The 112,253-nt window shown below is 39.6% G+C and overlaps 8 protein-coding genes, 2 long non-coding RNA genes and 1 pseudogene across 22 annotated transcripts; 3 read left to right on the top strand and 8 right to left on the bottom strand.

The window, feature by feature from the left end:
• Nucleotides 1-581: 581 nt before the first annotated feature.
• LOC117536672 (elongation factor 1-alpha) lies at nt 582-4,126 on the bottom strand. Its single transcript, XM_034201631.1, has 8 exons — nt 3,978-4,126; nt 3,027-3,181; nt 2,419-2,598; nt 2,039-2,335; nt 1,802-1,952; nt 1,454-1,710; nt 1,133-1,367; nt 582-1,023 (listed from the first exon to the last, which is right to left on the bottom strand). The coding sequence occupies exons 2-8, from the start codon at nt 3,168-3,170 to the stop codon at nt 902-904; spliced, it is 1,386 nt and encodes a 461-aa protein (XP_034057522.1). The 5' UTR covers nt 3,171-3,181; nt 3,978-4,126; the 3' UTR covers nt 582-901.
• Nucleotides 4,127-11,535: 7,409 nt separating this feature from the next.
• On the bottom strand, nt 11,536-35,467 carry si:ch1073-513e17.1 (sialin). 7 transcript variants are annotated; one of them, XM_034201591.1, is made up of 13 exons: nt 35,190-35,426; nt 31,006-31,018; nt 30,225-30,313; nt 29,951-30,041; nt 27,669-27,892; nt 25,702-25,935; nt 24,268-24,442; nt 23,028-23,146; nt 15,788-15,949; nt 14,342-14,474; nt 13,918-14,065; nt 13,429-13,519; nt 11,536-12,740 (listed from the first exon to the last, which is right to left on the bottom strand). In XM_034201591.1, exons 4-13 carry the CDS (start codon nt 30,033-30,035, stop codon nt 12,573-12,575), a joined length of 1,539 nt encoding a protein of 512 aa, XP_034057482.1. In that variant the 5' UTR covers nt 30,036-30,041; nt 30,225-30,313; nt 31,006-31,018; nt 35,190-35,426; the 3' UTR covers nt 11,536-12,572. The 7 variants fall into 7 exon arrangements, with proteins under 7 accessions (XP_034057482.1, XP_034057481.1, XP_034057484.1 ...); XM_034201590.1 differs by lacking the exon at nt 31,006-31,018 and having other exon boundaries at nt 35,190-35,467; XM_034201593.1 differs by lacking the exons at nt 31,006-31,018; nt 35,190-35,426 and adding an exon at nt 33,556-33,596.
• A 9-nt stretch (nt 35,468-35,476) lies between these two features.
• LOC117536651 (c-Myc-binding protein-like) lies at nt 35,477-40,175 on the top strand. The gene is made up of 5 exons (XM_034201595.1): nt 35,477-35,786; nt 36,031-36,103; nt 36,914-36,962; nt 37,890-38,019; nt 39,839-40,175. Exons 1-5 carry the CDS (start codon nt 35,772-35,774, stop codon nt 39,881-39,883), a joined length of 312 nt encoding a protein of 103 aa, XP_034057486.1. The 5' UTR covers nt 35,477-35,771; the 3' UTR covers nt 39,884-40,175.
• A 263-nt stretch (nt 40,176-40,438) lies between these two features.
• On the bottom strand, nt 40,439-45,382 carry LOC117536650 (annotated as a pseudogene).
• Nucleotides 45,383-46,968: 1,586 nt separating this feature from the next.
• LOC117536677 (serine/arginine-rich splicing factor 10-like) lies at nt 46,969-51,747 on the bottom strand. 3 transcript variants are annotated; one of them, XM_034201635.1, is made up of 6 exons: nt 51,573-51,747; nt 50,324-50,428; nt 49,279-49,382; nt 48,514-48,685; nt 48,379-48,432; nt 46,969-47,919 (listed from the first exon to the last, which is right to left on the bottom strand). In XM_034201635.1, exons 1-6 carry the CDS (start codon nt 51,635-51,637, stop codon nt 47,703-47,705), a joined length of 717 nt encoding a protein of 238 aa, XP_034057526.1. In that variant the 5' UTR covers nt 51,638-51,747; the 3' UTR covers nt 46,969-47,702. The 3 variants fall into 3 exon arrangements, with proteins under 3 accessions (XP_034057526.1, XP_034057528.1, XP_034057527.1); XM_034201637.1 differs by lacking the exon at nt 50,324-50,428 and adding an exon at nt 49,864-50,163 and having other exon boundaries at nt 49,279-49,385; nt 51,573-51,726; XM_034201636.1 differs by lacking the exons at nt 50,324-50,428; nt 51,573-51,747 and adding an exon at nt 49,864-50,313 and having other exon boundaries at nt 49,279-49,385.
• A 498-nt stretch (nt 51,748-52,245) lies between these two features.
• LOC117536682 (fatty acid-binding protein, liver-like) lies at nt 52,246-53,780 on the bottom strand. The gene is made up of 4 exons (XM_034201650.1): nt 53,699-53,780; nt 53,452-53,624; nt 52,668-52,757; nt 52,246-52,370 (listed from the first exon to the last, which is right to left on the bottom strand). The coding sequence occupies exons 1-4, from the start codon at nt 53,775-53,777 to the stop codon at nt 52,320-52,322; spliced, it is 393 nt and encodes a 130-aa protein (XP_034057541.1). The 5' UTR covers nt 53,778-53,780; the 3' UTR covers nt 52,246-52,319.
• A 451-nt stretch (nt 53,781-54,231) lies between these two features.
• Nucleotides 54,232-73,093, bottom strand: LOC117536657 (Na(+)/H(+) exchanger beta-like). Of its 3 annotated transcripts, XM_034201608.1 has the most exons (13): nt 72,942-73,078; nt 72,439-72,753; nt 62,970-63,430; nt 61,814-62,064; nt 61,497-61,714; nt 61,188-61,384; nt 60,708-60,797; nt 60,504-60,574; nt 59,151-59,324; nt 58,246-58,360; nt 58,033-58,131; nt 57,415-57,487; nt 54,232-56,813 (listed from the first exon to the last, which is right to left on the bottom strand). In XM_034201608.1, exons 2-13 carry the CDS (start codon nt 72,716-72,718, stop codon nt 56,587-56,589), a joined length of 2,256 nt encoding a protein of 751 aa, XP_034057499.1. In that variant the 5' UTR covers nt 72,719-72,753; nt 72,942-73,078; the 3' UTR covers nt 54,232-56,586. The 3 variants fall into 3 exon arrangements, with proteins under 3 accessions (XP_034057499.1, XP_034057498.1, XP_034057500.1); XM_034201607.1 differs by having other exon boundaries at nt 72,439-73,093; XM_034201609.1 differs by lacking the exons at nt 72,439-72,753; nt 72,942-73,078 and adding an exon at nt 64,030-64,448.
• Nucleotides 73,094-75,781: 2,688 nt separating this feature from the next.
• LOC117536683 lies at nt 75,782-78,105 on the bottom strand. The gene is made up of 3 exons (XR_004567604.1): nt 78,029-78,105; nt 77,653-77,737; nt 75,782-76,025 (listed from the first exon to the last, which is right to left on the bottom strand). It is a non-coding gene; the product is annotated as an uncharacterized LOC117536683 (long non-coding RNA).
• Nucleotides 78,106-80,348: 2,243 nt separating this feature from the next.
• Nucleotides 80,349-92,660, bottom strand: LOC117536669 (cilia- and flagella-associated protein 69-like). 3 transcript variants are annotated; one of them, XM_034201626.1, is made up of 23 exons: nt 92,266-92,660; nt 91,072-91,131; nt 90,928-90,993; nt 90,502-90,611; nt 90,333-90,409; nt 88,873-89,043; nt 88,043-88,195; nt 87,385-87,559; nt 86,919-87,042; nt 86,749-86,797; nt 86,098-86,219; nt 85,784-86,015; nt 85,064-85,228; nt 84,869-84,984; nt 84,180-84,298; nt 83,957-84,038; nt 83,668-83,860; nt 82,851-82,988; nt 82,633-82,709; nt 82,190-82,387; nt 81,833-81,919; nt 81,653-81,736; nt 80,349-80,861 (listed from the first exon to the last, which is right to left on the bottom strand). In XM_034201626.1, the coding sequence occupies exons 1-23, from the start codon at nt 92,353-92,355 to the stop codon at nt 80,703-80,705; spliced, it is 2,847 nt and encodes a 948-aa protein (XP_034057517.1). In that variant the 5' UTR covers nt 92,356-92,660; the 3' UTR covers nt 80,349-80,702. The 3 variants fall into 3 exon arrangements, with proteins under 3 accessions (XP_034057517.1, XP_034057518.1, XP_034057519.1); XM_034201627.1 differs by having other exon boundaries at nt 88,945-89,043; XM_034201628.1 differs by lacking the exons at nt 86,098-86,219; nt 86,749-86,797.
• Nucleotides 92,661-92,731: 71 nt separating this feature from the next.
• Nucleotides 92,732-102,376, top strand: LOC117536629 (lysine-specific histone demethylase 1B). Its single transcript, XM_034201568.1, is given in 22 exon segments — nt 92,732-92,910; nt 93,701-93,843; nt 93,986-94,107; nt 94,231-94,320; nt 94,589-94,700; nt 94,804-94,917; nt 95,002-95,040; nt 95,162-95,354; nt 95,910-96,094; nt 96,219-96,389; nt 96,476-96,550; nt 97,184-97,318; nt 97,466-97,637; nt 98,013-98,140; nt 98,559-98,690; nt 98,816-98,890; nt 99,509-99,625; nt 99,736-99,861; nt 100,186-100,308; nt 100,703-100,786; nt 100,788-100,856; nt 101,329-102,376. Coding segments are annotated over 22 exon segments (2,505 nt in total). The 5' UTR covers nt 92,732-92,894; the 3' UTR covers nt 101,413-102,376.
• A 2,709-nt stretch (nt 102,377-105,085) lies between these two features.
• Nucleotides 105,086-109,730, top strand: LOC117536676. Its single transcript, XR_004567603.1, has 5 exons — nt 105,086-105,142; nt 107,574-107,708; nt 108,556-108,646; nt 108,810-108,872; nt 109,108-109,730. It is a non-coding gene; the product is annotated as an uncharacterized LOC117536676 (long non-coding RNA).
• Nucleotides 109,731-112,253: the final 2,523 nt, after the last annotated feature.

Genomic DNA, 112,253 nt, shown 5'->3' with positions numbered 1-112,253 from the left:
CCTAATGCCTTAAAGCCCCTTTAGACAAAGTCGAACAAATATGTTTAACCATGATATACAAGGTTTGAATAAGATTTACATAGGTGAGTTGGCATGTTAACCCTGTTTGTATGTACCTGGATAACATTTTTATGCAATAGGTTGAGCAAGATTGTAGGAGACCAATTGGCCATAAATCAAGCTTGTATACATGACTCCAAATTCCCTGCTATGTAATAACACTTTTTATTTTTGCAAAGACATGCATACAGTAAAGCTTTTATTAAAAGATGTGTCACCAACCTGTGCCCAGCAAATAAGACGTTCCCTGATATAGTGTAGGGTAGGCAAAAAAGGACTGTATGTGATCCGTCCCGAGTTTTTATATTGAACTAGGGGAGAGGGAGGGCTGTGCATGCTCTTGTTGCTGTCAGACTAAAATAAGGGATGCCATTGGCTGGGGTGGCATAATTCCTACGAGGAGATTGGATAGCAAGTGCATCACTAGACAGATAGCATGGTTAAAAACAGCTGCAACACAGACAGAGGGGCAGCCGAAATCTACAACACCTGCAATAATGTAATAAGGGCAGACAAGCCAATTTCAATTTTTTCAAAGACATTTATTTTTTATTAGTTACCAGCAGCTTTCTTTCCAATTAAATTTGTGGCATTTGAACAACATTTCCAACTTAAACTTAACTGAGAAGAGGCACCGTCATGTGATTCAGGTAAGTGACAATGCCATTTAGTTCTTTTTCCTGCGAAAACTTTTGCGATGGGTTTTAATCAGCATAAGCCAGTCCTTGAGTAACGAGATCTGCCACAGAGAAGATGATATAGGGTGAGGGCATGGCAGGGGGAAAGGAGTGGCCCGCTGCTGCCGGCACACTTCTTGTTGCTGGATGTCCTGCACGACCATTCATTTCTTCTTGATGATCTTCTCTGCAGCCTTGGTTGTCTTTCCGGAAGCATCCTTGGTCACAACAGCCTTGATGACACCGACAGCCACTGTCTGTCTCATGTCACGGACGGCGAAACGACCTGGAATACAGGAGAGTCGACATTAGTAATGCATTGTGCACATAAACAGAATGTAGACTTCCTTTTTTACATTTTTCAGTTTGTATACAACAGGATTCCAAATACATACCGAGGGGAGGGTAGCTGGAGAAGGGCTCCACAACCATGGGCTTCTGTGGGATCATTTTGACAATGGCGGCGTCTCCTGACTTGACAAACTTGGGGCTATCCTCAATCTTCTTGCCAGAACGACGATCAATCTTTTCGATGAGCTCGGTGAACTTGCAGGCAATGTGAGCTGTGTGGCAATCCAGCACTGGTGCGTAACCTGCGTTGATCTGGCCAGGGTGGTTCAGGATGATGACCTGTGGACACATTTTCATTAGAGCTCTACCAAATAGAATATTTGTATCATTATTTGACCATCAAGCCATTGAAGTTAAATGCTAACCTGGGCGTTGAAGTTGTCGGCTCCCTTGGGTGGGTCGTTCTTGCTGTCGCCAGCCACGTATCCACGACGGATTTCCTTGACGGACACGTTCTTGATGTTGAAACCGACATTGTCACCGGGCATAGCCTCAGTCAGAGACTCGTGGTGCATCTCCACAGACTTCACCTCAGTGGTGAGCATAGCAGGTGCAAAGGTTACGACCATGCCGGGCTTCAGGAGACCGGTCTCAACACGACCCACGGGTACTGTTCCAATACCTGAGTAAAATAATTGGGTTAAGTCACCTAGCTTTAAGAGAAGTTATAACTTACAGCACTCCCTTTGCTAATAAAAAAGTTCCACTCATACCGCCGATTTTGTAGACGTCCTGCAGGGGCAGACGGAGGGGCTTGTCGGTGGGGCGGGACGGGGGCAGGATGGCATCGAGAGACTCCAGCAGAGTGACTCCATTGGCATTACCCTCCTTACGCTCAACCTTCCATCCCTTGAACCATGTCATCTGAGGACAGATTCAAAATAAACAATTAGTTCCAAGTCTAATCCACCCTGTACACAAGTCAGGCACCTTAAAGTAACATTTCTCACCTTTTCACTGGCTTCCAGCATGTTGTCTCCGTGCCATCCAGAGATGGGGACAAAGGGCACAGTTAAGGGGTTGTAGCCGATCTTCTTGATGTAAGTGCTCACTTCCTTGGCGATTTCTTCATAACGGGCCTGGCTGTAAGGGGGCTCGGTGGAGTCCATCTTGTTGACTCCTACGATGAGCTGCTTCACACCGAGGGTGAAAGCCAGCAGGGCGTGCTCACGGGTCTGGCCGTTCTTGGAGATACCGGCCTCAAACTCACCAACACCGGCAGCAACGATCAGCACAGCGCAGTCAGCCTAAAAATAAAATGTGATTTTAAGCTTGTATGTCGACAGAAGACGTATGGATCAAAACTAATCATATTAATATGATAACTTACCTGAGAGGTACCAGTGATCATGTTCTTGATGAAATCCCTGTGTCCAGGGGCATCAATGATGGTCACGTAGTACTTGGCAGTCTCAAACTTCCACAGAGCGATGTCGATGGTGATACCACGCTCACGCTCTGCCTTCAGTTTGTCCAACACCCAGGCGTACTTGAAGGAGCCCTTGCCCATCTATTGAAACGGGATTAATTGGCAAATATTAGATAGAATTCTTCAGCTTCTAGAAAACGGTCAATTGAAGAACATTTGCAAAATGTCAAGAATCGATCATCATATATTGTTTACTATAAATTGTTCTGCTACACAATGACATTTTTGAATATAGATACTCTGTTAAAATTAATGCATTTTTGGCAGTAGTGTTTAAGCCCATTATTATTTAAAAACACAAAACATTGTAACTTGTTATAAATGGTGTTCAGCACCAGGCTGTGTAAAATGCACAGTCATAAGCAATGCTACAGTTAAGCCACACCCCGTGCGTGCGCGCTCACGGTTCATTCTCGTGCCGGGAATGAGCGGCTCAGAGTGGGCATGCTGGCGCCGCCATCTTGGCTGTATAACGGTGTAAAAAAAATAGATATAGCCCAATTGCTTACCTCAGCGGCTTCCTTCTCGAACTTCTCGATGGTTCTCTTGTCGATTCCTCCGCATTTGTAGATCAAATGACCGGTGGAAGTGGACTTGCCGGAGTCGACATGGCCAATGACCACGATGTTGATGTGGAACTTTTCCTTTCCCATTGTTGTAGTTTCTGTCAAAAAACAAAATAACCAAGACCGTTAAGAAATGTATCAAGTGGAAGTGCGCCATCATTTATTAGCCTTGTTAATGCCAAATTAAAGGGCGGTAATGCTCCGTTAATGAACCATGATGACCCGGGCCCAGATTAATGTGAACACCCTTCAGGCAGTTTATTCAACTTCTTTTAAAAAGAAAACCCGACACGAACATTCAAATACATCACACATCATTCAAACCACTTAATATGCAATACGTTTATTGTTTTGTGTTAACGTCATTCTGTCCATGGTGTGGGCAGCTAGCAAGGGGCTATTGCTGCTAGGCCTCACTCGGCCACAAGCCCGACAGAGACACGTGTTACACTATGGGCCACGTCGTATTAAGTTACAAAGACTGCCAAATATTTAGAAGCTATTTTGCTAGGCCGCCTGACACTGGATAATAGTGCAGTTGTTAAATGAAGAGGGGGGGAAATAAATGCTATTACAGCATCCCCGGTTCTCCGCTTTCAAGTCCCCTCTTTGTTCCTTCCTCCACACTCGGTACACCCGCATTAACCGCCTTTGTTTCAACTTAATACAGGATCAAACCAAAACACGCTCAAACTAGAATACCCAGTTATAACGATCCTTTACATGTACCGGTAATTTCTTCACACAAAAAGCCACAGGTTTGAGTTAAGTTACATAACCGAAAAGACAACATTTTAAATAAAATAAAAACTCACATTTTCAGAGAGTAAACTCCTAGCTAAATCTAATCCCGCGATAAAACTATTAAAAGGCCTCAGTCAAAGTTGAACTTACCGGTGTTTCTGGGTTTACACGGCCAATGCTGCTGCCCCTCGCCAGGTAACAGAAAGAGAAGGAGAAAGGGTTGGACTCTGGGTTTTATACTGACTGGGAGGCGGCCTGACTTCGCGTCGCCCTCCTCCGCAAATCACACACATTCCTGCAAAAAACGTCAGCACGTCACCGGATGAACCGCATGAAACATGCATGATGACACTGTGCATATTGATGAAACTCACGATAACAGCGATACTCTAACTGTTACAGACATGTTAAATATATCGAAAACGGAGAGTACAATAACACACGTTGTCATGTTTATGGGTTATTTCACCCTCAACTTTTTGAGTTCATCCATCAGCTATTTCACAAGTTGTTTTTTACTTCCTAGTAGGACATTTTTCAACCATTGAGACAATATAAATACATTATTATTTAAAAAAACGGTGTAAATATAACACATAAAACATTTCTCTGCATATTGGGAAGTGATTTTTCATCATTAATATAAACAACAATAGGAACAAATAACAATGTCAGACCATAACAGCACATATTGTCAAGTTGAAGGGTTATTTTACTGGCAACTTGTTGAGTTCATCCATCAACTGTTTCATACGTTTTTATTGACTTCCTTTTATGACATTTTTCCACCATTAACACAATATGAATACATTATATATCATATTCTATTTACGTATATAGACTCCTTGCACTATTTTCTTTTTGTATTTTATCATGTTGCATAGTTGGAGGAGCTTGGGTCATAACATTTTCATTGCCATTTCTACATTGTAGCTTATGTGCATATAACATTAAAACCTTTGAATCTTATGTCATGCAAAAAAGATTATTAAAAAAAGCGGGTTGAAAACAATACCTTTTTCAAAATATAATACGATAACTGATCTTTTTTTAATAAAATATACTCCACGTTAAAAAGACACAAGACATAAAATATGTCTTCATGACATAGCCTTTATAAAGTTCAAGTTTGATTCAGGGATTTATAATTCAATTATTTTATGGTTTGTGTAAATATCATACATAAAACAGATAATTCTTTGAATATGGGGAAGTGATTTTCATAAATTAAAAAAATCAATTTCAGACCATAACACCACAGGGATTTGCCCCTGTCCCACTGTGATACTGGGACCAATCATCAGCCTGAGAGGATAATCTCAATCTGAATGAGATTTACATTCAAACAGAGCGAAGACCCAGAAAAGAGGAACTCATGCTGTTTTCAAGACCCCTTATCTTGCCAGTCATTTACATTAGGGGCCGACGCCTACACAACTGATTGACTTAAACATGTTGTTCGCGGGGTGAAGTGTATGCAGGGTCACCTGATTTACTACTTTACAATCAAAAATGATTGTTTGACATCCTCGATCTTCACCTTTGGTAACTTCACGGTGATTGTTATAAGCATATTGTTTTTTAAAACACTTGCATTTGTATAATGTAGCTAAACTTTTAGGTTAATAAGGAACATTTGATTTATCTTGGGAAAATATACAATCACACCCATATTTTCATCGTAAAGCCATGTTGTCCCTTGGATGCTACTTAAGGGTGAGGGAAGGAGGTCAGATTCTGCCAGCTCTCCCATCACTTGGCATATTTCCCGTATAGAGGCAGCTGACAGACCCTTCAACCACACGCACATTTTTATACTCGCCCGGGCAAACCCTCCAGTTCAGGTAACAGCACTGGACTTGTTTACAGTTTCTAATTTCCTTGATTGTAAATAAATCCCTGGTACATGTCAGATACACACAGTTCTAGCAGGCAACATAAACCAATCCTCCTGTTCTCCTCCTCAAATTCATATTATAAAACCTGTCTTAAAAGGTGAAGAACCACGCTTATAGATCTCATTGTATACAAGAAAAAGCCTAATGCATTTTTGGTACCTTCTGTCTCCACAGTTGGTCACAATGTTAAGCAACCTCCATTCATAAGAGTCTTAAAAATGTGATCAGAGCACTTTTGAATTTGCTAGTGAGCAACACTGATTCTGAAATATAGGTTAATGAGGTGCAATGTCTATATTTTGACTCACATCCGCTTCTTTTCATTAAATCTTGGAAGATAGACAACACACTCATTTTAAAACACAAACACCTATAGTGTAGCTTATATCATTTGAAAACCTCAAGTGTGACTTTCTCTGGCTTCATAGGTGGTGACTGGTTTTGCGTACAGAAAAGTAAACTAGCGTGTTTTACAGTGAAGCTCTCAATGTGGGCTACATATTTCAGACATGAACTACAACAGTGTGTGTGTGTGTGTGTGTGTGTGTGTGTGTGATAGTAAGGTGGAATGTGATTCAACAGCACGTCAGCGATGAGTCATCATTTATAGGTGGTGGTTGCAGCAAAGACAGAAATGAACATTATAAAAAATGCTGTTTATTAGTACAGAAATATTAACACATAACATTTAATGTATTTCAGTACAAGTAATGGTTAGAAACGGTCCTCAAGAATCCCTTGGATTGGAATGATTTACCTTCAAACATGAAATCATTCCTTTTTAAAATTTGAAATCAAGTTCCTCTTGCTGCTCAAGATTATTTAACTATGAATACATATATTTGACTATGAATAAGCCTGTTTCGGCCTTTAGGCCTGAAAACTTAAGCTGTGGCCTGAGGTTCTCAGCTAATGGGCAACTGTAAAACATCCCCACGTTTCTAAACTCCCTGTTTACAGATAAATACTGTCAAACAGCACACATGTAGGGCAGTTAAACTAAATTATGTCTTCTCTAATTTTACAGGGTCAACTAGGTAGAGCAAGAAGAGACAACAGGTAAGTTGTACCGAAGAGATGGCTGGAAGCTATTCCAGCCCCCAAAGGGAGGAGCAAAGAAACTGCACCGAGACAGAGGGGAACTCAGTCCTCTTTTGTCACAGCAGTATTTTTACCAGTCACTATTAAAAATATCTTTAAAAAAGAAAATAAGACATATATTCAGAAGAGTATCTAAAGAATACACACTATACATCTACAGAATAAATTAGAATACTCTCTTATAAACCAATATACTACTGAAACACTTAAACATAGGGTACTTTAATTAAAGTAAAAAAACTATCCAATTCTTCAATACAGGTAATACAGGATACAACTATGAAAAACGCACTCTGGTTAAAGTGGTATAAATATGCCACATGTAACGACAGAAGAATGTTGACTATATTGTTTTTGGGCTCATAAGCCAGATAAAAGGTTTGGGAACCACTGCTACAATGTATATACATAATACTTAATACAATCACAAATACACTCTATCTAATCCATCTATATGGGCGACATAAACACAATACTCTGCATGGCATATTCTATAAATAATAAATGTTATGTGAATCTTGCAAATTCCGTGCACAAGTTAGCCCATTCCTGTACATGACCACTACTTCTTTAAACTGCACAGCTCTTCCATTATTAATTCAGATATGCTGCACATATTTTATTAGAGTAGGCCCCTATTTTATTATTAGCTTCTACTTTATATCATGGTTTATTGTCCTTTCTTTCATTCCACATGTGTTATCTTGAGTGTATTTTATAATATATAATTGTATATGTTATTTTGTATTTATTTTATTTTGTCAATGCTTGCTTTCATCTAATTTGTCTACTACATTGATGATTTTATGCACCAAAATCCCCAAGCGTCTATATGTGAAAATATACTTGGCAATAAACCAGTGGAATTCAGTCTTTAGTGAAAATACTCAGGTGAAAATGTAGACATAGATTTGAAAGATAGACAATGATTAATCTCATGTAGTAAATTAATATGCACGGGAACACTATATGGAATCCAGTATAACACCACAGTTTCTAGTGAGCAGCATTATTAACTGTTTCTTCAGAGTTGTCTTTATCTGCCAGATTTAAGAGTCGTGACTGTGTGGGTTCAGGAAAAGAAGGACTCTGACTGACTGTGATCATTGCCAAGATTGAAAGTCTCCCACAGCCACATGCATAGAATAAGATGAGGATTTAAGGTAACGCAATCTACATACCAATGTCAGCACATAGTATGTAAATACAATCTTAGCAAGGGACAGTTCATGTAAATAAATCCCATTTACAACACATAGCCAGTTTCACATCTCCTGCAGCCTGCTGGCAGACACCCCCCCATGCCCCCCTTTTCCACACTTGCAAACAAAGTGTTCCCTTTTGATTTCCAGGCTACATCTGCATTTGTTTAACACCCAAAGTGTTTAGGAGAAGTGTTTATCTCATGCATATTACAGCCTCCAGGGTGGGTATGATTAAAACGTTTGCTTGAAACTTTAGGGGCTGCAGGATATTTTTCACCCACCTCTGGCTCCCTCTTTGTCTCTCCCTGTTTGAATTGTCAATTTCTAAGTTTTGTCTGTTGGTTTTTACACATATGCTGGTTTTGCATCCATAACATAATTGTTGTTGATGAGTCAACTCTGTTAAAAAAAAGGTTATGGAATTTTGAGATGTAAATACACTTTTTATAATAATCAGGTGTGTTTATTTCTGCTCTGTGCTTGGTAAGTGACATATTGTGTATTTCTCATTAATATTTGAGCTTATTAATGAAAGTACACAAATGTGCACTGCATCCTGCTTCTTACTTAAGTGTTGAGGTTTCTTATACAGAAATGTAGAAACAAATGTCATCATTTTCAAAAGCAAAACCTTTAAAAAGAGCCATTTTGCCCCCTTTGCCACCAAAAAAAAGTATATAAGACACCTTATTCAGTTTTACACATAGTTATACTATATAAACACAACATAGTTAGTTGTTGTTTGTTTTCTAAGGTCGCTGGTCTAAAATGTAGGATGAGCCACCTCCAGGGAAAAGGTGACAGGAAAGAAAGTTGTGACACAACTGTTAGTAATATTATTTTCACATTTTCCTTGAAACTCCAAGATAAAAGGCACTGCTTTCAAACAAATGTCAACTGTTATTTAGTGGCATGTTATATTTTGTCAAAGCTAGGGAGTCACTATAGAGGGGCGCTAGAGCCGCGGGTTGCCTATCCCTGCTCTTTTCAGGTCTTTTTTTGTGGCAAAGCAAAAACACTGGAGAAAATTGTGGGAGTACAAAGTAAAAGAACATTCATGTGAAAACAGAGCTCCCAGGCAAACACTTTTACACGTAGTTTGTTATTTTCTGTACACAGACAATGTTTTGTTGTTCTTGTTGGGTGGATGGGGCCTCTCTGTGGGGCCCCTGGGGATATTCAATTCGCAACAATAATGGAAAGGCTTGTCACTTTGTACTTCGATATTTTTTTGAATCACAGTGAAAATTATGTATGTATATATGTTGTTAATTCAGCCTTTGAGTCACAGTCTTGCATCACACACTCAACTTTTCCAAATGATGGAAGGGAGTGTCCTCTGTCTTGGATAAAAACAAAAAAGAGGAACAAACTGTCCATGTTAAAGTTACCCACTTTTTAAGTATAGATAACATATATTAGGGGTTACATTCATTTTCCATGTGCAGAATAAAGGTTCCACAATTACTATAGATTGAATTCGCATAATGAGGAAAACAGCATTATCACCACATGATAACATGACCTAGCTAACGTTAGCTTACATTAGAAATAATGTTTGAAACGCAAAAACACCAAGGCCACTACGTTGCTACAGTCAGAAAAGGCATATTTAAGGCAAACATTTACATAAGCGTCTACATAAGTGAGACAAGCAACGGCTAATTAAGTTAATAAGCTAACTTTAGCTAGTCGTTGTAAAATCCTTCTGTTGACATGGTTGACACGAATACAACAAAAAAAGAAAAAAGGAATTACGCCGTAAACATTTAAAGTTGTTTCAAATAAGTTAGTTGACCGGGAGAAATTGAAGTTTTAACAGAGTGACAATAATAATGTGGTAGATACATAAATGAAAGCATTTCTTCATTTCATTTATTTACGAAAAAGGATGGGGCGACGATTCCCGTGAAAACACCGGTTTCGTCAGAAGAACATCCGGGTCACTCATCAAAAAATCTGATGCAAGCTTCAACACCACCTTGTAATCATGGGGCTTGTAACAAGAGGAGCTAAACAGCAAACTGACATTTTTTATTTAAGCAGAAGACGTTATATAATTAATTGAATTAAGTACAACTTTTTGTAAAACATTTAAATACTCTTATTTAAGTAAAATACATTAAAGGTCTCACTTAATAACAACAAAGTATGAGCATTAAGTTCCACATTGTGAAAGTAAGAAACGTATTATGCAGACAGCCCATTGCAGAATATATGGGCCACATAATGGCACTTTTTAATAATTATAAGCATTGCTTTAATGTTGCATCTTGAAAAGGTGGGGCTTATTTTTAACTAATTTAAATACAGCCCGGTATTAGTTATAATTTATTGGTTGACTTATATTTAGTCTGAATGATATTAATCTTTAGAGTAACTGAAGTTATCAAATACATGTATTTGATAAAGATATTGGCTCACAAAACTGCAGGGGAATACAATTAAGTACAAGTATGAGTTATTATAAAATGGAAATAGTCAAGTAAAGTACCTCAAAAGTGTACTTTTGTGATAAGTACAGGGTGGTGAAAAAACTTGTACTTGAGTCAATTAACTTTATACAATGTTATACCACACTTTTATAAGTACATGGACTACCTTTTAGAAATAAATGTACTTATAAAATACAATGCATTGTTACAGTAACTTGAACCACACAGCGTCCAAATAAATAAATAAAAAACTTTCCCGAAGCCATTAAAAGGCATCTTAAATATAATATAATAGTATTATATATAATAATTTAACAAGCGCAAAGCATCTATGGCTGTACGGTATGTACCTTTATACTTATAGAGTAATAAACTTACTTGATAAAATGTTTCCTAAAGTATCATTTTGAATGGAGTTTTACTTGTAACAGAGTTATTTTCCAATCATTGTATTGCTACTTTCCCTCTTTATATAACATGCAGGTTTAAAACTGCTTATTTAATTAAAAACTGTTTATTTTACTGTCACAAAGTTTATTTCCATTTTGACTGCTCAAATATCACTTTTGCCATCTAGTGGCTGAAGAGAGGAATTGAAGCCATTCACTGTATGTCCAAAACCCTTGGAAGAAGGTATTCATTGCATATTGTATTAACAATCCAGTACAAAAAGTATGTAAATGTATTAAAAGTCCAAAAGTGGGTCATGAAAACATTCCCACAGCTCAAACACAATATGTGTGATGTACATCCTCTGCAGACAAATAAACTTTGTGACACAAAAACAAAAACCTCCTCGTGTATCCAAAGGCGCTTTCCTTGTTGGGTGGTTTTCATCCTACAATTACATATCAGTTTTATATTGCTGATTCTGGTATTTCTTAGAGGCAATACTCTCTAGATCTAAACAAATAAGTATTATGTGTGTTTGTAATCTTGTTGTGTAATATTATCCTTCATATTTATATGTCTGTTTGATTTAGCTTATTTGTATCTATTCATGTATTATATTTACACAAAATGATAATATATATATATTTTCTAAAAGATAAAAAGACAGACACCTCACTCAGATTTGACAGATTTTAGTTTTGCTCTGTAAACAAACTTGATCATTTACCCAATAAAATATTAAGTAAACATATTTAACATATTTGTACATCTCACACATTTTCAATACAGAGAAGTTAAATACATTATTGCATCTGTTTAAATCATATTTTTACAATCAGAGTGCACTTTTAACAAACGCCACAAGTCAAAGAAAGGCTGACGGATTAAAAACACGTCAAATCCACATATTCTTCTATGAAACATAATTCTATTGGCAAGTCAAAGTTCTTGGCACTTCCTGGAATCTGGATTGGATTATAAAACACCTCTAGAAAGATCATTTACGTCAAGTAAAAGGCTTTTGGTGTATTATTCTGTGTGGAAAGTGATTCTTTTGGTCCGTTTGAAAACAGACACAGCTGTGAACAAAGCAGCTGAAATTACAGGGTTTAAAAGCACTTCATCCTTTTTCGTCATACGTCTGGTTGCTTCATAAAACAAATGGTCCCATTTCATTTATAGCTAAAGAAATCTTATAAAATCCCACAACAAGATCACCCACATTTGTTTTGGTCTCACCTGAGGTGCTGTACAGTTCATGTAATATAAATGCTCATGTGAGTTTTTCCAACAGTATACAGTATAAGTGAACAAGTATCCCTGATTCCTAATGTATTAGTAAAGGCAGTGAATATCCAGCAAATCATACTTAAATGTGCGTAAAGTTAGATGTTGATGTATAAAACTGCTTATAGTCTTTGCTGGGTTTATAGTACAAAAGAGTTCAAATGCTCACCTGAGAATACGTGTTCTAAAATAGTATTGATAAAAGTTCTCCATGAAACTATCCTGGTCAACCATTACATTTCGTCAGTAAACGTTCCATTCTTCATAGTTGTGAAGTGAATATTGCATTCCTATATTTGGTATACATTGAGAGAGTAGAACTCTATGTTTTTCTGGGTTAAAATGTACCCAACAGTCTTTCAAAGCTGTACCGCGTGTGCCCCTTTTGTTTGTGATGTTGTTTGTATTGGTCTGAGTGTTTATGTTTTATGTAGCGATTGACATGCTCCTTTCTTTCTCAATCTCTGCTCTCTCGTCCTCGGTATTGGCCCACGGCTGGATCTCCCCGCTGCCAAATATGGTGTAGACGAGAGCCCCCCCCACGTTGATCCCCGCTGACACCCAGAACACCTTCATCCAGCCCGCCATGGTGTGCTGACAACCACAGAAGAAGAGATGCATCACCAGATGTATTCCAATACCACTACTAATTACCTGTGGTCAGTAACCTATTCCAACTATCACAATAGTACTATAACCTGATTATAACATTGGGATTACCAAAAATAAAAGAAATATAAGAGTAATGTTATTTCACAGAAGAAATCAGAAAAGATGAAAACAGTACAGTGCCTTCTAGTTGCGAAAATGCTGTAATCACATAAGGATTGAAAAAATAAATGTATATATACAAACTATAACGGAAAATAATGAACTTTAATATCTGTATTTTTTTTATTTAGAATTGTGTTAAAAAAATAAATATATATAAAAGTATAATATATTAGTTAAAGGGGGCATTTTCTGCATTGAGTATTTAAACTTTGAATGCCTACATATTTAAAAAACATTTTACTATATATATATATATATATATATATATATATATATATATTTATAATTAGTAAAAGATTTTAACCGGTCAAATATTAGCACAGTTCTAAGTTTATTAGTTTAGGTATAAAAAGCCTATATTGAATATAGCCTTTTTCTTAAAAATACGATTAAATGTGACATTTCTCTTCATGTCTCTCGTTCCCACTCAATATATAAATATATATACATTTACAATATTATATATGGTAACTTAAGTAACTTTATGACTATTTATTTTAAGACTTACACCCTCAGTGAAGTATCCTGTAGCAATCGGGGCCAGGACTCCAGGAATGGTCCCGAAAGTGTTGCTGATTCCCAAAAGGAATCCTGCATATCTGCAAAGACAGTGAAAGAGCAAGACGTTATCAGCCAGAAATGTTATATTTTCCATACGGCCAGATTATATTTATTACATTTAATTTATCACACATACGGTATGTACGTTTATGAGTAAGCTGGAACGAAACAGGAATATTTAACAGAGACTTACTTGGCAACCGTTCTGATAATTCATTCTTCAAGTACAAACCAGTAATATAAAAGATTCCAAATAAACAAAGTCTCTTTAAGTAATGTGTATACAAGGAGGGAACTTGGATTGTAGCCTTTGAAGAAAACCTATATAACACACTGCAGGAAAGGGAAACCCCAAAACGCATATGAGGACCACTTAAAACTGAGGTGTAAATGGCTAAATTAGTGAGAAGTGAAGGTGTAGGGCAGTAACACCCACCGTGGAGCGATGTCTATCTGGTTGATATTGACCCCGGGGGCGGTGAAGCCTCCAAGGGTGGTGGAGAGCGTGAGGAAGGTGACGGTGAGGATATGGTTGCAGCCAGCGAAACTCACAGCCACGAGGAAAGCTGCCGGGAGCATCAGACCTGCACCAGGAGGGAGTCAGGAGAGGAAGGAAACCCAGTACAGGCTCAGAAAACATCACTGGGGTTACTGGTTCTGTCTTTTTAATATTTGGATTTGACCAGAGGTGGAATGGAGATAAAGTCCTCTACTTAATTTAAAGTTTGTAGGTACTTTTATCTAATCAATCTTAAAGCTTTAGTTTCTTAACTAAATAGTTGCAATTAAAAAGAGTGCACAGTGCATACATTCATATGTGAACTACACATGAGCGATCTGAGAGGAAAAGTGTCTTTTACCTAATAGTGTGAAGAGCTTGCGTACGACGGTGATGCTGAACACCTCCCTCTCGATGAGGCTGTCTGCCACCACACCCGACAGCATCGACATCAGCCAGCCCCCGAGGTACGGCAGAGCGGACAGGAAACCATTCTGGAGACAGACAGAGACATTACATGAGTGTTCAGCGGAGGATTTGATAGTAAAGCAAGCATGTTTGTCTTTGTCAAGTATCAAGAGATGTGCATGTAAGTGTTCAGAAACAGAGACAAAAAGGTGAGGACACCTGGGAAATGATTAAAGAAAGAGCTTTAAGAACACAATTATTGTCTTTCTTGCTGAGAGTTTGATAAGATTGACACCACCCTCTCAGCCAGCAGCTTGGTCGCTTAGCTTAGCATTAAGACTGTAAACGGGGGAAAACAGCCAGCACCAGGACGGCGCTGCCATCCATGGAGGACCTCTACACCCAGCGGCTCAGGAAGAAAGATTATCAAAGACCCCCATCACCCCAGCCACAAACTGCTCTGACTGCTGCCGTCTGGCAGGCGGTGCCGCAGCATCAGGACTAAAACCACCAGACTCAGGGACAGTTTCATCCCACAGGCCAGAAGACTATTACACACCTGAACTTGCACTGTTTTTATTTAAATATTTGATTACGTTGCACTATTGAGGAACCTGTGATCTCAGTTCTTCCTACATTACACCGTAGTTGTGTATATGTTATGAAAATAAACCTTTGAATCTTGATCTCTGACTAAGGTATACAAAATCTGCACTTATTTGGAAAAAAGCAAGTTTAAACATGAATAATGATAAATATAAAAAACATGACTTATTTTTAAGATATATAGTATTTCAACCATACATTTCCATCAATATGTAAAAACTGATTTCCATATTTATATCATCATCATATTTAAATTCCTATATAAATCAAATCAAGTTTTATTTATAAACGATTTTTGGTCGAGCCAAAGTGCTGTACATATAATAAAAATAGCCTACAGTAGAGACACTTTACAGCAAACACAATAAGCACAGAGTGTTCAGAATATCAGTATGAGAAAAACGACACCCTCTATCCGTAGACCCTCACATCGTACAAGGAAAAACTTCCAGAGAAAAACCCACCACACACACACACGACTTATCGGGCTATAAGCATTTCTAAAGCCCAATAATTGATATGTTTAAAGTGGAGATTGTAATTACTTTGCTCAAGCTCAGTTATAAACTGGGCTGAGTGCTAGAAAACATCTAGCATTGATTAAAATCCGAAGAGAAGCATAATATTTGTACTTTTGGAAAGGGCAAGCTAGGTTTCATTTTAGTAAAACACACAACATTTTCAGTAAATAAGGGTGAAGTGTCCCTGACACATATGGACAGAAGATTAAAAATGATATTAACGATAAAGCGCTATTTAAAGGAAATGGAAGAACAATTAATAGAAAGCTCACTGATTTGATGTCAAAGTGCATGACGTTGTCCATGTAGGTGGGCAGGGAGGTGAGCAGGGTGTAGTAGGACCAGTTGGAACACATCTGGGTGATGGTGATGGCCCACAGAGGGACCGACATGGACATGGACAGCAGGGGAATGGACCAGCCATGACTTGTACCCTGCACACACATCACACATCCTCAGACAAGCTGCAAGCTTTATTTATATATGTACAAGCTGCAAGCTGACGAAATTGTGCATTTAAGCAACAAAAATGGACTACGTATTTTTCATCTGAACACTAACAGCCTGAGACACAAATTGGCTGAACTGAGGCAGCTATTCATGAACGGTAAGGCAAGCATATTATGCTTTTCTGAGACCAAATTTGACAATTCCATTACAGATTCAGAGATTGAAATTGAAGATTATCTTGTAGTGAGAAGGGACAGGAACGTGAATGGAGGTGGTGTCTGCATGTACATACATAAAGACACCAATTTCAAAAACCGTACTGACCTGCATCATGAAAATATTGAATCTGTGTGGGTTGAAATTCTTTTTGACAATGCTAAATCTGTAATAGTCGGGACAATCTATAGACCACCGGAACAGAGTGACTTTTATGATACATTAGATGGATGTTTGGCTGATGTGGGGGATGTAGAGACAATTATTATTGGAGACTGGAACACGGATATGCAACGTAAAGACACGTCCGTCTTCAAGTCCTTCAGTAGGATTTGTGATCTGCACGGCTTCAGCCAGCTAATCACCCAACCCACCCGGGTATGTGAAACAACACAAACTACCATTGATCTCATTCTGACCTCTGACAAGTCCAGGATCTCCAGTAAAGGGGTTATAGCATGCGGGTTAAGTGATCATTATATGATATTCTGTACCCGCAAAAAGCTAAAACAAAGGGCCGGCTGTCACAAAACAGTCATATCTAGAGACCTCAAAAACTACTCTAGCGAGGCCTTTAACCTAGAACTGGAGAGCCTGGACTGGTCAGATGAGCTCGGTGGTACACAAGTTGAAGAAACATGGCTTGGTTTCAAAAACAAATTCTCTGCAATACTCAATGATTTGGCCCCCCTAAGAACAACCAGGGTAAAAAATCGCGCTGAGCCGTGGATGCACTCCGGCATACTGACCGCCATGAAAACCAGAGACAAAAAATGCTCTGAGTTTCATAAAAGTCAGTCAATGCTTTCCAAAAGCACGAGCAGTGAACTCCAGGCCCACGTGACTGAACTCAAAATTGAAAGAAACAGACTAAGAAATGACGTAAGCTCCATGATCAAAACTGCCAAAAAGAATTTCATCAATGTCAAAACTGAGGAAAACTAAAATAAACCCCGTGAACTTTGGAAATTACTCAATAACCAGCTTGGCTGCAGTAAAAAACTCAAAATGAGATTTTCTAACTTAAACATAAAGACAGATAACAGGCTCATCATAGACAAACTGGATGTGGACAAGTACTTGAACATTTTTTTCACAAACATAGCCACAACTCTTGTAAATAAATTACTCTCCCACTCAGGGCTTTTTGGAGTAGATCACATCATGACCTACTACAAAAACCTAGGGGAACGCAAAGATGATTTCAGTCTAGCAAGGGTAACAACAGCAGAGGTACTCATTAAACTGAGCGCCCTCCAACCTAACAAGGCCACTGGCCACGACAATATCCCCTCCAAATTCCTCAGAGACACAGCAACCGCCATCTCACCAGTCATAGCTCACATAATTAACCTCTCCATAAAACAGGGAAAAGTACCCAAAGACTTCAAAATTGCAAGAGTAACAAAAAGGGCAGCAAATTGGACCCAGGCAACTACCGCCCTGTTTCTATACTTACCTCCATCTCGAAAGTCATGGAAAAAAATAGTATATGAACAGGTTGAAAAGTACCTCGCGGAAAATAAACTAATCTATGAATTTCAATCTGGATTTAGAACATCCCACTCCACTGACACATGCCTTCTTTATTTGAGCGACCACATCAAACAAGAGGTGGACGAGGGAAAATACTGCGGCATGGTGATGCTGGACCTACAAAAGGCTTTCGACACTGTCAATCACCCCATTCTGATTGACAAGCTAAAAGCAATTGGTTTTGATAAACTATCGGTGAGCTGGATGCAATCCTACCTGGAGGGGAGAGAACAGGTGGAGGTAAACGGTACTCTGTCCCCCCCCCCCTCCCAGTGAGCTGTGGTGTTCCACAAGGAAGCATATTAGGTCCGTTACTGTTCCTAATTTATGCAAATGACATGTCATCAGCATGTGACTGCAACTTGTTCCTGTTCGCGGACGACTCAGCCCTGCTGGTCTCTGACAGGAGCAGATTGCAGGTTGAAAAAACCCTCAGCTCCGAGCTCGGCAGAATCTGCACCTGGCTTGCCGATAATAAATTATCATTACACCCGGGTAAAACAGAGTCCATTCTCTTCGGTTCGAAACATAATCTCAGCAAATCCGACGACTTCTCAGTTGCAGTGGGCGACATTATTGTCACAAGTAAGAAGGAAATTACATACCTAGGATCTATTCTTGAGGCAAACCTCTCCTGTGACAAAATGGCATCCAATGTAATAAAAAAAGTCAATCAAAGAACTAGATTCCTATACCGGATCTCCTCTCTGGTAAACAAAAACACCCTGAAAACTCTGGCAGGAGCACTCATTCAAGGGTACTATGACTATGCTTGCACGTCATGGTACCATAGCACCTCCAAGGCGCTAAAAATAAAACTTCAAACATCGCAAAATAAACTGGTCAGACTACTGCTTGACCTTTCATCTAGAACCCACCTCACCTCTGCCCACTTTGACAACCTAGGATGGCTTAGAGTAGACGACAGAGTACAGCTACTTGCAATGGGCCTGGTCTACAAGATCCACTACACCTCTATGGTACCCATGTACATGTCAAAATTCTTCCCAAAGGTCAAGGAATACCATGATCATAACACCAGAGGGAGCTCCACAAATCATGTGAAACCCAGATTTGGCACAAAAAAGGGGGAATACACGTTTCGCAATTATGCCACATCAAGGTGGAACGCTCTTCCCACAACTGTAAAGGAAAGTAAAACTATACTTACCTTCAAAACCTCTCTTAAAGAGCACCTTCGGGGGAGAGCATTGCAAAACTGGCCCCGGTAATGGTACAAATCTCAACCTGTCGTTCAATGGACAGCTTCCCCCCCCCCCCATCTATGTATATACTCGCATTTTAGACTCTGTTACTAACTGTATATCTGTAGACTTGGTATGTCTTAAATGTCCGGTTAGGATGTATTAGAACGAAATCTAAAAGGAAAATTGTAAACAAGCAATCTGTATGTAAAAAACCACCTGTATGTAAATTGTAAATAAGCCATCTGTATGTCAAATATGTCTTATATGTCTTAAATGATGATGAATTGGAAATGGGGGACCCTGATGTAAACAAGACGAAAGTCTTTCTCTGGTCTGCATCCCCTTAACAATTGTATGTTTTGAGCTGTACTGTACTGTACCCAATATACAAGCTGTTAATAAACTTTTCAATCAATCAGACAACACTTCAGACAGTGAATAATGTCCACAACATTGATATCATGATGAGTGGTGGGTAGAGAAAACAAAAAAAACTGTACTCAAGTAAAAGTATTGTTGCTTTATCATTATATTGATCAAGGTAGAAGTCTTATCTCCTGCTGTCGAACAACTGCTGTGGGATCAGCTACATATAAAAGCTGTTTATAGCTATATGTATGAATAAAAGTCTTAGTCTACACACATTTAGAAGGTTAAGGCCAATGTAAAAGAGTAAATGCACATGCTTTTTTATGTTAATGTGATTAGTGTGTGGGTTTTAACTGTGAACAATAAAAACATGAACGAACAGATATAAAGAGAAGGGACATTTACAGGCATATTACATAAATGTGTCGATATGGAAGATTTCATTAAGTAAAAAAAGATAAGAAATATTCTGACACAGAATGACAGCTGAGGGGAGAGGAAGTATGCTTCATAAGGAACCTAACAATATTTCACTGCAAGCTGAACAAGTCTGACAATGGGGTACAAGTGTGTGGGACGAGGTATTGTCATAAATCTAAAGTAAATGAAATTGATATTATTTAAGGAAATCTAAAACGGCTTAAAAACAATGTAACATTTAATAAATACAATTAATTTCATTTGAGTTTTTGGTAACACTTTATTTTGATCGTCCATAGTTAACACTCTACAAGTCATCAGTTGACATTCAACAACACTGTTTCAACAGACAAGTAACATGCATGTAACTACAGTAACTGCCAGTAGAATATAAGGTACATCTCAAGTGTTGATCTATAGATTTTACAAAAAGTGTCTGTTGACTGTCAACATGTTTTTTGCAACAGGTTATTAACCGATATTCAAGCTTACTATCTGTAGATTGTGAGTTCTTGTGAAAAAACTTTTTTTCTCAAGTGAATGCATTAGGCTTCTGTATTTATCTTATATATTAGTCAAATAAAACAGGAACAGGTGTTTCTAACTCAAACATTACATACATAATGAATAAATAAAGTTTGTGATCAGTTGTGCAAAACATTTTGCTTTATTCCCATGTCTGTTGCATATAATTAGTGGATGAATGTATGTGTTCTGTTGATAGGCTATAGACTTTCTACTGTTCTCAACTGTTTTTCACTTTAATTGGATAGTCCTAACACATGCCTACAAACGCTTAGTGGAGAATGCCTACTAAAAGTATACTGATAGTCAACTCTAGTTTAGTTGACGATCAACAGATAGTCAACTAAACTCTAAAGTTGCTTATCTGTTGATCATCAACTAATGCTTAATGTAATCTTTAGTTGACATCTTGACTCTCAACAGATTATCAACAGATAGTCGACATGACCCTGTTCACTTTCAACTGACAGATTGATTTTGAGTAGTTGATTGTCAATTTTGAAGATGTTGACACAATCTACAGATAGTAAGGTTGAATATTGGTTAATACGCTGTTGACATGCTACTAAATGTCAACTGATGACTTATAGAGTGTTAAATATGGACTATCAAAATAAAGTGTTACTGAGTTTTTCTTAAGTTATTTATCAAAAAGTAAAGGTGACAGCTTGGATTTATGTCACCTTTTGTGGCATTTAACCACAGGATTTGGTGATGATGATATGCTGCAAATGCTTCACATGACTAATTCTTATCGTGGATCAAAAGCTTGGGTCTGATGTTAACCAACTTGAGTTGGTTTCTTCTAACTGTGGTAGTTAAAGAGGACCCACATTAATCAATTCATCCAAAACTCCCTTTCAGACAAACAGCTGCACGTCATTTTCTTCTTCCATAGTGGCAATACTGGGACACTACCAGTGGACTCATAGTAATATTTGTTGCATTTAAATCCCCAGAGGAGCTGCCATAAAGCAGAGCACGTCATTGTTCACCATGCGCTCATTTAACAGGGCCAGTACGTCATTACCGTGTACCATAGAGGGAGTATCTGGAGCCGATAACATAGCTGAGTTGTGGAGGCAACATTACTCTAATATACTTAATTGTGTTAAAAGTGACCCCTACAAAGTTGGTAATGTTGTGAAGAGTGACACAGTGGGAATCACAGCTAAAGAGGTTTATCGAGCAATTGCACAGCTAGCTGATAATAAACCTTGCGGCTCTGACCGAATCACTGCAGAGCACCTTAAACAGGCAAGCCCGAAGGTTGCAGTTCTTCTTGCCATTTGTTTTACCGGCCTCATGACTCATGGTATGTTGCCAGACTCCATGTTGACTGTTACTTTGGTGCCTGTCATTAAGGACAAAGCGGGCAAGGTAGGGAGCTTGGATAACTATAGACCAATTGCTCTAGCCAGTGTGTTATCCAAAGTCTTGGAAAGAATTTTGTTAGATAGACTATGTTCCTATTTATGTACCTCAGATAACCAGTTTGGCTTCAAGGCTAAGCATGGTACTGAGCTATGCATCTATGCTTTGAAGGAAATGGTAGAAACATATAGAAGACAGAATTCCACTGTTCTGATTGGTTTCATTGATGCCTCTAAGGCTTTTGACCGAGTTAACCACCATAAACTGTTTTTAAAATTGAGACAAAGGGGTGTGCCTAACAGTATAATTAGGATCCTGGCTTATTGGTATGCCAACCAGAGCATGCGGATCAAATGGGGGAATGCAGTCTCTGCGCCATTTGGTGTTGGTAATGGAGTCCGCCAGGGGGGGCTCCTCTCACCATGCCTTTTTAATATCTATATGAATGATCTATCAGATGATTTAAGTGTCTGTAAAACACGGTGTGTGATTGGTAATGTGATTGTAAACCATCTTATGTATGCCGATGATCTGGCTATTGTTTCTCCTAGCAGTGCTGGTTTTCAACAGTTGCTAAATGTTTGTTCTGATTACGGAGTCAAATTTGACGTTAAATACAATGCTAAGAAGAGCGCTGTAATGATCTGCAGAGCACAAGGGGATAAGAACCTTTGTTTTCCAACATTCTACCTGTCAGGACAGGTGCTGTCTGTTTGCTGTAACACTAAGTATCTGCTGTCTGTTTGCTGTAACACTAAGTATCTGGGACACATCATCACAGATGAAATGGCTGATGATGATGACATGTATAGACAGCGGCGTGTCTTATATATGCAAGCCAACATGTTGGCTAGAAAACTCTCTTGGTGTTCAGATAAGGTTAAGGTGAACCTCTTTAGAGCTTATTGCACTCCTCTCTATACTGCCCCCTTGTGGGTCAAGTATAAGAAGGCAAGCCTCAAGAAGCTCCAGGTTGCATATAATGACTGTTTGCGTATACTGCTTAGAAAACCAAGGTGGTGCAGTGCAAGTGAAATGTTCTGTAACGCACGAGTCAACACGTTCCATGCTCTTTTGAGAAATCGAATGTACAAATTCATCTGTCGATTGAATGTTTCTCATAACTCTGTCATTATGCTGCTTTCAAATCCGTGTTTCAGTGCTGTGCGATACCAGTCACCTCTGTGGAAACATTGGTATAACTGCCTTTTTTAATTTATATTTGAGTGTTGTATGTTTTTTGTAATAATGGACCAAGAGTCTCTTTAAATAAAAGATGATGATGATGATGATTAACATATTATAAACAAATACATATTTTGTCATTTCTAATCTCTACGGCTTTCTTTCTACCAAAATTGTAGGGCAATATTGAGAAAAGTTAGATGTAAATAAAACATTCTTTCACGCGTACCTGAGATCCAATGGATTTTATGATGTAATCTCTCTCCTCCTTGCTGATTCGACGGTCGGTGCGAGGGTCATCAGATACGAAGATAAACCAGACGACTGCCCAGAGGCAACCAGCAACACCTGAGGGAAAGAGAAAGAAGGTTTGATTGGATATAGTAATGAATAAATAAAGCAGGGTTGACAGTGAAGGCCTGATGTCATAACAAAATCAAACGTTGAAGAAGCTGTGAGCAAATAGAGACGAACAACTTCTAAGTTTGACAAAAAAATGTGTACTGGTCATTTTTCAGCTTAAAAAACAAAGGCTTAAATCCCTGTGTCTCTTCCAGAGGGAGTTTTTCTCTCTCCCCCCCCTGCCGGAATTGGACTCCTTTGTTTACTTCCGTAAGATAATTACATCACTGGGTGTTTCTCAATGTCGAGTAAAGCTGCTCCAGAGCCACTATTTCAAGCATACTACGTCATCGAGTGGCGCCGAAGGACTGTTCCAATGTCCAGCATACTTGGAATTCTACCGAGCCCGGCGTACTTCGTAGCGAGAAAATTCAAAGCTGCACATGTGTAGACTCCGGTCTTAAAATCCTTACAATGCTTTGGGCACGGACCAATTTCCCCAAATCCGTGGCGGAAAAAGTAAGACGGGGCCTCTGAAGCACACCTGCACACTTGCTCGCCTGTTCCACTCTTCGTTTTCCGAATGCCAGGAAGTATTCTTGCCTCGCTTCTGAAGCAAGTGACTCGGAAGACATGTGCTACCAAGCAAGCGTGCTCGACATTGAGAAACACCCACTATATGTAACACTCGCGCTTCTATTGGGTAGCGCTCTGACACATTGTACATGACAGGCTAAGGGGCGGGACATCTCTAAGTTGTTGAACAATCCCAACAGAGCTGGACAGCTAACCAATCAGAGCAGACTGGGCTCTGGTTTCAGACAGAGGGTGAAAAGAGGTGCTGCAGCACAGGCAGTATGACAACAATACCTTTTTGAACATTAAAGCATGGAATCATCTTACAGTCCAGCTGTTAACGTGTTTGCATGAAGGTAAAACGTCACTTCTCATCATTTGATTGCTAGTGTTTAACCAGACACACCTTAGCGTTCTAAAAATATGTAACTGATTACAGCGTTTTTGGGTTAACCGTTTTGTTCAGCATCTACCACCATGGCATCTTTCCTGTGAGAGACTAATGTATGTTTTGAGGAAAGTGTGTGATTGTGTTTGGTTCCCGTGCTCACCACAGAGGTAGAAGACAGCCGGCCAGCCTAAGCTTTGGGAGATGAGGCCGGTGAGAGGCAGAACAATGAAGGCCCCAAAGCTTCCCCCAGACGCCGACAGGGTTATCAGGCGAGAGCGCTCCGGAGGGGGAGCCCAGCGAGCCCACATCGACATCATGGCCGGGAACGTCACTCCCTGAGGGGACATGGGGGAGACAGCAGAGAGGGAGAGAGCAGAGAGGGAGACAGCAGAGAGGGAGAGAGCAGAGAGGGAGAGAGCAGAGAGGGAGACAGCAGAGAGGGAGACAGCAGAGAGGGAGAGAGCAGAGAGGGAGACAGCAGAGAGGGAGACAGCAGAGAGGGAGACAGCAGAGAGGGAGACAGCAGAGAGGGAGACAGCAGAGAGGGAGACAGCAGAGAGGGAGAGAGCAGAGAGGGAGACAGCAGAGAGGGAGAGAGCAGAGAGGGAGACAGCAGAGAGAGAGGAGAGACAGAGAGGGGAGAGAGCAGAGAGAGGAGACAGCAGAGAGAGGAGACAGCAGAGAGGGAGACAGCAGAGAGGGAGACAGCAGAGAGGGAGACAGCAGAGAGGGAGAGAGCAGAGAGGGAGAGAGCAGAGAGGGAGACAGCAGAGAGGGAGAGAGCAGAGAGGGAGACAGCAGAGAGGGAGACAGCAGAGAGGGAGAGGGATTAGAACATTTTTTTGTTCATATCAAATGTGGCCGATTAGCAATAAAAGGTTACATATGTCTCCTGCACAAAAATACTTCACTTTGTTTATTTTACCAGCTGATCAGGGTGATTTGAAGCAATGCTAGCTCCGCCCCCTGGATGCTAGGTTTGTTTCATTCCAAATATTAAAAGACTGTTGGTTCACAAGAGTGACTGTGTAAATGAATTCGGGATTATGTTCAAATAACTTGACATAATGGGCAATAAAAGCTATTTTTAAAACCTTCCAGGTTCTTTATTTTTTACAAATTCTGTAATCAAGAAAATAATCAGCAGATGAATCAATAAATAAAATGTGTTAGTTGCAGCTCTGGTGTACAATCAACTTAAACTTAAAAAGGGAAAAAGGCTTTTCTCTCAATCACAAACTGTTCACACAACTATTGAAATAATATGTTGTTTACAAGGATTACAATAAGAAAAGGCTTTTAAAGAATTAGCTTTACTATTAAATTACCTTTTTGTAAAGGTGGTTGAATATACTGTGTGGTTCAACTGGTGTGGTGAAGCCTTAATCATAGACAATTCCTCTAAAAGAAAAGGTTTGCGTGAGAAAAACTACGTGCCTGATTTAAAACATACTTTGAAGAAGGGTGTAGCATGGGCCAAGTAAGAACCCATTACATTTTGGAGAAGACCCTGATTATAAATTCGAAGTACACAGACAGAAACGTTACACACTTCTTATGCTACAGCCTCCTGCGCTCAGCTCATCACTCTCACCTCCGCGATGCCTTCCAGCACTCGTAGTGCAAACAGCCAGTGGGACCCCATCTGAGCAGCCAGAGGGGTGAGCAGCGTGAGGAAGGCAGTGACCAGCACCCCGACACCCAGGAAGATACTCCCCCCATAGTGATCCGACAGGTAGCCCCCCGGGATCTGTGTGCACAGGTATCCGAAGAAGAAGGCCCCCAGCAGCCAGCCCTGAGTCTCCGAGTCCCAGGGGTACTGGGGGATCTGGGAGAGGAGGAAGGGAGGCATTAGACTGTTGACAGGCCACATACTCATTTAATATGATGTTTACCCTCCAGGCAAAGGTGGTCCACTTCCAAGTGTGTGATAGAAGTTGTATACAATATATATTTGTGTTAAATGTGTAAGTTATTGTCTTTTTTACATTTAAAGCTTCCATTGAGGTTTTTTGGATATTTGATGTAGTCATCAGCGGAAAACAAAAAAATAAAAATGTATTAAATAAAAAAGCTTCAGTTTGAATGAAAAGACTAATTGGATGAAATTAGTACTTTTTATTAATTCAACTTTATTAAATTAATCTTTTTAACAGAACAAACACATTTGTTTCGAAGCAAGGTCTTAATATTTGACTAGCGTAAAACATGTTGGGAATTTTGGTAATCATTACATAAAACTTTTTCAAAACAGGTTGACTTTTGGATGTTTTGTATCGTTTTGAGTAAAAAACAGTCCTACAAGCCGCCACCACATAATATTAGCCTGCAACTTTGCAAAATATTGAATTAAACAATGAAAAGGTGTGAAAAAAATGGTAATCTGGAACATTTATATTTAATTCATTTTGAAGTCATTAGCTTCCTCTCTAGTTACTCTTTTTACCGACTGAAAAGTACATTATTCAGTCAGATTTGCAGAGAGGTTATGACTTTCCTTACTTAATTCAAACAAAACATACACTCTGACTAACCAACTGATACCATATAATTTTGTTTACCAATGTTTTGTTCCAGACTACTCACGTGTTGTTATTGTTGGTCACATGATAATGAGTGGAAGGGGAGATGTATTTATATCATGTATATAATGTAGTAAATACACTGCCGTCCAAAAATAAAGTCACCAACTGGATTCAACTAAGCCAATCTATAGGAGCCTTCAATTGGATAATTACTGCAGTGATGAAAATGTTTCAGCCTGCAACAAGTTATTTAACCCCAGCTGTTGCAGTCTCATTTCTTAAACCACAATGTCAGAAGAAGCCATATCCTGTGGTCGTGGAGAGGATGTTAATCAGTTTCAGAAGGGTCAGATTATTGGCCTGCATCAACCAAAGAACACAACTAATATAAGGAGATTGTTGAAACTAATACATCACTAAATCAATGAATCCAGATTTACCCTCTTCCAGAGTGATGGGCGCATCAGGGTAAGAAGAGAGGCGGATGAAGTGATGTACCCATCATGCCTAGGGCCTACCGCACAGGCCTGTTGGGGCAGTGTTAGGATCTTGGGTTGCTGCAGTTGGTCAGGTTCAGCAACGTTATGTTCCCAAAGAATGAGGTCAGCTGATTACCTGAATATATTGAATGACCAGGTCTTTCCATCAATTGAGTTTTTCTTCCCTGATGGCACGGCCATATTCCAAAATGACAATGCCAGGATTCCTTGGGCTCACATTGTGAATGAGTGGTTCAGGGAGCATGAGACATCCTTTACAAATGGATTGGCCCCACAGAGTCCAGACCTCAGCCCCATTGAGAATCTTTGGGATGTGCTGAAGAAGACTGCAGCGGTGCGACTCTCCCATCATCAATACAAGATCTCGGCAGAAAGTTAATGCAACTCTGGACCGAAATACATTTTGTGACATTGCAGCAGCTTGTCGAAATGATACCACGGCGACTGCATCCTGTAATCAAAGCTAAAGGCGACCCAACTAAATATTAGAGTGTGTGACTTTCCTTTTGGACGGGCAGTGTATAATGTGTACTGACTGTTACCCCTGCAGGTTGATGGAAAGAGTTGCTGCTGTTGTCCCCTCCGGGTGGCAGTGGACAGGCAGAGACCACCGAGCTGTTCAGGGCTGGTTTGGGTTCAGTGGTATTCACCATGGCTACCATGGCAACACTGAGGTTGACACGGAGCCCGTAGACCATGGAGAACCCGCAGAACATCAGGAAGGCCAGGTTGAGGCGCGCCGAGCAGCACTGAGGAGGAACTGAGCACACAGAACATACAACACAAAGATTCTTACATGAAGGGAGGACTGTGAGAACAGTCAATGTGAAAACCATTTGAAATGATTCAGATCCATTTTGACTTTCGCTTCTTTTATCTATTGAGAAGGTTATCTTATCTTAAGATCGGAATCTTATAAGAACTATATCTTCTGAAGCTAAAGTATAACAAATCAGAAAACAAGCTCCGGTATTACAAGATGGTATTATGCTGGTTTTTAAGATAATGACACTCACCTATATATAATATTTAAAATAACGAACATTTTAACAGCATTTGATGTTAAATTGATATCTAGTTAATCGTGTATTCAATTCCAATCCAAATATTGGCATTGCATTTGACGTGTGTAGCCAGAGCACACTTACTTTTAGGAAAGACAATCAATGAACAAAAATTAAATTCAATGACAATTTAGGTTAAAAGAAAAACTAAAGCTAAGTAAATAATAATATAATTATACTGTATACATAAAATAAGTAAACAAATGAGTGATATAATGCAAGAAATACAAGTCAATATGCTGGCACATGACTTCTTATGTTTATATGATATTAATTGTTTTTATCTTTATTTGACAGATTACTTAAATATATTATGTTTACATATCTTATTTTCTCCTTTATTCCACATTTTAATTTCTTTATTATACTCGAATGGAACAACTGTCATTAAAACCAGTGTTCCTGATGCTGATGAATCTACTTATGACACAAAACATACAAACATTATACACTTTAAATGCAATGTTTGAACAAAGCAGTAAATGCAGCTTAAGGGCAGACACTCAGCTACCCCAGTTTTCTGCAGCATCATCACTTTTCCTGCAGTCACTTGATGGTCAGCTGCCTCATAAAACCTTACATAAGAAGTGGCAGGGGGGTGCTGATCTACATACGATAGCATAACATAATAAAGTAAATGACATGTTTTTAATATACAGCCAGCATGACTGCCAACTCTCTTTTTTCATGTTGAAAACAGAAACAAAACATAAACTATATTTCATTAAAGCCAAAATAAAATGTTTAATGTCAGGAAGAGTGAATGGCTTTGACAATGAGTTTTGTCTAATTATTTCTTGACATTTATATACACTGTTGTCCATAAAGTTGGAATAATTTTGTTCCCAGACACATTCCTCTTGTTATTCCTATTTACACACACAATCCTCTTAATGAAAAGAGTGTATATACATATTTTCTGATTGGTTAGTTTTTCTGCTCATTTTGTTTGTTTGTTTCTCTATATATATATATATAATATCATTGTAGTCTTAAATATAATTGCCGCAAATGTTCATTTTAATTTGTATCCTATGTCTCTTTTAAACATTTTTAACATTGGATAAATAAAGTATATATCATCTATCTATCTTATTCTTAGTAGCTTCTTGACCTCTCCTGACTCTTTCATAATTTTTTCACTTTCTTAATTTTTTGCAGTCTTATGTGTGTGCAAATAAGAAATAGTGAAAATGTGTCAATTTATCTTAGGTTAAAGGTGGGGTAGGTGATTTTGGAGAAACCAGCTCGAGTGCGCTAGAATTTGAAAATACACAACCGGAAAAAATCTGCCACTTCCTCACAGAGCCCCTCCTCCAACACACACAAACGCGCACATGACCAATGAGGGCACGAGATAAGTTTGTGCACAGATGGAAGGCTGACAGGCAGACAGGCCATCCAGTTATTTTAGCCGGGCCGGCTAAAATGATTGGTCTTGCTTTTTACAGTACTACGGCTTCCACAGATGACATTTATTTATGGATTTGTTGTCAAAGCACTTAAGATATTCATTGCTATCGGGATGTTAAGAGCATTCCATGGAATATAACAAAAAGTGTATCTCGAGCCGGTTTCTCAAATGTACCTACCCCACCTTTAAGATAATAGTAAAATGTAGTTGTTTGCTTGGACAAAATGTACAGAGCAAACGATAAAATACAACGACAGGCAGTTTAATTGATAATGAAGATAATTGCTGGGTGCAGCCGTAATGAATACACATTCTAAAGTGCTGTAAAAGATACACATACTTGGATCATTGTCGATGAGGGGTTCAGTGTCCTCGCCTTTGTCCAAAGGGGCCGTGTTGATGGAGTTGCCATCGGGTAGCGGCATGGCACTCTGGAAATATTAAGTGGGTAAAAGGATGTCTGTGAGCATTGGTGGCCACGCAACCTGCTGAATGGAAGATGTTAGTTGTTTAAAACAACAATGACGCACAACTGGGAAGTGAGAAAAACACATGACTCAGACAAATCAACACAAGAACACAGCACATAAAAGCCTCACCAAACATGATCTTACCAGAGTTACTGATGCTCGGGATGGATTCACTGCAGAGGGAGAGTGATGATGGAGCTCAGCATGAGTTTGTCTCTTTATTAAACTGGAACCTGTGAACAAAAAATAAAAGGTCACATTACAACAGAATACACTTTGGTTCTTCTATCGTCAAAACATCTCATTTTCAATAGAGTTGCAAAGATTATTCGACGTTATGAATCAAACCTATTCATTGCTAAAGTAATGTATTCGCTAAAATTGCGGATAAAACTGTTTTCAACCTCTGCAATATGAAAATGTTCAACCTTTTCTCATTTTAAAGTGGATACCAAGACATCCGAATCAGCCTTTTTCTGTCATTTTATATACAGTACCTATTGATAATCAGTAAATCTAGAAAATAATCACTTTATCGTTTAAATAAATCATTACAATAATATCTACCTGATTTAACTATTGCTTACTGTATATAAACTAATTGTATTCAGTCATTCTTTCATTCATTCTTAAAAATAAATAAAAATGCCAGATCCTACTTCCTAAATGTTTTTGTTATGACCTGGCTTAAAAGGCCACAGCAAAGAGGAGACACCATATCAACGGTTTAACAAAATATGTTTATTAAAGCAAGTAGTTCAAATTAGCCAAACTAATTACGTGCAAAACAAGTAACACATGAGGTGGGGATGTCAGTGGTATCAGCAGTGTAAATGCAGGGTGAGGATTGCATGGACATGTATGAGTGTGAGAGTGTTGAAGTGCACAAAGTGAAGCAACTGAGAAAACTCATAAAATACTCAACCGAAACCAGGTGCCTGTAGGGGAAAGCAGAGAGGGCAGACAGAGAGGAGCAGAGGCGTTAAATAGCTGCAGGGCACCAGACCCAGGTGCCCTGAGTTACTGCAATCAAGGCAATCAAGACAGCACAGACAGCACAGCCACACCCTCTCTAGATGAACCCACAGGGGCATCACATCTGGATTGATGCTTTTTACATTGTTTAAGTATGTTTGAATATATTTGGGTTTGGGGATTGTTGGTTGGATTGAAATTGTAATATTAAGTCACTTTTGCCTTTATAAGTGATTTTCACAGACATGGTGTAGACAAATCTTAAAAATAAATAATAATAATAATAATAATAAATAATCAGCACGTTGATCAAGAATAAGACACATTGCAGGTCTAATAGAGTGAACGTAATTAAAAAAGTAATGAAATAGCTGCTATAAGTGATATGAGGTAGATTTGTCTAATAAGGTAAACGTTTTTTTAGGGCAGAATGTAATCGCTGAGTCGTTATTGTGAGTTTCACTTCCCACTCAAACTTGCTGCTGTCAAGCTTTAAAAGGCAATGAAGTGTTGACTCATGAATTATGCTGTTATTTAGGAACTGATGATGAAAAAATACTACAGAGCTTGTTAATGCATTTTCTGAAAGATAAAAAAAGGTTTTTGGGGCTGGAGCTGAGTTACATAGCACTAAGAGGTGAAGATTTCTCAAGAGAGTGGATAAACAGATATCACACTCAATAACAGGACTGGATCGTCTGAAGCAGCTGATCTGAGGTCATCACAACAATAAACACTGAGATTGATGCTGTATAAACATTATCACTACAGTTTCATCTCATTGAAAACAGAAAACATCTGATCTGAGAGATGTGTCAACTACCTAAAACGGCTAACTGCTTCTGAACACAATGTGTTAGTCAGCAGCACATAGCAGGCAAACACTGGAGACATACACCAAGGCCCTTTCTCATTTCATCAAATCCCCCTCCTCGACTCCTCGGTCCTCCGGTAGTGACCCGGAAATGAATTTCAGCTCGCCATGTTGAAGGACATCTCATTTCTCTAAATGCATTTCGAGGACCGAGGATCGAGCGTCGAGGAGTCTCTCTGGAGGAGCTATAACCGAGGATACACTGATGGGTCCTCCACGGTCCTCCACGGCTCCTTCGTAGATGCATTTCCGGGAACAGAGATGTTTCAAAGAGTCGTGACGCACGGCCGGACTTATCTCAGCCAATGACAGCTCTGCATGCATCCCCTGGATATTATTTTATTAACTGCTTTCATCGCGACGTGATGTTTCCAGAGGGAACAGCTGTGAGGTCCGTGCAGAAAGCAGAGCAGTGTGTATAATATATATCACTCAGTATAACGGGCCTACTCTCTTTATTTGCTTTAGTTTAGTAGATATCTACAAACAAAGAGTCCATATTTTTCTAAAACCATTAGTGCTTCACATAATAAAATACACAACGGCTGTTAGCTGTCGGTGCGTGTGTGTGTGTGTGGTACACTGTGTGCGTAGATGCAGCGGACAGACAGGTCTCAGAGAGGAGGGGGGGATATATCCAGTCTCTGATAGTGTTACGTTATTATGAGTGCTCTGTTTGATTCTGAAATTGTATACATATATATATATGTGTGTGTGTGTCCCCGCATCTGTAGCCTGTTATTGTCTCATTATACCGCACTGTGAATGAATCAAAGTAAATATATAAGTCGTCATGAACACATGTGTCCATCAGACAAGGGCTGCTGTGCCTCCTGTCATCATTAATGGACGTCTCTTTAAAATGACCGCTCAGAGGAGAGGAGTTCTCATTTCTCTAACCGCCTGCTGGGTTGCGTTCCGATAATCCAAAAATCAGCTCCTAAATTCTAACCATATCTCCTATTCCTTGACCTCTGAGTGAAACGTCACGGGGTTAAGGGATAGTGGATAGGAGAATTCAAAAGGATTTAGGAGAAGAGACTGCACTTTCACTATCCGACGTGTTTATGATGCGCCAGCGGACGTCATGAATGTGCGTCTGCTGCTGTGGGGAAACTATGGAAACTACAGTTTTCTATACAGCGGACTACAACATGGATGTATAATAAGAACGAGGGACTACTGTAAACTCATCTAGAGACTCTGCACCGTGCTCTGATGCTGTTGCTTTATGCTTTATGAACGTGGACAACAGAGAAACATATTCTTCATGACCAAAGTTGGAATTGAAATAAAAAAGGAAAGTAAAACTTATGCTCTCACCCTCTCCCTCCGGTCCACATGAATACAAATGATCCCGATACGTATGATTGTATGAACTATGAAAAGATCTTAAAATCAATACAAATGTATTTATTATAAACGTTAGTCCTTAACATCTATCACTGTGTATATCACCATTCAAACATCTTTTAAAAGTTGAACAAACCCCACACAGCTCAGTAAAGACTGTGAGATGTTGACTTTATTTGATCATTTCAGTAAAAACTAACGTTCATATTTCTCTTTTTGATTATAATACTGATGAACGTTCAGAACAAAGCACTTTGGCAACTTACCACATACGTTTTAAAATGCTTAATAAGCCTCGTAACTTTCATGATATCATTTCTCCGTCATAATCGGTTGTTTCCGTGAACGGCCGACTGTTGTGATGGCAAATGCTGCGGCTGCAATGCATTGTGGGGCAGCATTTTCTCCTCTCCTTTTGGTTAGGGAGGTCCAGTGGTTCCTAAGCTAAAGGAGGTTATAAAGGAAGTTTGAAACCTCCTTTCCTTTCATTTGGAGAATTGGAACGGCACTTATCATGGCTGCCAGTGACGTACTTCCGGGTCATTTCACTCCGTTAGGAAGGTTCCTAAGCTAAATGGACTATTGGAATGCAACCCCGCTTCCCCTCCTCTCTCCTCGGCTCCTCGGCTCGCATCTCGAGGATAGGAGTCGAGGAGGGGAGTTAGAGAAATGAGAAAGGGCCCAAGTGTCATCACTCATTTAGCCTCAAACATAGCCTACTAATCACAATTTCTTAAAGACCCAAAGTAATTTCTTCAAAAAGCATGAACAACTCCAACATTTAAATATATCCACTTAAACATCACATATGACTTTAACAATCATTTGATTATGCAGATGATGCAATTTATTTTCTGACTTTCAAAGTTGTTTTTTCATTTGTCTTACTTTTTAAAAAAAACAGTTGGACGCAGTTACAGTAAATGCCAATGTGTGTACAAGAAGAAAGGAGTCCAACTGTAAAAACTGTCTGTGTGGGAAGACAGGTTGCACAACATATATAATGTTCAGGGTTTGCTTTGATCGGGATTCCAAAAACATGTCCCGACTCGATATACTTTGAATTGCTCTCACAATAGTATGCAACTCTGGAGTTTAACTACTGGAAATGTGCTGGAGATGCATATGTCTGTATTAGGATTCGTCCTGATTTATCCCTGAAGAATATACTGTTTATCAGATTTACTGTCATTGATTTGAAGATGTCACTGCTACCCCTTATAAAGCACAGTGGAAACCCTTATATTAACACTGTTATCAATTCTACTTCCAAGACAAACGTTCATAGATTTTTTCTCCCATTTCTTTATTATGTTATCCTTTAATTTCAATGGATGTTTTTGCTGGACTGTTTCATTTTTGTTGTTGTATTTTCTGTATATTTGAGGGCAATTTGTAAAAAAATAATTCAAAATGTTTGATACAAATAAAGTTTATTTGTATTATTAAATGTTAGTATTTACTCTGCCAAAAAATAATTTAAAAATAAAATATATCAGCAACAAGTTGTAGCAATGTTGTATGCATGCCATAGCATATTTGACCATGTAAACAGCCCAACTATCTGAAACAATGATTGTATTATGCAAAATAAACTGTCTTTGTTCTTTTTTGGCATGCTTTTGAGGTTTTTATCTTTGTCTGGACCCCAGGAAGCTGATGCTCTTAGTCAGGTAATGAAAATCAAAAAAATCCTAATGTCTGTTTTGTGCCAAGTATCAGACATACACAGAAACTCATGTTACACAGGTCAGTGAGTATTAACCTTTATATATATATATACAGTCTATGGTATTAACACAAGACCACATCCCTGAACATGCTAGGTAAGTGTTGACTACAGCATAGTTTAGTTACTGATGTTTACTACTTTTATTACAATTACTATTTCGTGAAATACATCTTACCTTGTGAGGGTTTTCAAAGCATTGACAATCGATTAAGGCAGCCTGAACGTTACAGAAAATAAAACATACAATGTATCATGTCCATTTTGCCATAATCTCAGCCGGCGAGAAAACAACTGAACCGTGTTGCTATTTTTCCCCACTGGCAGAGAAAAACAGTCACATGACGAGGCAGCCTAGATCTATAAAACAATGGACTGGCTAGCTACACCTGCGTTATCACTGTTCACAGCAGAGCCCTTATGATCTATAGATCTGTTGTACGGATGTGACGTAGGGCACACGACGAACAGCTTGCACGCCCTCTCTCGAGCTTCCTTAGCTTGTACAATTAATAAAAAACGAAAAACATAAATATTTAAACGTATTTTAACAGGTGGACAGTTTAATTTATTCCAACAAAAAGTGTATCTACAAAACAAGTCAATGAAAAAAGTGTTTTCGGCAGCCGTTTTAATGTGTTGTTATGGCAACGAACCCACCTCCTGTATGTTGTAAACTCACAAACATACAGCAGCTTAGAGTTATACACCTGTCGCCCATTTTTAGACATCTGTAAAATACACAGCTATCCTCGCACCCATGGCCCACTACAGAGTAAGCACCCGGTTTCTTTCTATAGCTGGTATTTGTTTCTGCTCGCTAAATAAATGCTGTAGTTGCTCGTGTGAAGAATGTGCTAACTAGTTAGCATGGTGAAGCAGTTAACTGCCCTCAACCGGAGTCTGGAAGTTATTTATCCACAATTGTTTTCTTAATGGATAAACCAGTCAGACGTGTGCTATTAACCTTCAGTGAGTCAAAGAGTTTGTGATAGTCAAATATGAATCTTGTGTTTCAGGCCCCGGAATCGAAGAGAGAACAGTTTAGAAGATATCTTGAAAAATCCGGTGTCCTTGACAGTATAACAAGCGGTGGGTATAAAAGCTATTCAGATCCAGTATTGTAGCATTTAGGGGACAAAGGGATGGTTATAAAACCTTTGACCAAGAGGGTCCATCCTGCATGGGAAATGTCAAAGCTGTGTGAAAAATTGCGCCTATTTACCACCAAAACACTGCTTTTCAGCTTTGAAAGTGATGTTTAAGACCACATTTATATTTAAACTAAGTGCTGATATAGATGGATTTTAAATTATGTAATTCATATTCGATTAGAATGTATTTTAGGTAAACAGTTAGATTAACATACGCTATGGGGTATATAGACATAAAGTAGGCCTATACTTTATTATTCTAAAGTTTTTTTAAATGTCAGCACCAGGTTTATTTGTTAAGGGCAAATACAAACAGAGCTCTTCGTTTAGGACTAAGTTATACAAAAAAAGTTTCAGAAACAGCTCACTAATGTGGATGTGGATGTCATTCTTAAAGGAAGGCAAACGTGAGGAGTGAATAATTTGTATTCTTGGGGAATTTGTGGTGTTGTCTCATCACTTTTCTTTATTCTTAATCCTTAATTTGAAAGTTTACCCCTGTAATGGGGCGGGTTACAACAATGGCACACTTTAGTCATTATTTGATTGATTTGGTAAGACAGGTAACATTGCTAATTGTAGCTCCCACACAAGGAATCCTGAAGTAAGGCACTGAACCAAGAAGTGTTTACAACCATCCACTGTCTCCTGTACATTTGCAATCAGTGCATGTTGTTGCGCCTATCCATCAAGTGGCATGATATCTCTGTTGTGCTGCTTCATCACTGTTTTGTTTCTCTTTTTGCAGTATTAGTGGCACTTTATGAAGAGGCCGACAAACCTGACAATGCACTGGAGTATCCTTTTCTCATGTGTGCAGCTTTACAGAGCCATTAGGGTTTACAAGCCTAATTTACACTAGCAGCAACCCTCAGTGCACACACCCATTCACACTGTACCTCACAATCACTTGTCCCCCGTGCCAAATTCCAGCCTCCTAGGACGGAAACTGTGGTTCCAAAGGAAGCTGTAAAGCTACTAATCACTATTTAAAAACAAGTGTTGGTGTATCAAAATTGATTACCCTGCCCAACCCCAATACAAAAAGGGATACAGTGTGTTTTTATGAGAAAATAATGTTAAGAGAAACATAGCATTTCAGTCTCTTCACCTATGGACGTGGTACATTGAACACAAATGTATTGAATAAGAATACCCAGTCTATAATTCATGTAAAGCTGAGATATTTGGTCCCTATTGTACTTGAGCCTAAATGCAATGGGAAATCTTCTTGAGAGCATACATTTCCTAACAAGACATTTTTTATGGCACGTCACTCAATGATTAAAGAAACATCAATTTAGTTTACTGTGTGCTTAGAGATTTTTTTACACAAGCCTGGTCTAAGGTGTTAGGCTGACTGGACAATTGCTGTGGAAGATATCAGCCAGTCGTTATAAAGCCCAGTATTTCCCCTCTGGTTAAAATGTCAATACAGCTAGAAAGATAAATAGCCATTCAGCTGGTTTTAAAAATCTCTAATTTAGGCGGCCTTTGTCAGATAATTGTGTCATTGGGAATCAGATCAACATTGATTTTCTTTATGTATAGAAAACGAAAGTGTGAAACCGCTGCTAGATCATTGAACTCAGCAAGACTGCAGTTTAGCACCATGCTTTAGGTTAATGTATCTTAGTTAGTTGCATTGATTGCGCAGAAATCATAATTTTTCTTCACATAATGGCTTTACAGAGTGCGCACGTTGACCTTAACCAGCTGCACAGCTTCATAAAGCTGCACCTCGGAGCGGCCAGTCCAGAGCCGGCCGATGTTGAGACTCTTCGCATGGAGCTGGCTGACCTACAACAGAAATGCAACCTTCTCATGGGGGAGAATAAAGAGCTGAGAAACAGGGTGAGATGCAAGTCTAAATAAAAAAATAACCAGAGCTGCTTGTGCCTTAGTGCAGGGGTTCCCAAGCTTTATTGTGCCAAGGACCGGCAGATACATTAAAAAAAAATCGCGGGCCGGTTGTCAATTTTAACTGATTTTAATATTTACTCACCAGCAGGTAGCAACAGAGGCTAATTGTATGTAACAGCCTGAACAAATACTAGAACAATATGCATCCAAAACATATTAACAACGTTTAAAAAAGAACCGGTGTCGTTTTTTGGTTTTTCGGAAAACCAAAAAACCGACGTTATTCAGTTTTTAAACCAAAACGGGAAAACAGATAAATCAACGTTTTGGTTTTGTTTGTATGATTTACGGATAATCCAGTGAATGCTGGGAAAACGAGGAGAAGGCGCATTATGAAGTGTGTGTGTGTGTGTGTGTGTGTGTGTGTGTGTGGTGTGTGTGTGTGTGTGTGTGTGTGTGTGTGTGTGTGTGTGTGTGTGTGTGTGTGTGTGTGTGTGTGTGTGTGTGTGTGTGTGTGTGTGTGTGTGTGTGTGTGTGTGTGTGTGTGTGTGTGTGTGTGTGTGTGTGTGTGTGTGTGTGTGTGACACTGGCATTTGTTTTCAGAAGATATTATGATAGTGACGTTCGTTCCGGTGCACGTCCGACAGCATTTAGCACTACATCGAGATTAAGATTAAACTCATTTATTTTGGGAACACCCGCATATAGGCTACCTATGGAGTTAGCCAGATGTGTGTACATTACTGTTCATGGTCATTTGAAAACAAATGCCGGTGTCGGACAGACACAAACACAGAGCTGAGCAGAGCACACACACACACACACCATGCACCTTGGTGACTGGACATCTCCTTCATAAAACTAATAAAAGGGGGAGTAATCGGGCAGTTCGATGTGTGTAGAGATGTGTGTGGTTAACACGTAGCAGCCTGCAGTCACTCGCTGTTCTGATGAAGGTAAACACAGCGAAGGCGGTGCGTAAAAAGGCACAGCTCTCGGCGCGCTGGTGCTGCACTTCTCAGAGGCGGAGTATACGTCCCGCTGCCTCCTGATGCTGCAGCCATTTCATGAAGTGAAGGAGGTTTTCCTTCTATAAAACAGCTGCGGGCAGCAGATACTGTGAGAGTCACAGACATTAATACATAGATCAAGGCAGACTGGTTTACTCTCCTGTTTTGCCAATCCGGTGCTTAAACAAAGGCCAGGCAAGTTTATTTATATAGCACTTTTCAACACAAGGCAATTCAAAGTGCTTTACAAAAAAATGAAAGACATTAAGAAAATGGCTTTTAAAATCAGTCATTAAAAAGAAAAGCTAATAAAATAAACATAGCTCTACACCCCTGGCCGGCATTTCCTTAAAATGAAGTCCGAGTTTGAAATATATCTCAAATAATGTATGCACTGCCATTTCCCCACATAAACATAACAGTCTGCAATTAAACGGTTGTCTCCTGTGCGCTCCTCTTCCTACTTGGCGCACCGGTAACTTTCTCGTGCGCACAAGAGGCTGAGACCTGAGCCGCCGAATCCCTCGGAACATCATAAAAGCCACTTTCAACTGTTTTCTGGTGAAAGTTTAACTAGGCTACTGGATGAAATAATATGACTGGTATAGGTGCGAACATTAAACACTTTTTGAAAAAAATATTATGATAAAATATTTGTATATATTTATAATTCTGCAAATATTACGATAAACTCACAGCTATTTCGCGGCCCGGCAGTAACACCTCCACCGGTCCGCGGACCGGGGGTTGGGAACCCCTGCCTTAGTGTACTCTAACCCCTGCCTTAATCTCATTTCCAGCTGATGCAGTACGAACCATCGCCAGAAGAGAGAGCAGCAGAGTAGCTGGAGGGGCTTTGTCATGTACAAAATAGAAGAAAACGTTAAGCATTCTTTTTGAAGAATGTGTAAATGTTTATTAAATAATAATGGATGAACCATGAATATAACTTCACTGTTGTTGTTTGTCATATAACAAGAAGCAACTTATCCTTTGTCATAAATAAAAATGTTTCTTTTACAGAATATGATATCAGCCATTCCCTTGAATTCATACAGTATCTCTATTTACAACCAAAGGATTCTGCTTACATCACACATCCATTAATCTGAAATAAATACATAATAAAAAAGACAATACTCTTTTGGAAGGTCATTTCATTTTTTTAAATATGTTAATGATATTAGAATGCTTTGCTAAGAAAAAAGGGGTCATACAAAATATATAACTCAGAGGTCGCAGTTTGTGTGAAGGGAAATTAAAGTCTGATAAATGATGCATCTTTTATCATTGTCACTACAAATATATTTAGCACTTAATTGGGACATTTTGTTGAACGTTCCTTCTGCCTGAGTTTAATTCAATCTGACAGCATCAACGATTTTAAAAGTATCCCGTTGTGCAACGGCACATTGTGACCTGAAACAATTTATAGATTTGTGCTTCAGTTTTCCACTGCCCTCTAATCATTCAGACAGAGCTGCTGCGCCTAATCAAATCATTAAATGTCCATTTAATATCTCTAACAGACGTGTTGAAGTAACAAAACAAAACATTCCATTGTAATCTGACCCAAAATGTAAAGGCTTTTCATTGGTCTAATAACTGTAATCTCCTAAATGGGTAACAAAGGCTTTTTTTCCGCTTGTTAAATGTCTCTCAGGAGTATAATACATAACATTCCCAAATGAAAATGTTTAGTTGTGTACTTAAGTTATCACAAATGCTTCCAAAAAATGTTGAAACCTTAAGAAATCGTTTTTTTCAAGGTAACGGTCTGTTTGCCGCATCTGTAATGGCGTCGCAATCCGATTTTTGCATGCGTCATTGTTTTTTTCAGAAGCTGTCATAAATATACTTTTTATCCAGTTGAAGCATAATTTTTACAATACACTTTGTAGATCTGCTCTTTTCAACTCTGTATTTGAATTGGATAAAGGATGTTAGTCAGTGGACGTCTGAACCTTAAGTCAAACAAACTGAGCTAATGTTAGCCAATACGTTCATCAAACCTGACTGTAGAAACTACAAACACAGATTCAATGTAAGACTGCTTTATTAAGTCTTTTCATTGGTTTTTCTCAGTGGGTCCGTTTGTTTTGAACAATAGGAAAGCTCTGCGGATAATTCGGCTTCCAGTGAACCCCTCCTGAACGATGAAAAAAAGCCGAATCCTGTCCGCAAGGATCCATCGATACTTCACAACCAAATTCGTCACATTTTTTATTGAGAGATATCTAGTGGCAAAAAACGATATCTTGTGTGTTTTTGTGTGAAGTGAAGGAATATAGCGTTCAAACAACTTGCATCCACACATGGCTTATTGAGAGTTTGTGTCGCCATGTCGGAGCCAACGGTTTATATTTGCAGATCAGTTGGAGCTCTTCTGCTGCTGCCACTGCTGGCCGCTGACACTCTGCGGTTTGGAGAGGAGGCGGGGGGGCTGTTACTCTCCCTGCTGTGTCGGGACACTGAGCTCAGCTCCCCCGCAGAGTCCGGGCTCTGAGACCTGCTCGGCCTCTTAATGTCGGATTTAGAGAGGATTCTGGCTCGGGGTCCCACGCAGCTGCTGCGGAGCTTCACGCTGCTGTTGTTCCCGTGGTAGGAGTCACTGTCCGAGCCGTTCCCCTCCACCAGAGTGGAGCAGTTCCACGGTGGACTGACCCTCCGAGACTTCCTCACAATGCCTGACAGCGCTGCGCATGACGAGGGGTCAGCTACGGGGAGGGTGGGGTACTCAGAGGCGGCACACTCCATGTCCCCGTGGTTGGGTTCCTCTGGCTCTTCCTGTTTGTCTGCAGGAGGGGAACGCGTCTCGCTGCTCGTGTTGTTGGAGTTGCTGTTTTGCTCCGTGGGGCTCGGCACCCCCTCCTTGCCGTCCTTGTGACCGTCCGGCTTTGCAACCGGGTCCCCTTTTATTGGGACGAAGGCAGATGAGGCGTTCAGGAGAGGGTAGGTGGGTCCGTTGCCCTGCTTCTCCAACAGCAACGTGTACCCGCATGGTGCCGTGGGGATGGCACTCTTGCGACTCGCAGATGTGCCAATGCAAACCTGATGCACGACAGAGTTCTTCTTTGACTTGTCGACGTAATAATCGTCCATGTCGTCTTTCAGATGAGGGTAGTAGGACAGGATGCCCTTCTTGAGCTTCTTGAATCCCAGGTGCATGATCTCCAGAATGCTGAGGAAGAGGGAGATGCAGGCGATGCTCTGCATGAAGATCATGAACACAGTTTTCTCGGTGGGCCTGGACACGAAGCAGTCCACCACATTCGGGCATGGCTCCCTCTCACACTTGAACAGAGGCTTCAGGCGGTTTCCGTACAGAAAGTACTGCACCACCATGAAGCTGACCTCCACCACGGAGCGGGTCATAATGTGGACCAGGTAGGTGCACAGCAGAGAGCCTCTCAGCGGAGCTTTGTTGAGCTTCCCCTGCTCCAGCTGCTTCATCTCCTTCTCCATCCTCCTCCGCACCTCCACCAGCTCCACGTCCACCGCCTCCAGCTCCCGGCGGAGAGCCACCTTCTTGCAATGGCGCTCCTTCTCCAGAGCCCGCAGCTGGTAGATGGCGTGGCCCATGTACACCAGGGAGGGGGAAGACACAAAGATGACCTGCAGCACCCAGTAGCGGATGAGGGAAATGGGGAAGGCCTGGTCGTAGCAGACGTTTCGACAGCCAGGTTGATCCGTGTTGCAGATGAAGTCCGACTGCTCGTCGTTCCACACGTCCTCCGCTGCCACGCCCAGCACCAACATCCGGAATATGAAGAGGATGGTCAGCCAGATCTTGCCGACCATGGTGGAGTGGATGTGCACCTCCTCCAAAATCCCCCCGAGGAAGTTCCAGTCTCCCATTTTTTATATTAGCAGTTCTGTAAAAAAACAAACAAGGTAAAGCCTAATAGATAATGGATTTTTGGGGGAGATTATGGTATGGCTAACTGGGGTTTTTTTAAATCAGAAAGTGATAATGTTTTTTGTAAAGACACATCATAGGCCAACTATCTTGAAGCCAAACCCTAGATTTGTAGTTTATATAACAAACTAACACACTTTGTTATAGAGTGTAGAAGGTATCAAATAGTGTAATTTAGTATTTTGTGAATAATGGGAATAATTGACTTCATTAAGGTGAATCATTAAGTTTATAGTCCAACCATTACTTAAATGTTGGGGCCAATAACAATGTTGATATTTGGGTGTTAAAAAAGTCTGATTGCTCTATAAATAACAATGTATTTTTTTTTTTACGAATTTTGATCAAGATACTACGATGGCCAAGGTTGGCCAATTCAATCTACTCTATCATACATCTTCAAATATAATCTAATAACATATAAAAGATTGTACCTTCTGGAAAAATCTCAGGGATTAGAAAGTTCTTTTTGATGGATATTTCCAAAAATGAACCTGCTATGTTCTAATATGCCCCTTTTTTCACCAACCAACATTTATTCAACATTTAACAACATCAAAGATATTAGAATAGTATTAATTCTCTTACCTATCATCTTGGATATGAAATGTAACGAAGGCTTAATGCTGCTGAACACAATCCTACGAGTACATCTTCTATCTTCTGCATCCTCTTCTAAACAAAGGACAAAACTGGCAAACAGCCGCCACTGGATAAAAGCAAATGATCCCTGACAACTTATAGCCTGTCAGAGACAATTCAATCGATACTGTTGTGATGCTCTGTTGCCATTTCCCTCGCAGCAGAATGAATGGAGTGACTGCCAGTTCCTGCGAGTCATTAGGGGTGAGCTGAAGGGGTTTGTGTCCCTGAACTTGTTGGAATGCAGATAGGACAGAACAGGATGCACAGGGATGGGAATCTTCATCTGAGAGCCTTAAAGGTGGATTATGAAATACATAAAGGAGAGGTTTTAGAAGCGTTATATAGAAATATTGGTTAAATGCTAGATATCCCGTACTTATTACAAAGGAAGAAATGTTGCACTAGACAGCAATGAGCAGTGAAGCTCACAGGTCTGTTACTGCAGTGTTGGATAATGTGGGTGGTTTGACCTGGGCTGGGTCACACATTATTGTTTAATAGGTCAAACTAGATGTCCTTCTTGATGGCTTTCCAATATAATTAAACTAAATCAGTAATCATGACCTGATCATTTAAGATTATCCACAGATTTTGATGTGAGCAGAAAATAAATTGAACTATTCCGATCCCAGGTCCTGCAATCAACATGTTGATTTCTCCTTGGGCAAGATACCTAACCCTACATTTCTCAGTGTGTGAATGTTAGTTTCTCTGAGCAGGTGGAACCTTGTATCCAGTCTGTATGGGTTGTGATGAATGGGTAAATGAGGACTTGTAGAATGTAAAGGCGCTTTGAGGGGTCGTTAAGACTGGATAAAGCGCTATATAAATGCAGTCCATTTAGCTAAGGGCTCCTTTACTGCAGCTCATCTGAGATAAAGCTCAGCAGAGGACGCCATTCATGTTTACATCAGACTGATATCTCCAACACTCTCGGATTAAAAATTAACCAATTTAGGTTAAGAAACAGCACTACAGGAAGGACCTTTTTTAAAACTTTTTGATTGTGGGGGGAATTGTCCCTTTAAGATGACACTTCTGTTTAAAGAATGACTTACATTTGTAAATAATCAGAATTATTGCAGACATATTTAAGATCAATTGATCAATTGATTCAGGCTAGTCCCACTGTGCGTTTGCTAAGACACAGAACGGCGGATGGGAAATCCACAGATGTTCAACAACACAAGAATACAGATTGGCCTCCTTTTTGTATGACTATAGTTAAGAACTTAACTCTGTTATTGTTCAGCCTCCATTTGTACGTCTTCTTATCTGTCAGATATAACTACAGTATGAATAAAGTATTATCTTGCTTCCGTTTGTCCTCTATTTGTAAGCTAACCTTTGCTTTAAAGCAGCTATTCCTGACAGACTCCCATCAAGCCTCCATGCTGCGTTTGTACTTGTTTAATCAATGTTCCTTTTTTCGATGCAGGGATCAATGAGACACGTCTGATTTCATACATGGTTGCCTCGTCACTGTGAATCTAATTTAAGCTGTTTTTCCCAGCTACTGGTCCATTAAAAGGAAATCAATATCCATGGCTGGACTGGTTGTTTTCCATGCAGACGCCCAAAAACTGTAGTTCAAACTTATTCTCATACAACCAAAACTAGTACTACACATCAGGCTGTTAGAGAGGAGGGGAAACTCTGTGCAAAAATGTATCTCAAAACACTGAGATGAAATTGCACTTTATGCACTTTTCTTCTCCCTTTGTCGAATCCAACAAACTTTTTGGTTTAAAGCTCACCTATTATGCTATATTTGAACAATATATTATAGGGCCGGCAGTGGCTCAGTCAGTAGGGTCTTGGACTGTGAGCCGTAGGGTCCACGACCAGACCTAAATATGAAGTGTGGACTGCTACTTGGAGAGGTCCAAGTTCACCTCCTGCCCTGCCGTGGTGCCCTTGAGCAAGGCACCGGACAACCCCCCCCACTCCCAGTGCTCCCCGGGCGCTGTGCAATAGCTGCCCATAGATTCCTGGTACTAGGATGGGTTAAATGCAGAGGCCAAATGTCACTGTGTGTGCCCTGCCTGTGTGACCATTAAAGAGGGTTTTATCCCTCCCAATATTATTATTATTATATCTATACAAAACATGTCTATGAAGTGTTTTGCTCAACATACCAAACAGATCACTCACCCATTGTAGAATGGCCTCTATTTCAGCCCTGTTACTATAGTGCTGATTCTGGGTCCGTAGCTTTAAAGGTCCCATGTCATGGTCATTTCTACTGATCATAATTCCATTGTTGAGGTCTACTAGAATAGATTTACATTGTTCAATGTTCCAAACTCACATTGGTTTCTCATACAGCATCTCTGTAAAGTATGTGTATTCACTCTCTGTCCTAAATGGCTTGTTGGAGTTAGCGACGCTTGCTAATGTAAACACAGAATATTTTACTTCCAAAACACGTTGCGCATTGTTTCTGATAGGTTGGGCCGTGGGCGGAACTTTGCTAGGAGTTCATTGTAAAGCCAGCCCACATGTTAATGTCGTTATGAACGCACAAAATCTGGGTCAGCTCTGTTGTACCCCTGTTTAAAGAGATGTGGGTACGGAGGAAAAGAGAGAGGGTTGTATTTTCTGACACTTTGTGAGTCTCCTTACACACTGGGGACACATTTATGTATAAAATACATCAAAAAGTGCATTTTGCATGATAGGTGACCTTTAATAGCTGTAGGTTAACACAAGCTTAAGAGATGTTCAAGTTTTGTTCACTGACTTAAAAATGTAAGTGAATTCCCCACTCCTGATGATAACCACGTTCTTAAAAAGGGTGGTTGCTATACAGTAGCTAAATGAGACTGCATTTTTGTTATAACAGTTAATTGGACATTTTGTTTTATCTTATTCTATTTTATGCATTTCTTTTTGTATTTGTCCCTGCAACTTTCTAGCACCATTATGTCAATAGCATTATAATGTTTTTCTTAAATCCATTTTAATATTATATTTTTGCACTGTTGGAGGAGCCTGGGGTTTAAGTTGTATTGCCAAAATAAAAATCTGGGTTAAGACAAGTGGAGGTGAAGTCATGTGTTCATGGTTTAGGTTGTATATGGTTGTCTTCACCTTCTAGTGATTGCATTTAAGCTACAAAGTGTTTATCACAAGTGTATATTTTAGAATTATCTTGATGGGGAAAAAAGTGTCAGCAAAATAAACTTTTGTTTGCCACAACACTTTGCTTTTTGGTTGAGGGAGCCAGTGCTAAATTCCAGCACTTTTCTATCTCGTTTTATTTAGTTTTCCTAAATAAAGTATGGCTTGGCATTATAACATTAAACTCACAGTAAACCAATTTGTCTGTACAAGCAGAGTTTACAAACTGAAGTCAAGAACGGATTCCTTATACTGAACGTTATCCATTTATTACTGAAAATAACAGTTTCTTCATCATAAAGGTAGAAGATTAGGAGATTAAACATGCAGTGACGGGATTAAATGAAAAACCATCAACACGGCAGAGTAAACACCAAGAGAAAACTTTTGTTCCAAAAATAAAATACCTTTTGAAAACGGTACAGAAAACACACAACATTTAAACAGATTAATGTACATTTTAAACAGCTTGTGGTTTACGTCAATGGTCGATAACATCTTAACACTTTAGGACCATAGCAGCGAATCTGTGTATTTTACTCGCAGTACTTTCATACTTGACGCTACAGCTCAGTTCAGCAGTCAAGTTTAAAGTAAATGATTTGCGTTAAGACACACAGAAACGATGGTTTGGTTCGTCACCAAATTCAATTTTAAATACTGAATGTTATTTTTTGAAAAAATGGATGCATAGGGATTAGAAAACAAAATGACTAATAACAGTATATAAAAAAGATAATTATTCCTGGGCGACTAGCACTGAAACCTGTTTCATATTTATATCGGGGGGAATCTCACCAATACAATTTTATAAAACCAAGCGAAGGACCGACATTTTTCTTAAAACGGAGCTGCGAAAACAAGCTTTCTACAAATGGTTCAGCGGACGTTACATTCATGTCAAAACAAACATTTGACAAATGAACCAACTCGGGTGCATCTGACATAACGGCGGATAAAGGAGGGGGGGTACTTTCCTAGCGTCCTCCTGACTTACGTCCGGCCCAGGATCTGGACCGGGAACGAGAGCGTGATCTTGAAGCGGAGCGGGACTTGGAGCGGGTTGGGGAGTGGGCCCGTCGCACTTCTTCCTCGGGGTAATGGGAAGACGATGAAGGGTTGGCGTTCTCTCGTGGAGATGCAGATTTGGAGCGAGATCTCGCTCTGGACTCTCTTCGAGGCCTCTGCCGGTATCTAAAGACACAATGAGAACGTTTAGGGCCCAGTACTATTATACTATAGCAGGGATAGAAACAACCTGGAGCCATTGAGTCTAAAATAGCCTGAGTCACACATTAACTAAGGGGAAGCTATTTTCCCTAAGGCACTCTTTGCGATTACATTTGCTATTTACATATCTTTGTTTTGGACCCAATAAATTCACAATATTCAGGAACATTATACCAAACAAGTAGCCCTCCATATTACTCTCTATGCTTCAGGAAGCCATCAGTCCTAACATTGTTTGAGACCCATGACTAAGACACTTATGATTATCTACATTTCCAGGCACTAAAGATAACTGTCCTGTACATTCAGTTTTTCCTCTGACTTCACTAACAGTATCACTTCACGATAAGTCTGTGTATTTGTACAGTAATACAGACAGCAGCATGATCAAGAAAGTAGGAAATAAAGAGAAAGAAGATGTACCTCTCATTCTCACGACTCCTGCTTCTTCCTCTGCCATACACCTGTCCACGAGATCTGAACAGACATGAATAGATTGTTTTTCCTTTTAAAGAAACATGTAAGTACAAGTCTTAGACTGCTCAGAGAGAAACTCACTCTCGAGGACTCTCCGATCGCCTGCGATGGCGATCATAAGAGGGGCTGCGTGATCTGTACCGCTCGTTGCTGCGGCTACGCGAACGCCTGCGCCGGCTGTCCCGATCGTGGTCGTCGTATCGAGACGATCTGCCTGGAGAATGCCTCTCCTTTGTCTTCATCTGATTTGGTGCTGAGAATAAAAACAGTGATCAGAAGGTTACATTTCCGAGAACAAAACACAAAAGGCTCAATGTATTTGTTTATTACTGACGTTGTTACACTATAATGCTAGTCTTTATGCTATCATTAAGCTTTTACAGTGCTGCCATCTACCATCTGTACATTGACTCATACCTACAATCTAGGTCTGTCAGTATTAATACATTTACTATCTCTTTTAGTCATTTAGAAACGCTGGATGATTGCTGTTCAGGTGATCATACAGTAAATGTACCACTGTGTAATGGTGTAAAAAGTTAAATCTGAATTTTAAAAAACATTCTATATCCCGGGGAAATTAGGTTTCGTAAATGTTGTTTGATTTTTAGAATGAAATGCAATGAAAGACAAAAAAAATAATAAAAAAAATACGTAAGCATGTGCAATAAATACATATGATAAGATATTAACAACTTTTTTTAATTCAAAATGTCCGATAAAATAAAAATAATAAGGAACGCTCTGAGGGAGGTACAATTCTGACTGCAAAAACACATTCTATCAAAGTCTACAGTATTTTATGGAATCAACAAATAAAAAGGTACAATAGAGTTGAACACTTACTCTTTCTGTCACCCTGGGCAAACTGGATTTCAATCTGCCGGCCACAAACCCACTTCCTGTCCAGACTGTGAAGAGCGTCCTCTGCATCACGCACATCCTCAAATATGCTGAGTGGTTAAGGGTTTTCTTTTGATCACAGTTTTAGTCAGGCCACACAAATTCAAAGTGTTTTCTTCCTTTCACAATGAAGTAGTAATTTAAGAAAATAAACTTTTATATCATTATTTTTTCTCTCTTTATAAGAAAAATGGCATTCATTACATTTGCATGGCCTGACTTATAACACAAAACATTTAAGAAAAAAGCACAAACTATTATTTCTTATTATAGTTTAGCAAGAGAAAAAACAACAAACAAAATACACTCAGTTATTTTTTGTAGAGATAAAAGATGAAGCATTTTCAAACACATGTAATCATTGTGAGGGATCAGGTCTACAAATACAAATCAAATACATTCAATTATTGATTACATTTCTTGATCATAATGAAAACACAAATGTCATTTATATCACAAGGAAAGATGATTTTGTTGTCAGATTTGTGAATTTGTCTTGTGAGGATACAAATAATTCAGACTTGTTACCTTTGCCCATGCTTGACTTTGAACTTCATTTTGATCTTTACACTCTTTAATCGACTCCCACAGAGACTCTGGACTGCTGCTTGCCTTTTCCTCTTTAACCTCTTTTTCTTTTCCCAATTCTTTGCCGCCATATCCAAGATTTGTCTCCGTTCCCTTTTCCTCTTCATGCTTTACTTTCTCTTTTCAACCTTTTCCCTCCCTCTGATCCTGAAGGTCTGTGAGACTTGTCTTTACAGCTATTCTACACGGGTCTTTGTTACTCTTTGTGGCCGGTTCCACAACTGGATGCTTTAACATTTTCTGAAGCAATAACAGAAAAATAAGTGCGTTAGATATTCAATCAAAAATAAATACATGAAATAATGTCACAAAAAAAGCACATCTTCTCAGCTGAAAAGGAAATTAAAATGTTTTGTTAGCAGGAGCACCAACACAGTAAACACTCATTGGGAAAGGATATTGAATGTATGCAAATCCTCTTGGTCGGCGTGTATGGAAGTCAAGTGGGATGTAGACATCTACTACAGGCCCATAGCGGCCAAACTCACGCCGCAAATCCTCAGGCCTGAACACCGTAAATAAAAATATGACTCAACTGACCATCAGAGGAAGCTCTAACTATATCATCACTCAGCAGCAGCTGGGAGAACAGCTGTTCAGAGGGCTCAATAGGGACAGTTCACCCCAAAACACTAAAGATCTGTCTGACCTCTTAACTGGTGACAGATCCAGCTGTACAAGGTTTCTGTGTTATTGCTCTCAGTTCGGCTGCAGCTTAGGAACTTTATTTATTCTAGAGGTTGCTTTTGTTTTACAATTATGTTGCGTTTTGGCGTGAACTGAACCTTTAAGATGTGTACAGTATTTTCTTTAGCATGAAATTCAAGGTTAGAAATCACTAAGTCTAAAAAAGTGACATATGTCGAGACGGTTGCTCCATTCACACTAGATTTTTTGGAGGAGTACTTGGATTTACCTTTGTGTATTGTAATGTGTGAGATCAGCACACAGTGAGATATTTGTAGTCATTAGTAGATGTTCAGCAGAGAGGTTAAGGTAATTGTTGACAGTGTTTTGGTGATTTTCAGGCTGCAGAAGAAACTTTTCAAACGAAAATGCATAATTTTGTTGTCCTATCCTTTCAATTTGTCTTGCTGTTTTTATAGGTATTTTATATTTGAGGACGGAAAAAGCAAATAAGCTTAATTTAATGTATATAACCCTAAAGACGTTACAGACCATAACAGACTTTAAAAGAATAACGGTTAACTGAAATAACGGTTTGTGACATAGCGGTTAGTTGGGCTTGATAACAACTTTTAACCATATTAAATAATACGTTTAAATAGTTTTGCCTGCAAATCACCAAAACATGTAATATTACTGAACTATTGTTTATAAGTAAGCTAACGTAGCTTTATTTACGTTAGCTAATTTATACACATGAACCGTGCAACAGAAACGGAATGTAAACAAAGATACAGTACCGACATATGACATATTAACATAGACACCTTATTACAGATTGGCCTAACTATGAGCAGCAGCTAATACATATTTCACACATAAAGCGCCTCTGCACGTTGGTTAAACGTAACTTGAAGCTTCTGCGAGGAGGCTAACGTTAGCAGCTACGCTAAGTCAGTTAGCTGCCGTTAATATGAGTAAGTTAGCGCTTGATAGCTGACTTTCTCCGAGTGTTGACTCACCTGGACTCATCGGAGATGTTTCTGACGAACAAAGACGAGCATGGGGGCCTCATGTATTTGGCCATAAAGTTACACTCACTATGCAGAAGAAATGGTTTTTTGAAGGAAACAAAAATCTGCTGCAGCAAAAATATGTTGGGCGCATGCGCAGTTGGAGGGCGCCTTTTGGTTCTTCTTCTCAAACAAACGGGGGGAATAAAAACCTACAGCGTCCTCTGCTGTTCACCTGCAGCTGTGGCAGAAACAATCAATTCTTTATTTTTTTTTAAAAAGATGTCGAAAAAGTAAATGTAACCACACAGTAAAACTCTTCTACGTCAAGTAAATGCGATGTATTTAAAACATAACTCAAGTATTACTAAGTTAACAGAAGAGATTGAAAGTCTTTGTGTTGCACGTCCAGACATATTTTTTTAAGACAAAATATTGTAAATAAAAGTAAATTAAAAACTGAAACCTCAGACAAAGGTAGAAGAGTAAAAGGTATGATATTTGTCTCTGAGATGTCGTGAAGTAGAGGCCTAACGTAGCATAAAATGGTATGGTATAGCAGCTTACATTTGCACTTGATTGATGTACTTAGTTTCTTTCCACCACTGAATAAAAACACACACTTTGGTTTATTTCATCATTCAAATGTATTCATAAAGGTATTATTTATGAATGAAAGTTATTTATTATTATTATTTATTTTATGTGCTATCCACATGGTTCCCTGCTTAAAGTAGCTTCAGCTTCAGGCCTGGATCAGGCTCGTTTGCTTCTGCAGATGAAATTTACATCGCCAGCAGTGATAGTCTGGAACAGAGAGAAAGCAGAGACAGAAAGGAAACAATTTCATGTTAAAAAAAAAAAACTGACACAATTAGTGTGAACTGGAAGAATAGCTGAGTGGATACAGGGTTAGGATTTGTTGTAACAAAACGGTGGCATTAAACAGAGAACAACAGAAAATGCAACCGTTAAATCCATCTTTAACTGTTGCAAAAACCTTCCTTTATTTGTTTAATTTTCTTTGAAGATCATGTGTCATTAAATCTAAGTTTATTTCTAACACTGAATCCCTGGGTTTGTAAAATAATGAAGGCCACTGACCTCCACCATGTCATCTCCTTGGAGCTCTCGGACAGCAGTGAACTTTTCAGCTTCAGCGATCAGCTTCCCGTTCTTCTCTCTGACAGTGCACTGGTCAATCATAATTTTTTTTATCTATCATGATATTGCACACCACTAAACAATAATATCACTTTTTAGAACAACACACTGCATCCACTTTTATTTCAGATATAGGCTACTGTACATATTGTGTGTTAGTCATTTGTCATATACTTGTATGTATTTCCTTTTTTGTACATTATATTTCTTGTTTACATGTTTAATCCTTCAATAGGTTTCAGAAGTCTTTAAAATATTTCTCAATATTCTATTCTCTTTTCCATTACCATTTTTTTTTTTCTCTCACTGTGTTTATGTATGCACAGTTATACACTAAGAAAATGCCTTGTGTGTGAAAACCTACATGGCAATAAACAAATGATGATGATCTAATTCTCAGCGATTTAGCAATCAATAACAAATACATGCCAAAACAGTATAATGTAAGTTAAAGCTTTTCTTTTACTTCCCATCAAAACCCCATCAATCTGCCTTAGATGGCCATCATTTAAATAGCATTGTCTCTGATCTCTGATATATTTTCATGAATCAGATTACATTAACTGCTAGCTGCTTGAAAAACTGGATTTTTACCTAAAATTGCACAAAAACTATAGCCTCACTGTAATATACTGACACAAGCCTACCAAGTCTAAAGACTGATTTTCAGGGTTTAATTCTGACATCATCAGCTCACATGATGCACGAAGAGTTAAACGTTTACCTTAAACTTCCTGCCATCCGCCACGGTCATCTCGGACTCCTTGCCGAGCCTGAATGAGTGAACTCTGGTGCCAAGGGGAGTCTTCATGGTGTAGGTGAAGTCTGAGCCCTTCCGCTCAATCACCAACACCGGTTTGACATCCTTTCGCATTTTGATAATCATTTCAGGTGCACCTTAAAAGGAAAAATAATATATGATGTATGCATTCATAAGAAAATACATTCTCTAAATATGAAAATATACTCACCCATGACTTTTAAGAAGCCCTCAAGGTTTTCCTCAGAATAAACCTTCCAGGTGCCGCAGAAATCCATGCTGCTGGTCATGATGCTTGCCTAAAGATGTTTGTTGTACAAGTTATCAAACTCTCATATTACACACACTGCTGGTTGGTATGTTGGGGACTTCAAATCCCTGTTATTTAGACTCAAGTTTCCAATGAGAGGCAAGGTGGGCTGAACAACATAACTCACTTATAAATGAAATACGGTAGGAGGGTGCATGTGGAAATGCTTGAATGGATGTTTCTCTTTACAAAATCTAACGGTGGTGGCGAAGTCCATAGGGACAGCTTGGCAACTGGAAGGTCACCAGTTCCAGTCCCAAAAAGACCAAGTGCTACAGAGGTGTCCCTGAGCAAGGCACCGTTCCCTACACTGCTCCCCGGGCGCCGTACATAATGGCAGCACACTGCTCCTAACACAGGATGGGTCAAATGCAGAGAAACCGTTTCGTTACTAGTACCTACGTAATGACAATAAGTTGAAACTTCTTCTTCAAATCACTTAGCTTAAGCAATGACATCTTTATTTGAGACAGGAATTAAAGCTTTCCTTCATTTGACAAATATACAATACTTCAGATCATTTTCCACCTTCAAAAATATAAAAATACTACAACAGAGAAACACACAGGAAGCAATACATTTGAAGGTATTCATGCAGGCAGCAAAAGCCCAGGCAGTGCAGAGAAGATGATTAACTTCCCAATTAAAGCCTAAGCACGCTCAGTTACCAGGAACAGACACATGTCGAGCTTAGTTACAAGGAAATTGAGAAAGTCAATTACTTGTGGAATGTTTCTGAAGCTAAACAACACTGCAGTTTACAAACAGTCACAATATAGAGGCGATAGGGGCACAATGTGTAGGCAGTAACACTTTTCTGCAAAGGCCATCTGGTAATACTGGGTCTTGTTGCAGTCCCTGAGAAAACACTGATCAGTCATGCAGTGATGTAAAGTAATCTTGTTCAGAGACCTGGGTCAAACAATATTGCTGCAGTTTATTCTTGAAGTTTAATATTCTTGGATCACCAGATTTGTGCTTTCTAAAGGACACTTCAATACACAAGAATATACCCTCTTGCAGGTTTTTAGACACAATAGCATATAGTCCGATCAAGAATTTATGAGGCAAACCTTTGAGCGTTTTGACATTTTTGATATTGATAGGGCACCATCTGCTCAAATAGTTTTTTTACTGATGTGACATTTGAATTTCAACAAGATGTATCCAGAATGGGACACTTCAGAGTTAAATAAAGACCAAATGCAGCAGTATATCTCATCTGAACTGCTTATCAGATGCTAATGTAGCTTCGGAAACTCCCTCTTCCCCCACATCTTTCCAATGTCATATTCATGGGGGTGTGTGACACTTTTCTAACTTTCTAAATTAAATATTTGACATTAACACCCACCTCATGCTGTTTTTGGACAGCTGGGCAGAGCTAAAAAAAGAACTGCGGTATGAACACTCTTCCTTCATTCTTGTCACAACTACTTTTGTCACTTTTAATGTGAAAGTAAGCTACATCAATATGAACAGTTTCTAGGAGAGACTGTCTTGATGTGTGACGTTATCCCCCTCTATAAATAATAATGTGTTAGAACATCTAAAAACAAGCTAGTTCTTTTTAAGCATACCCCAGCCCTAGGAGCGTCCAACATAGCTTTGAGCTAAATGCTTACACGCTAACAAGGTAAATATAATATCTTAGCATGCTCATTTCTTCATTCTTGTCACAACTACTTCTCATTTAATGTCACAACAAAGTGTAACATTATGAATGTTTTCTAAGAGAGACTGTCTCGATGTGTCCCAGTTTTTAAATGATTATGTGACATGATGACAACAAACATTGTTAGATAGCTGTTTTTTAGAATAATGCAGGCGTAAGTGTGTCGAACATTGCTTTGAGCTAAATGCTAACACGCTAACAAGGTAAACACATGTATGGGTAAACACTATATCATCTCTACATGCTCATTCTAACATGATATAATGTTGACCATGTTTCCCTTTTAGTCAATATTTTCTGATAAGCACTAAACACAAAATGTAATGGACATTTAAGTTGTATAGGTATTTTAAAAGATTGAGTTGATGATGGCAGGTAAATGAGACAAGGAATTAAGTCATTTAGATTCATCCTAAAAGGGAGCATGAACGTCTAAAGGATATTTTATGGCAAACCATTGAATATTGGTCGATGTATTTCAAACACAACCCAGAAAATGTAAACTTCATAATGGCAGTAGAGTAAAAGTCATGAGCATTCATCTTCTGGGGAACATGAATGTCTGTACACAAGATTTTTGGCAAGTACTTGTTAACATATTTTAGTATGACATTTTTAAAGCAATGCCACTAGCAAACTTTGTAGTGGCATAATCAAACTTTGTACAATTTGCACAACATCGTTCACCTCAAACATTTCTTTGGTAATTCTGTGCAGATTTTTCTTGCTACTCATCCGTAGATAAATGGCAACACTGATATATCTGTAATAGTAACATCATCCATCTTAATACTGTGCTTTGAGGGGGTCACCTCCACCCATCTGGAGCTTCAAGTGCTCTATTTGATGCAGATCTGTTTGTTAAGACACAAAATGGTGAACCTTTGCTAACTTCAGGCTGTATTTAAGTCCTGAAATAGCAAATAGTCAGTGGTGCATGCTTTGGTAATATGTTACATGATTAAAATCTTTTTTTTAATAATCTCATATAAAAAAAACATAACATGGAAAAGAATAATACTTCATAAATATCAAGCTTTGCTACGACTCCCATTCATTGATCTCCACTCATTAAATACAACAAAGATATAATGAAAGTTGAATATGTGCTTCATCACGAGAGATCCTCCTCCTGGTTTGGCCCCGGGTCACTAAGGCAGCGTGATAGTTTTAGTTGGTCTTGCTCCTCCTGCTCCTCAGGCACTTTGGCTCTCGGCTCGCGGCTCTGATTGGGCCGCTGGGATTCACTCACCAGGCTAATGGCATCAAGGGGGCCGGGATCTGGCCGAGCCCTCGGGCCCCGGGGGCTCTCACTGTTGTCATAGGTGAAAACCTGATGTTCTGGGGGGTACATGCAAAGTGCAGTGACATCATTTATTGCTTAATATTTTTTTACAAGCAGCTAATAAATCATAAACACTAGTAGAAGTTTGGGTTTTAGTCAGGATTAAATGTATGGAGTCACAAGAGTGCCATAAAAGACATTATATCAGCAGTAAATAAAAAGACATAACATTTAAATAATTCAATATAATCTCAAATCATTTTCATGTTAAAAAAAATTCAATATAATGCTTATAATAATTCTCTCATATTTGTCTTTATATTTTCATATTTTTTCATCGTTTATTTTATTTGTTTCTTTACATTGCACTTTTCTTGTTTACTGTTTTATTCTTTATTACATTTTTCAAATGTATTTAACATTATGTTCTTTCATTTCCTTTTTTTCCATATCCATTTTCTTTTCCATATTTTTTGATGGCACTCCTACGGCTCCCTTCATTTGGGAGGCTATGCATTTCCACTTCACCTCCGAGGTAAATGTTTTACTATTTTACTCCACTACATTATTTGAAAGATGAGGTTACTTTGCAGATCTAGATTACTACAACATTTAATTCCACTAATAATTTACGAAAGATATATTGAAAAGTCTGACCTGGTTCAAAGCACACTTTTCTCACCGACGGTGTTTCCTGGCGATTTGTAGGAACTGTGAGATAGTGACTCATCTGTGAATAACACAAAGAGGTTCATAATCATAATCTTAAAATGAATGATGCATCAACATGTTAAATTAGAAAGAATGGCCATTAGGTTTTACTTTGTTCATTCAAATTGAATCGTATGACAAAGGGGACATTTGGGCGCCATTCAGGTATATAAAAGCATTTATCCTTAGTCAATGGGATTACACCAGCATAACAAGCAACTACAAATAAGGTCAAAATAATTAACTTGTCTTAGAACAAATAGGTCCATCTGTAAATTAGGTTAGAAACCATTTTAGATACAGATCAATTAAAGGCTTAAAAATAAGTCCCAGAATAGCCATGGCAACCAAAAGAAACCAGAATATGTGAACACTGTTAAATAATTGAAGGTGAGACAGAGATGCTTATCTTCCATATATGTACTGTATATCATTAAATGAAAGAAAGAACATTGACTTTGAAAAGGTCAACTCTGTGATTTTCAGGTTTAAGGTTTAGGACCTAAATGAGCTTTCAAAATCAAGTATACTTCTAGGAGAAGTAGACAAGGCTGTTTGACTCACCCTCCTCTCCATCTCCACCCGCTGCTTCCTGAAGCGGACTTCACTTACGTTGTCCTCAAACGGGTCGATCATCAGGTCGTGTCTACTGTACGAACGAAGCTAAGGACAAAAATAGATTAAAAAAACAAAGCGTCAGAATCACATTTATTACCTTTCTGATAACTCATTACATTTCACTCTTTGCATAACAACGTCATGAATGATGTCCTATACCCTCTGCCTGGTTTTCTGCAGGTTACTTCGCAGAATCTTCCGGATCTCTTGCTCGCGACTTTTGGAAATACTCGGAATGGCCCGTCGATTGCCTGACCCTCTCTGCTGAATGTTTCTGTGGAGGCACATCACATCTCATTACTAGTCATAACAACTCATTTTTATGGTTTTATTAAAATGACCAAAGCACAAATTAAACATCTATACTGGTGGTTAACAAACTCATTGGCATACTGTAATGCCTTATATTAACACTTTACAGGAAACAGAGGTAAAATATTTGAAAATGTAGAAATTATTTAATTTAGACAAAATAGTTTTGTACAGCAAAAATGTTTCAGTTTCATTCTGGAACAAATTATTTGAATATTCAGAATCAGAGGCATGATTAAGCTCATGTAGGTTTTTGAATATAAATATTTGCCTTGGTATGTTGGTGCAGAGCAATGAACATAGTGGGAGTAAAATAAAAAGATACAACAAAATTCAAGAATCATAAATAACAAAATTGTCAAGAAAAATGCATTTTGATCAAAATGTTAAAATATATCTGTTGTTAAAATGAAAGGGAGCTTCACAATATTTTGCAATATATTAACCAAGGACTGTAATTTGCAATGTGTGCTGGGATAAAAATCCAAAGCAATATGGGTTAATGTCACAACGGAGTAAGATGATATTTGGTACCGAATGGATTTTGGGTTTAAAAAGTGTGTACATACCCCTACATATAGGAACTGATACGTTTTGTGTTTTTTTGTTGTCAATTAACACTAATGTTTTAAGGCATGCACGTGAATCGAGTTACATCGATCGAGTTAGTATTAGTTAGATCGAGTTAGTATCTCTCGAACAAATGCCCTGGTATTTATATCTGATTTCATTTGAAACTAACTAACACTCACTGCATGGAGACGGAGGACAGGGTGGAGGGCAGCTTGGCGGTGCTCCCACTCTCCACCAGCATCATAGCCTGCTTCATCTCCATCTTGTTGTAGAAGGAGATGAGCTGCGGCTCGGTGGAGCGCTCGCCTGCGATCAGCCACTTCTTCAAGTAGGTCTTGTTGAAGCGGTTCAGCCTGAGCACAGGAAGCACTCATTAACATTTATACTCAGTCACAGCGTTAAAAAAACTCATAGAATTGATGGTAATTTGATCATTACCATACAAATACCTTCTGCACTTCCGCTTATTCACACTAGTGTGAATTTTGTAGTTTTTGTAGTTTGTACAGTAAGAAGGAATAGATGTATATATTGTTTTATTTCATTATTTTCTAATGTATATTTTTCAAATATATGTTTTATGTGTGCCGATTGAAGGGGCTAAAACTGATATATATAATTTAGTTTTGTATTTAATTTTTGTTTTCAATTCAGCTTAGTTACCAGAGAGGGTTTGCTCATTTAAGATTCGTTTTTAACGTTCAAATTAGTTTTGGTTTGTTTTTTACTTTAAAATACACTATGTTTTTTTCATTCTATATATGTTCAGTGAACTTAATTTGTTTTTAAAATGTTTTATTTCCTGGTTCTCATTAAGTTTCTACTGGCTACTAAATCCAAAACATTTAACAGATGAAGAAACAGAAGCTTCAGTCTATTTTAGGAAACCTGGTTTAACAACAGACTACAGATGAAAAATAGCTTCTTGTCTAACTCGTGTACATTTACAGAAATAAATATGTGCATTGTCCTTGTTAAATAAATGAATAACAACAGAACTTTATATCCTTTAGCTAATTCCCTCCTATCGTAAGTGATGTATTTTATTTACATAATATGTATCTTCATAATGTTCATCATTTCAAAACCCATACATTGTATAAACCTTGCTGTTAGGCCGTTTCTTAAAGGTGGGGTAGGTAATTTTGGAGAAACCAGCTCGAGTGCGCTAGAATTTGAAAATACACAACCGAAGAAAATCTGCCACTTCCTCACAGAGCCCCTCCTCCAACACACACGAACGCGCACATGACCAATGAGTGCACGAGATAAGTTTGTGCACAGATGGAAGGCTGACAGGCAGGTAGGCCATCCAGTTACTTTAGCCGGGCCGGCTAAAATGACTGGTACTACGGCTTCCACAGATGACATTTTGTTATGGATTTTTTGTCAAAGCACTTAAGATATTCATTGCTATCGGGATGTTAAGAGCATTCCATGGAATATAACAAAAAGTGTATCTCGAGCCGGTTTCTCAAACTTACCTACCCCACCTTTAAGTAATAGGGAGAAGTCAGAGAAAAAAATCCTACTTGTCTTTCCAGTGATGATGTCCATAATGACCACAGATGTCTTCAATTCCTGTGAGGAGATGACCCAGAAACTGGAGACAAAAGGAAAGTTATATGATGTTATTTCTGCATAAAGATGAACAATAAACAAAAATGTGATTCAAGCTGTAATATTTGTTACATCTTGTACGTTAACAGTGTTCCAGGTCAGATTGTGGATCTCACCTGTGTGTGGATCTCCTCATTAATGGATGGTTTGCTCTCCTTCTTCTTCTTCACGGCCAGGAGCTCCACCAGAGGCCTGATTGTCATTCCCTGAAGACAGAAACAACAAGTGAGACCATGTAGATAGTGATAAAACCAACAAATAACCTTCGTGATAATAATAATAAAGAAACCACCCTGTGTCTTTTTCTGGACCACTTTTACTTGATAGAAACATTATGCAGGAATTATATATTTTTTTAAATATAAAGTGTATTATCTTATAATACTATTATTTTTAATATATAACTATGACATTGCTTCTTATACTATATATTACATGTCATACTATACTATGCTGTATATGTTTTCTTTTATGATGCTCTAACATCTACATATCTCCTCTGGTGATGATGAATGAAGGCTTTTCTTATATATCTTAATCTTGTCTGAAGTCACTTTATTGCAGATAAAACAGAGAAATGCAAATGTCCCTCTCACCTGCACAAAGACAGTGAAGAAGATGACGGTGATGATGGCGGTGAGGAACATGTTCTTCCTCTCGTTGTCGGTCAGCAGGAACCCCAGAGAGAAGGCGATGGCACCTCGCAGGCCACCGTAGGCCACGATGAACTGATCCTTTTTGGTCAACTTCACGATACGGAATTTATTAATAATGCACGTGAGGCCAATGACTCCTGAAGAATGGACAGAAAACAACATAATAACGTTTATGAAGAAGAATAACTGGAAAGAATACAGCGACAAAAGTCACTAACTGATATGTTCAGGGTTTTTATGGTAACTGACCGAGCACTCTGGACACCAGACAGAGGATGACGGTGGAAATGACGAAGGTCCAGTTCCAGGCGTGAGGACCGGCCACCGTGGAAACACCGAGGAAGATGAAGATGAGCGTCTCACTCACGCTGCTCCACATCTTCAGGAAGTATTTGATGGTGGTGTACGACTTGTGCGAGACGTTAGCCTCCACGTACGGCCGCATTATTACGCCACATGCTATCAACCTGAGCATGACAGACAGGAAACAAGGAGAGCATTTTGAAATCTGGCTGTAAGGGCAATGGTTTAGATTAACAATCCCATCTTGTGTCACAGGGACTTACGACATGATGCCAGACAGGTGGAAGACCTCCGCAGAGAGGTAAGCCATGTAGCTGTAGAGGAACACGAACAGGGGCTCGATGACCCGGGTGTGTGTGGTGAAGCGGGAGGTAAAGGCCCCCAGGAAGCCGTAGATGGCGCCCACCATAACCCCCCCCAGTGAAACCACAAAGAAACAGACGACCCCCAGCACGCCGTCCAACACGGTCACAGTTCCTGCATGAGAAAACTCCTCGAACAGGTGATACAGAACCTGCCGAGGGAAACGTTTACTGAGACTTTCTTTGTGTTTTATTCAAGGTGCTGTGCTTCCTACAGCTCTCAACACTGTGTTTGTTATTTAAGTGAAGGTCATTTTGTCTTCGGTCGTTCCTGTCCGTCCTCTTTATTCTTCTCACCTTCCTTTCATTTCCCTTTCTTTATACTTTGACCCCTCTTTCTTCCCCTATTCATTACCTTACTTCTCTATAATTCCCTCTATAATCTTCATCCCTAATGTTATCCTCTTTCTGTCCTACCTTCCTTCTTTTTCATATACTACCTTCCTTCTTTTTTTTTTACATACTTCCTTCCTTCTCTTTTTACATACTTCCTTTCTTCCTTCTTTCCCTCCTTCCTTTCTTCTTACATTCTGCCTTCCTTCCTGTTTTTTCCCCATACTTCATTTGTTCTTCCCTTCCTTCTTACATATTGCCTTCCTTCTTTTTTACATACTTCCTTCCCTCCTTCTTTTTTGATATACTTTGTTCCCTCCTTTTTTCACATACTTCCTTTCTTAGCTCCTATTTTCCTTTCTTCTCCTACTCAATAGAACCTTATTTATTTCATTGCTCCCTTAGTTCCTTCCTTCCCTTTCTCCCTTCTTTCATATTTTCCTTCTTTTCTTCTTTCACCCTTCCTTCCTTTGTGTCTTTCTTCTTGACTTCTACCTTCTTTACTTCACTGCTCAATTCCTTCCTTCTGTCATTGCTCTCTTCGTCTTTTCTTCATTCTTTCTTTCTTTCCTTTTCTCTTATCCCTATTCCTTCCTTCTTTCAGATTTGTCTTTTCCATTCCACCTATTTACATCTTTCCTTTCTTCCATCATTAAAACTTTCCTTTCTCCTTTTCTCAATTCAAGTAGAAGCACCAGCCCATTCCCCCGCCCCCCTCACTCACCACGGTGACGGCATCGTTGAGCAGCGACTCCCCGAACACGAGGATGTGCAGCAGCTCGTTGATTTGGATCTCCTCGAACACGGCTAGGACGGCCACGGGGTCCACGGCGGAGACGATGGATCCGAACAGCAGGCAGGACAGCAGGTCCACCCCGGCCAGCTGCACGCCTTCGATCTGACACACGGCGAAGATCATCCCCCCGATGAAGAAGACGTTCCACAGAGTCCCCACCACGGCGAACACCAGGATGGTGCCCATGTTCTCCATGAAGGCCCGGATGGGCAGGAAGTAGCCGGCATCGAGGATGATGGGGGGCAGCAGGTAGTGGAAGAAGAGCTTGGTGTCCAGGACGGGGGCTTCCTCTCCGATGGCTTTGATGATCCCGCCCACCAGCAGACCCACGCCAATCAGCAGACAGCTCTCCGGGACCACGTTGGATATATTAGGAATGATGTGAAAACCTGAGAGAGAAAGATTGGAGATAATTACTCAGGTAAACTAAAAGTCAACACCATTCTCTTTTACTCCTTCTCATAAACCTTTCTTTCAGCAAAAAGTGTTCTCTTATAGTTTTGTATGATATCATGGGTCATAATTCCCTTTCTCCTGTATATAGTATTTGAACTTTTAACATAAACATTGTTAAGTACTGTAAAACATTTTTTTTAAAGGGGCCCTTTTATGCTAGTTTTCAGGTTCATATTAGTATTTACTCTCTACTGTGACATGTTTCCATGCTTTAATGTTCAAAAAGCCCTTTATTTTTCTCATACTGCCTGTGCTGCAGCACCTCTTTTCACCCTCTGTCTGAAACCAGAGCCCAGTCTGCTCTGATTGGTTAGCTGGCCTGGCCCGTATCCTAACTGTGATTGGTCAACCGTTTAGAGATGTCCCGCCCCATATCCTAACTCATACAATGTGTTGAAGAGCTAGCCAATAGAAGCCTGACTGTTACATAGTGATAAAAGAACATTTCAAACAGAAATTCAGGCCCTGTTGCAAAAACAGGCTGTGTCTGTCGTGCACTCTCAAGACAGAGAGTGGCTTTTTCTCCATGTACTTCCTGGTTCCCAAGAAGACAGGGGACTTCAGACCCATTCTGGATCTTCGCGTCCTGAATCAGCACGTTGCCTGCAAAAAGTTACATATGTTAAACAGTTACTGGAACTGGTGTAGCCGGGCGATTGGTTCACAGACATCGACCTGAAGGATGCTTACTTTCATGTCGAAATTGCTCCAAAACACAGGAAGTATTTGCATTGTGCCTTCCAGGGGATAGCCTACGAGTACAACAGACTACCGTTTGGCTACTCCATGTCCCCACGCACGTTCAGTGTGCGGCCCCCATAGAGAGCGAGGTGTACGCCCCCATCGAGGGAGAGGTGTACGCCCCATCGAGAAAGAGGGCAGGCTAGGTGCCACTCTGTCAGAGAACAGACAGACGTCCCTGCTTCAGGCAGTTTTTAGACTGTGACGGGGGGCAACGGTGACAACCCTGACCATCATGCAGACCTTGGGTCTCATGGCAGCTGCTCACCACGTGCGTCACCTACAGAGGTGATTTGCCAGCCTTCGTTTAGATCCCAAGAGGCACAAACAACGTCTGATGGCCATCCCCCCCTTCAGTGGAGGGCAACCTCCGATACTGGGGGTCCCCAAAGCATTTGCTGAAGGGGAGGGACCTGCCTAGAGACAGCTATAGGTGGTGGCTGGCCTCTGACAGCGACAACCACACCACAGTGGCTTACATCAACAGGCACGACGGAGTCAGCTCCGCCGTTTTGTTGAGCGCAGTGAAGAATCTGTGGTTGTGGGCCTCAGAGAATCTCTAAAGGCCCCCCACATTCCGGGACAGGAGAACCGGAGGGCCGGCCTCATGTCAAGAGGCGGGCCCCTGCCAGACGAATGGTGGTTCTTCCTGGCTCGGCAGGACAATCCACCCTTGGGGGTGGACACGTTTGCACATGAGCCATGGCCAAGATAGCTGCTCTACGCCTTTCCACCGCTGCGTCTCATTCCCCACTCCTGGAGGGGGTGAGACGACAACAGTTGTCGGTCATTCTAGCCCCAGGTCGCAGCTCGGCGCCATGGTGACACAGATGATGGTGGGCCAGCCCTGAACAGTTCCTCAGTTCTGGGGGGCGCTGTCTCAGGAAGCAGGTGCAATAGGGGCATTACCCACTCTGGGCCAACCTCTCCAGGCTTGGCTCCTGAGAGGGACAGGCTGAGAAGGGGTGGACTGTCTGACAATGTTATACAGACTATCCAGGCAGCAAGAGTGGGATCCACCACAGCCTGTTACAGGACGAAATGATTGGGATTCCTATAGTTGGAACTGGTGCAGCCAGTTCACAAAACATCGACCTGAAGGACGCTTACTTTCATGTCGAAATTGCTAGAAAGCCAAAACACAGGAAGTATTTGCGTTTTGCCTTCCAGGGGATAGCCTACGAGTACAACAGATTACTGTTCGGCTACTCCTTATGCACGTTCAGCAAATGTGTGGCCACAGCGCTTCAGCCGCTTCGCGACCATGGCATGAGGGTTTTATTTGATCTCAATGACCTCATAGTCATGGCCAGGTCCAGGGAATGGGCAGATGTTCCACACAGCCCAATTGATCTTACACCAGTGGCGGCTGGTGGAAAATATTTTAGGTGGGGCTGTGGAAATGGTGACCAAACAATACTAGGGGGTTCCGGGGGTAATTCTTTTTGAGAACAGACCCCTTAAATTATGACTTCTGGTGATGTTAGAGGGGGGGAAGGACAAATTGAGGCTTAAAAATATGAGAAGACTGATCAATACCTCCATAATCTTCAGTGTGGTTAGCTATGAATCTTCCAAAACTTCCAAACACTTTGTCCTGGACATAGTTTCTACAGTATAAACTGTGCAACAGTACAGTAGGCCCACACAAACTGCACTGGGGCTTTGGGAACACTCAAAATTACTTAAAATGATTTAATTCCCATTTAACCTGTTTTTTTCCCCCTGTTTATTTTCTCACAAAACTGTGTCTCAGGGCTTCTTAAAATGTAATGAACTATTCATGTGTCCTACTCCTTCAAGAAACTCAGCTAACTGATTATATGAACCATGTTTACCGAAACAAAACACAAGTCTCACAAGAAGCGTCTAAATGAGCCCTGAGTGAAAAAATGCTAACGCACTATAGGTATAAATCAATCGATATACTTATCGGATATGCACAAACAAGCTTAGCTAACAAGCTGAGATTCCACAGATTCTAGAAATATAAGTATCATCACTGAGCGATCAGAACTCGCGACAGGGGAAGCAAATACAGACATCACACGACGTAGCTTTAGGTAGCAAAACACGGAGATATTACATTACATTACATTACATTGTATTTAGCTGACGCTTTTATCCAAAGCGACTTACAATAAGTGCGTTCGTCCAACAAAATACAACTTGAAGATATGCTCACCTTTTGCTGTTATTCTGATCAAAAACGAGAAAAACGCGGCTGAAGGTTAATCCATAGGTTAATCCAATGTGTCTGTCACTTTGAAAAAATTATTGATAATCCATAATTCCATTTTTATGTCAAAAACGGAGTTTTCATATTAGCTGCTAATGATAGCTTCCAGAGTGTATGACAGCTTCCTGTTTTGTCTCCTTGGATACGAGTCCAAACAACTCACAGACTGCACCGGGCGCTGAGTGTGACCATCAGATTTGACGACGCTGATTCGCTGAAATTATGTTTCGGCGGCATAGTTTAAAGATAGCAACAGTTGGCTTCTGCTGCACTTGCTGCACTCTCATCTGGGCGCTGTGCATAGCACTCTCATCTGGGCGCTGTGCATAGCGCCCAGACGAGAGAGGGTAATGATACACGGGCAAGGCCAGGCAGGAAACATGTGACTTATCAGTAACTTTAGACATCGTAACACAATTTTAAACGAGATTTTATTGTAGATTTTACATTTTGCTGATACCAATTATAATATTTACCGTGTTTATTAAAAATAAAAAAAATATTTTTAAAATATATATATATTTATTTTTAATGTGGGAAGAGGGGGGCAGCGCCCCTAGCGCCCCTATGGGCCGGCCACCACTGTCTTACACCTAACCAAGTTGGGGGTTTGCGGTCAATTTGAAGAAGAAGAGCAGTCCCATACCTCACCAGCAGGTGTGGTATCTGAGGATTTTGCTCAATGCAGCACCCATCGAGAGCGAGGGGTATTATACTAATATCTCTTAAACCAAGTTGTAGAATGGCACTTCATACTTTAGACAAATTGTGACTCATTACTCGGCTGTATTCCCCCCCCCCCGCTGTAGTGGAAAAGTAAATTAACGTAAACTCCTTATCACAAACCTAATATTATATAATACCCAGAGTCTATATTCAGGAAACGGTTCTGTGTGCGTTAGAGCAGCACTTTGATTTGAAAACAAAAAAAATGATGCACTCAGTCAGTCAGTCAGTCTACGCCACTGCAGCCATCTCATAAAATATACAGTAGAGGCTGCAGCAGGCATGAATAAAAGACATAAATAACATAAATATCTGTGGAGGTCATATTTTATGTTTTTAATCTAGATTTAAATTGGAACAGTCAATAATATTAGCATTTAGTGGATGTTATACAGGGCCACAAGTTAAGTGTCATAACCAACTTATGTTTAGTGTACATAAATCTGTTTACAGTCCAAATATTTATATATTAATACAAAAAAATATGTACTGTATAATGTACAGTACTTAATTTTACATAAAATGTCGTCTTTACATGTATAAAGTTTACTTACAGTATATCTGCATTTACTTGCACTTTGTGTCACTTGCATGATTCTCTTTCAACATTTCTTTTTTATATTTCAATAGATTTTTTTTTTTTCTTTCAATTTCTTTGCGCAACATTTCTATTTGTTTGTAAATCTTAAAGAATCACTATTATACTTTTTGGGGTTTTCCCTTCTTGCAGTGTTTAATATAGTGCACCTGAACCGCCTCCATTGGACTCCTTTGTTTACTTTAGTAACATAATGTGATCACTATGCAACACTCACGCTTCTATTGGCTAGCGCTCCAACACATTGTACGTGATAGGCTAAGTGGCGGGAAATCTCTAAAAGGTTGAGGTTATCAATAATAACAGAGCCGGCCAGCTAACCAATGAGAGCAGACTGGGCTCTGGTTTCAGACAGAGGGTGAAAAGAGGCAGTAGGAGAAAAATAAAGAGCATTAAAGCATGTCACAGTAGAGGCATAAAATACAAATATGAACCTGAAAATGAGCATAACATGGCCCCTTTAAGTATTTTGTATGTTGCATCTTTGACGGAGCCCGGGACTTATGATTTTCAAATTATGCTGAACATATATTACCAATGACAATAAAGCCTTTGAATATTGAATCTGTTGAAGACAACAATCATTTTCAATGCTTTTAGTATAAATGTTAGTCCCCAGAGCAGTAGGTAATTGTCTGTTTTGTTTAAAAATATTTCCTAATAGATTTCATTTTCAATGATATTCAACAGTGTGTCACTGCAAAAACCTCACATTATATCTATGTGTTAAATAAAGGGCTGATACAGTAGATATCACTGCTCTGTTAATCTCACATTTGTCTGTGAGCTGAATAGACCTTGACATTCAGCCTCCCTGTCATGTGACTCGGGTCGAGGCAGCTGTAAGGAACATTTTCTGTGATGTTTTATGCAGTCAGAGGTCCGTGCTCCTCCCCGCTCTGCCTCTACACTGGGTTCTTTGTTATCGAGCAGTGCATTAGGACAGGAAGTTGGACCGGCTCTCGTCAGCAGCAGCTGGACAGAGCAGATAAGACGCAGAGCTGCCAACGACTCAGTGAAGGAGAGATTCAACCAGCCAATCAGAATCATCGCTGCCCGGTGTCATCCATTCAGGGAGGCAGGGTGAACTATTTTATAATAATTCAAAGGCAAAACTTATCTTTATTTGTAATAAATCTCACAGTAATAAGGGCAGCAGCTGTAACCAGTGTCGGAATGTAACTAAATACATTACTTAAGCTCAATTTGAGGTACTTGTACTTTACTTGAGTACTTCTATGTTATGCTACTTTGTACCAATACTTTACTTCATTTATTTCAAAGCTGTAGTTACTTAAAATATAACTAATACATTAAAATATGATTTTATGATAGATACCCAGCAGTTGTTTGAGTAATTCAAGTGAGCTTCGGTTTTACCAGCTGCAACATTAAAGTGATGAATACATGTATGCATCAATAATTATAATTCACTGGTATTATGAAAGGCCCTTTTTGCGCAATAAATACTTTCCCTTTATTTTCTTTGAGTGTTTTAAGACTTTGAGAGCAACCAAGTAGTCCCTTGAGTACTTTTACTTGAGTAAACAGATCTGAATACTTCTTCCACCACTGGGGAGGGCCTAAATTAGAGTTCTTATTTTATTAGGAACAGTCCAATGATATTATTTTCTCAGGCAACACAGTTTCTTCCCTTCTCAGCTACTGAAAATGAGTATCAACAAGTGGTTTCTTTACCCCAAATGAATCATTTCTGGTGGACTAGTAACAGTGAAAAAGTGTCAATGTTAGCAGAAACACATTATGTTATATTTTTCATGACATTAGGTGGAGTTTATAATTACTAATCAACACACAAATACCAAATGTTCTGAAAAAGTTTACTATTTAAATATTGAGTTTTTAAAGTAAAATTGAATAATAATCGGGACTAAAATATGTACTTAGCAGCAGGATATCTTAAATCTACATTTTGTAAAGCATTCTGCAGCACAAACGTTTTAAGTGCGATACTATTTTAAAATGTCCTCATTACATAATGTAGATTTAAAAAAAACTTGAACCATGAAATGATTGAATACAATGAGATATTTTGTGATTTTCTTGAAAGCTCTGAACATAGATAGTCTGGTCGGCAGCTGGTCAAACATTTCTTGGGTGTGTGGTGTCACTGTTTAAATAGAACATCATATAATAAAGAACAACAACAACACTTGTTTGAATACTGCAAGCGCTCAAATACTGTATAGACAATAATAATGATATGTGATATTACAATTGAGTTTATGAAACAAATATTAAAATAAGAACAATCGTCGGTGCCTGCGACCATATCCACTCTGCTACTGAGTCACATTTCTTCCCTTCAGATTCCTAAAATATCAAAAACGCATAGGTCTTGCTGGTCTAACGGCGGCTAAGAAAATGGTTGCAGTTAACTTGGAGCTGTCAACAGCCCGTATCAATGGGATTGGAATGTGATTCCTTTCTCTCTGCGTGTGTAAATGTAATTTGACGCTGCTCGTTGCCTATTGGCGCTTGAACCAGCCCACAGGGGTCCTGGGAAGGGTGGGGCGGGTGTTTTGATCTTATATTGTTTTGTCTTATGGTGTTTGTGTTTGTTTGTAAGGGAGCTGTGTGTATGTTCTTTCACATGTTGTTCTGCCTTGCAAATTTGATCACACAAAATAAGAAGAAGAATCGAGTAAGCCAGCTGCCTGTTGGAATAATGACTTCTTTTATATATTCTTTGTATCCTGGGGAATAGTTTATCCTCTCAGCATATGAGGAGGGTGGTTGTGTGAAAGCTAAAGGTCAGAGGCGAGAGAAGACTTATTATAAAACTCCACAGAGAGAGAGATATTTAATACCTTTAATTAGTCAGAACAACTGCAGCCAAACCTCTGCCAGGGTTATTTAAAGTCTAATCCTTCAACATTTGCTTAATTGACAGACACACTGACGCTTCTAAAACAAGTTTGTGCTGCACAGAAACATAACCGGAGTGTTCTGTGGAGACTATGAGCTCTCCTTTGGGAACCCTCATACTACTGTAACTTGTATTCATGTATTTTATACCCATGTTTTATCTTTATTATATCCGCTTTTCTTTTTAATGAAGGTTTTTAAATGCCATTTTATAACGTGTTTCCACTGCACTATTTCTTAATGCTCTTAATGTCTTTCATTTTTTGTAAAGCACTTTGAATGGCCTTGTGTTGAAAGGTGCTATATAGATAAACTTGCCTTGCCTTAAACATCTTTGTTTGTTATTAACTGCTGGTGTTGTAGCTATTATTTTTGAAAATCCTGGCTATCGGTAGCAAGACATGGCAAAATACTTTTTTATTTTGTAACCATGGATTGTAAATATGGGCTGTTTTACATAGGAAACATGGAAGTTTAACAGTTACTTGAAGGAATCCTGAGAATCCGGATACACCTCAGGCTTGTACAAGCAGCTGTTTTTGGTGCACATTTTCTTTGTTTACATGTCCCTTAAAGTAGAAGGGAATATAATGCGTTTTCTTTTGGTTGTGTTTATGTGTTTAACGGAAGATGCATGATATAAATAGGGGTGTCTTATGATCCAGGCAGCAAAAGTTGTTGCTTGGACAGAACCAAATGTTTTGAGGATGTATTAACATAGGTTGTTTAATGGACTGCATATACGGCAGATTACACAATAGACTCAACATTTTTTTTATGACAAAAATATATTTTGAAAGGAAAGGGAAGTCAAAATGTAAAGCATTGTCAGCTATTTAGTAAGAGTTCAACTTAAGCAATGACTTTTTTCTGTTAACTTATAATATGACTGAGTCGACTTCAAAACATCAGCTGCTGACACCAGTACCTGCCAGGAAACATACTCACACCAAACTCAATTCTTACTTTTTAACTAAATCTGTCTTTTACCAAGCTGAAACAACATCACAATAACAAATCCTCAACACAGTATGTTCCCACCTTTCCAGTGTGCCTAGGAAAAAAATGCTTATTTCTATCACATGTTCAGTCATGATGCCTGTATACTTTAATCCCTCAGATCTTGTACTTGAGTAAAAGTAGAAGTACCAGTAGGAATACTCTGTTACACGAAAAAGTCCTGCATTTAAAATGTTACTCAAGTAAAAGTATTATCATAAAAATATAAAAGTACTCATTATGCACCCAGTTCAGAATAATATATATGATATGTTTTATAATAATTGATCATGAAAGTGTTCTCAAAGCTGGTAAAGGTGCAGCTAGTTTGAATGACTTTGTATACTGCAGGGTAGCTTGTGGATTTACTCCAGGTGGAACTAAAGTCTGATTTAACACTTGATTATATTTCACATCATTCATCCACATCTGTGAAGTAACTGAAAGGTACATAATAAATGTAGTGGAGTACTTGAACTTGAGTAAATGTAGTTTCCACCTCTGACCCATGCTTGTTATTGTGCATTCATTTCTGATGTTTTATTGCAATTTTCCTCCTTTTACTCTTTCAAATGGCTTTACATGTTGTCATAGAAACACATACACTTTCAATCTGACCCTGAGAAAACTATTGTATAGGCTGCAGATATCAAATTTCCTAACAGTTTTTGCTAAGCACCCATAATTTCCTGATACCCAGCCCCTCACTGATGCTGAATGAGGACCCCTTCAGTCCTGTGGCCACTCACCGAGCTTCATGAGCAGGGCCAGCAGAATCCACAGAGAGATCACGAAGGGCTTCCTGACGTCCTGGTAGTTGAAGGAGAGGACGGGGAAAGCCTTCTTGTGAGTGGTGGAGTTAGTTTGGTGGTGGGGGTCCTCCGGCGTGTCTCCGGCTGGACCCCCCGACGTCTCGTTGCTCCCCGACACAACAACAAGACTCCCGGAGGCTACAGAGAGGAAGAGGAGCAACCAGAGGCAGAAGAAGAAGCCCGTCCTCCAGCACCGGGCGGGTCGCAGCTCAGCCATGTTGTTGAGATGCTTTGACGGCTGCTGCTCGTTTTCTAGATCCGATGAAGATGAAGATGAGGATAGGACGAGGAGAGGGCGAGGTGAGCAACGTAGAAACGCGCACTTTTACGCACTGTTATCTCAAAATTACGCATAGTTTTAGAAGAACAAACGGGGGTTAAATGTTGCAGACATACAAGCTGCTGTCATCAGTGGGGGTTATTTTAAAACTCTTACTCGCCTGCTGAGAGGATTTAAAGCCTGGACACTTGTTGGCGTGTTGTTATTCTCTCCTCAAACGGAGCTCTGAGAACTTTATCAAGTGTCCACATCCATCCCCATCACACAGAAACCTCCCAAACCCACGCCGAACTCTTTTTCTCTTCAAATAACACACAGCACACCCACACTCAGCCGGAGAGAGGGCGACCCCTGCTGAAGTGGAGGAACACGACAAGTACTGCTTAAAAACAGTACTTGTACTTGAGTATTTCTGTTTTATACAACTTATATTTCTACACCCTCCCATCTCAGGAGAACATATTGTAGTTATTATAATACATTTTACAGCTAAGGAATTAAAACAATAAATAAGATTGGACATTTATTAATCATTTTATAATACTGACGCCTTTAAAGGACCACGTATGTAATAATGACTCACACGTGTACGTACATTTTTCTGGCAACTCTAATGTCAGTAGGTAGATGTTGTGTATTTATTTTGTTTTCTTTCTATTTGATTATTGTTTCAGCCAAGTGTAAATAATTAGCATTTACAGAAGGAAATAAAGCATCAGTGTGCCAGTACAAGATCAATATTCATTTATAGCAGCACATATGAAACATTTATCTTCAGTAAAGGGAAAATATATGAAGAGGAACAGAAAAGACGGACAAACACTCACATCCTCTAATGATTCTTGCAGCTATATTTTATGCAGTATTCTACAACAGTAAAGGTTTCTCATGGGGAAAATAAATCATGAAAATAGGATCCATGTATCAATCTGCTCATCAATATTCTCAAAGCCTTCCTGAGGTTCAATATTTGGATTGTGTTTATCCAGAAGACAGTTAGAGGATCCTCACTTGAAATGTGTGTCTCTAACTTATATTTTAAATAATAGTCTTTCTTTAGTGTCCCTCTGTTGTCACTTTAATGACATCTCTCAACCCAGTACAATACATTCTTATTTAAAAATAGCTTCCAGTTTTAGATGAGTTCTGGATAAAGAAATTATTGACAGTTGACATCCTCTTCCTCTTTGGCTCCCAGGGGAGAGGAATTAGTCAAACCAACAGCAGGGGCTGGTTCCCACGGTGACCTCTGGATCCAGTCGTTTTGACAGGGATGTAGAATAAATCAAAATCTCACAGGCTTAACAAAAGGTCAGAATCCTGCTACTAGAAATTAAGAGTTAGAAATCAAAACTGTCCCAATGTATTGAACTGTTCTTTGATATATTGTCTTGGTTATTTCAAAAGAACACAGCCATACACATCCTCTTGAACAGTGGTTCTAAATGGATAGACTTCTGAAAATATTTCTCTGATGGACATGATCAGGACATTTCTGCCTTTAGCTATTTAAACAGTTATATTGTATCATATTCTGACTCTCACATATCATTTTTAACCACTTGAGGGAAGTAGGAACCAGTTTCAAACACAACACTGACATATCATATTTTCTGTTGATATGATGGACTTGGAAGTAAACAGTTGCTTAGTTACACATTGAGCCGTTACAGATCAACATATTTATATATTTGGCCTTGTGTTTTTGTCCACCTGATGAATGTAAGTCCGATATTCACTTATTGTTATCTCTGTTTTGGTCGCTTTGAGCACCGCAAGCAGAGAGCCATTTAGGTGGAACTACATTGGAGAGATATCTCCAACACTCAGCATCTCACAGCAAAATCCCTTAGATTGATAAAAGGCAATACAGGGTAAGAGTAAAACAAACATTAGATTTTAGCGTGGACTGTCCCTTTAAACTGCTGTTTGTCAGATAAAGGATCACTTTACAGAAGTGCAAGTGTAGACAAATGAATGTAAAAGCAGAAACAGTTCTCATTCTCATCCATTGCTGTCAGAGATCATGTAGAATTTCAGCTGGCGGGAAAATCACTTCCCATCCTGAGCTTTATCCACATGAGTCGCTCCATTCAGACTGTGCAGGCACCCGAGACTTTCTGTTTCCCACAAAACATTTCCACATGGATGAAGCCTGAGAACCACAGAGCTGTTTTAAAGTTTCTACAAACACAATCAAATCCATACAAATCTCAATTTTTCACAGAGAGGTCAAAGCTTTGAACATATTTATTTAAGAATTACATATTAAATATGTAATGTCTTTCAGTGGCTTTTTACATTAACAGACATTTCCTTTATTCAATGTTAATACATCTAATTTGTATTTGGTAAACTGAACAAGCCATGACAAAAAACACTTTTTCTTAAGCTAATTTTCATGCTACATAATTAATAAATACAAAAACGTGTGTGCTGAGAGAATTTCCTACATAATTATTTTTCTGTATTTATTTGTGTTTTTATTTTATTTTGTGTGGTTACTTCTCTTAAACATGTTTTGTTACACTTTAAAATGCAGGAAATAACAAAGGCTACAGGATACACTTCCTAAAGAACCCTGTTGACAAATGATATGCTAATGTTTGCTTTACAATATAATCAATAATAAAAATCAAAGACAACCTGCAGGAAAAATGCAGATTGTCAATCTATGGGCTCCACATGTTGATATTGCAAAGAAGGTGTTAATTGTTTGACGACATCACACATCCTCCTGCTGGGAACATTGACACACACTTTCCTCCGGACACTTTCCAGGTTTTCCTTCCAGCAGTAGCACAAACACATGACTCCCCCGACCTGCTCCATCACACGCCTTCTGACACACACACACACACACACACCACACACACACACACACACACACACACACACCACACACACACACACACCACACACACACACACACACACACACACAACACACACACACACCACACACACACACACACCACACACACACACACACACACACACACACACACACACACACACACACACACACACACACACACACACACACACACACACACACACACACACACACACACACACCCTGTCCCACACCCTACACACTGCTCTCACTGATGCTTCAGATCCCTCTCTGCCATCTGCCTGGCGCTGTACAGAGATACTCCCATCCCCAATGTGGCCATCGTCATGGCGATGGGATTGATGAAGCTGCTCTGTGGCTGCATCCGGACCTCACCGGAGACCTGCCTCTGCACGCACACACACACACACACACACACACACACACACACACACACACACACACACACACACACACACACACACACACACACACACACACACACACACACACACACACACACACACACACACACACACACACACACACACACACAGTTAAACACACACTAGTCTGATCAGAGAGCAGTTCAAGTTGTACTATGCAACTTTTTTTCTCAATAAAGGAACAATTTGTATAATTGTATGTGATTATGTCAGCACTTGTAAGGGTTCTGAAGTTATATGATTGTGTTGGTGAAACATTTGACAATGCCGGATGTTGATTTGAGCCCTTTGTTCTAAAGTTGTAAACGTGTAGGCTTCATCTTTTTAGGGGCAACGTGCTAGTGTGGGAATTTAGCAACTGGCCCAGCATTAAATATGATCAACTACCTGATGGATATTGGACAGATTGCAATGCTCCTCTGAGGATTAAGTATAATGACATTGGTGACTTAGCATCTAGTTCACCGTTAAACCAACTTCAAGTTCCAAACCACTTTGTTAATAGCTTTTGAACTAGCTTAAAACAATTAAATGTAATACTGCAGACTTTATAAGTTAAAAAAAACACTCTCCAGCAGGAAGAAATACAGTAATTACATCCACATTGCTGGAGCCTGCTGTATTCAGTTCCAAAGTTGTTAATAAGCTAGAAAGAAGTCCAGTCCAGAGGTTTCCACCGTGTCAAAAAGTGATATACATTTAGGTGAGTTTTCACTGAGGGTGCACTCTCAGTTATTCCGTATGGTCCTGGCTTTCTAGCATGTGGGCACAGCAACACAGACAGAGACACTTCAATGGCTGTAGACTGAGAATCAGCATTGTTTGCCAAGAACAACACATACCAGTCATTTGAATCTAGACACAGAAATAGACACAGCTAAAAACAAGGAGCTGAACACACTGATACACATACTTGAACATCTTGTTATGTTACTGCACATTTTTACTTCTAAATAACTCCTGCTGGCCTGAAACTGGTTTTTCTCGCACTGTATCTTGTTGTAAACGTATGAGTCACTCAGCTGAATAGTAAGTTAAATAACTACAATTTAGCTTGAATCTAATCTAGTTGGGTTCAGACTGTCCTCAGTTCTGCATTTTATAAATGTGTTAAGAGTGCTGCTGTTTTCACTTGGTTCAGTACAAAAATATATAACATCATAATGTTTGAAATCTTCAGGAAGCTTTTAAAGCCATTATGCACAGAATATACAAAAATAGAAACTATAGAGTACCTTGGCACCCTGAAAGGCTCGTTTCAGTCAAAGAAAATGTCTTTGGTGCAGCCTCTTGCGTGCAAGACGAGCTGTGAGGTTGAGTGTAAACAGGTTATATAAAGTAACCTCCAGAGTCAAGCTGCATCGGCTCTCTGTCAAATATTCATTCACTCCTCCTCCTCTGATATAAAGCATTTCTATACAAAATGTAAGAAGGCAATCTTTCAAACACGTTTAATCACTGACCTGATTCATGTATTTGTGATGCAACACATTGCTCTGTTTAAAACAATACAATAAACATATTCTTACAGCTATGGAGTCCAGTCCAATTAAATATAGAGACAGAATAAAGCTTGTGGCTGAGACTCACCTCCAGGAGTCTGAAGTATCCTGGAGTGAGCCGCCCCAGTCTGAGGATCATCTCTGCTGCTGGAGCTCCTCAGACAGCACACCACCTGCAGGAGAGCAGACACTGTCACTCTTCACCGGGTCAGGTTTACAATGTAGAACACTACCACTTCAATTCAAATAATTTTCTTCATTAGTTAGTATTATACATCAGCAGAGTTGGGTGTAACGCGTACAAAGTAACGCGTCACAAAGTAACGCGGTGCTGTAATAATATTACTTTGCCGGTAACGGAGTAGTGTATCGCGTTACTTTTATAATTTAGTAATTACACTACCGTTACTAACATTGCCCCGACACGCGTTACTTCGTTACTTTTATAAAATAATCACACTCACTGACAGACTAGAGGGGTTTCCGCCGCAGGTTTATATACATGTAGGCCTATGTAATCTGCGCGATTTGCGAGACCACATCTCCACGTGCAGTGCTGCATAAACATGGCTGAGTCATCTGTAAACTCCCTCAATGGGGCGCTCGCTCTCTTTTGTTGATCGCCCTCTCACGGGTGAACAGTTCAATGTCCCGCTTCATTATAGGAATTCTGCCATGTCTATACCACTTTAGTTTGACCATCTCTGTTACTAAGTTATGGAATACTAAATACATAAGTAATTAGATACCTTACCGTTACTGCGCTCATAAAGAATGATAAGAATAATGCGTCTTGAACTGGTTTAATTAATTAGTGTCTTGACGTTTCACAGACTGTTAGCTTGTTGTGGTAGACTGGTAGCCTATTTTAGAGCATATAAAAAGAAAGACTTGTGTTATGTCTTCCTTAATGCAATAGTAATTGGGGGTGCAAGTGGAGTCTCGCAGAGGCAAAACTGTGGCGCGCACATAGGTGCGCCGCAGTCTGCGTGATCTGCCTGTAGGGAGGGGCGGGCCGGCCCTGCGAATAAAGTAACGAGTAAAGTAACGAGTTACTTTATGTAGAGAGTAACGAAGTAGTGTAATATATTACTTTTTTTTAAAGTAATATGTAATATGTAATATATTACTTTTTTTTAGTAACGACCCCATCTCTGTACATCAGTGATTCCCAAACCTTCTTATTCTGTGACTCCACTGTTACATGAATCCTCCCATTGCAAGTTGCATATTTCTACGAGCTGTAAGTGCATCAACAAAAGAGTGAATTCGGGGTAAAACCACCTTACAGTGTACGGTTGTCAAAATGTACTTTTCTCTGGCAGAAATAAGATTGTTCTTTTCATGCATCATATCAGGACCCGTGAGATTCATCTCGAGACCTTGGGGGAAACCTGACCACAGAGTTATGTGTGTATATTCTCATTCTCTGGGAGTATTTAAATGTGTTTTTATAATGTGAAAGCAGTCTGTTGGAAAGGTGCTATATAAATACAATTTATTTCTTTCTTTTCTTGACATGTTGCTGGTTAGTTTATCTGCAAAATCACAAGGTAACTGAAGAGAAAAGGTTTTGTAATATACTTTTGGAATGGAGTGATGCTGAATGCAAAACCCTCAATCTTTTTTACATGCAATTCATCATAGGTCATCAAAATGTTCCTTTTTTTGTATTTGTTCTGATCAGAATTCCTTAAATAAATAAGCAGCCTCTCCATTCCTGAACATAGCATCCCGTCTGCGGTAAAACACCTTTAGATACAGCTGTTATCCCATAATGCTTATCACCTGTTAGTGCAGACAGAATCATGAAGATGTATTGAAAACCTAAATGTATATTTGAACCTACTGTGTTTAGTTATCAAATATGTTTAGTGATTTCAATGTTTCTCGTTTTTGTAATATAATTATTTAACACATCAAAGACCATACAGCTCTATTCCAATATCTCCAAATGTAGATGTTCCAGTGCTGTCAAATATTAAAATGACAAATTATTTTAATTGAGTTGATTTAAATGTCTTTCAAATATGAACATTACATGTTACTTGTTAGACGCTTTTATCCAAAGCGACTAACAACATACAACCAATGTGAGTTTAAAATACTTTAAAGTTGTTCCAAATAACCATAGTCCTAAAGTTAAAACAATGGTTTTCTCACAGTTTGAAGTGTACAGATCCTCAGGAAGTTGATCACCCGTCCACGCTCACCTTCATCGACAGCTGCTCAGCCCGCAGACAGACTGACTGACAGCATGTGAAGCCCCTCCACAGCCTGAACAAACAGTGGCAGCCCGTCGTACTGAAGGGGCTCCTGTGTGTCCCGGCTCTTTTGTACAGAGACCCAGTCTGACGGGGCGCAACACACACTCACAAAGCTGCATGTCAGAGAGTATCTGCTCATCCAGCCAGTCACATGGGTGGGAGCAGAGAGAAAGAAGATGGCTCTGTGCAGCATGTTGCACGCTTCAGGGAACATGTGTGTTAACGCGCTGCAGTGACTTACATAACCCTAAACACTCCACAGAGAAAATACTTTTTAAAAGAACTGTCCTGAATGGACCTTGTGGGCGTGGCAGCTGCCAAACACAAAGTAACATTTGTCAGGACTAATCTTCACTGGATATAATGAGACTTTTAAAATGAATTTAGTGGTTGTTATTTTGTTACATAAGGCTTCATTGTTCATGTTGCTGCATATTTAAACAAAGGACGTTAGAGAATGATAGCATAGAAACATTTCAATTAATGGAAAACATTTACAAAAATAAAATGCTTTGAGTTCTTTTTATGCTGTCTAAAAAACAAAGTTGTTTTATTTATTTACTATACATACATGTTGTATTACACTGTGCATCAGATATATGCTGATGTAAGACACAAAGGCCAATCAGTTGAACGCACTGTGTGTGTGTCTATTAAAGGGATTGGAGGTGGACTCTACTACAAGGTGCTGATTGTGCACAGCCAGTGACCTCATGTCTGCGTTTGCTGCCAAAATCACATAAACCAGTTCAGTACAGGCGCTGGGAATAAACGGCTGATAGAAAACAACTATTCATGACAAACATGTTAATGTTCTGCAGCGTTTGTTTTGTTGTGTTTGGGTGAACATTAAAGTCTATAAGTTGATGCGTCAGTCTTTCACAGTGCTGAAGTATTCCGGGTCCTGTGTGGTTGGGGCTGCCTGGTCCTGACCTGAAGCCTTGATGGAGGTTCTGGCCAGCGTCAGCTTCACTCCTGCGGGCCCCGAGGACCCTGTCCTCTCTACAGACATCACCTTCCCCAGGATGAGCTGAAACACGCAGAGAAACATATCATAATCATTTAGTAGTAGTATTTGGTTTAGACCTAGTGCACAACATTTATATATTGTCAATAATTATGTTCTCATAAATGATTTCCTTATCACGTGGTGTTGAGAACAGATTTTTTATCTTTTGTGACCTACACATAACAAAAATATTATTTTACAAGGAATTATAGAGATAAAAGACCATTTCTTAAGTGTTTAGGAGACAGCTAATTCAAATAAATAACTGTCCTATTGCCTGTAGTGCTATTAATCAATGTTTTGGAACTGCCTTCTCTCAAACATAATGTAACTAGATGGCACTCGTGCCAAAAAATGATTAAAAAAAAGCTCAACACTAATGTATCTTTTCAGAAATCATTACTCAAGGTAATCTGCAGAGCTTGTTGAAAGCACTGTCATGAAGGAACTCTTTTCTGGACACCCAACAACGAGTAGGAGCAATAATATGTTTTAAATATGTTGTGGTGTCCCTCTGAACTGCTGCTTCTTAGCGGAAAAACAGGCTACTTCTTTACTTAATGCTTCTGTGTTTGTTCTGCTTTTATCAGTTAGCATACAAAGGAGGCTTGGACTGTACATCATTTCTCACTATTCGAGTTGAGGGGGAAGAATATATTGCTGCAGTTTTTCCTATTTGTTTAAAAGTGAATACATGTTCTTGTTGTCAGAAACTGATTCGACTACTTTGCTGAAATCACTGCAGGTTTGATCTCCTAAAGCCGTACTACGACAGTGAGCAGTACAGTACTCGTTGTGTCAGTGTGGCAGACCTCTGTAGGGTGAACAGCAGCTTCCTCATGCTCTGGTTTGGGTCGGGATGATTCAATGTATTCCTCCCTCTGTGCTTTCACTTCCTGTTCAGAAAAAGGCAGAACACAAAAAGTCCTCAATTCTATTATTTAACATCTATGATGACTTGAGGTTTTATCTGTGGATGGTAAATAGAAAACCTTTAGGATCTCATAGTTGGAAGTCCTGGAAACGTAACTGTCCCATGACTTGGCTGTGAGCTCCTTCTGCTTCCAGTGAGACTTAATCTGCAACACAGACAGCAAACAAAGTGTCATTAAAAGTGCAGCAAAAAAAGGAAAACCTGCTGTATTTACATGGATCAGTTCAGAGACAAATGTAAGTATCTATTCATTTAAATGTACTGGAAATGAATCAGAGACAATGTGGCACTCATAAAAACTCTAAATCTTGTAAAAAATTAAATAAATAAGAAGATAAAAAAAAGAAAATATCCTAATTCAGTTGACTTTGAAAGATTTAGTTTCAGTTTTCTGACCGAAGTAAACTGACAGCACCTCTGTGTACATGAGCTGCTCCTCGCTGATGTCCTCCTTCTCCTGCAGCTCCAGGATGCTCCTCTGTTCTGCTGCCACCTTCCTGGCCGTGTCCTCTGAGATCTTACAGACAGCGCTCAGAGCCTCCTCATCCGGAGTGGTCGGCCTCACACCGTCCAGACCCAGCTCCCTGCTGACCTCCTCCCACACCTCACCCACCTGCAGCACCAGAAAGAACCACATCAACGATCACACTGTTTCTGTCACTCAAACTCAACTTTTCTCTGGGTGTATTTAAATCACACTTTAACATGTTTGAAGGGGATATGTTGATCATTTAAGAGTTTCATTTAATTACAACATCTTATCTCGCAAATGTATAATTTAATATTCTGTGTGTGACATCATTCAGTTTTTCGTAGTACAAATACAGCTTATTTCAAATCCATCACTGGCGGTTCTACCTTGAAGTCCAGATATCTCCTGACGACACTCAAGGTCACATAATGTTTTCGTGACAATCCAGGAAGGTCATGGAAACCTGCAAAAGTAACAGATCATTATTATTTACCGCATGCTTTTGCAAATGAACTGTGGTGCTCATTTGACATGGCCTTGGCTGTCATACTTAATGCATAGACTGCTGTTCTCATGTAGTCCAACTCTTTAATAATAGCCTCACCTAGTTTGCAGAAGATGGAGTAGACTTTTGAGCGCAGGTTCTCTGAGAGCTCCAGCACTGCTGCACTCGGCACGTTAGCAGGAAACGACAGCTGGGGGTCCTCCTGCTGGTAAACACCGAGGATGGGCCTCTGGGGATCTTAAAGTCGAAGAAGAAGAAAAAACAGTTTAGAAACATTTTTGGCCTTTAACACATGATATGTATGTTGTATATATATTGCTTTCTGAGAGTAATTATTATTATTAATATCATATGTTGCAAGGATATTAAGAAGAAAAAGAAGAAGATGGACTTTTATTGAAATTCAGTTTTATATACAGGCACATGCATTATTATACAAGCACAAATACACACACTTATGGTTGTGCACACATGCATTGTTGTTGTACAAATACACACAGTTATATATTCACACATACATTTGAGAGGATCCAGAGCGGAGAGGCAGCCAGTCTAGCCGCCGCCGCCAGGGAGCAGGTTGGGGTTCGGTGCCTTGCTCAAGGGCACCTCGGCAGGGCCCAGGAGGTGAACTGGCTACTCTCCAGTTCCAGTCCGCACTGAACCACTTTTCTTCATGTTAGTCTGTTATAGTTCATATTATATATATAGTCTAGGAATATGTATATATGTATTCTGTCTTATGAAACATGTTGTGGTATACATCTAGTCTCATCTGTTGCTCTCATGTTCATCACGGATATAATCTGTTGATAAGTTCTAATCAACAGGTCAGTGTAGTGACATGTAAGTATGTCAACACCTTCTCTGTTGTCATTTCATTGACAGTGTGTTGTTTAAACCCTGGTAGCAGACTGACCTGCGATGCCCCCATCTTGGTCTCGGCTGACCTTCAGCTCTTCCTCCTCGTCCATCCACAGCTGCAGCAGGAACCTGGGAGCCGTCTGTCCACTGCTGTCCCTCCAGCTGAGGATGTGAGACAGAGCGTTCGGGTTGTCACACAACTCCAGCAGGGAGGCCAGGACGTTACAGTGCACACACCTGGGGCTCGACTGTTGGACAGAGAAACCCAGATATGACATCATATTATTCAACAATCACTTCAGTTAAGCTTCCGCCATTAGAAATCAAGATTATGAGCTACTTACACTGAGTAAGTCCATCAGGAGAGACGCCCCCTCTTTAGCCAAAAAGTAATCTTCTGTAGTGTAGCAACCCACAATGCAAGACCTGATGAGACACATGGAAACTTTCTCAGGTTTCTCTCTTTATATTTACATGGAGAGGAAGACACATCATTATTATAGAAAACATAACAAATAAGGCAGTTAGCAGTTTCATCTATTATTGTATAGATTTGGATGAACTGACCACACACAGTCCACTGTGGAGAGGATGAGCTTGTTGTGTCCCAGGCCGCTGTAGAACTTGTCGGAGCCTTTCTTCAGGAAGTGCACCGCCATCTCCACTCCCTCTGAGCCAAACAGCTCCTGTGGTACCACACAGGACTGTCAGGGTGGAGATACTGAACACATCAAACTGTAACGTTCTGATCAGAGCAAGAGGTTACATCTGACAAATAAACACAAATAATACAAAAATAAAAGCAAAAATGATGGAGGCCATAAAAACAATGGAAAATAATTAAAATTCAACATAAGAACTACATTTATTAAAAACAATTCAAAATAAACAAATATTTTCTGCTGCTGCATCGCTTAAAAACAAAGTAAAGTAACACAAATTAAAATCATATTAGTGTTAAGTTGCAGATGAATGGAATAATAGTGTTTGAATTTAACAAAACTTAAATACAAACATTTTCACTCGAAGCATTAAATGCAAAATATGTAATGTATTAATGTCTTGAATAAGGACATGCTTCATGTGGTACTATCGAATAAGACACTGTGACAAATAGCACTGACCGTACCAATTTTCCCAGGCATTGACATTATTTTATACAAACCAAATGGTCTAGATTTCGCTTTTCTGACATTGACTTTTTTGAACAGGTGAGGTATAAAGTGTTTTGATCAGGGAGATGAACTCTGCTTTACCTTTCTGTGCATGTCTCTCTCACACAGTGCTGAAAGTATCAGTTGAATATCTGACTTTATCTCCAGGGAAACCAGATCATCCTCATCAGGACTCGCCTCCATCTGCATTAAGATCCCTGGGGAAATGCAACAGGTACGTCTGTAGAAACCGTTTTTATGAAAAAACGTTTTGCTTCTCGTTGTATTTCTATTTACCCAGGAGCTGGTTGATGGTTCCCTGATCACAAAGGTCCTGGTTGACGGACTCTTCTCCTGAAGATGTCACAGATCGCAGCACTCTGATACAGTGCCGCATCTGAGCCTTCCTCCTGCCTCTTCCTTCTGCTACAGGGGAGCTGTGACCCTGACCGAAGAAAGCATCTGGAGGAAATGTGTAGTAAGTATACTGTTACAATGAAAGCAATGGAAAGTAAACTAAAATCATTTATAATAACGTATTTCAAAAAATCCTTTTAAACTATTTATTCTAACCACGTTTCATTTTTGCTTAGCTGAACAACAACATGTTATTGTGATTGTGAGGGTATATAAAGAGGAACAAACAATATAAAGAGTAATAAATATATAAATGCATGAGAAAAAATTATTGACAAAATATTAAATAATAATATTTATAAGCATCTACATTTATATTGTATCATTTATTTCTATATATACATATATATTTATTTATCAATGTTTTTTATTGATTAATACACTTTTTATATCATCTTAATGATTTCATTTGATGCCTTTATTTTATTTGTGCAGTTTGTCTCTTTTGAATGTAGTTGTATAACGTTTCTTGTTTTCTTGTGTTATGTGCTATATTGTTAAAGAACTTCGAGCTGCATCTTGTGTATGAAAGATGCTGTACAAAGAAAAAGTTACTATTATTTGAAATAAGTGTGTCTCTTCACATCGCGTCCTCCTCACCTTGAGCGACGCACCAGTCCAGCAGCAGCAGCAGGACAGCGTTTCCCTGGCAGGACATGTAGTCCTCCAACATGATTGGAGCGAGGGAGCAGAGGGTGGCGAGCGCCTGCAGCTGCACCTCCTCCTGCTGGGCGGAGGACCACTGCCGGGACGCTGAGCGGCGCTCAGGGGAAGCAGCAGGCGGCCTCACAAGCATCAGCACAGCAAGCAGGACTCTTTCCTCTTTATAAAGCTGGGAGAAGGAAACATGGAGAGCGTTCAAAATGTTGCATTCATCAATACATTACTGAAACAATACTGAGCGTGTGACTGACCTGTAGAGCAGCTAAGTCCTTTGACATTAAAACTAACAGATTCAAAAGCATCTTCTTCATTTTCAAGTCTTCGTTATTGTAGCTGAGCTTCAGGTTGCTGACCAAAGGGTTGTGACTTTTCACTAAAAGATAAAGAAGGACATTTTATTATCATAGAAGGTTCTCCTGTATGTGGGGCAAATACAAAATATGTTCAAAGTGTTCCGGCTGATATATTCTGAATATTAGGCTCATTGTGTGACATTTAACACAAAATGTGAACCAACATATTGATGTTAATAACATCTCAAAATGATTAAAAGTATGTTCAATCTAAATGTTAATCTTAAATTAGTCAAATCTAATCTTGTTTAGTTTTAGACTTGAGATTAAACAAGAGACATGGCTTTAACATTTAAATTCAGATTAAATATTTAGATGGAACATTTAGATTGGCGACTTACATTTCGTTTAAACACTTAGATTTCATATTTTTTGATGTAATATTAAGATTTAACAGTTTTTCACTATAAACATATTTTTTAACAATTACATATATCATGTTGTTTTACCTGTGTGTTTCAAATATGAGGCAAATTAGCTACGTAGTACTGTATAAATATTTCAAATGTAAAAAAAGAAACGGAAATGTTAAGTCAAGAGGGGACTCACACTCTGGAAATGTAGCATAAACCACGAGCTGTTTGGCAAATAAGCTTTCCTAAAAACAAGAAACACTCTGTCAACACGAAGCATACTGGCAGTTTCTACACATAAAGTACAGGGCGGGAATTAGTTCCAAATATCAGCTGCAGTTCCTTTAGACAACTATCTATCCTTACAATCAGCAGAGAGTTTGGGTTTCCAGCGATGAGAGTTGTGATCACAAGCAGATCGTTTCTGAGTTGGAGGTCAGAGTGTCGGAAACCGTTTATCAGCTGGTGAAGAAACGCTTCTTTCAGAGATCTGATGAACAGAACAGTTTTTTTTGTGAAAATGCATGTGTTTGGGAAGTAGTGAGCCTATGACTGGATAAAGGAGACTTCGGTTTAACTGAGATGTTAACAGGCATTTTGATATCGTTGTTCAGATTTCTTATAGGCCCTCGTTTAGTTTAATACATCCTAACTTTTCTCCATTGTTGGAATATTGAGATTCCTAAGAGATTCACATTTTAGGATACTATTGATTTCAGGACTTGTCTTACTAGAGTAAATGAAAGGTCATTGAATGAAATCAACTCTACAAGCATGCACTGTCCTCATCAGTCCCATGTGAAAACATGCTAAACCCACAGGAAACACGTACATGACACACTCTATGCTGCTGAGCTGAGCAGTGACCTCCGTGCTGCCTCTCTCCAGAAGGTTCCAGAGGATTTCAGAGGAGTGGAACAGGACCTGACCGTTTGGGTCGGGCTGGTTCATGTGAAGACAGATGGTCTCCGCTCCTCCTGCCTGCAGAATCGACGCACAGTTCATATCTGTTGTTGCGAAATCAGAATCAAGTTTATTGCCAGGTACGTTTACACATACAAGGAATTTGTTTATCTGTTGGTGCGAACATAAACAAGCTAAAAAAATTAAGTATACTTCAGTATTTTTAAGAAACAATTTAGAATTAAAAAAGGATGCTTTCACCGAATGTAAATGTAACTATACACATAACCTTAAAAGCTAAAAAACAAAAACACTTAGGACGATGAGTATATGGCAAACTACATTGTATTATAAAAATGAAATGTGATTAATGGGATTGAGGAATAAACAACCCATTGACCTGTTGACATTGACACAAGGACAACAATCACTGTTTTGATTGTTTGTGTGATTGATTTGGTCATCTGAAGTTGATGTATGCACTTAGAGCAGGCTACTTTATCTAATGAAGTAGTTTGGATTGACATGTCTGACAGATCCCATCTTCAACTGGTTTAGTGTAAGCATACACAAAATCAGTGACTGACCCGAGGAGCTGGAGAGGATCTGAAGTGTCTGCAGGAGCTGCAGCTTGATGCCCGGCTGGTTCTCCAGAGCGGCCATGGAGAGGAGCAACGTCTGAGCCAGGTCACTGCGCTCCAGCAGCTGCAGCCTGTAGCCTGGAGAGGTGGGCTGGAGCCCTGGAGAAACAGATTTAAAGAAAGATTATAACAATAGAATACATGTCTGCATGTAAGGTTAGAGGAACAACAAAAGAAGGCAAAGATGATAGACAAAACTAACTGAAAATAGGAGAAGCAAAAAGAAGAACAATGAATATAGTATCACTTAAAAGGAAATCTGAGGAACCAGAATAACACCAGTGACAAAAAGTCATTTCCAAAACAGGAAGAAAAAAAGTATTAAAAAGAAAATAAGACACTACAAAGAAATGATAGCGGATTAAGTATAAAACAGTTGGAAACATTAAGACAAATAGATTCAAAAGAACATGAAATGTAAGCCTTATACTGACGGTGGATTTATAATAATAAATACAAAATATATATATGTCAATTTTCGTTTTTCATGTATCCAAAACTGTGTCAGTTAAATGCAATACGTTGTAATTAGAGATTTGTATTCGAAAAGATCATTGCTTGGGTTAGATAAGTGTGTTATTGGATACAATTTGCCTTAATTGATCTCTAAAGGGATAATTCAGGTTAAATAATGATTTTGGAGCCTTTATTCTGCAAGCTAATACAGGTGTGATAAATCAGTAGGATTCTAAGGGTCAAATAAGATATGAAGACATAAGAACAAAGTAAGAAAAAGGCACAAGCATGCCACCACAGAAGCCATGAGAAAACCTCACTCAGTGCAAGTCTAGAAAATCGGTTGTCAGAGTGAAAAGTCCGAGTCTTTGTCTTGGTGAGACCCCCCGTACCGTCAGGCAGCAGTTTAGGAGCCACAGAGCTGTAGAATGATTTCACTGACTCTACTATGTGCTGCCTCACTTCAGCATCGGACACCCTCATCAGACAGCCTGCCAACAGAAACACAACCATCAGTCATCCTCACCCCTGAACTGGTCTTTAAAGGAATAACTAGCACTTTAGCTAATACAAGAGAAATAAAGAAACCAAGGCAGAAGATACAAATGTAGGAAGGAAAATATGGACTTTGTTATGTCTAGCATTAAGAAAAGGTTCGGCCACTGCATATAAAGTCCCATAAAGATGTGTAACATGATGTTTACTGTGACGGTTGATCTATCATGTTTTGTCAACAGATCTGTTGTCCTGCTGCACTTAATGTGTATGTATCTGCCACAGAAAACAGTCCTGTATAAATGCAGTGTTTACTACTGTTTAAGTTATTTAATGCTTAAGCTAAAGTGTCCGCTTCTGTGAGAAAATAACGGAGCGTTTTTATTCAAAAAATGTACTTGTAGGCCTATCTATTTTTTCAAGAATTTGCTTCAGAATCAATGTGTTGACTGCCACAGACATGTTTTGTTGATCAACAAATATATAGTGGTGGAAGAAATACTTAGATATTTTACTTAAAGGTGAGGTATGTAATTTTGGAGAAACCAGCTCGAGTGTGCGAGAATTTGAAAGTACACAGCCAGAAAAAATCTGCCCCTTCCTTCAGACTAGTACTACGGCTTCCACAGATGACATTTTTGTATGTATTTATTGTCAAAGCATTTAATATATTCATTGCTATCGGGATGTTAAGAGCATTCCATGGAATATAACAAAAAGTGTTTCTGAAATAAATACCACAGTGTAGAAATACTGTTACAAGTCCTGCATTCTAAATCTTACCTGTGTAAAAGTACAAAAGTATTACAATCCAAATGTACTAAGTACCAAAACTAAAAGTACTCTTTTTTTCTCCAAAATAATATTTTATATCAATATAATTAGTGATTAATTATTGTCTATATCATTTTATTTTTGCAACTAGTAAGGATTGAGTTTACTAACTACTTTTTGTACTGCTGGGTATCATAATTCATAATACATTATAATATATTAGTTGATTTATATTTGTATTACTTGTATTAACCTGAAAAGCAAACAGTAACTAGTAAAGTCCAATATTTGCCTCCAGAATATAGTGGAGTAGAAGTAAAAAGAAGCATAAACTGGAAATACACAAGTAATTTACGAGTACCTCAACATTGTACAGTACTTGAATACATGTACTGCACCACTGCACATATAATAGCCTTATCCTTCAAGTTTTAAATGAATTTCCCTCACATACTGAAAGAAGCCTTTTGAAACTATGAACCAACTTGAATACAGTGAGTGATCTGCGTACCCATGTGAGAGAGAAACTCTATGACGTCCTGCGCGTAGTTCAGCTCATCAGAGGATTTCTCCTTGAGGAAGGGAAGCCTGAGAGGAAGCAGAGCAGCATCTTGAAAATGTCACAACAACGACACAAATCTGTCTTCTTAGTGTAGGTTTGAATTATTTCTGTTTCTTACCTACAAATGTGAAGTGCCTCACAGAAAATGGGCTGATATTCAGGGTGGTCTGTCACTTTCTCAGCACAGATGTTGAGTATTTTGGCGATGCCTGTCAGCTCCTTCAGAAGCTTAAATCATTTAAGAAGTTTAACATTTGAAGGTTGTATGAGATTGAGGGAGGGGAAGTGATGGGGCAAAGAGTTTCGATGAAAACTGACGTTATTTCAGAACAGGGAAAATGCTGACAGATACAGCGTTAGGGCGGTAAATTAGAGTCTTGGGAATGACGTGTGGCTCTGTGTTCAGGTTGCATGAGAACACATCTATTTCCATCTCTGCACCGGGGGACAGTAATGAGGAGCATTTGACTTTCTGCTGCAGTGTGTGACACCTGAGAGAAGTGTGAAGTGTAGGTGAGAACACTGACTCCAGAACAAAGGATACAAAGCCAATTTGGCATCTCTTCAGTAGTTTCTTCAGTACAAAGAGGTGCCTCTCCTTCAGGTTGACCTTTTGTAAAACAAACATGATGAGATATGACATAATTTAAAACAGATAATAATCTGATGAAATTCAAGTTGAACTTACTGTCAAGGGATCCTCAAGAAGACGAATCACCTTACTGAGTTCAATACTTTTAACACTGACCTGCAGAGAAATGACAGTTTAGGTCAACATTTACCCTCTCTGTTGTTGTTTTTACCTTTCACATGTCTCCTAGACTTTTTGAGATCTTGACACCTTTTGTAAAGCACACACAAGCTTCAGACCACTCTTCATGGCACTTTGTAAACTATAGTACTCTGGCAAAAGTATATGCACTTTATGAGAAGATCTATAGTGCCTTACGAAAAGCAAGAGATAACATATTATGCCTTTATACCTTTTTCTGAAGTTTCTTAGTTAGATAAATAACATTTAGAGCTGTTATGTGATGCTTCTGGCAATTGGGCGTAGGCCTACACATATTTATAACAAGTACAAAAATATTCATATAAAATGAACTCTATATAATAGATACAATACAACAAATCCACATGGATGGGGGACATTGTTAAAAAATAAGCCCCTGTCATTTTTCTGCACTGTAAATGTAACCACGAAGTAGCATAAATCAGACTACACATGGCATCTAATTATACCCTGACTATAATCCCCAAATCAACCCATACTCCTTAGAGTACTAAATGTCCAGAGATTCTGCAAATAACAATAAATAACTTACATAATGTGAGGGTTTTGCAAAGTACTCAGGGTCTGCAATTATGTTTTTCCTCACCTGCCACTGTGGCATGAACCTGAACATTTCTATCTGTACGTTGGATCAGATAGTACTATGTAATATATCATGTCACTTTAATCCTTGACTTTTAAATTATGAATTGTTTTAAAATATATATTTCTTAACATAAGGAAAAAACTAACCTCCATGGTGGCAGGCGTCATGAAAAAATGACCTGCAACAGCCAACATTAACCTTGGATCTGGCATGTGGCAGATACCTGGCTGTTTCATTATACCAAAGTCTTTCTAGGATACATAAGGATTTGTATACAGCTTTAGTATCTATATACTGTATAATTGTGTTCCTTTTCATTTTGAATATTGAATGGTCTACATTTATATTTGTGCAACCCTGTGATTGTATATTATTACACTTAAAGATCTTCTATTTACATTACCAGGTATCAGGGATTACTGACATTGAATAAATGATGAACAAGTTTACAGGAGACACTTTAGCAGTAGCATCATAATAAGACAGAACTGCTAACTGTTTACCTCCTGTATGTGCTGTTTCTTATCCGGGGCTCTTGGTCCAATTACAGGAATGTCCGGTTTTCTTCGGTGCACAAATCTGCTTGAATCCATTTCCAATATATTAGGGAACCTCCTGCTTTAAATTATTTCCTCAAACATTGTGGGTTAATCCGAAGTTTGTCTCGCGGGGGGTTCCAGTTAGTGAGTAATAGTCCGTTCAAACTAACACAAAATGTTCCAGGTATACTATCAAACCTCTGTTTTCTTGCTCAAAACAATTACGAGCTAAGGTTAAAGGAAACATAACCTGAATCTGTTTTTTGCCCCGCATAAATAGACACGAATAAAATATCTAAATACTCTGCGTCTCTGCTGCTCTTATGTTGCCACGGACTGGAAGCGCATTGTTACTGCCATTGGCATGGTAACCGTGTAGTACGGCGAGCAGCGGGGCTCAAAACTAAATTACAACAACGTAACGCCCATTTCCTCTTCCAAAGCCGGAAGTGGTATTTTTGCAACAACAACGCATTGATTTCCTCCCACAACAATAAAAGGGAGACAAAATCTTACAATTAATAAAACCCGCATCTCAAACTAACATAAACGTCAATAAATCACCGGGTTTTAAAGAAGCACGGCAGTCAGCCATGCTGTCGGATGCAGGTCAGTGGTCGTAGCTGTTAGCATTTAGCCTACATGCTATAAATGTGACAGGCGGACATTGTGTGGCTGGTTTAAAGAGCTTGCTTATTTGTCCCCATATTTGCTATGTATACTTACAATTTAACCTCGTGTTTCATTCGCTTTGATGTGTGTTAGTTTGTTTCTTCAATACGATACAGCATGTTAATGTCATGTTATAACAGCCTTTTCAACAAGGCCCAATGTGAGGTGTTCTTATGTGTACCTTTCATTTGTGTTTTATACTATCCATAGTAGGCTAATTATTATTCGTGCACTGTTCATGTAAATACTTTTTAATCATCTTACATCTGCAATACCTGCACTGGTATCACCTGATATTTGCAATACCTGGATTTTTAGCATATACTCTAATATAGTGACCGCTTGTTCTGGTGGCTAGATTACTTCATTCAACTGCTTTGTTTTTATTCTTTATGCCTATATGTGTTGCTTTTTTTCTCCCATGCTATTGCATGCCTACAATTCACTTAACTTTCATTTTAAGAATGATTTGGTGGTTCATACCAAAAACAAACAAACAAACCTGCTATATAATAAATAAAAACAACATAATATTTTTCATGACATGAGTTTACAAGTTTAAAAGTAAACATAAGCATCAAGAACAAGATGATTTTTATTCCGAAAATAATCTTAAAATAGTATGTTGAAATTATAAAAAGTACTCAAATAAACATTCAACTAATTAAAAAGAAATAAATGTAACAAGAGGTATGAGGTATTCTGCTATTTTGTCACTTTTGTTAAGACTATTCTGGAAATGCCTCTGGGGCCCGGCGAGGAAAGAAGAGGAGCTCCGGGGAATCGCCGGGGGACGGCCAGACCCTGCGCTCCTCTGGAAGGCAGAGCAATGTTCGGGTGAAGCGCACCAACAATCCACCACCTGGACAGGTAAACTGCAAAAAATATATGTTTTTCTATTGTTGTATGCCTTTGTTTTTCAGGTGGATACTCATTTGACCAATAAGTACACTAGGAATCAAACCAAGCCAAATTGCAGGGTATTTAATCTCAAGGATTCCCTTTCTTGTAGAGCAAAAGAAAAGCCACAGACACAGAGGAGGAAGACGACCAGTCCGAGAAGAAGTACAGAAAGTGTGAGAAGGCCGGATGCTCTGCCACATACCCAGTCTGTTTTGCAAGTGCATCTGACAGGTAACATGTTCAAAAATATACTGACTATGCGTAAGTGCCTCATAAAACCCCTCTTCGAAACAGCTGAACTTTCCCTTTTATTTTATATTTGGACACAGATTGTCTTAATGTGTGTCTTTACAGGTGTGCTAAAAATGGATACACATCTCGCTGGTATCATCTGTCGTGCGGTGAGCATTTTTGCAACGAATGTTTTGATCACTACTACAGAAGGTAATGTTGACAGAACAACTCCTCGCATAACATTAAAGGAACAATGAGTAGTATTTGCTTAATATAATGCACAAAATAATCTTTCTTAATCACCACTTATGGTGTGTTGTGCTCTGTATCTGCAGAGACCCTTTAGCCCTGCCTGTGCCCACAACTAACAAATATTCCTCATTGTGCCTTTAATAAACATGTTTCAGTATTTGTTGAAATGTATAGAGTTGTTGCATTAACGCCACAAAATGACTTTTTCTTTTCCCCCCCCTGGCAGTCACAAAGATGGCTATGAGATATTTGCTTCCTGGAAGAAGGTGTGGACCAGTAATGGGAAAAGTGAGCCCAGTCTCAAAGCTTTCATGGCAGATCAGCAGCTACCATTCTGGGTAAGCACAGGCAGCGTCCCTGGTTCCTCTTTTACAGTTAAAACTGCTTCTTCTAACTTCTACATGTCACAAATACATTTATCTTTAATGGGGTTCCTTTCAGGTTCAATGTACTAAACCGGACTGCAGGAAGTGGCGTCAGCTGACCAAGGAGATCCAACTCACGTCTTCCCTCGCAGCATCGTACCGCTGTGGGATGAAGTTCAACAACATTAAAGTAATGGCAAAATAATTCTCCAGCTATTCATAAGTGACATATATTTTGTTTTTTTTGTTGTTGATTTTGTGCCTTTGCCTGCAGAGTGAGGGGCCGGACCATTGCTCCCAACCAGAGGACTTGGTAAGCTGTGGATGTGTGTTATAACTTTTGTTTTTGTTATCACAAAGAGAGTGTGTAAGCTACTATTACTTTACTTTAGTATTTCCATCCCCTTTAATCTGATGCTGTTTCATTCTCACAGAGAGTGGCTGAGGTGATGGACAGCTGGTGGCATTCAATGTTGATTTTGCCGCCGTTGTTCAAAGAAAGTCCAGCCAGCCCGTTCCTCGCTGCGTATTACCCTGACTGTGTGGGGATGAGTCCGTCCGGTTGCCCCAGCAACACGTCACTGTCTGAGCTGAGGGCTGACCACTGCAGAGCCGTGCAGCCACAAAGTGAGTCAGTGGATGTGAGAGGAATAGAGATGTATTTTAAGTTGAACTTTGATTTCAATTTTTGCTACATAACATGAAACCAACAAACATTTTCTTAATTTTTTCATCACTTATTCACATCCTAAGATCGTAACGACATACATTCAGTCAATCTTTCCTGAAAAAAGATTTGTTGTTTCAGTCTAATTGAGTCCAGGAAAGCTCTCTCCTTCAATTTACAGTTATAATGGTTGAGAAATCAATGGAATATGGGCATTATAAGTATTTGGCTTTTACCTGTTACATTTTGGGGTAGTATTCTAATTTTAATTAAAACTTTACATTTTGCCAAAATCCCTGCACACATTCCCAAAATATATGTGAACGATATCCAGTTATCCACCATTTTACCAAATAAGGCTATGACTAAACCTTTGTCACACATCAAACTACAGTATCATTAGAGATCATTTAACATATTTCACCTGACATTGTTTATGCTTACAGCCTACTATTGAGAGATATTATCCTAAATCATTTTGTATCGTGCTGTAGTGATCATGATTGTTTCCTCAGTTCCAGGCCTGTGTCCATACTTCCAGCCCTTCTACCAGCCCAATGAGTGTGGCAAGGCTCTGTGTGTGCGGCCGGATATGATGGAGCTGGACGAGCTTTACGAGTTTCCGGAGTTTTCCCGTGATCCCACCATGTATTTGGCTCTGCGGAACCTCATTCTGGCCTCCTGGCACAAGAACTGCAAGGTACACTGCAGAGAACACTCACTCACAAATAATGCATGTTTTCATCTTGGCTTTTGACCTGGAACAAATAAAAAAGCAAAGTCACATTCTCATAAATGGCAAACATCTTCGTATTTTTCTTCAGGAGGTGCTGACTTCTCAGAAATGTGCCCTCCACATCATTGTGCGGGGGTTGGTGCGTGTGCGCTGCGTGCAGGAGATGGACCGGGTGCTCCACTTCATGACCAGGAAGGGCCTCATCAACACCGGCGTGCTGGCAGTGAAGACGCCTCTGCTGCCTGAGAGACACTACACTGTGAGTTTCCTCATCTTCAGCTCATCATGACACTGCAATCTCATAAAAACATTTCTTTGCCTTCTCATGTTTTATTATTCTTGCAGAAAAATGTTATCATCGTCGGTGCCGGGGCTTCAGGACTGGCTGCAGCACGGCAGCTGCAAAACTTTGGCACTCAGGTAACTAGTAAATGTGTGTCGCACATCTTCTCAGAGCTCCTGATTTACCCTCTCTGCTTGGTACAGTGCTGCCCCTTTACACTCTTCATTGTCATTACAGGCCGAGTTGGAAAAGTACTCAGATCTGGTACTTGAGTAAAAGTAGAAGTACCAGAGTGTAGGAACATTTTGTTCAAAGTAAAAATTCCTGCAATCAAAATGTTACTCAAGTAAAAGTACAAAAGTATTAGCATCAAAATATAGTTTAAGTACCAAAAGTAAAAAAAGTATTCATTTTGCAGATTGGTCCATTTCAGAATAATATATATGATATGTTTTATAATGATTGATCATGAAAGTGTTCTCAAAGCTGGTAAAGGTGCAGCTAGTTTGAATGACTTTGTATACTGCAGGGTAGCTTGTGGATTTACTCCAGGTGGAACTAAAGTCTGATTCAACACTTGATTATATTTCACATCATTCATCCAAATCTGTAAAGTAAGTAAAGGTATTAAATAAATGTAGTGGAGTAAAAGTACACAATTTACCTCTGAATTGTAATGGAGTTGACTGAAATTGAAAAAAACTCAAGTACAAGTATCTCAAAATTGTTCTTAAGTACAGTACTTAGTTACTTCCCAAATCTGATTACAGGTGGTGGTGCTTGAGGCTAGGGAGAGAATTGGAGGCCGTGTGTGGGATGACACTTCACTGGGCGTCACTGTAGGCCGAGGAGCTCAGATTGTCAACGGCTGTGTGAACAACCCCATCGCCCTGATGTCTGAACAGGTACGATTTTAGTAAGAGCTCAATAGGCAGTCAATAATTCCACATATTTCTGGTGTGTATTAAAACGTATCTTAAGTCTGTTTGAAGTAGATGTATACACTGTCTTGTGACATCTTTGTACGTGACTCCAGGATGTTTGTGTTTCAGATGGGCATCAAGATGCACAAACTGGGAGAGCGCTGTGACCTTTTCCAAGAAGGGGGACAGGTTACAGACCCCGCCATCGACAAGCGCATGGACTTCCACTTCAATGCCATCCTGGACGTGGTGTCAGAGTGGAGGAAGGACAAGTCTCAGAACCAGGACATGCCCCTGAGAGGTGCTGATCATGAGTGTTTTCATTTCATGTGTGAGGTCCCGCAAAGCAACTTTAATGAGTGGTACAAACAGCTCAACAATCAGAACGATGCGAGGGAAGGAAGAAACTCTTGTACAAAAAATTATAAAAAGAAAAAATCTATTTATTTTGAAATGTACTGTCTTACTTTGCACTTTATGTTTGGCCTTATTTTCAAATAATTACATGTATTTACATATATATTTAAGCAGCCTGACTTTGGGCTTAACCAGCTTGTTTCATGGCCAGTTCATACTTGTAAAAATGTGCAATGCAAGTCAGAAGGAAGATATGCTAAGAAAAAGAGGTACATTTAGAGATATTTGACCTTTAGTTTTATGCATTTTATCTCTACAGAAAAGATCAAGGAAGTGAAGAAGAACTTCCTCCAGGAGTCGGGGATCCAGTTCAGTGAGCTGGAGGAGAAGGTGCTTCAGTTTCATCTCAGCAACCTGGAGTTCGCCTGTGGAAGCACGTTGGACCAGGTGTGGGAAACTCACACACTGAACAGCTGCAAGAGTTTTTAAGTCTGTTTTATAATGTTAAGCGTCAGTTATTACCATATTTTAAGATGTTTTAATGAAGATAATTCAAACTGATTTATTCAATTGAAATAAAAGAAATCTCCAGACTATAAATAATTAAATAAATACAAGTTGACAACAACACAGAAATAGGACTATTGCCTGTGATTAAAACACTTTTTGTTGAACATATCTTACATTATTCCGGCCCTTGTAGAATCAGAAATGGATTTGCCAACAAAGATAATAACAACAGAAAGGAAACCCTGTTCACATTGTTCTGCACCTTTTGTGACATTTTGTTTAAGTGGGTTTTGATGTTGTGTCATCAAAGGAATTGCAATACAAATGTTTTCATTATATATGTTTTTATTCGTAGGTATCGGCAAGATCTTGGGACCACAATGAGTTTTTTGCCCAGTTCTCAGGAGACCACACTTTACTCACCAAGGGCTACTCTGCTTTACTGCACAAGCTGGCCGACGGCCTCGACATCCGCACCAAGTGCCCGGTCCGTGTTTCACTCTTTGACTCCAGCTCCTATTTTTACCTTCTTTAAACTGCGCTGAATATTACAGAGACAAATACCAATGTTATAAATCTAAATCAGCTCTACGTTTTCTTGTTCAATTCCAGGTTCAGGCCATTGAATATTCAGGTGATGTTGTCAAAGTGACCTCCTCCAATGGCTCACAGTGGACAGCACAGAAGGTAGAAACATCTTGATTTATGTTATAAAATAGATAACATCATTTCAAGACCTTTTCGGGGAACATATATACACTCAGAAAATTTGCATGTATCCAATATACCCTCTGAGATTGACTGACAGGTTGCTAAAACTTACATTAAAATGTAAATGAAATTTGGCGAATGCTTTTCAATTATAATTAACATTTGGATATTGTCCACCTTGAAGCATGGTTCATCTTTGAAAATAAAATGTAAAATGGCTTTTTGTGGAAGTAAAGGCCTACTGTAAATACATTAAATACAAACCAAACTTAACAAATGTAAACTGATTATTCAATTTAATTCCGATTCTCACTTAAACGAAGTATCTACAAATGCTATAAAGCAGACATAGTCATTGAAATTAAAATATCTATTGGATTTTCCATTTTTTGCTTAATTTTTACAGAGAAATGCCCATACTAGTAGAGAAAATCTAAATGTAAATTGCATTATGGAATCTTTATTTAAATGTCAACCCATTTATTGTATATAAGTGTGAAACTAAACAGTTTTTGTGAGATTTCATTTCAGTTTAGTCTACCAAGTGCATCTATAATTCATTGCTGATCACCCTGTTGTAATTATCTCTTGCAGGTGCTTGTTACAGTCCCATTGACTTTGCTGCAGAAGAACATGATTCAGTTCAACCCTCCGCTCCCTGACAGGAAACTGAAAGCAATCCACAGTCTGGGAGCCGGCATCATAGAAAAGGTAATAACATTTCTTATGCGTATTGTAAGTAAAGCAAGTAAGTTTAAGGCTAAATATCAAAGATTTGCTTCTTTGTAGATGCTAAAATGCAATTTTCAAACCTCTTCCAGATTGCTCTTCAGTTCCCGTACAGGTTCTGGGACAACAGAATCCAAGGGGCGGACTACTTTGGTCACATCCCACCCAGTCCAGACAAGAGAGGCATGTTCAGTGTCTTCTACGACATGGAGCCTCAGGTCTGTTAATACTCAATTTCATTCACAAAGCAAGACAACATGTTAGCTCTACTATGGATGAGAGAACATAGGATTTTATTCTGTATTGTGAATATAACATATCCACACTAAGGTGATCATTGTGGATATCCATTGTTGGAATAATCGGGAATTTCCTGACATGAGTAACTTGAAATGTCTTATAACTTTACACTCCTGTCAGAAATTACACATACCGGTAATATGTTTCTATCTGGGAAAATTGGTGTTAGCTACTGGTGTCAGACTGCAATCCCAAATACAGGAGAAATACTTGTTTATGTTTCTGTGTGTATGTGTGTGTAGGGGAAGCAGGCTGTCCTCATGTCGGTCATCACTGGTGAAGCTGTGGCTGCTGTGCGGGACATGGAGGACAAGCAGGTGGTGGATGAGTGCATGAAGGTCCTGAGGGAACTTTTCAAAGAGCAGGTAATGAAACAATGAAAATACTACTTACGCATGTAAAGTCCTTTTTCAACCAAATAGTCTCAGAAGCTGAACTTGGGAAAAAAATAGCTAAAGGTTTAAACTTATTTAGACGTTTAAAAAGGTGCTACTCTGATGTTTAAATGGTTAAAAAGGAGACAAAGTCCTCTGCCCTGGTAGTTCTTGGGCTATCGAAAAGTTATTTGCCCAAAACAGCCACGTTGTATGGACCAGGAACTAAACTCATTCCTTCTGAAAATATATCCTGGTATAAAACATATTCTATCTATCAACACAAAATACACCTATAACCTTTTACAAACAGTATGTTTCGGAGTTAGTTGTGTTTTTTTGTGGGTGTTTTTCATTACTGTTTACTGTCTGTCATCCCTAACAGGAGGTCCCAGAGCCGGTGCATTTCTTTGTGACACATTGGACCAAAGACATGTGGTCCCAGATGTCCTACAGCTTTGTGAAGACGGGGGGGGAGCGGAGAGGCCTACGACATCCTGGCTGAAGACGTGCAGGGAAAAGTCTTCTTTGCTGGAGAGGTAAGTACACATCAGACAACTAACCAGTTGTATTTATTCCTCTATTTCTTTTAGAGATAAGATCATTCTTATCTTTAAGTATTCCAAGGTCGCCTTGATCTATGTAACACTGGAACCACTATTTAGCTGAAAAAAAAACTACATCTATAAAAGTATTAAGGACAAAATATCTAGATATGTGGATATATAAAGAGGAATTAAAAAATATGTTGATTAGAGAGTGTGGAAATATAAATACAAAAAATAAAATAATAAATCAACATGGAATTAAAATAATTATTTCTGTATATATTTTTTCCTGTATTTAAAAGAAAAGCGCAATTCATTAATTAATCATTCTTTATTTAAAAAGGTCTCAAACTACCTAAAAAATTGAATCATGATTGTTTTGTCAGATATTTGGTCACTTTCTGGCTTCCGGAGATTTTAAAACTGTTTTTAGTTTATTTGTTTTCTTGGTTTGTGTTTCCAGGCCACCAACAGACACTTCCCTCAGACTGTGACCGGAGCCTACCTGAGCGGGGTCAGAGAGGCCAGCAAGATGGCTGCTCTGTAGACTGCCACTGAACACTCAAACACACCAGCATGGACCCTTAAAGTCTGCAGTAACCTGAATAACTCTATAAATGACACTTCACTGTTATGTGTTTGACCAGTAGGACGCCGTCTCTCTCCATCAGCCGGGCCAGGCTTTTCATTTTTAACGAAAGAAGGCTAAAGACTTTGGTTGGAAAACAATTGTTGGTAACCAGATAAATAATTAATTTCAACACACAGAAAACAGCAAACCCCTGCGCAGCTCTGTCTGGGTCCGCTGGGATGGAAAGCAGGATTACGGTATATTACATTTGAGTTTAATTTGCGATGTATGTAGCACGTAATGATGAAAAAAGTCAGAAAACGTAATTTTGAAAGATTAGCTTTGCATGAAACATTGGTATACTCTCGTTTTATCAGGAAGTAAGTCAAATTGTATCTCCTTGGTTCAAGATTCAAGTGATTATATTTAAAACTATTTTCTTTTGAGAGTTACCTACCAATGTTTTAAGCAGATATAATACATTTTCGTTATATGTTGGTACAAATTGAAGAAAGGTTAGACATATAGTACTTCTGTGATAGCACTTTTGATTTAAGCGACTTTTTGATTTAAAAATGTTAAGAAAATAAATGAATAGTTATATAGTGAGTATGATTTGAGGATGGTCCCCTCACTGTCTCAGGGATATGATCAAGACACCTAGCAGAAAATAATGGAGAATGGACAACGGTGGGTTGGGAGAAAAAACACAACCAACTGGAGAAAAACTTCATACATCTGTTTTATTCATTCCTGAACAATGATGTTTGGGGTCGGGGAACAGCACAACGATATCCTCACTTTCTGTGATTAATATTGACTAATGAAGCTTTACATCTCTGTCCTCATATCTCTGTGTACACTAGTTGATCATTTCCTGTTTTGTCCGTGCTTGAGTATTTATCTTGTTGGTGTGTAATAAACTGAGCTATCAACTGCTGTAGTGATCCCTTCACTTGTGGAGGAAGATTTGTCTATGATTTCCCCCTTAAGTCAGCGTGATTATATTTATCAATTATTTGTAAAGTGTGCATGCTGCGACTGCAGTTGCTTTTTTTTAAATCTTTGACTTTTTTTTTACTAGAACATTTTAACTTCTATTTAAACTAGCATTTTAAAACACTTAATGATGGATCCCATTTTTCATTATTATTTTATAAAGTGTTATACATTATAGCATAATGCAAGTATTTTTATATCATTTTTTGGCTCTATTTTTCTTATATTTTCTCTATTTTGATATTGTTGTGTGGGAGTAGCTGTAATAGGCGCTAAGTAGGAGTACTTTTACCCGTTCTTTTCCCGTTTAGTTCCGTTTTGTATTCACACCAAAAAGAGAACTTAGTTCAGAGAACTTTTACCCCCATTTGTAGTGCCTGCTAGAGAGGTGGGACTATCCTGGGGAGAAAAAAGTACCAATTTCTGATTGGCTGGGCGAATTGCAAACCACGCCCCGTAAAACTCTGAAAAGTTTTTTGAAGCCGCCATTGTATTTGCTGGCATTAGCATTATTAGCATTAGCCCCGCGCACCAACGGAGAGAGAATAACTTATGGCAACACAACAAAAAACATGGGAGCGGTGGAGATGAGGAGGTGTCGGCGTTCTGGCGATTTACTCGGAAGGCTTCAGTAGAAGCTGCTGGGAGTCCCAGCAGCTTCTACTGAAGCCAGTCCCCAACTCCGGGGACTTCGGGTGGCAGTATACGCCGTGAAGTTGTTTGCGGCCTGCCAGTAAACCCAAAGCAGAAGAAGAAGAAGTGACGTCAGCGGCTTCATTAGCGTAATCTTCCCTCAGGGAACTTATTCCGGTGTGAATGCGATCGGCTCTTAGTTCCATGGAGGTACTAAGTGCTGGCACTAATGGCGCATTTCCACTGCAGCGGGTAGCCCCGTTTAAGCGTCCTTAACCGTCCTCAAGCGGCCAGCCCAGTTTTTGGTGGCCTTTCCATATAGCCTAGTACCGGCTAGCGGGTACTTTTTCCGGCCCCATAAAATCGTGGTTCTATCAGACCAGGGCCAGGGCTGAACTAGTGACGTCAACACTCTCGACTGCTGATTGGTCAGAGAGAATCGTCACAAGATCGTGCGCAAGTTCATCCCTAGCGTCGCATATATATTTAGAAGCAAGCTTGCAGCATTTTTATAAACAGCATTTTGTAAACGGATGAGCTACAAAAATGGCTACGTCTAATAAGAAAAGCACACCGTGGTCGACCGAGGAGGTGACGACGTTCCTACATCTCATTGGGGATGATCAAATCCAGCGGGAGCTCGACGGAACAACTCGAAATGTGAACAAAAACAAAGCCGATCGCCCCGCCTACACTGCGTTGCTACCCCAGGTCCTAAACTGTAATGGCAATGCGCCACGGCCTCGGACGGCCAGCGAGGCAGCCCGAGGCCTGAGCGAGGACGCTTAGGGACGCTTAAACGGGGCTACCCCGTTGCAGTGGAAATGTGCCATAAGTGTTTGGAACTAAGTACGGCAAAGTACTTGAGAGGGGTCTGCCTGCAGGCCTCCACTCTCAGGACAGTTCCGGGGTGTTTCTCAATGTCGAGTAAAGCTGCTCCAGAGCCACTATTTCAAGCATACTACGTCATAGAGTGCCGCCGAAGGACTGTTCCAATGTCCAGCATACTTGGAATTCTACCAAGCCCGGCGTACTTCGTAGCGAGAAATTTCGAGGCTGCACATGTGTAGAATCCGTGGTCTTAAAATCCCCACAATGCTTTGCGCACGGACCAATTTCCCCAAATCTGTGGCGGAAAACGTAAGGCGGGGCCTCTCATATGACGCACACCTGCACACTTGCTCGCCTGTTCCACTCTTCGTTTTCCGAATGCCAGGAAGTATTCTTGCCTCGCTTCTGAAGCAAGTGACTCGGAAGACATGTGCTACCAAGCAAGCGTACTCGACATTGAGAAACACCCACGGGCTGTTTCTCAATGTCGAGTAAACCTGCTGCAGAGCCACTATTTCAAGTATACTACGTCATCGAGTGGCGCCGAAGGACTGTTTAAATGCATGTTAAATGCATGTTAAATGCATGTTAAATGCCCAGCATTCGGCGCCACTCGATGACGTAGTATACTTGAAATAGTAGCATGGATGTATAGAGGCGAAGTCCTGCCCTTCTACTTCCACCCCATGGGACCTTATTTCGGAAAAAATATGTATTGAAGTCAATGGAGAGAGTGACGATCAAGCATTTTGGACTTCCGTTGTCGTAACTCTTCTATCTATACATGTATGGCGCTGGTCTGGGCCATCAGGTGGAGACTCCCTGTAGTCCACAGGAAATCCATTTGTATGTGCGTACTCGTTGAGTCTTGCGACATAATTCACACTTTCCATCTTGAATAACTTAACCGTCGAATCTTAAATTGCATAAAACGGTGAGAACAAAGTTCGGTCTCACAATACTTGTTTATTTCCCATTCCAGCCTTGTCCCTTCTGCAGTCCTGCATATAGCTGTGCTCTCTTTCGATTCAGCCCACTCACAGCGTCGGAGGCGGAGGCCGTTTCTCAATCTCGAGGATACTGGCTTCCAAGCCAATATTTCAAGGATGATACGTCATCGAGTGCACTCATGCTGCACATGGGTAGACTTCGCGTCCTTAAAATCCCCACAATGCTTTGCGCACGGACCAATTTCAAAAACCCTTGCGGAGAATGGCTGAACCGACGCAGCACACATTTAAATGTAAGTATGTAGTGGCGTAGAACATGTGTTGGTTACTTTGTTACATTTGTTTGTTATCACCAAAAATGTGTTCCGTGAAAGTAAAGCAAGTTCATAATTAGATAGACACCGTGAGGTATTTATTTTCGGTACAGTTTATGTTGAAACCGTTAGAGAGAGTGGCACACTTGTTAGCCTGTTCCATTATTCTTCGTTTTCCGAAGCCGTGGCTTGGAAGTATACTTGCTTCGTTTCTGAAGGAAGTGACTTGAAAGTACGGGACTACCAAGCCAGCATCCTCGCGATTGAGAAACACCCCCAGTAATGTCCACGTCTTATATATACAGTCTATGGTCCACGTCCTAACCTTAAACAGGCAATATATATATATATAGCATTTAAAGCATATCTTTCATTCAGAGTCAGGGCCAGGAATACATGAACACAGCTCTCGACATGGGGATAGTTGAGCCGACGGCTAGCTGCTAATGGTGCTAACAGCATTAGCTAACAGCATTAGCAGTGCAAACTATAGCAAAGGAGCTGACAGAGCTAACAGTATTACTCGAAGAGAGAAAGTGGAGGGTGGGTGTAACGCTTCCATGTTGGGACTATAACAGTCTATGGTTGGGAAACCTTTATCAGAGGTAACGTAAGTCCATAGATAACAGGTAGGCTACTAACAGGCACTCGTAGCTATCCCAGCAATAAACCAAAGAACAGAGAAGCTTGGATTACAACACACAGAGAAGAGACCTTATTGCTCATTACTATATTTTATAATTTCAAATAGTATTTTACTGCTATATTCAATATTCTGAATTGTATATATGCCTCTATAAGATTCAAGTCTACCTTTTAAGTCAGAGGAGAGTATTTTTATTACATTACATTACATTGCATTTAGCTGACGCTTTTATCCAAAGCGACTTACAATAAGTACATTCGACCAGGAAGACACAACCTTGAAGAAAACAGAATCATATAAGTACATCAGGTTTCATAGAGCCAAACATTTCAAGTGCTACTCAACTGGCTATAGATAAGCCAGTCCTTTATTAGTATATAAGTGCTTTGTTAATAATTTTATCGCTCGAAGTGGAGTCGAAAGAGATGAGTTTTCAGTCTGCGCCGGAAGATGTGCAAGCTATCTGCTGTCCTGATGTCAATGGGGAGCTCATTCCACCATCTTGGAGCCAGGATAGCAAACCCACGTGTTTTTGCTGATGGGAACTTGGGTCCCCCTCGCAGCGAGGGTGCAGCGAGTCGTTTGGCTGATGCAGAGCGTGGTGTGGGAAAATTTAGGAAGGTTGAAGACCAGACGAGCCGCTGCATTCTGGGTGAGCTGCAGAGGTCGGATGGCACATGCAGGTAGACCAGCCAGGAGGGAGTTGCAGTAGTCTAGGCGTGAGATGACGAGAGCCTGGACCAGAACCTGCGTCGCTTTCTGTGTCAGCTGGGGACGTATCCTCCTGATGTTGTAAAGCGTGTATCTGCAGCAACGGGTTGTAGCAGCGATGTTTGCAGTGAAGGACAGGTTGTTATCTAGGATCACACCCAGATTCCTTGCAGTCTGAGTCGGGGAAACAACACAGGTGCCGATGTTGATAGTAATTTTATAAATGTTTTTCTTCTGTCATTAGGTCTACAGATGATCTATCTGTAAAGTTCCTTTATATTCAGATGGAGTTATGCAAAATGAAAACACTTAAGGAATGGATTCATGAGAAGAACACTCAGTCTCTGCAAGACACAAAGAGAGGACAAGAAAGTCTAACCATTGATCAGAAAATAGTCAGTGGAGTCGAATATATTCACTCCAAGGGGGCGGGGCACATCCACAGAGACCTAAAGGTGAAACCAGACTGCAGTGTAACAAAAATAATTGGTAGAATAACAAGCCATTATTAGGTGACCAAAATGTTAGAATAAGCCAGGCCCTAAAGCATATGCTGCTGTAAATGGGGTCATCATTTACTAAATGAACATCATTCTGTATTGAAGAAGACTTCAAACTAGCAATCTAATCCATAAAGTCATCAGGAATATATTTACTAAGGTAATACATCAATGCGAAGCAGGCTCATTTTTCTATGAACTTCTATACAATCAGACCTCTCTTGGAAACCAGTGACCCTTGTGCAATCCAGTCATAAAAATAGTAGGGTACTACGTTTGCTACCATGATTATTTCAAAAGTATTAGGCAAGATCCTGCTCGAAATGCTCGAAGCACAAGACATTATTTTAGCTAGAAGCTTCAGTTCACCTAATATTACCTGTGAATAGGCATTTCAATTAGAATGAGAATAAAATATATCTTAGCCTAAAGATGTCTTATCAAATCGAACAGTCTTCTGGTTGTGAGCCACATGTGGTTAAAGATATATTACTGTTTTTCAAGCTTCTAATTTTATTGTTCATTTGTTTCAATTATTTTTCTTTCTGTGAAGCCTGAGAACATCCTGTTTGGACTGGATGATAGAGAAGTGAAGATTGGTGACTTTGGTCTGGTCACCAGAGATGATGACGCTTTGATGGACAGAACAGAGAACAGAGGAACCAGATCTTACATGGCCCCTGAACAAGTGAGATGGTCTATTCTGGCAAAAACTCTTAATTCTTCTGTATTCATTTTTAACAAATATTTCCTTCGACTGGTTTTAATTAGGTGGACTAATTATTTTCAACTATACCTTTAGTTCGCTTTTTACCATTTCCGGTTCCCTCGCCTCGAAGTAAAAACATTTTTACGTTTTGTTCTACGACAGAAAATACATCAGTAATTTCCCCACTGGTGAAGGTTGAAAGCTTGTATGTCGTAGAGATAGATGGTGGTTGCTAACACACTACATCAACTACTAGACTTTATCACTCAGACATGAGTCCTCCAAAAATCACATTGCTTTTGTTGAGGAAGCCCTTGCGTTGTTCACATTTGGATGGGCCTAAAATACAACATCGCTGCACCACTCTATGCTCTATTGTTTATTTAGCCCAGCCAAACCTTTTCTTACTGTTGGCAATCAGAGCTGTACAACGAAAAATCAGAATCAGAATACTTTTACTCATCCAACAGAGGGGAAATGTACATTGGTTACAGCAGGTAAAGAGCCAAAGGTTAATTAAGAAGCATGCATACAAATATATGAAAGATAAAGTAGAAATTACACATCTTACTAAATACGAATCCAGTACAAGTGACAGTTTTGAGATAGCAGCCAGTTGATAGTATTAAAGGTGAAAGTAAAATATGTGAGAACTTTATTGCCAATAGAACAAACTGTGAATTAAGTGTATCTACATGTATAAGCCATGAGCCAGAACTTGAAGCCAAAACGTCAATTACTTCATTAGCATGACTTGCTAATCTTTCCCTATGAGTTATATTAGTATAACATCAGGCAATTCTGTGTTTTTATTATTTCACAAAAGGTGGGGGAGACCTATGCTCGACATATTTGCTCTGGGGTTGATATACTTGGAACTCCTGTGGAAAGTCTCTTCTGGCCATGAAAGAGGAGAGGTGAAGTATACAGACAAAGACTTGCCACCACAATGTTACCATATTTTTTAGGCTTTTCTCTTGTATTTATATGCAACATTCAACTCAATTGTTGTTGAATTATTCGTTTGATTCAGGCTAACTAACATGTTCTTTCATCCTTTTATCACTGCATGAGTACCAGGTTTTACAAAATGCAAGAAAACTAATTCTCCCAACAAACTTTTCACGGGCCTTCCAAGAAGAGGTATTACAATGTTCTTATGATCCGCAGTAAATTACCTCCCACATGAGGCAGTACTTTTTTACAACAGCTGTCCATCTCTATAGGTGGGGGACTGCTGCTGTTTGTACTATTAACAAGCAGAACAAATACAAGTATTTTAGAAAATAGCAATCTACGTTTTTTTTGTTAGAACTGTTATTATGGCAACACAATAGTGTTTGTACACAGATCTCAGTTAAAGGTGTTTTTTTTGCAGAACCTAATCATCAAGAAAATGCTGCATGAGAAGTCAGAGGATCGACCTGAAGCAAGTGAACTGAAGGCACAGCTGGACAAGTTGGCTCAGACAGAAAATGAGCCTCAGAAAAGGGCAACGGTGTGATTATCACAACGATTTGTGACAAGTCTTCTGAGGGTAATGAGATCTGTCTGTCATCTGTGGCCTGTACTACGAAGCCGGATTTTCGCTTAGCGAGGTAACATCAGGGTTAACTCTGGGTTTCCGGTCCTACGACGCTGGTTCACTTCTTACCGGGGTCATGACCGGGGTAGATCTCCATGGTAACTTATGCTCAGTGAAAGCACCGCCTGCTGACCAATCAGAGCTCAGTGTGCAGAGTTTAAAGCTATCAAGTCATATTACAGGATAAAGGAAATACAGTTTAAACTGCAGTTGAAGGAAAGATGGCTGGCAAAAATCACCGACTGTGTGAATGTGAAAATTAATAGAATATCACCTCCCGTCAGAGCAATCTAGAAAGCTTACTTAAATATCTGCCACAACATAAGTAACTGGATCAAAGTATCATAATTTATATCTAATTACATTAACTGTGAATGTTCTTCATTTTATTTCAAATAAAATAAAATAACAAAAGATTTGTGTATAGATATTTGAGACGTTTATGACTCGCACATGCATGATGCAAATCGGGCAGCCGTCTAGACGTCACATGTCTTATTTGAGTTGCCGTATGGAGTTGTCCAATATGGCGGACCATCTCGCACATACGCAGTGCGGATCGGGTAGGGATGCGGATGTTTCTCAGGGTGTTTCTCAATGTAGAGTAAAGCTGCTCCAGAGCCCCTATTTCAAGCATACTACGTCATCGAGTGCCGCCAAAGTACTGTTCCAATATCCTGCATACTTCAAATTCTACCGAGCCCGGCGTACTTCGTTTGGAGAAATTTCGAGGCTGCACATGTGTAGACTCCGGTCTTAAAATCCCCACAATGCTTTGCGCACGGACCAATTTCCCCAAATCTGTGGCGGAAAATGTAAGACGGGGCCTCTCATATGGCGCACACTTGCTCGCCTGTTCCATTCTTCGTTTTCCGAGGCTAGGAAGTATTCTTGCCTCGCTTCTGAAGCAAGACGCTTGGAAGACATGTGCTACCAAGCAAGCGTACTCGAGATTGAGAAACACCCACAATGTCGAGTATACCTGCTGCAGTACTATTTCAAGTATACTACGTCATCGAGTGGCGCCGAATGCTGGGCATTTAACCTGCATTTAACCAAGCCCCCAGGAAGTGCGCCGGACTCTGAGGAAAATATTCGTTGTGGCCAAATGGTGGTACCACACTTCCTTATAGGTTGCTGGGCCCGGAAACACTTTTTCCCATCGACTAACATGGGGAAAGAGTGGTCTGTAAATCGTTGGATAATTTTTTTTAAACTAAATAAACTATCCAGAATGAACATTTGTATAGCCCTTATTAAAAACATTTGTTCCTCAAGTTGTAAAAATGTGCTAATAACGTTATTCTGAGAGTTATTTTCCTCGGCATTATGAATGCGGATCTAACCCACGGGACCGCGCCGCCCGGCACGTTCATGTGACGTGTTCAGTACTACACAAGTTTTACCTTTACCCATGGATGCACAATAAGAACGGACCCATATCGCCTTACTGCCCACGGAGCTGTAATAATGGATATATTGCACATGTTTGCTGTAATTAATCATTTGTAAAATATTATACTACATGGGCTGTATGATGTAAATCTTGTACCGTAAATGTTGTATTAAATAAAGTTAATATTACCGACGTAGATTAACGTCCCTGTAGATTCTTATTGCACTTGCAATATACCATTAAAGGAGTTTAACGTAGCTGTTTGCTATTACTAAATAATACCACGCAGGGATAAGCCAGAGCGTACAACCTTTGCATCTGGGCACAACACGTTTTGACCCAGCTTGATTAATTCGCTATACCATATGATATCGCCCGGGGAAGTCGTCATACTTATACACTGAACAAAAATATAAATGCACCACTTTTGTTTTTTCTCCCATTTTTCATGAGATGAACTCAAAGATCTAAAACATTTTCTATATACACAAAATAACCATTTCTCTCAAATATTGTTCACAAATCTGAAAAAATCTGTGATAGTGAGCACTTCTCCTTTGCCGAGATAATCCATCCCACCTCACAGGTGTGGCATATCAAGATGCTGATTAGACAGCATGATTATTGCACAGGTGTGCCTTAGGCTGGCCACAATAAAAGGCCACTCTAAAATGTTCAGTTTTATCACACAGCACAATGCCACAGATGTCGCAAGTTTTGAGGGAGCGTGCAATTGGCATGCTGACAGCAGGAATGTCCACCAGAGCTGTTGCCCGTGAATTGAATGTTCATTTCTCTACCATAAGCCGTCTCCAAAGGCGTTTCAGAGAATTTGGCAGTACATCCAACCGGCCTCACAACCGCAGACCACGTGTAACCACACCAGCCCAGGACCTCCACATCCAGCATGTTCACCTCCAAGATCGTCTGAGACCAGCCACTCGGACAGCTGCTGCAACAATCGGTTTGCATAACCAAAGAATTTCTGCACAAACTGTCAGAACCCGTCTCAGGGAAGCTCATCTGCATGCTCGTCGTCCTCATCGGGGTCTCGACCTGACTCCGGCTCGTCGTCGTAACCGACTTGAGTGGGCAAATGCTCACATTCGATGGCGTCTGGCACGTTGGAGAGGTGTTCTCTTCACGGATGAATCCCGGTTTTCACTGTTCAGGGCAGATGGCAGACAGCGTGTGTGGCGTCGTGTGGGTGAGCGTTTTTCTGATGTCAATGTTGTGAATCGAGTGGCCCATGGTGGTGGTGGGGTTATGGTATGGGCAGGCGTATATTATGGACGACGAACACAGGTGCATTTTATTGATGGCATTGTGAATGCACAGAGATACCGTGAAGAGATCCTGAGGCCCATTGTTGTGCCATTCATCCACGACCATCACCTCATGTTGCAGCATGATAATGCACGGCCCCATGTTGCAAGGATCTGTACACAATTCCTGGAGGCTGAAAACATCCCAGTTCTTGCATGGCCAGCATACTCACCGGACATGTCACCCATTGAGCATGTTTGGGATGCTCTGGATCGGC

This window comes from Gymnodraco acuticeps, unplaced genomic scaffold (assembly GCF_902827175.1).
Source record: "Gymnodraco acuticeps unplaced genomic scaffold, fGymAcu1.1, whole genome shotgun sequence".
NCBI lineage: Eukaryota > Metazoa > Chordata > Actinopteri > Perciformes > Bathydraconidae > Gymnodraco > Gymnodraco acuticeps.
This window is presented reverse-complemented; position numbering and strand designations above follow the sequence as displayed.

What these genes read in the sequence shown, in the direction of transcription:
- LOC117536672 (XM_034201631.1), bottom strand. Translation starts at nt 3,170, where the DNA reads ATGGGAAAGGAAAAGTTCCACATCAACATCGTGGTCATTGGCCATGTC. An exon ending in TGCTGGAAGCCAGTGAAAAG is followed by an intron (nt 1,953 to 2,038) that starts GTGAGAAATGTT and finishes ATCTGTCCTCAG; the next exon opens with ATGACATGGTTCAAGGGATG. An exon ending in CCGACAACTTCAACGCCCAG is followed by an intron (nt 1,368 to 1,453) that starts GTTAGCATTTAA and finishes ATGTGTCCACAG; the next exon opens with GTCATCATCCTGAACCACCC.
- si:ch1073-513e17.1 (XM_034201587.1), bottom strand. Translation starts at nt 31,174, where the DNA reads ATGCCCCTGTGGGTTCATCTAGAGAGGGTGTGGCTGTGCTGTCTGTGC. An exon ending in CCTCATCGACAATGATCCAA is followed by an intron (nt 27,893 to 29,950) that starts GTATGTGTATCT and finishes CTGTGTGCTCAG; the next exon opens with TTCCTCCTCAGTGCTGCTCG. An exon ending in TAAAATCCATTGGATCTCAG is followed by an intron (nt 15,950 to 23,027) that starts GTACGCGTGAAA and finishes ATGTGTGTGCAG; the next exon opens with GGTACAAGTCATGGCTGGTC.
- LOC117536651 (XM_034201595.1), top strand. An exon ending in AAACCTGACAATGCACTGGA is followed by an intron (nt 36,963 to 37,889) that starts GTATCCTTTTCT and finishes CCAGCTGCACAG; the next exon opens with CTTCATAAAGCTGCACCTCG. An exon ending in ATAAAGAGCTGAGAAACAGG is followed by an intron (nt 38,020 to 39,838) that starts GTGAGATGCAAG and finishes TCTCATTTCCAG; the next exon opens with CTGATGCAGTACGAACCATC.
- LOC117536677 (XM_034201635.1), bottom strand. Translation starts at nt 51,637, where the DNA reads ATGGCCAAATACATGAGGCCCCCATGCTCGTCTTTGTTCGTCAGAAAC. An exon ending in AACATCTCCGATGAGTCCAG is followed by an intron (nt 50,429 to 51,572) that starts GTGAGTCAACAC and finishes TACGGTGTTCAG; the next exon opens with GCCTGAGGATTTGCGGCGTG. An exon ending in TGCCCAGGGTGACAGAAAGA is followed by an intron (nt 48,686 to 49,278) that starts GTAAGTGTTCAA and finishes TTTTATTCTCAG; the next exon opens with CACCAAATCAGATGAAGACA.
- LOC117536682 (XM_034201650.1), bottom strand. Translation starts at nt 53,777, where the DNA reads ATGACCAGCAGCATGGATTTCTGCGGCACCTGGAAGGTTTATTCTGAG. An exon ending in CGGATGGCAGGAAGTTTAAG is followed by an intron (nt 52,758 to 53,451) that starts GTAAACGTTTAA and finishes ATGATTGACCAG; the next exon opens with TGCACTGTCAGAGAGAAGAA. An exon ending in AAGGAGATGACATGGTGGAG is followed by an intron (nt 52,371 to 52,667) that starts GTCAGTGGCCTT and finishes TCTCTGTTCCAG; the next exon opens with ACTATCACTGCTGGCGATGT.
- LOC117536657 (XM_034201607.1), bottom strand. Translation starts at nt 72,718, where the DNA reads ATGGCTGAGCTGCGACCCGCCCGGTGCTGGAGGACGGGCTTCTTCTTC. An exon ending in CACCTGTCTGGCATCATGTC is followed by an intron (nt 61,715 to 61,813) that starts GTAAGTCCCTGT and finishes TGTCATGCTCAG; the next exon opens with GTTGATAGCATGTGGCGTAA. An exon ending in CATCATCACTGGAAAGACAA is followed by an intron (nt 59,325 to 60,503) that starts GTAGGATTTTTT and finishes TCCTGTGCTCAG; the next exon opens with GCTGAACCGCTTCAACAAGA.
- LOC117536669 (XM_034201626.1), bottom strand. Translation starts at nt 92,355, where the DNA reads ATGGATTCAAGCAGATTTGTGCACCGAAGAAAACCGGACATTCCTGTA. An exon ending in TCCTGATGGACTTACTCAGT is followed by an intron (nt 83,861 to 83,956) that starts GTAAGTAGCTCA and finishes TCTGTCCAACAG; the next exon opens with TCGAGCCCCAGGTGTGTGCA. An exon ending in CCAAGATGGGGGCATCGCAG is followed by an intron (nt 82,989 to 83,667) that starts GTCAGTCTGCTA and finishes TTCGACTTTAAG; the next exon opens with ATCCCCAGAGGCCCATCCTC.